Source organism: Culex quinquefasciatus, chromosome 2 (genome assembly GCF_015732765.1).
Source record: "Culex quinquefasciatus strain JHB chromosome 2, VPISU_Cqui_1.0_pri_paternal, whole genome shotgun sequence".
NCBI classification, from domain to species: Eukaryota; Metazoa; Arthropoda; class Insecta; order Diptera; family Culicidae; genus Culex; species Culex quinquefasciatus.
This window is the reverse complement of record NC_051862.1, coordinates 104,684,205-104,828,383: the sequence shown is the minus strand read 5'-3', so window position 1 is coordinate 104,828,383 and position 144,179 is coordinate 104,684,205. Positions and strand designations below refer to the sequence as shown.

At 38.2% G+C, this 144,179-nt stretch overlaps 4 protein-coding genes, 2 long non-coding RNA genes and 2 pseudogenes across 6 annotated transcripts; 4 read left to right on the top strand and 4 right to left on the bottom strand.

Moving 5' to 3' along the window:
- Positions 1 to 10,946: 10,946 nt before the first annotated feature.
- On the bottom strand, positions 10,947 to 12,156 carry LOC6046104 (probable histone-lysine N-methyltransferase Mes-4). The gene is made up of 3 exons (XM_038250558.1): positions 11,862 to 12,156; positions 11,132 to 11,433; positions 10,947 to 11,054 (listed from the first exon to the last, which is right to left on the bottom strand). The coding sequence occupies exons 1-3, from the start codon at positions 12,154 to 12,156 to the stop codon at positions 10,947 to 10,949; spliced, it is 705 nt and encodes a 234-aa protein (XP_038106486.1).
- A 6,272-nt stretch (positions 12,157 to 18,428) lies between these two features.
- LOC119767610 lies at positions 18,429 to 24,732 on the top strand. The gene is made up of 2 exons (XR_005277613.1): positions 18,429 to 18,970; positions 24,302 to 24,732. It is a non-coding gene; the product is annotated as an uncharacterized LOC119767610 (long non-coding RNA).
- LOC119767612 lies at positions 21,590 to 24,090 on the bottom strand. The gene is made up of 3 exons (XR_005277615.1): positions 23,954 to 24,090; positions 23,695 to 23,862; positions 21,590 to 21,611 (listed from the first exon to the last, which is right to left on the bottom strand). It is a non-coding gene; the product is annotated as an uncharacterized LOC119767612 (long non-coding RNA).
- A 5,875-nt stretch (positions 24,733 to 30,607) lies between the features above and the next one.
- LOC119766158 lies at positions 30,608 to 38,646 on the bottom strand (annotated as a pseudogene).
- LOC6046100 lies at positions 38,517 to 40,149 on the top strand (annotated as a pseudogene).
- A 4,285-nt stretch (positions 40,150 to 44,434) lies between these two features.
- On the top strand, positions 44,435 to 101,606 carry LOC119766157. Its single transcript, XM_038250557.1, has 4 exons — positions 44,435 to 45,084; positions 59,464 to 63,043; positions 63,103 to 63,360; positions 101,154 to 101,606. Exons 1-4 carry the CDS (start codon positions 44,435 to 44,437, stop codon positions 101,604 to 101,606), a joined length of 4,941 nt encoding a protein of 1,646 aa, XP_038106485.1.
- Positions 101,607 to 108,787: 7,181 nt separating this feature from the next.
- LOC6047705 (ferritin subunit) lies at positions 108,788 to 109,363 on the top strand. Its single transcript, XM_001864692.2, has one exon. It carries the CDS (start codon positions 108,803 to 108,805, stop codon positions 109,346 to 109,348), a length of 546 nt encoding a protein of 181 aa, XP_001864727.2. The 5' UTR covers positions 108,788 to 108,802; the 3' UTR covers positions 109,349 to 109,363.
- A 5,614-nt stretch (positions 109,364 to 114,977) lies between these two features.
- LOC6047177 (GDP-mannose 4,6 dehydratase) lies at positions 114,978 to 116,020 on the bottom strand. The gene is made up of 2 exons (XM_038256537.1): positions 115,160 to 116,020; positions 114,978 to 115,055 (listed from the first exon to the last, which is right to left on the bottom strand). The coding sequence occupies exon 1, from the start codon at positions 115,932 to 115,934 to the stop codon at positions 115,566 to 115,568; it is 369 nt and encodes a 122-aa protein (XP_038112465.1). The 5' UTR covers positions 115,935 to 116,020; the 3' UTR covers positions 114,978 to 115,055; positions 115,160 to 115,565.
- Between the last annotated feature and the right edge of the window lie 28,159 nt (positions 116,021 to 144,179).

Here is a 144,179-nt window from a genome sequence, read left to right as displayed (position 1 = left end):
TATGGATTCAAAGTCGCTTGGAGGTACCCGACTCTGCAGCCCTGACTAGTACAGAGGAGTTATGGCAACTGCAGGTTTATTTGCAAATTACAAATAAACCAAAACAATAACTTTTTTTGTTATGGAGACATACCAGTTCAATAACATTTTTTGTTATTATGCTGCTCCACCTCTCCACACAAAATAACAAATCTTGTTATTCTTTCATGATTCCTTCTGTGTTATTGGTTTGTTATTGTAATAACAACATAATAACAGTTTAAGTTATTCTTCGAACAAATCTTTGTTATTTTAACAACTAATCCGATCATCCCAATAACATATTTCGATCTTCTCACAATATCAAAAACTGACCTTCCCAAGTTATTTCCGTCTGCTCGGAAATTTCCATTTAAGCGAAGCCTGTTAATAAACGATTGTCAGTACGGTTCAATTGAACTAGGGTTAAGCCCATTAAGATGATGAAAAACGTCATCCTCTCACCGAAGGTTTGATGTCGGAAAAAGAAAAAGGAAGCATAGGAGTCGGAACATCGGTCCGGTAAATACACCGATTCCTTGGTTGATAGAACTGCTTGCCGCAGGTATTTTCTGGTACACAATGTTGTGTTTGCAGCATGAGTTTTTAATGCATCTTCGGCAGCCGCAACACGCAGTAAAAACTTATGACGACTTGCCGGATTTCTCACATGGCGTGAACCCAACCCATCTCCGTTCCCAGCTTGGTTCCGAATCTACATCAGGCTACCGGAGTAGCTCCACCGATTGCGGCTGCAACTTCTGCAGCGTTTTAAATTTATTTCGAGTACATTTATAAATTTTCGTAGTGGTTACTCAGTACACAACTTAGTAACAATGGTTCGTTTCCTCGTGAACGTTTACTGATCAAACTCGAGGTCACTCTTGGCAAGGTAGAACACTTGTCGCGATGGATCCGCAAGTTACTTTGCCGCAGGCGTGTGGCGGAAGAACTGCAGTTGCCGTCGTCAGGCTAGATTAGTGTGTCCACCTCGCTGTCGCAAACTCATCACTGAACCTCATCACTTGACCACTGCCGTTCTACCATCATCGTCTCGAAACCATCCTGCTGCTGTTACTGCTGACCCGGGACGCACGTTATACAGAATTAGGGATGACCCCCAATCCACCGGCACAGTCGCGCCATCGCTCTGCGGTATTCCTGCCAATTGTACCTGCCATCCAAGCCGTCCCGGCCCTGTGTCCGGTCGCGGAAACGGGGTCATCCAAACTGAGAACTCAGGCAAGTACACGTCTCGTTTTGATTTACTTGCTCGCCCTGATGTCCTCCCAAGTTTCAGCCAACGATCTACACTATCTACAACGGGTCACTCTAGCAGCTTCAGCGACAATCATGCTGACCCGGGACGCTCGTTCAAAAGCGACATGGATGGCTCCCAATCCACCGACACAGTCGCGCCACCGCTCTGCTGTAATCAACAACACTGTTCCTGCTGTCCAAGTCGTCCCGGCCCTGTGTTCGGTACCGGAAACGGAGCCATCCACACTGGGAACTCTGGCAAGTACCTGTACCTTCCTGATGACATTGCTCGCCCTGATGTACTCCCGAATTTCAGTCCACGCCATGCAACAACAACAACAGCGATTCGCGACATTGATGCTGAACATGCTGACCCGGGACGCTCGACTTATCGCGCTATGGATGACTCCCGATCCACCGACACAGTCGTGCCACCGCTCTGCTGCAATCAACAACACTGTTCCTGCCATCCAAGTCGTCCCGGCCCTGTGTTCGGCACCGGAAACGGAGTCATCCAGAATCTGTTCTCTGGCGAGTATTCACGTTCAGCTGATATTGATGCTTGCCCTGATGCGTCTCCCAGTTTCAGTCAACAACTCTCCATGACTTCGCAACACGGGTGCTCGAGCGACCCACCGGAAGTTCATCCGCCAGTACAAGTAATTCCGCCGAACTCTAGCTTAAAGCCGCTCTCTGTATATTATCAGAACGTGCGAGGCCTCAAAAGCAAAATCGATGAATTCTTTCTTGCCTGCAGCGAATTGGAGTTTGATATAATAATACTAATTGAGACTTGGCTGGATGATTCGGTCACTTTTGTGCAACTGTTTGGGGACGAATATCATGTTTACGCTGTAAATCGTGGCAAGAAGAACAGTGTAAGAATCGTTGGAGGTGGTGTATTGATTGCTTTCAGGCGGCTACTCGATTCTTCCGTATGCAAAGAAGGAATGGTTGACATCCTCGAGCAAGTTTTTGTCACGGTACGTTTGGCACATATCAACCTTCACATTTGTGCTTTCTACCTGCCGTACGAGAAACGATTGGAGCATAATCTGCTGGAAAAGCACATAAATTCTGTGACAACAGTTTGTGAACTTGCTCGATCAGAAGACATCATCATTGCAGCCGGAGACTACAACCAAAGTTATCTAGTTTGGCGTGATGATGGCAGAGGCTACGCGACGGCTGATTTAGCTGAAACTCATGCTCGTTTACGTACTGAGCGTGCTTCACATGAAACACTTTTGGACGGTATGGCCATTTGTAACCTACGCCAGATCCAGACGGTTCGCAATGCCAACAACCGAATTCTGGAATTCTCGTTCCTCTGGACTCCCACCACCCCGCTGTTTGGTTTGAAATCGAGGCTGTGCAGCGCGTTGCATTTCAAGACGATTTTGACCCAAATTCGCTCAACTACCGGAGAACAGACTTCGCAACGATGTGCACCAACCTGGCTGCCGTGGACTGGTCGCCCGTTCTTACCTGCACGAATGTTAATGATGCTGTCACACAGTTTGTTATTATCGTTCGCTTACATCTGCATCGTCTGACGCCACGACGTCGTCCACCACGTAAACCACCCTGGTCGGACGCTCACCTTAAATGGTTAAAGAAGATTCGGTCTGCAGCTTTACGTCAGTACTCTCATGACCACTGTACCATTTGTCGGCGGAGGTACAAAAAGGCATGTTCAACTTACAAGCGTTACAACAAACTCCGGTACAGGCAGTACGTCCACAAAACACAATGCGATCTCAAGCGAAACCCGAAGAAATTCTGGTCATTTGTAAAAACTAAATACAAAGAGAACGGTCTGCCCTCGTCGATGGTGTACGGAAGTCGTGTAGCGTCAAATTCGGAAGAAAAATGTACCCTGTTCGCTGAGCACTTCGCGTCTGTTTTTAATAAGCCAGATGTCCAGAACGACATTGATCCTGCTTGCCTCGATGCTGTTCCGTCCAATCTCGTAAGCGTGGACACGTTTGACGTCACCGGAAGTATGCTGCGCAAGGCGATTGCAAAGCTGAAGTCATCATTCGTTGCTGGGCCTGATGGTATTCCTGCCGCTGTAATCAAACGTTGCGGAAGTATGCTGGAGGTGCCTTTGCTCAAAATATTCAACATGTCTATGACTGAGGCAACTTTCCCAGAAGAATGGAAGAAGTCGTACATGTTCCCAGTTTTCAAGAAAGGAGAAAAGCGGCGTGTTGAAAACTATCGAGGAATAACTTCACTGTGCTCGTGCTCAAAGGTTCTAGAACTTATCATGTGTGATTATCTCATGTTCAACTGCCGTAACTATATAACTTTTGAGCAACATGGGTTCGTCGCCGGCAGATCGGTTACAACGAACCTGATGGAGTTTGTCACCACTTGTTTCAACAGTATGTCTGAGGGGTTACAAGTTGATGCTGTTTATACTGATCTCAAGGCCGCCTTTGACCGCATAGACCATGATATTGCACTGATGAAATTTGCCAAACTAGGATTCTCGTCCCGCACACGGAAAGGGGATCGATCGCCAAACCAGCGACCGAATTTTGCTGGGTTGGTTTTGCTGATATCAGCGAAATTTTTCTCTAAACCAGCGAAATTTTTCGCTGAAAAAGGTGGCTGCGTGAAATCAAATCCAGCAACTTGGTTTCGCTGGTTTGTTATTTCCGAAACGGTTTCTTTTCCAGCGAAAGTTTTCGCTGGTTTGATACACATCCTTCCGACAGCCGTCATAAATGTTTGTTATTGTTCACGTTCGGAAGCGATTTGTGGCAATCGAATTGCTTTAGGGGTTTTTTCAAAACAAAAAAGCATGAAAAAGTTCTGCATCAAGTGTTCAGCATTAAAATACATACTCAACAGGTGAGGGTTCAGTGTCTTGCGAACCTTCGTGGTGAACGGACACTAGAGCTGCGGTATTTTTTACTACCTAAGCTCAGAGTTATTTCAAAACAAAATTCACAGTCTTTTTAAAGACTACCTGAGTTATTTTCCAAAATTCTAAACAGTCTTTTCAAGACTAACCCCGCCTGAAATTTTGTTGTATTTTACAAACGAAGCCATCTTTTTAAGAGAACTTTGCTTGCAAAATGCGTCAAAACAAAGGTAAACGCAAATCTTCTGAAGATTTGGTCGTTACGTCGGTGAAGCGTTTGAACGCTAAACCGGGTAACGGAAACAGAAAAAGAAAACAGCCTCTTCTGAGGTCTGATTCTGATTCTGAATGTGAGGTCAATCCTCCAATTCCATTGACAAACAGTTTCGGTGTTTTATCCGAAACTGATGACAAGGAACCTTCTCCTCGTACTGAGCCTTCTGCCGTCGAGAAACGAGTAAAGGCTCCGCCAATTGTTGTGACTTCCGTCTCCGATTTGGCCAGCTTTCGAACGCAACTGAAGAATTGCAAGGAAACTTGCAATTTGAAGGTTTCGTTCCAGCTTGGTCGAAGAGGAGAATGTCGCTTGTTGACGGAATCTTTACAAGATCACCAAACTTTTGTTGGTTATTTGAAAAACCACAAACACAATTTCTACACGTATGAGACCAAGAATGCTCGTCCATTCAAGGCGGTCCTGAAAGGTCTCTCCAACGACTTGTCGGTGGATGAGATCAAAAACGAACTTAAGGTGTTGCTTGGCTTTGCCCCATCCCAAGTAATACCGATGAAGAAAAAATCAAACGGGAATATTTCTCGCTTTGGTTTGACTTCACAATTTTATCTGATTCATTTCAACAGAAATGAAATCAACAATTTGAAACTTTTGGACAAAGTTCAGTTTTTGTTCCATGTACGGGTAAAGTGGGAGCATTTTAAGAAACATGGCGGTAATGGCCAGAATCTGACCCAGTGCCGGCGTTGCCAGGCATTCGGTCACGGTACTGATCATTGCGCCATGGTTCCAAAATGCATGGTTTGCGGGGATTCTTCTCACGACAAGGACAATTGTCCCGTGAAAGAAGTCACCCAATTTAAATGTGCAAATTGTGGTGGAAATCACAAATCAAATTTTGGGATTGCCCCATCAGAAAAAGGTTTTGGATTCTCGTGCTAAGCATCAGCCGAAATCCAAACCGAAATTTTCTCAAAGTCAGGTTGTACCTGCATCTTTAAATCAAACGTTCGTGCTGTCTCACTCGAACAATTCTAGAAATACCCCTACCGTGGAAAAGTTAGGTAACAACAATGGCATTTCTTATGCTAACGTCGTTTCGGGTTCATCCACGAATTTTAAATCCTCTACCAATCTTTCTGAAATTGGGCAGGTACCTCAAATCTCATTTGAAAATTTTTCTGCTGGCAACGCTTTGGGATCTTCTGATCTCGGCGATGTTACGTTTGAAAAATGACTTTTTGCAAAACTCACTGTTTGGTTTGATTCAAACAATGAGTAATGCTACATCCATGATGGAAGCAATCCAGATTGGATTAAAATTTGCGAATGATGTTGTTCTTACCCTGAAGTTTAATCATGGATCTAAGTAATTCCATCAATATTATGAATTTTAATGCTCGCTCTTTAAAAGCGAAAGAAAATGAATTTTTCAACTTTTACGAGTTCATAACGTGCATGTTGCTGTTATAACCGAAACATTTTTAAAAACTGGCACTTATTTGAAAAGTGATCCAGATTATAAAGTTATAACTAATAACCGAATGAATCGAAATGGCGGTGGAGTTGCAATAGTTATCCACCGTAGTATGACTTATAGCACGTTACGTGACTTTAAGTTAAAAGTTATTGAAAGTTTGGGCATTGAACTTGAAACTTCTTTTGGGAAAATTATGATTGCAGCTGCATATTTGCCATTCCAATGCACTGGGGAAAATAAAAATTATTTCAAAGGGGATTTGAATAAACTTACTCGGCATAGATCTCGATTTTTGATCATCGGTGATTTTAATGCCAAACACCAATCTTGGAATAATTCAAAAGTAAATTCCAATGGTAAAATTCTGTTCAGAGATTGCACTTCTGGTCTTTATTCGGTTTTATACCCGAATGGGCCAACTTGCTTTTCTTCTGTTAGAAATCCATCAACAATTGATTTGGTTTTGACAAATCAAAGTCAGTATTGTGGTCCTTTAGTGACTCATGCTGATTTTGATTCTGATCACCTTCCAGTAACTTTTTCACTTTCTCATGAAGCAGTTACCAGACCCAATAGTTCTGTGTTTAATTACCACAAAGCTAATTGGGACAGGTATCAGCATCATATTGAGAATAATTTAAATCATGATTTTGTTTTAGAAACCAAAGCTGATATTGATTCAGCCTTGGAATCTTTAACTAATGCAATTTTGGATGCTAGGAATATTGCTATTCCTAAAGTCCAAGTCAAATTTGATTCTCCCATTATTGATGACGATCTTCAGCTTCTGATTCGTCTGAAAATGTTCGCCGAAGACAGTATCAACGTTCTCGTGATCCTGCACTGAAGCGAATTCAAAAGATTTGCAAAAGGTTATTGACCACAGATTCACTCTCCTGCGAAATGAAAAGTTCGCAAGAGATGTCGAACAAATTAAACCTTATTCCAAACCTTTTTGGAAACTTTCAAAGGTTCTTAAGAAACCTCAAAACCCATCCCTTCTTTAAAAGATGGTGATAATATTCTATTAACTAATGGGGAAAAAGCTCAAAAACTTGCTCAGCAGTTTGAGAGTGCTCATAATTTCAACTTGAATGTTTTGAGTCCTATTGAAAATCAAATTTCAATAGAATTTCAGAATATTGTTGAACAAGAATTTTCATCAGATGAAGTTTTTAATACGGATCTGAATGAAATAAAATCTATTATCAAAAAATTTAAAAATATGAAAGCCCCTGGTGAGGATGGCATTTTTACATTTTAATTAAAAATTACCAGAAGCAACTTTAAGTTGCTTGGTCAAAATTTTCAACAAATGTTTTGATTTGGCATATTTTCCCAGTAGTTGGAAAAATGCCAAAGTAATTCCGATTTTGAAACCGGATAAAAATCCTGCTGAAGCCTCAAGCTATCGGCCCATTAGTTTGCTTTCATCTATTAGTAAATTATTCGAAAGAATAATTCTTAATAGAATGATGACGCACATTAATGAAAATTCAATTTTCGCTGATGAGCAGTTTGGATTTCGCCTTGGGCATTCAACTACTCATCAGTTGTTGAGAGTTTCAAATTTAATTCGAAGCAACAAATCTGAGGGCTATTCTACTGGCGCTGCTCTTCTAGCCATAGAAAAAGCATTTGACAGTGTTTGGCATAAAGGTTTGATTGCGAAATTGAAAAGGTTTAATTTTCCGATTTATATCGTGAAAATTATTCAAAATTATTTGACGGATCGTACTCTGCAGGTATGTTATCAGAATAGCAAATCTGATCAACTACCTGTACGTGCTGGCGTCCCTCAAGGAAGCATTTTGGGTCCAATTTTATACAATATTTTTACTTCTGACTTGCCTGATTTGCCCCCAGGATGTCAGAAATCACTTTTTGCTGATGACACAAGCATCTCCGCCAAAGGCAGAAGCCTTCGTGTCATCACAAGAAGATTACAAAAAGCTTGGATATTTTCAATTCTTATTTGAAAGAATGGAAAATTACTCCAAATGCTGCAAAACTCAACTTATTTTTTCCCTCACAAACCAAGGGCTGATTTTCTTAAACCAAAAGTCATCACATTATAAAGATGAATGAGGTAAATTTAAAGTGGGAGGATCAAGTGAAATATCTTGGACTTGGTTTTGACAAAAACCTTACTTACAAGGATCACATTGAAAGTATCCAGGTTAAATGTAACAAATATATTAAATGTTTGTATCCACTTATAAACAGGAATTCTAGACTTTGTCTCAAGAATAAACTGTTAATTTATAAACAAATTTTCAGACCTGCCATGCTTTATGCTGTGCCGATCTGGACAAGCTGTTGCTTAACCAGGAAGAAAAAACTTCAGAGGATTCAGAACAAAATTCTGAAAATGATTCTGAAACTTCCTCCCTGGTTCAGCACCAGTGAACTTCATCAATTAGCCGAAGTTGACACTTTGGATGTTATGTCCAATAAGATAATTGATGCATTTCGACAAAAATCATTGCAGTCTTCAGCTGCATTGATCCGCTCTTTATATAGTTTATAAGTTAGTTTTAAGGTATCCCTTTTCCCTTTTGTACATGTAGGACCTCCTACATTTGAAATCACGGAATAGCGAAAGCTACAATATTTCATGAATAAATGAAAGATGCTAGTATTTAAAATTGAGGTGAAAAGTCATCGTTTGTGATTGGACACTCAATAATATTTTAACTGAATGAATGTACATGGAAAAGAAATTTGAATAAATATAAATTAAAAAAAAAAAAAAAAAAAACAGGTGAGGGTTCTTTTCAATGAAAAGAAGCACGTTTCCATAAAGTTCTCGCAGCAGAAAAATACGGTGCAGTGAAGCTGGAGATGTATTTGTACTGCTGCATAGATGAGTGCACAAATTGTCGCAGGTGGCAGCAAGAATCGTAGGCGAGGTACTTGACCATGGCCGCGGAACAGTTTGTGCTGTGGCAAGTAAGTACAACCTGGTTTATTTTGGCATAGGCTTCTGCCGCCAAAACAAAAAACAAACGTCGGTGATAAAAACGCTGATACAGTGCAAAAACACTGGTCCAGTGGAAACATTCGCTGAACCAGCGGATTTTTGCCGGAACCAGTAGAATAATCTCCTGGTTGATTTTGGTACGAGCTGCTGCCGCGGAAAAAACCCGGACGTCAGCGATAGAAAACGCTGATCCAGCGTGAAGGAACACCAGTTCAGTGAAAAAATCCGCTGGACCAGCGAATTGTTTCCCAAAACCAGCACAATAATCTACTGGTTGATTTTGGTACGAGCTGCTGCCGCCGGAAAAAAACCCGGACGTCAGCGATAGAAAACGCTGATGCAGCGTAAAAGAACACTGGTCCAGTGAAGAAATCCGCTGGACCAGCGAATTGTTTCCCAAAACCAGTACAATAATCTCCTGGTTGATTTTGGTGCACTGCCGCTTTTTCCAAACCAGCGAGAAAATTTTCTGATTCTAGCAAAACTGATCCCCAAACAGCGACATTTTTCACCAAACCAGTGTTTTTTTCACTGGTTTGGTAGAATTTCATCGGTTTCCAAACCAGCGAAAAAAATTAGCAATTCTAGGTAATTTTTGTGCAGGCTGAGAAATTAGCGACATTTTTCGCTAGTTTTAGCGAACTTTATCGCGATTTGGCGATGGATCCCCTTTCCGTGCATTTGCAGCTAGCTAGAATCGTACCTCAAGGGAAGACGGTTGCAGGTGAAGATTGGAAGCAGTTTATCAGTAGAATTTTCCAATTGGTCTGGCGTTCCTCAAGGTAGCAATCTTGGACCGATCGGCTTTGCACTCTTCTACAACGATGCTGGGCTATCACTTCACGGAAATTGCAAGTTAATTTACGCAGATGACCTCAAGTTATTCACAACCATCGAGAGCCTTGCTGATTGTTACGTTCTAATCGCATGACATTAAGCATCGAAAAGTGCATGGTCATCTCATTCCATTGCAAAACGAAACGGCACGTTTTCACATTCGACTACACACTCCTCAATCAGCCCATACAGCGAGTCGATTGCGTGAAGGATTTAGGAGCCTTGCTCGATTTTAACTTGACATTTCGCCAGCAGCAAGCATCAGTCATCGAAAAGGCCAATCGCCAACTCGGCTTCATGTTCCGAGCTACCCGTGAGTTCGACGATCCCGCTTGCCTTCGTACTCTGTATTATGCTCTCGTACGATCCCATCTGGAAACCTCCTGTATTATCTGGGCACCTTACCATCAGAACTGGATCGACAGGATCGAACGTATTCAGCGAAAGTTCGTCTGGTTTGCTGCTAGAAACTTTAACTGGCGTGACCCTTCAAATCTTCCCCCGTATGAACACAGATGCGAGCTGCTGGGGTTGATGACGCTCGAGAACAGACGGAAGCTGTCGAAAGCCATGTTTGCTGCCAAGCTGCTCACGGGGGAACTGGACTGTCCTAACCTTCTCGAACAACTAGGCGCCGCAGTTCAAGCTAGATCTCTTCGTACTCGCAGCGGATTTTTGCATCGTACGCTCAGCATTACCGAGTACATGCGACACTCGCCATTCCGTTCGATGTGTTCGACATTCAACGATTTCTTCGACTTGTTCGAGTTTGGAGAATCAACTACATCATTTCGAACTAAACTAACATCGAGACTAAGCATCAGGGGACGACGTGACAACGCCGGGGAGAATGAACGTCCTCGTCGATCTACCAGGTGATTACCGTTCCTTAAGTTATGCTCTACATTCAGTATTCTACCGGACCTTTTTTTTGTAGGTGGTGATGATCGTGCATTCGTCGTTTAGCGTTTTCTGTTTAGTGTTTACATGCTGTTTTTTATGACTTGACCATTTTGTACTATATTGTAAAGCGAACAAACAACAACAACAAAACTTCATTAAGACCATGTGGTCGGATGATTTTAATAAATAAATAAATAAATAAATAAATAAATAAATAAATAAATAAATAAATAAATAAATAAATAAATAAATAAATAAATAAATAAATCACTGTTGGCATTTGAGTACTCGACCAGGTAACCCACGTTACAATCTGCACCTAGAAGTCGCGCAAGACCGTTGTGACTATCCCACTTCAATTCTCCGTTCCTTCGCTGACGATCAGCCCGCAACACTTGCTCGCACCACAGTGGCAAATCTTCTTCTGGTCGCCGAACGTCTCAAAGTTGTAGTTGAAGGTGAGCTCTTAGCGCTGGTGGAGAAAAGAGTAAGAAGAGTTAGTTGTAGTAAGTGTTTTTACCGGTATTTCGAAAAACTTACTGCCTTGAGGTCCTTGAGGGCAAACAGCCCCACGGATTGGCTTCCGCCGACCTTCCACAGCAGCGTCTCGCAGTTGGACTCGCACGAGTAGTTGATGAACCGGGCCAAGTTGCTCTTGGGCCCCGCGTCGATCGTCAGCTCCGAGTCCACCGTCAGGAAGTAGTAATTTTCGTCCTTTTGCTCTATCCGCCGCGGCAACTCCTCGTTGTTGATCACTTCTCGTACTCGATCACGCGACGCGCAACCAGACCCCAGCGCTTGATGGGTATCCACGAGCAGCGCCCGGTTGATGCAGTTCGAGTCTAGCCCGCAAGGGTCCTTGTCCGACTATTTGTACTCACCGATCTAGTCCTCCTGTCGAAATAAAATAGAAAATGTAACAATTGATACGGAAAACCATTCCCTCGACAAACTCACCCCGCGTTGTGCCCTCTCAGCGGAGCAACGATGGACCTTGTTGGCTCAAATCGTCCTGGGTCGATTCTTCATTGTACCGCTCCATCATGTCCGACTGCTTCCGGCCGCCACGATGTCCGAGTCGCCTTCGTGATAGAGGTAGATTCGCCTCCGGTTGATCCATCCAAAATCGTGCGTGCCGAAGAAGCGCACGCAAATGTCTTTTTACTTGTGTTGCCGCCGGAACACCACGACCGGGTCCGCTGGCAGGGCTATCGTGAGCGCGGGCCAGAACTTGAACGCGGAATATTTGGCCCAGACGATCTCGTTGTACATTGGCATTCTGCCGGATTCGCACTCTTCGCAGATTTAGTGACCTTCCGGCGGGTTAAACTGGAGGCACTCGAGGTGGGAGGCCGTCGGGCAGGTTTTGCAGCATATGAGACTTCCGCTTTGTCGTTGATTGAGCACTGGTCGAGTGAGTGCTTGGGGCAGATCATGATCGACGTGGTCGGTAGCTGGAATCCGGCGGGAATGCACTTGGAAGGACATCGAATGCACCGGACGAGAGAGCCCCGTGTGGCGGTCGAGTTGGTACAAGGATCTTCTGTGACGCAGGAGTGACACATGTGGTATGGCAAAGGAACAACCGGAACAACCGTCGAGTGGTCATCAGAATCTGATTGTTCGACTGCTTGACTGGACCACTTTTATTGTTGCTGTTAAAACCGCATGCAACTTTTCGCAGGAAGAAAAAAAAACGGGTTGGCTTTGATTGGATTTTGCCTTTCTTACTAAAGAAAGGTATAGGTTTTAATTTAAGCCAGGACGTCATTTCCATCTTCGTAAATATGTCGATTCAGCATGAATTTTAAGCGGAAAAATCGCCAAATAATCACACTGCATCGATTTTCGACGCTCTATCGATTCACCTTGACAGAACTCGTCTATCTCGAATCCTCGAATTTTGAGAAAATAAATTCCGTGGAGGTCGAGTGATGTTCGTATGTGGTAAAATTTTGCAAAATTTTGTGTCGCGCCGTTCTCAGCTCCCATAAATCCGATTTCGATTCTTCTGAATGCAGATGAAAGCTAGTGTGCTGAACCTGGGCGAGTTGCCGCGCAAATTTCGAAATATCCATCTGTTTTCGGATGCGGCCAGACTTTTCAACAAAATACACAGTTTTCAAATGAAAATATGGTCAATTTTTTTCATTTTCATATTTTTTATTTATCTCAAAAATTGCATTTTTCGAGTTCTACAACCTCCCAAATTTTCATCCAGATCCATAATCTGGTTCTGGAGTTAGAGCCGTTTGATTAACCTACCAAAAGAAAAAAAAATCCCTAAAAAAAGGTAAAAGCCCACCTGGTGACCTTCGCCAACACCTTTCATTTCCAATTTTATCCGAAATTTCTTTCTACATTCATAGTACAGACCATGAGTGAGCATATGAAACAAATTCGACATCGATCGGCAATCCCGATCAATTTTTAGAACTATTTACTTTTTGCCTTTCTTACTAAAGAAAGGTATAGGTTTTACTTTAAGCCAGGACGTCATTTCCATCTTCGTAAATATGTCGATTCAGCATGAATTTTAAGCGGAAAAATCGCCAAAAAATCACACTGCATCGATTTTCGACGCTTCGTCGCCAAGTCGACAAGTTGTCAAGTTGAGCTTCGAATACTGGCGCGAGAATGCTGGCGCATATATTTTGAGGCTCGACTTATACTCGTTTTGTAGTAGCTTGTCTACTGATGTTTTCTACAACATGTAAGATATCGAAGCTTTTCGGTTTCTTTTGCCCTGTCCTTTTTTGCATAACTGTCCAATGTTTATGCAAAAACTTTTGTGATCACTCAGCGTCACACCTCTGCCGCGAGTAGACGCGTTTAGTTTTTTCTCCGCCGGGCAGAAGTCGACCGAACCATTGTGCCTTTTTTTTCTTTTGTACTCTTCCAATCACGCGTCGCGATCTCGTCGCGAGTGCTGAAAAATGGGAAGACAAAACACGATTCGCATCGATTATGGTGATCTTCCAAACAAGCCGGGATTGCAGAAGGCGCAGAAATTCTGCGCCGAAAACTCGGACTGAAACGTGGAGAAGTGATCCGCATCCAGACCAGCCATACCCTTGGGGTAACCTTCGTGACGGTCGCTGACCTCGCCCTTGCCCTTAAGGTATGCGAGGAACATGGCAAAGCCCATGAGTTGACCGGAAGCGACAAAAAACAACACCAGGTGACCATCACCATTGAAGACGGAACAGTGCTAGTGAAGCTGTTCGACCTATCGTCTGACGTGTCGAACGCCGACGTCGCAAAGTTTCTCGAGCGTTACGGCGATGTGCGTGATGTCTACGAGGAACAACTCGGCGACGACCAGGAATTCGCCGGGGCCTACACAGGTGTCCGCTTAGCCAAGATGGTTGTACGGGAGAACATTGCATCCTGGATAATTATCAATGGCGAAGAGACCAAGTGCTCATATTATGGGCAACGGAGCACCTGTAAACACTGCCACGACTACCTCCACATAGGCGTGGGTTGTGTGCAGAACAAAAAATTGCTTGTGCAAAAAACTTTTGCCGACGCCGTCAAGCAACCGGCGAAGCCGCAACAACCGGCGATGCCGCAGCAACCGCTCAACCCGCAGCAACCGGCCGACCAGCAGCAGCCGCTCAACCCGCAGCAACCGATCAACCCGAAGCAACCCAAACTGAAACCAAATGGCGGGAAGTTGAAGCCGAGCGGTGGTAAGTCCAAGCTGATTTCGGACAACTTCCAAACAAAACCAACCGACGAGGGAAACGGCTCATCTCTTTGATGCCCCCACCCGCGGACGTGCAGCCATCGGGCAGTGGGCTTATCCCCGCTGGAGGTGCAGGTTTTAAAAAATCTGGCCGTGACAAATCCGATGGCCATGACACCGACTCGTCGACCAGCAGCAGAAAACTTCGCCCAAAGGGTAAAAAACCAAAATACAACGACGACGCCAACGACGACGAAGACGAGGAAGACGAGGAAGAGGAAATATAATTTTCGATTTCTCGTCTTACAACCTTGCAACCGTAAATATCAACAACATCACCAACGCCACAAAGGTTGACGCCCTGCGAAGCTTCGTCCGTACACAAGAACTCGACATCGTGTTTCTGCAAGAAATTGAAAACGAGCGTCTCACGATTCCCGGTTTCAACATTATCTTCAACGTGGACCACGCCAGGCGCGGAACCGCAATCGCTCTAAAAGAGCACATTGGATACAGCCACGTCGAGAAGAGTTTGGACGGCCGCCTCATTGCGCTGCGTGTCCAAAACACAACGCTCTGCAATGTCTACGCTCCGTCGGGTACCGCACTCCGTGCTGAGCGAGAACGCTTCTTCAACGGTACGCTCGCGTACTACCTTCGGCACAACACCGATCACATCGTCCTCGCAGGCGATTTTAACTGCGTGCTACGACCGTGCGATTCCACGAGCTCAAACCCGAGCGCCGCGCTACAGACGGCCGTCCAGCAAATACAACTGCACGACGTGTGGCTGAAGCTGCATCCCAATACACACGCACCCACGTACATCGTACACAACGCCGAATCCAGACTCGACCGTGTGTATGTGAGCGCGGGACTGTGCGATCAGCTGAGAACTGCCACGACACATGTGTGTTCATTCACGGACCACAAAGCGCTGACGGTGCGAATCTGCCTCCCCCACCTCGGTGGCGAATGCGGCCGCGGGTTTTGGAGTTTGCGCCCCCACCTCCTGACTCAGGAGAATAAAGAAGAGTTCGCCGTACGATGGCAGTACTGGACGCGCCAGCGCAACCGGTACCGAACTGCGCTGGACTGGTGGACTTCGTTCGCAAAACCAAAAATAAAATCCTTTTTCAAGTGGAAGTCGAACGAAGTCTACCGTGTCCACCAAGCGCGGCACCAGCAGCTGTACGCGGAATTACGTGAGGCGTACGATGCCTACTACCAAAATCCCGCCATGCTCACCACCATCCACCGCGTGAAGGCACAGATGCTGACGTTACAGCGCGAATTTTCGCAGAATTTTGCGCGCGTCAACGAAACCCGCGTTGCCGGCGAGAGCCTGTCCACGTTCCAGTTGGGGGAAAGACGAAGAAAGAAGACGACGATCACGCGCCTTAAAAATGCGCGCGACGAAGTTCTGCAAACACAACCCGAAATTGAGCAGCACGTGCTTCAGTACTTTACAGAGCTGTACGCCGCAGACCCCGCGGGAGCACCACAGATCGACGCCGGCATCGGTTGCGAGAGGATTATCCCCGCCGACGATGACACGAACGCGAGTCTCGTGGAAGAGATCACGCTTGAGGAGATCAAATTAGCAATAATTACGAGCCCCAAGCGCAAATCACCAGGGGCGATGGTCTAACTGCCGAGTTCTTAAACTGGGCGTTCGACGTCATCTACCGCGAACTGCACGCGGTGATGAATGAACTGCTGGTGGCGCCCGTACCAGCAGAATTCTCCGAAGGGACCATCGTGCTCGTGAAAAAGAGCGGCCGGAGCGCAGAGAACATCTCCTCGTATCGTCCCATCAGTCTGTGCAATACAGACAGCCGAGTCTTCAGCCGTATCATGCGGCAACGATTGACCAGAGTGCTGCAACAACACAACGTTCTCACCGCCTCGCAGAAGTGCGGAGAGCACCGGAGCATCTTCCAGGCAACTCTCGCGCTGAAGGACCGAATCGCCAGTCTGCTGGCCCGAAAGGTAAAGGGTAAGTTGATCTCTTTTGACCTCGACCACGCTTTCGATCGAGTATCACTACCCTTCCTTTACCGCACGATGCTCTCTCTCGGGATCAACCCTGAATTCGTGTCTCTGCTGGAGAGACATTTCTCCCGTGCTGGATCTCGTATTCTTCTCAATGGGTTTTTGTCCCCACGGTTTGATATAAAAAAATCTGTTCGTCAAGGGGACCCACTTTCGATGGTGTTGTTCTCCCTATACATGCATCCACTGTTGGTCGAACTTGAACGTATCTGTATGCATGGGGATCTCTGCGTTGCTTACGCAGACGATGTGTCGGTGGTAGTAACATCGACGCAGAAGATTGAGGCAATCAATCAGCTGTTTGGTCGTTTTGAAATAGCCGCGGGCGCGCGCCTAAACCGACAGAAAACCGTTGCAATCGACGTGGGGCGCGTCGAAGGGAGACCGCTGGTCGTTCCCTGGCTGCGAACGGTCGAGAAGGTGAAAGTGCTTGGCATTTTCTTCGCCAACTCGATACGCCTGATGATCAAGCTAAACTGGGATGCGCAGGTGACGAAGGTGGCGCAACTAATCTGGATGCACTCGATGCGCAGCCTAACGCTACAGCAGAAGGTGATTCTATTGAACACCTTTATTACGTCCAAGGTTTGGTACTTGGCGTCAACTCTTCCACCGTACCAGGTGCACGTGGCGAAGCTGACAGCGACGATGGGGACGTACCTGTTCCGGGGCCTCCCAGCGCGCGTCCCAATGCAGCAGCTGGCGCGACGCCGCGAAGACGGCGGACTGAAGCTGCAACTACCGGCGATAAAATGCAAAGCACTTTGCATAAATCGCCACCTCCAAGAGATCGATTCCCTTCCCTACTATAAATCCTTCCTAGACCGAGCTATTCCTCCCCCGACAAGCCTTCCCTGCCTAAAACTCCTTTGCGAGCAAACGCCCTTGCTCCCCGCCCACATCCAAAACTTCCCCTCCAGCGATCTAATCAACCAGCACTTCCTGGACGGAACGGAGCGGCCCAGGGTCGAAATGAAACAACCGAACCACAACTGGAAGCGACTGTGGAAAAATATCTCGTCTCGGAGACTAACTTCCGGCGAACGCAGCGCGCTGTATTTGCTGGTGAACGAGAAGACGGAGCACCGACGGCTGATGCACGTGATTCAGCGTGCAGACGGCCCGAACTGCCAGCACTGCGCGGCGAACGAGGAAACGCTGACGCATAAGTTCAGCGAATGCCAGCGCGTGGCAGCGGCCTGGGCGCAAACACAGCGAAGGCTGACGGCGATTGTTGGAGGAAGGCAACAGTTTTCCTTCGGTGAACTCTTCAGGCCAGTTTTAAACGGGATTGCAGACGAAGAAAGAGCAAAATTGCTTAAGAATTTTATCAACTACATCGTCTTTGTTGACAACTGTTCAACAACTGCGATCGATGTAGCCGCTCTTGACTTTGAGCTCAGCCTGATCCGCTCCTAAGCAGCGTGGTGTAACCACTGACGCGCCCGGAGGTCCCGGGGCCCCCCTGACCACAAGCTACATTTAAAGTGGAACAGGGAACAACCTCCGGCTCCTCCGGGGCGCCTGGCATCGACACCAACGCACCAGCGAAGAATCCACGGAGGTGCTCGGGAGACCCGGGGTCCCCCTAACCACAAGTCTTTGGAGGAGTGGAATAGGGACAACCCTCCGGGCTCCTGAGACCCCTGGAAGAGGACGCAAAAGGGGTAACCCCCCATCCCCTCGGATCAAGCAAGCATCCCGGCGAGGGACAACGATCAACGATTCACCGGCCGAACTACAACACACCAGTACAAGTGAAACTCTTATACGTTTAGCATATTCGAATATAGGTTATCAAATTTACTGTTTAATTTTAAGAAACGTCAAATAAACAATATTTTATATATAAAAAAAAAAAAAATGAAAAGTGAGCAAAAAAAAAAAAAAACATAGGACATTCATCCGGCTACAATCAATTTGTTTCCCGTGCGCTCCTAAAAACGCCTAAATGTAGACTTCATTGGTCGTAAGTTTATCTAACCCCTGTTTGAAAAATGTCGCACGTCGTACGAGTTGTCGCACGGTTTTGATTTTACCGTTTCGATATCGATTGGTCGAAAGGACAACAAACGCACGACAAACACTCGACATGCGCGACATTGTTTTTTTCCATCGATTTTCCATAATTTCGTCGTCACGATTTTCGTCGACGCAAACAGTTTGACAGTTCTCTTCAGTTAATCTTGTTTGGACTTGATTTCAACCGAATTGAACCAGTTGTCGTTGCTGTTGGGCTACTGGAGGATTTTAGCCGATTGACAGGTAAGTTGTGTTACTTTTCCGGAAAGTTTCGGCTGGAGTGGCGAACGGCCTAATCATAGTCTTATGTTCTGGATTTCCAGATTTCGGTTGTCGTGGCGGTGAAGGACGAAGACGGGACATATCGTTAATCCGGTGGGCCATGTCCATGGACTATGCCGGAGGACGGTATCGGAAGGAATCGGTCTGCGATTGAGAAAGCGGATTGGTGTTTTGCTTTCCGTGGAAGTTGCATTCCCAAAGGAAGGAGGGAGATGGAACATTCAAGCTCGGGAGTCAATCACTTTTCCGCGTGAATAAAAAGGTGGAGGAGGACGGAATAATAAACTCCCGCGACGTTTCTAAACAGCCAGAATTTGTTAATGGAACCGGTGAGTAGTGTTTTGGATGAGGAGTGTTGGGAGTGCGACATAAACATAAAACCAATAATTCGACGAAGAAAAATATTCAAATTTGAATTTGCACAATTTTGAATTTAAGATTTTTTTCATTTAATAATTCTTAAAATTTCAAAATTCTTAACTTCTGAAATCCTAATTTCAAAAATTCTAAAAAGATTTAGTTTCTTTAAAATTTGTAGGGTAAATGATATATTTAAAATTTTAAAATCCAAAAATAAAAAAAATATAACTCTTTCGTTCTGAAATAAAAAACTAAAAATTCTTAAAGTTCTGAAATCCTAAATTAAAAAATTCGAAGATTCTAAAATTCCTAAAACTATCAATCTAAAATTCTATAAATTTTTATTTTTAATTAAAAAAAATATAAAAATTTAAAGTTAAAAAATTCCACCATTTTTAAATTTTTAAATTTCTACAATTCCTTGCTTCTTTTAAAATTCTTCAAATTGCATAATTTAAAAAACCATTGAATCTTGAAATGAGAAAATTCAAGGTTATTTATAATCTTAAGAATTTGAAAAAAATTAAAGTTCCTAGTTTTAATAAAATTCTCAAGATAACATATATTCTGGCATTAAAAAAATGCTCAAACTCTAAACTACTAACATAAACATAAACTACTAACATAATAAAATTCCTAAATTCCTACATTCATAGATTCTAAAATTGTGAAATTTTCTTCTTTACAGAACTCTTAAAATCTAGTATTCGAAAATCCTAAAAACAAGTGCATTCTGATATTCTGAAAAATTGTATTTTAATTCTTCATGTTTTAATATTCCAATTAATTTTGAAATTCTTAAAAGTCTTAATACTTTCAAAATTTTTCGTTTTAATATGTTGATAATATAACATTTTTAAAATTTCTGATTCCAATTATCTTGAGGTTTGTAATTTTAAAAAATACAATAATAAACTAGATAATAAGTTTTTAAATTTATCTATTTTTATGTTTTACAATTTTGTGATTTCAACTATTTGGGGTTTTTTTTATAAATATTATTTTTGAACTTTGATATTAACTTTGAAAAATATTTGCAACGGCATTTTGAAAATATTTTTTTTGTCATTGGATACATCAGAACCTCACTGCTACCCACAATAAAATCAAACATAACATGTTTCATTTTTTTAAACCCAAAAATTTTAATGAAACTGACTTTTTAAATTTCAAAACATAAATCTTTCTTTCTCAAAATTTTGAAATGCGAAATATTTATTAAAAACGTCATGTCTTAATATTTGTAAATTCTTGAATCCTGCAATTTTTTTTTTTTTTTTAATTTATATTTATTTTGATTTTCTTTTCCATGTACATTCATTCAGTTAAAGTATTATTGAGTGTCCAATCACAGTCGATGACTTTTCACCTCAATTTTAAATACTAGCAACTTTCATTTATTCATGAAATATTGTAGCTTTCGCTATTCAGTGATTTCAAATGTAGGAGGTCCTACATGTACAAAAGGGAAAAGGGATACCTTAAAACTAACTTATAAACTATATAAAGAGCGGATCAATGCAGCTGAAGACTGCAATGATTTTTGTCGAAATGCATCAATTATCTTATTGGACATAACATCCAAAGTGTCAACTTCGGCTAATTGATGAAGTTCACTGGTGCTGAACCAGGGAGGAAGTTTCAGAATCATTTTCAGAATTTTGTTCTGAATCCTCTGAAGTTTTTTCTTCCTGGTTAAGCAACAGCTTGTCCAGATCGGCACAGCATAAAGCATGGCAGGTCTGAAAATTTGTTTATAAATTAACAGTTTATTCTTGAGACAAAGTCTAGAATTCCTGTTTATAAGTGGATACAAACATTTAATATATTTGTTACATTTAACCTGGATACTTTCAATGTGATCCTTGTAAGTAAGGTTTTTGTCAAAAGCAAGTCCAAGATATTTCACTTGATCCTCCCACTTTAAATTTACCTCATTCATCTTTATAATGTGATGACTTTTTGGTTTCAGAAAATCAGCCCTTGGTTTGTGAGGGAAAATAATAAGTTGAGTTTTTGCAGCATTTGGAGTAATTTTCCATTCTTTCAAATAAGAATTGAAAATATCCAAGCTTTTTTGTAATCTTCTTGTGATGACACGAAGGCTTCTACCTTTGGCGCTGCAATTTTTATTAATTACAAGCCTTTCCCGACAAACTTCGTCTTGTCCTTGTCCAATTGTTTCTTGACGTATAGCTTGTTTGCTTAATCAGCCTCCTGTGATCAAAAATTGATTATACGTAACTTTTCCCCTACAATCGGCAGATTTTCCGGAATCGGTTCCAGAGTGGCCAAAGTTGTAACTTTTTGGCATAAAAACCTTCCTTGGGTTTACATGAACCTAACGCATCAAAGAGCACCTCGATCCGACGTTCCATCCCTGACTGAAAAGTCCGTCGGACGTCCGTCGTTTGTCGTCCGTGCAATCGTACGACGTCGCTCGACAATGTCGTGCGACTTTCGCACGAATGTCATACGTTTTTGCACCAAAATGTCGTATTTGTCGTGCGATCGATGATCGAAATTGTACGACATTCGACCGACGTCGCACGGTTTTGTTATTTAGAATGTCGTGCTATTGTCGTGTGCAGATTGGAATATGTTTGTTGCCTGAAAAAAAAATATATCATCAATCAACAATTGGCAAGAATTTATAAATTAAATTCAGATTTCAATAATAATAATAATTATAAAAATTCAATTCAATAAAATTTCAAATATGTTTTTTTGAACTATGAAAGAAAAACTAAATTTATGAACTTTCAAAATTTAAGAGGCAGTATTTGTAGATTCTGCTCGGTTTGTTCTAGAGGTCGTATCGAGGTGCTTCGATTTGGATGAAACTTGCAGGGTTTGTTTGTCTATACATAAGATGAACTCATGCCAAATATGAACCCTCTACGACAAAGGGAAGTGGGGTAAAATGGGCATTGAAGTTTGAGGTCCAAAAAAACATGAAAAATCTTAAAATTGCTCGCATTTCCGTAAAACTTCATCAATTCCAACTCTCTTAGATGCATTCGAAGGGTCTTTTGAAGCCCTTCAAAATGTGCCATAGACATCCAGGATTGGTTTGACTTTTTCTCATAGCTTTTGCAAATAACTGTTAAAAATTGATTTTTTTAAAACCTTAATAACTTTTTGCAACAGCCTCCAACACCCATACTCCTATAGGTCAAAAGTTAGGGAAGAAATTGTTACATTGATTTGCAATAATAATCTCTTTCAGCCATGGCGTGATGTCCATGTACGTCTTAAAAAAAATTAAAAATTAAATGTTTCGTTTAAAATTGTCATTTAAAAAACAAGGTGCCTTCCACTGTGCTTCTTACAAATGTCAGCCTGAAAGTGAGCAAATTGAATTTTATTGTGCAATAGATAATTAAGGCCAGGTTTCTTTTAGTTATTCATTCAAAAATAACAATTTAATATTTAAATGTATTAGCTTTGAAAAAAATATTTTGAAATTTGAGGTTAAGCAAATAAATCCAAATTTACTGACTAAACTGTTCTTCTCAAAATGCCTCTTAAATTGAAGATATTTTTTGATTTCTGTTTCCATAACGTATAAAATTTGTAACCTAGAAACTTTTTTTCCGTTTATTTACTTTACTTTACTTTTACTTAACTTATTTTTCTTGAGAAAAACATGACGCCTAGAGAGTATTTAAATAATCCTATTTATCAATGATTTAAAAATAATTAACTAATAATAGTTAACTAACTTTTGAAACATTTAAAAATATGTGGAGTCGGAGTCGGAGTCGGAGCCAACCATTTGTTGAAAGCTGGAGTCGGAGTCGGAGTCGGAGTCGGCTAGAGTTGGTAGACCGGAGTCGGAGTCGGAGTCGGAGCCAACCATTTGTTGAAAGCCGGAGCCGGAGTCGGAGTCGGAGTCGGCTAATCTGAGAAAGCCGGAGTCGGAGTCGGAGTCGGAGTCGTTTGAAACATGACCCGACTCCGCAGCCCTGAATTTTAGTTTGTTAAAGTTTTTTAAATTTGTATTTTATTGAAAATTAAAAAAAAAATAAGATCTCAAAAATCAGTTTTTTTATTTTTAAAATTTTAAGAAACTTATTAAAAAATAATAATCTTTGAAATTTTAGAATTTAAAAATATAATTTATTTCAATATTAGAATTTACAGAATTTACAATTTTGGAATTTTAGAACTCATAATTTTTAGAATATTGGAATTCAAAATTCCAACTCGTGCGTCCAACGTTTTCTGAATTTAAGAACTTTATAATGTTAGATTTTTTGTATTTATAAATTGAAGAATTTTAGTACTTAAGAATTAAGGAATTTTAGTGTTTAAGTTTTTGTCAATTAAAATTTTTCTTATTTTTGAATTAAATTTTTTTTCAAAAATATTTGAAGACTTTGAGAATTTGAAGAATTAATAAATTCTAGAATTTAAGAAAAGAATACTAACAATTTGCACAATATCAAGAAATTAAATAAATTTTGAATTTTCGAATTCTTACATTTTTAAGTTATGAAATGCTAGAATTTTACAATTTCAGCGTTTAAGTTTTTTAAAATTTTTAGTATTTTTGATGTTTTTATTTTTCAGTTTGGAATTATTGGATTGAAAAGTTGAAATTTGTTATGTTCCATTCATCCTATTTTTAATTTCGATTGTCCAATCGCACTTCCAGCACACCCCCAATCGTTTCTAAAACATGACTCACCAGTTCCTTTAGGTATGCGTCGCAACCTCCCGCGGACGGTAAAACACCAAACACCAACCGCTTCCACGATCGCAAACTGGTTCCTTCCCGTCCCGTCTTCCGGAATGGCCCGCCGAGTAAACCATATTTCCTGTCCTCCTCCTCCTCCTCCGCCACGAAGACCGAAATCTGTAATACAAGACACTTTGATTCGGTCGCTCGCCCACTCCGGCCGGAACTTTCCGGCAGAAAAAGTAATTGAACCTAGTAAACAACTTACCTATTAACTGTCCAAAATCCTCCAAAAGCCTAAAAGCAACAACAACTGGTTCGACTCGGTTGCAATCAAGTCCGAACAAGATCAACAGAAGAGAACTGTCAAACTGTTTGCGTCGACGATAATCGACGTCGAATTGAAGGTAAATCGATTGAAAAAACCATGTCGAGCATGTCGAGTGTTTGTCGTCCGTTTGTCGTCCTTTCGACCAATCGATATCAAAACGGTAAAATCACAACCGTGCGACAACTCGTACGACGTGCGACATTTTTCAAACAGGGATGTTGAACTGATTCGCGTTCGAACAAAACCGTCGAAATTTTTTATATATATAGATTTTATTCGTTCCAGCTCTGTACAAACAGTTTCCAGAGTGCTTTTTGCTGGACGTCGACCAGCAAGAGGAAAAGGACAATGAAAATGCGTTGGTGGTGTTGGACTTCTAGCGGAATCTCAAAAGCGCCATTATCAAAACTCAGTCTTCTTCCTGGAGATACTTTCGGCCGAGAACATTCTCCGGGTGAAGGCGATCGAGGTGGACAAACTTCCCACGGGGCAGCACTAGAACATTGGAAGGGTAGACAAGCAGAACCTTTCCAAAAGTGGTTGGTCATCGTCGGACCAAAAGGAGTCGGTTTGTATTTCCTTCTTGTACAACGGCCAATCCCGTCATTAAGCGAAATTAAGAAAATTATGGATGCAGTGAAAGTGAATATTTCAAAAACAAAGTGCCAGGCCAGTGCAAACTAATATAAATGAATAAACATAATCAAAAACATAAACAAAGTGAATTTTATTTTGAAAATAACCTCAAAATACCGAAATGACAGCACACGACAAAGGCACGACATCCTAAATAACAAAACCGTGCGACGTCGGTCGAATGTCGTACGACAATGTCGAACAATTTCGATTATCGATCGTACGACAAATACGACATTTTGGTGCAAAAACGTCTGACATTCGTGCGAAAGTCGCGCGACATTGTCGTGCGACGTCGTACGATTGCACGGACGACAAACGACGGACGTCCGACGGACTTTTCAGTCAGGGACAGGGTTCATTGGATTCCAATAGGAGCTTTCCAAGCTTTCATCGTTTATATCGTTTTCAAAGTTTTCAATGCTGGCGACGCCTATGGCTTTCTACCGAAGGTTCTCGCGATTGAGTGTGTAGTGGTGCGGTTGTTGAAAATAGCTATCTCTGACTCTGTCACTTTCTTAGAAGCTTCTTAGGCTAGCTTCCCTGCACCGTGCGGCACACGCGGTTCACCGAAGCTAAAAAACCAAAACCGCGGTGTGCATTGTCACTGGCGCATGGGAAGCTTGCTATGATCGCGTTTGTCATAAACGCTTGTTTGATTACAAATGTAATATGCTTGTGTACGATTGAATATATTCTTTTGGTGAAAATTGCGTTTTTTATTTCTTTTGGAAATCATATCATTTATAATACTTTGCTTTCATCATAAGACTTTCTTTTGTGCTGACGTTATAAATAAACAAAGTCGATGTTATGAATTGAAAAAAGTTCTACCATTGTTATATTCTTTAGTAAGAAAGGCTCTATCTCACCCCAGGTGGGATTAATTCGGGTTTTTGCTTGACAGTGACAGCTGTTGTGCGGTGCACGCTAAATTTATTTCCAAAAATCGGCTACTTTTCAATCAAAGTTCCAGACACGGTTCCAGCTCGGTGCTGGCTCCGACCAGCTCGGTGCTGGCTCTGAGCTCGTGGTTCCAGCACCGGCAGAACCGAAGTGTCACCCCCCTAGTGTTTGACTTTGTATCTTTGTAATTCTTTAAAAATTTAAATAAAAATGTTAGGAAAAGTGATCGTGCCCGCGTTTTACTTACCAGTGAGTTTGAAAAATATCGGGTTGGCGGCCCGATACACCGATCTGTAAAACTAGTTTTGGCGAGGGTTCTGGGCACGGCGGCAATCGAATGTACCGGCGCGTTGCTTCCGGTTGCATTTGATTTGAGGAGGTTTTTAAATCCACAAGGGGTTTATTCGGGGGCAACAGTTTCGGTAATCCGGAACTTCCGGTAAGTTTCATATTTGCAGTGGTTAGCATAAAAAAATAAACTTAGACCAATCTTTCAAACCAGTTTTTTAAATGTAACTGAGTACAATAAATCCTCAAAGTGCGTTTTTTTTGGAGGGGCGCAAACCGAGGAAGAGCGCGATTCGGGGGAGCGTTATTTCGGGGTTTAAGCGCAAATCAAGGGAGTGTTATTGCGGGGTTTTGACATAAAACGGGGTTTTCTTTTTCAATTTTATTTACAAATAAACGAAACATTTATATAAGGGGTCATCAACAAAACACTGACAAGCCATGCAAATTTCAATGAACGAAGTTAATCATAAAAGGGGCAATTTAGCTGAAAATATTTCAAAGGCCATTTTTTTAACTCGAGTATGTAAAAATTTCAAATGAAAGGTATGTTTTACTGTTAAAATAATTCCTATTTCAAAGAAGCTCAAAATATGATCATAATTTTTTCACAATTTGGGTAATGATTCACAGCCAAATGAACGTGAAAAAAAAATTGTTGGGCATTTTTTTAGCCTGGAAGGCATGACTAAAACTTCAATATACAACGGTCCAAACTTTAATGTGTATTTATTTTGAGAGGTCTTCTAGAACTTCTTTAACTTTATGCCACTTGCCCCTTCTTTGATAAAAAAAATAAATTTAGCATTAAGTATGAATGTATTTTCAAAAACACTTCAGTAGAAATATTCATACAATTGACTTTGGCACCCCTAAATATTTTTTTTGTATTTTAAACCAAATTATCAAGTTATTTGTAATTCTATTTTATAATTCAGCACCCTTTCTGTTTTCAAATATCTAATGAGGATGTTATAGCTGACATTAACATTTTGTACAATCATCGACCTTGAACGTTAAATTGGCCTTCTGCTTGTTGATCACCGCCGCGGTCGTCAAGTCGCCTTCTACCTTGGTCTTCTCTCCGCTGTAGGACACAATGTACTTCGTTTTCGACCTCTGTAACTTGTTCGTGATCCTCTTGGCCACTTTCAGCGGCAAAACGTTGCACTGTGCTCCACAATCCAGCTTAAACTTCACCTTCAAGTTGTCGATTACTGCTTCCTCAAACCAGTCACCATCATCGTCGTCGGCCCCTACTGCGTGCAGGTAGAGATCTGCCTCTGCTTCCGAAGAGTCGTCTTCGTCGCTTTTGACCACTGCAGCTGCCTTCTTGATCTTCGTGTTCCCTCTCTTCGTTTTCTTGTCAGTGCCAGCGTTTTTCTTCTTGGCCGCCCTTTTTGGACAACATCTCGCGAAGTGACCGATTTCTTGGCACTCCAAACACTCTTTCCCGAACGCTGTGCAGCTCCTCCTGCCGTGTGTCAATCCGCAACGCTAGCACAGAAACGGTTTGTCGTCGTCGTCGGATCGAACAGCGTTGCATCCCCGAGTTTCAGAATCCATCTCCTTCAGCGTTTCTGACGTCTTTTCGCTCGCCTTGCAGATTTGGATCGCCTTCAGCGTTTCTGACGTCTTTTCGCTCGCCTTTCAGCTTCGGATCGCTCAACAACTTTTCGCGGACCTTCTGACTGGAAATGCCGAGGACAATTTTGTCCTTGAGCAGGCGTTCGCTGATGGTCATGTTCTCGTGCGTTGTTTCAAAGTCGCAATCCAGAATCGCAGTCCTCAGCTTGATCAGAAAGTTGTCGAAACTTTCCCCAGGGAGCTGATCAGTTTTCAGAAAGACGTACGTGCTGTAGGTAGGATTCGCTGTCGGACTGAAGGCCTCACCCAGTGCCTTTTTAATCTCTTGAGGATCCTTTTTCTGATCCTCCGTCAGCACCAGCCCTTTGAACGTTCCGATGACATCTGGACCGAGACTGTTCATCAGAATTCCCACCTGGCGGGCTGCTGGCAACTGCTTCATCCCGGACGCTTCCTTAAACCAGGCATACTGTTGGATCCAATCCTTCCAGATACGAGCCTTGTCCGAGTGGTTCTGGATGTTGATGCGTTCCGGCGGATGAGCGAAGTAATTTTGCACAGCGAGGTTCTCGGCGCTGCATCGTTGGTCGACATTCTGCTCTATTTTTCGACTCAAAACTTGCAAAATTCGCTCCGGTCTCGCGACGGACTGCTCTCACAACGATTTCGCGACTTTTTTACGTGTTTCGCGACCGTTTTTCGTGAATTTTTCCGACACGCGAAACGGCGCCACTTCTGACACCATGTAGCGTAGACTTTATTATGACAAGTGTGTGACAGGTAAGGTGTGGTATATGATGGCTTGTGAGTGTATGTGTGATTCTACATTACATCCAGCTGCTGGGGCGTTCTTGCTTTGCTTCCGGTGCAACGACGGCTTTGTGCGAAGGCGAGTTATACTAACAAAAGGAAAACTAACTGAAGGAAAACTAACTGGAAGAAAACTAAATGGATATTTTGGAATCTACGAGGAACTGATAGATCGGATAGAGAACATCAAGGTCTAGTTGAGATAACGCGTCTCGCATCGGGATTTCTGGTGGTCTTCCTCGGGCCCTGAGGGTATCTTTCAACTTAATTCTGTGAGCCTGGTGATCTGGACACGCCCATACGAGATGGTCGATGTCCTGATAACCCTGCCCACAGTCGCAAAGATTCGTATCACTCATGTTGATACGGTAAAGATGAGCCTTGGACGAGTAATGGTTCGACATAAGGCGGGACATCGTTCTGATGAATCCACGCGTCAAGTCCATTCCCTTGAACCAGGCTTTTCTTTGCACCTTAGGTCGTATGGAATACATCCAACGTCCCTTGGTGTCGTCGTCCCATTGTTTTTGCCAATCCAGAAGCGCACGCTGCCTCGGCAAACCGTAGAGAATTTTGAGTATGTAAGCATTATGGGATAGGTTATTATCGAACATATATGCAAAAATGAGACTGTTACATTGGATGTATCAAAATTAGTGGCCATATCAGATTTCTATCAATGTCACCCCGGGCTATCAAAGTCACCCCAGTTTACGATACCAACAAATTTGGATTGTTTATTTTCAGATCATACTCCTTTCCGTGAATTGAGTTTTAAAAATCTGTTTTATGTTGTTTCAGGCTTTCGAAGAATTAGATGATTTATTGGCAAAGCATGGTATTTGCATTGCAATAAAGGAAAAACTTGTGAAAGACTCAGGAGTGGCAGAAACAATTGCTTATGATCATATTGTTTTAAAGCTTTTAACTAAGCCAAGAGCAAAAGGTAACTAATTATATGCACTTAATCATTTAAACATAATTCACCTTCCGAGCAGGAGGAGACCGGCCCGTGGCTTAATGGCTCCCGCCTCATAAGCGGAAAGTCCAGGGTTCGATTCCCTACAGCTCTCCTTGAAATTTTTTGACTGTAATTTAACTTTGAATATGAACAAAAAACGAATGGACTTAGGTGGGATTCGAACTCACACCTTTGGATTGATGGTCTGGGACGCTAACCAGTCGTCCATCATGGAGTGAATGCTCTATAACTGATTTGATCCGTAGTGGCGAAATAATGTCACAAGGTATAACACCGTCTCAAAAACAGCCCAGGGCCATCTCATATACTCATTAACTGGACGAGGGAGTCGTGGATTGCCTGGCCCGAGATCTGCATTACAGATCAATATCTGTACAATTTCGCAAGAAATCGTTAGCCAGAGAAAGGTATTCGCTACAAAGGTTTTCGAGATATTTGGTGGTTACTAACCTAACCGTCTCAGTTGAAACATACTATGGTCATGGCCAAGTCCTGCCAAGACGATCAATACATACATACATACAGTGAGTCAAATATTTGTCCGTACCCCCCGTATTATTTGGGCACCTACCTCACCTCCATACTCGGAGTAATCCTTCTAATTATTATTTAATTTTTTTCCCGACCCGAGCAGACGGAAATAACTTGGGAAGGTCAGTTTTTGATATTGTGAGAAGATCGAAATATGTTATTGGGATGATCGGATTAGTTGTTAAAATAACAAAAATCAATAACAAAGATTTGTTCGAAGAATAACTTAAACTGTTATTATGTTGTTATTGCAATAACAAACCAATAACACAGAAGGAATCATGAAGGAATAACAAGATTTGTTATTTTGTGCGGAGAGGTGGACCCGGGCAGACGGTAATAACAAAATTCATGTCATTTGAATAACAAATTTTGTTAAAATAACAGAAACTGTTATTGAATATTCTTGTAAATAAATTTTGGAAGAAAAAATAATAACAGTTTCTGTTATTTTAACAAAAAATGTTATTGGGATGATATTCAATTGGAAATTTGAAATAAGATAATAATAACAGTTTAAGTTATGTTTTTCCATTAAATTCCATAATAACAGGAAATGTTATTGGTTTGATATTCCATTGGAAATGTGAAATAAGATGATAATAACAGTTCAAGTTATGTTTTCCATTTTGTTGTATAATAACAGGAACTGTTATTGGTTTGATATTCCATTGGGAATAAGGAATAAGACGATAATAACAGTTTAAGTTAATCATTTTGAAACTCGAGAACAATGTAAATGGGCCAACGTGAGTTTGCAGACGAAAGTTGTATCCTACTCACTCTAAATGTTAACATCCATTGACTTGTTCAGGATACACTATTTGAACCCATTACTTTGTTTTGCTAGAAATTACAGCACTGTTCGAATTCCAGCTTTCCTTTTCAGTCATTTAAAAATACTGGCAGAGCTGTTTCTGTCAGAATCCTGCAAGAATGTCTTGACTGAGATAATGCAACTAACTTGCTTGCAACTTTGCTTAGTCTCGATCGATATAATCGTTTTTTTTATTCGCTTACATGTTCTCATAGGTAAATTCACAAATATAGAACGATTAGAGGCGAAAGTGTCTAGGTAGAGGAGATTAAATCAAATCAAATTTTGTCGTTAATGCCCGAAACGATTAACAGTTTCGTCGACTGAAAGTCCTAGTTGTTGACGCTGCCGGGGTGGCCTGGCGGTCTGCACATGATCTGGTGAGACGTCGTGTCCCACATGTACACAAAGCGGTCCGCAGATCGAGCCTCGAACCATCAGGTGACCACGCACATCTTAGCATGATGAATGATGAGAACCTTGACGCAGCGTATCGCCGATCGTCTCAAATCTGTAACGTGTTGTACATCGAGCAGGACAACATGTAAGACCCGCGCCAATCCGGTGATCGTGTCCACGTGTCCTCTAAATCTGAATATCACCTCCCGCTTGGGATGTCCCTCATCTTAATCTCAATTTCAATCCTACCGGAAATGATCTGCCCCTGCTGAAGCAAATCGGGAAAGTTCAAAGTAGATCCCACCTGTACACTAGGAGATATTGCCGAGGATCGGGTGTCCCTTCATCGTACACGTCCGAACGTCTCACACGGCCACCATATTGTCCGTGCTGGAAGGGTAAAGATTCACGATCTGTGAAAAGTGTACCTCCATCACAGCACCCGTGTGACCATTCATCACCCCAACGTTGTCGCATTGCTCACCGTACTCGTTTTACCGACAAATCTGCCGAACAAATCCCGTCGAAACCAAATACTGACCCTCTGGCTAGAACTTGGTAGAAAAGTTCTCCCAGCCGTGACCTCGACGAGCGTCCCAGTGGACCGGGTCCACTAACAGCAAAATTGTTGTTCGATGAGCTGCTTGTCCTCATCAGATCGGTGTGAATCTGTGGAACCATGACGAGCGCGTCACTCTGACGCGTCTAACTACGCTGGAACCACTTTTAACTAAATTTTTCCTCGCAAAAAAACGTTGCTACTGCACCTCCAAAAAAATAATCCAAACAAACAGCTGAGCTGAGGCCGTCGCGATGCTCATGACCTTGAAGTGAAATGAGGAGGTTTCCCCCATGACGCAACTGTCAAATGGGATTCATTCAAAACAAACAGCTACCAACCTGGCTACCAAGGGATCTGTTCTACCAACGGGTACCATCCACAGATGATGTAATTTTTTAAAGCATTTCCGTTTCGAGTCAAAATCTAGACTAAGTCTTGTTTTGATTTGGTCCTTCAAATAAATCCGGACATTCTGGAAGACCTGGTTTTATAAACAAATGACAACATGAAGTATATCCTGCTTACTCCATAGAGTAATCTACGTGCGTATGTATTGCGTGTACGTACACGAAAATAAAGTGAGGTTAAATTTTGTCAGCCTGCAAAATCAAATGGTGCGCTAGTGTGCGTACGCGAAACGTCATAAAGCTCTATTGGTGTGAAAAGTTTAATAAACAAAAGTTCAGATTTTTTTTTATATTTTCGAGCTCCAATACGCACACACGTCATTATTGAACGCCCCCTGCTCAAACGTCAACAGTGTTATCGCAGCAGGCACTTGCTTTTCGTCGTCGCGGTCGTCGCAGCAGGCTGCGTTTCGCGAGTGTAAACATTGTTGTCTTTTGTTGTGAAGTTTCGAACGCGGGTGTTTGTTTGTGTTCACTTGTTTAGTGGGAGGAACAAGAAGCTGCCCTCTGTGCCTGTGTCTGGGACAACTCCACCCTTGCCAAGTTTTTTTTTCATTTGACGGCAAAACATTGAATTAAGGAGAAGCCGGTGGCAACTGCGAGCGATGTGGCCTCTCAGATTGTGGAAGCTGGCCGTGGAGGCCAAACTGTTATGGTTTTCAACGACGAAGGAACCAACGGGACCGCGCACCGGAAGATTCTGACGGAATAAACAATCTGGTTCTATACTGCCCATGATCACATAAATGTCCCATATGCATTTTCAACAAGTTGAGAAAACGAGCTTCGAAGTTTAAAAACATTTTCTCATTAATTTTAAATATACAATCATTATACTAAAAATTCATTCAACATAGTTCTCAAACATGCTCTTGTTTATGCTTTAGATAGGTTTGTATTGAAATTAGTCTTGATTTTTCTCTTTCAATTTGAAAAAGTACGCAGGATGGGACCTGGTATGTGAACATTTTCTACATAGTGCATCAATATGTTCGCAAACCAGCCCGATCGCAGCATGCTGCCTAGGTAACCCCAGTAGTAAACAAAATTTTCAGCAGAAAGTCGGGAAAATTTGTATTTTTTTAAAATTAATTAATTAGCCATTTGGGAGATTTGTGTGACCGTGAAATGGATGAAAACCATTCAAGATGGCCGGTCTGTATAATTGCTGACTATATTCAAAAGATTGGAGAATCCGAAAGGTATGTTTAGGACATAATATTTTGTAGAGGGACTGGTTTGTGAACATTATCACGATGGGACTCATATTTGAACATTTTTCAGATGGGACAAACAAATTTGTCGTTGATTACTGAATTTCTGGAACAAAGTGGTAAATATTATTAGTGTAGCTTAAAGTAACACCACAAACGAAGCTATTCCGATATCTAAGTCAAAATCGACAAAAATGCATATGGGACATTTATGCGAACATGGGCAGTATAGTTGTTGTGATGAATGTAGCGCACACGAAACCGAGCACCGTGCGGTCTGTGTTTAGATTGTCCAAGAGAGATGCAGCAGGCAAGACATTTACGCCAAGAAGACGGTTCTAACAGGTAACTTGTTTGATTTAGTGGAAGCCGGTGTAACTGTGATTGAAGTGGTCCTCGGATCGTCGCTGAAGGCGCCGGATCCAGTTAGGCGCGCAACTCATCGCCAGAAAATACCTGTTCAAAGGAAAACAACATTCAAATTCGTATCCACCTGGAGCTGCCCGCTAGTTGTCGGTCCGGAAGGAGCTATTGACGAAGCGATTGGCTTGATATAATGATGAAATATCATCAGAATCTGGGCTTAGCACGAAGTAGAAACGAACCGTGAATCTACTAGCAGAAGAATTGTGAGGAGAAGAAGATTCTGAGAGCGAAATGAATCGAGGGCGATCAGAAAAAATCGCCAGCAGGAAGTGCGCCCAAAATCATCGTCCGGGTGGAGTTCAACAAGAAGACTACAAAGAAAAAGGCAATCAATGATTAACAACAGCATCTATCCTTTAGATAAGTATATTTTCTGATTTTTAATTAGTGTGAATTGATACTTTGTGTTTTTATTGTTCTCTTTCAGCGTCGCAGCGATTCAACAATTTCATTCAAATGCGAACATTTCGTTGGGTAACGAGTTTCGGTTATTTTCGGCAGCATCTGGTATGTAAGTTTAATATTATTTGAAGTGAGGGTATCACTTGCTAGTGAGAATTTGTCTAAAATTAGCTTGCAAAAGGATTGCATGCACTAGTAATCGGCGGAACCACATGTTGATCGACTTTAAATCTACTAACGGATAATTAAAAGGTTGGCAGTTTTTAAGACGAGATTTTTTGCGTTCCGTTGTATACTAAAGTATACATGCCGGGTCCGGTGGCGCAGTGGTTAGCGTGGTAGCCTCTTACCCCAGTATGGCCTGGGTTTAATCCCAGACGGACCCGGTGGCATTTTTCGAGACGAGATTTGCCTGATCACGCCTTCTATCGGATGGGGAAGTAAAACGTTGGTCCATTAGCGTAAAAGAGGTTTTGAGTGACTCACCACACATAACCTTCGGACGCCTAGAAATGAGCAGAAACTTGCAACAGAGCCCACAAAAGACCCGGGGGTCGTTAAAGTGGATTGCTTTGCTTTTTTTGTATAATAAGGTTAATGTAGGTCGTTAGGTCAGTTCTGGAGCAAAATTTTAAAATAGCGCATAAACATTTATTCAGCTGGAACCATTTCGCAAATCGGCAGGCTTCTGGCAACTTTTTTACAAAATTGTTCCTCAGCTACCATTTAACACTTCAGGTTTTGTAAAATAGTAAAATAGTTACCTATTGCCTGGGTTATTGCAAAACAGTCCAAGCACTCAAAAAGCTCATGCACCATTTTCAAATGTTGCTCAAGAGTTCAGGTGCACTCATTCAACTCAATCGGGATTCTGAAACGGAATTCGTAAATGTTTCGAATTGAATTACGTTTTATAATTTTAATTGAGTCGACAGTTAAGGAGTTGTCTGTCTGGAATTGTAACAGAAATTTGAAATATTTTTTTCCAAAAAATACTTTATGCTTGAAAAATATTTTTTTCGTCAAATTAGGCCTAGAAAACTGGAATGAGGGAGGGTCCCAAACTGGGAGGGGGTATAACAACGAATAAAAATGTTTTAAGGACCAAATTCTCAATCACCCAAAATATGGTTGTCTTCAAAGTGGAATATCTTTCGACAATCAAAACGGTGTGAGATTTCTTTACAAATTTATTTCAAAGATCGATCCACCTGTTAGGCCAGATCAATTAAAAATTCGTATCAAAAATCAAAAACCTATTTTTTAGGAAAACGCAATTTTCACCGATAAAATATTTTCATATTTATAGATTCTGATTCAGGCCGGTAAAACACAAATTTCTACTAATAAATCTCTGAGGGTTATCTCGGTTTATACTAATTTGTTCCAACCACGCCGTGCAATTTTCTGCCCCCGGGATATAGCTTTCCATGTGATGAAATAATAACACTTTTTGTTATGCAATCAATCCATATTAATAACATTTTTGTTATTTGGGTGCTCCCCATCCATGGCTCAGAATAACAAACCTTGTTATTCTATTGTTCTGGATTCTATGTTATTAGTATGTTATTACAATAACAGAGCAATAACAATTTGAGTTATTTTTCGAACAAATCTTTGTTATGGAAATTTGTTATTTTAACAACTAATCCGATCATCCCAATAACGGATTTTGATCTTCTCACAATATCAAAAACTGACCTTCCCAAGTTATTTCCGTCTGCTCGGGGAGCAGCATAATAACAAAAAATGTTATTGAACTGGTATGTCTCCATAACAAAAAAAAGTTATTGTTTTGGTTTATTTGTAATTTGCAAATAAACCTGCAGTTGCCATAACTCCTCTGTACTAGCCAGGGCTGCAGAGTCGGGTACCTCCAAGCGACTTTGAATCCATACTTTGAAGACAACTCCGACTCTTGATGCAGGATATGTCGTCAACGACGACTTTAGCTCTCCAAAAATACCCGACTTCACAGATTCCGACTCCAAGTAAAAGTTGCTGAAAATTAGATGCCCGAGCAGACGGAAATAACTTGGGAAGGTCAGTTTTTGATATTGTGAGAAGATCGAAATATGTTATTGGGATGATCGGATTAGTTGTTAAAATAACAAAAATCAATAACAAAGATTTGTTCGAAGAATAACTTAAACTGTTATTATGTTGTTATTGCAATAACAAACCAATAACACAGAAGGAATCATGAAGGAATAACAAGATTTGTTATTTTGTGCGGAGAGGTGGAGCAGCATAATAACAAAAAATGTTATTGAACTGGTATGTCTCCATAACAAAAAAAGTTATTGTTTTGGTTTATTTGTAATTTGCAAATAAACCTGCAGTTGCCATAACTCCTCTGTACTAGCCAGGGCTGCAGAGTCGGGTACCTCCAAGCGACTTTGAATCCATACTTTGAAGACAACTCCGACTCTTGATGCAGGATATGTCGTCAACGACGACTTTAGCTCTCCAAAATACCCGACATCACAGATTCCGACTCCAAGTAAAAGTTGCTGAAAATTAGATGAATCTGATGCAGTCTCCGAGGTCACACTCCAGCTCGAACTTCAACATCAGCTCCGACTTCCTGGCTCTGTGAAAATAATAACAGTTTTTGTTATTCACACTTCCAAAATTCTCAATAAATAAATCAATTCCGTTAGGGAATATAACAAAAAAAAAAAAGAAAACTCTCAAAAGTTAATTTATCGGATTAATTTTAGCTTGAAACCCCATTTCATGGTGAAATAATGACCCCGATGAAATTGGTCAAAATTATTTCATAGTTCTAGCCAATTTTAGTAAAATCCCTTAGGGGGTATATCAAATAATTAAAAAAATCAACTTTCAAAATTTCAACTTTTTAGAATAATTTTAGCTTAAGGACCCCATTTCATGGCCAAAATAATGACCCTGACGAAATTGGTCAAAATTATCCCATAGTTCTAACCATTTTAAACAAAGTCCTTTAGGGGGTATATCAAATAATTAAAAAAATCAACTTTCAAAATTTCAACTTTTTAGAATAATTTTAGCTTAAGGACCCCATTTCATGGCCAAAATAATGACCCTGACGAAATTGTTCAAAATTATCCCATAGTTCTAACCATTTTAAACTAAGTCCTTTAGGGGGTATATCAAATAATTAAAAAAATCAACTTTCAAAATTTCAACTTTTTAGAATAATTTTAGCTTAAGGACCCCATTTCATGGCCAAAATAATGACCCTGACGAAATTGGTCAAAATTATCCCATAGTTCTAACCATTTTAAACTAAGTCCTTTAGGGAGTATATCAAATAATTAAAAAAATCAAATTTCAAAATTTCAACTTTTTAGAATAATTTTAGCTTAAGGACCCCATTTCATGACCAAAATAATGATCCCGACGAAATTGGTAAAAATTATCCCATAGTTCTAACCATTTTAAACTAAGTCCTTTAGGGAGTATATCAAATAATTAAAAAAATCAAATTTCAAAATTTCAACTTTTTAGAATAATTTAGCTTAAGGACCCCATTTCATGACCAAAATAATGATCCCGACGAAATTGGTAAAAATTATCCCATAGTTCTAGCCAATTTTAACAAAGTCCCTTAGGGGGTATATCAAATAATTAAAAAAAATCAACTTTCAAAATTTCAACTTTTTAGAATAATTTTAGCTTAAGAACCCCATTTCATGACCAAAATAATGACCCCGACGAAATTGGTCAAAATTATCCCATAGTTCTAGCCAATTTTAACAAAGTCCCTTAGGGGGTATATCAAATAATTAAAAAAAATCAACTTTCAAAATTTTTAACTTTTTAGAATAATTTTAGCTTAAGGACCCCATTTCATGGCCAAAATAATGACCCCGACGAAATTGGTCAAAATTATCCCATAGTTCTAGCCAATTTTAGCAAAGTCTCTTAGGGGGTATATCAAATAATTAAAAAAATCAACTTCCAAAATTTCAACTTTTTAGAATAATTTTAGCTTAAGGACCCCATTTCATGGCCAAAATATTGACCCCGACGAAATTAGACAAAATTATCCCAAAGATCTAAACATATTTAACAAAAGAAAAATAATAACAGATTGTGTTATGGACACTTAGAAACTTTTCCATTTGTGCGATTTGTTGTAATTTTATTTCTAAGTCAGTATACCGAACGAATAACAAATTTTGTTATTAGGAGAGTTTTGAAATGTATCACATTTCCTCTTATTGGCGTGTTATTAAACATTTTCAATATAATATCACTTCAATACCAAATTTTGTTATTTTATCAGAAACTGTTATTATTTTTTCTTCTTGAAGTTGAACTTCAGGTTAAAATAATAACACTTTTTGTTATTTTAACAGGATTTGTTATTGAAATATTATTAATTTTGTTATTACCGTCTGCCCGGGCTGTTTGTTTACAAACCCACTACAGGCCTTAGTTTTGCTTGAAATTTATTTAGAATCTCAGTAACTCAAAATTGGGTATCAGTTACTTTCAGTTAAATTAACATAAAATCGCTTGTACACTGTTTGCCGTTTGATGTTTTGATATAAATTATCTGTAAAGAATAATAAAAACTCTGCATTTAGCTAAAGACAGTTCCTTGAGCCGACCCTGGATTGAATTGACTTGCCGAGCTGGAGAGAGCTGTCAAACTTGACTTTGCCATCGACTGTTTTTATTTACTTTGAAACTAAAATTATTTTTTTGATAAATTTGATCACCGTTTTCGTAAAGTCCGTGTGGAATTAGTTTTTTGTGAGGTGATTATGCTGGCCTTATAAATTGACGTAAAGCAACTGGGTAACATTGTTTTTTTGATTTTTCAGGGATGCGATTGAAATTTGTCGTTTGTGCGATGTCTGTGCATCAAATTGTGGTCGCGTGTTATCATCCGGCGTGGACGCAACTGAACGGCCGCAGCAGTTTTCTGAATGAGGAGGCATTTCTCCGAAAAATGTGCTGCTTAATCGTCGCTCCGTGTCCCATCATACGTCCCATTAAAAAGTTCATGAACAAGAGGAATGCGGTCACGTTCCGGCTGTTCAACCGTATCCAGCAGGATTCGCTGTTTATCGACGAGACCGCCCCGCAGCTTGTGATCGTTCCGGTGTCTGCGTCGGGTGGTTCCGGCGACGACGATCCTTGTGCTCCGTCCCGAGCGTACACTTCCGCCGACATGATCGAGCCAGAAAAGGACAAACAGGAGTAGGAAAAGTTCGGGGTGTACTTTAACGACGATTACGACTACCTGTAGCATCTAAAGGAACCCGAAAGGAACGAAGTCTACTGGAAACCGGTACAGCCCAGCTCGGTGTTTGCGTCGGAGGTGGAGGGATTAAAGAAGACACAGATGGAGCCTGAGCTGCGGCCGGATTGGGATCCGGTCGTAGTGGCTGCGCTGAACGAGGATTTCCACCACGAAAACCCGGACAATGCGTTGGATGATAACTTTATGGAGCTGGAGGTAGACTCGAACGAGGCAGAAATGTCCGATGAAGAGGAGGAGCGGGACGGGTTGACACCGCTGGCGTTTGACCAAGTCACGCTTCACGGAATACCTCGATGAGTAGTTGTGTGATCCGGAGGAAAGAGCGTCGTACGAAGTGGCGTACGGCAAGCAGTGGGAGAATCCTAAAGCTGCAAGAAGTCTCGTCTGATGAGAAGGAGATGGGCGTGCTGGAGGTCCAAGACGAGTCACAGAAAAAGTAAGCGAGAGTATCCTGTCCACGTACAGCAACATTTACAACCACCCGAAGCTGATCGAGGAGCCGCGCAAGGCACCAAGGATCAGCATCAACCCGAAAAGTGGCCTTTTCCGATGAACGTGCTCGGTGCGACCGTCAGGGTCAAGTCGTTCTTCAAGCTGAACCAGGACGAGAGTCAGTCGAAGCCAGCCGGTTCCAAGTCACTGTGCAACGGCAGTGTAATCCAACTGAAAGACAAATCGCCTGAGGATAAGCGCGAGCGCAAGAAGCTGCTGAAGGACTACCGCGTGGAGCGGCGAATAGAGCGCAAGGCCAACACGCCCGCGTTCAAGAAGGAGAAGAAGCAGCAGGAGAAGAGCCAACAGAACATATGCGTCAACGGGGTGTATCCCATTTGGCATAAAGCCATTTGGCATAATACCGTTTGGCATAACGCCGTTTGGCATAATGCCGTTTGGCATAATGGACGTTTGGCATAACGGTCATTTGGCATAATGGCCATTTGGCATAATGGTCATTTGGCATAATGATATTAAATTTTCAAAATTATGTCAATTCCATAGACTGGGATCAATCGGCACTACAGTTTGAATGAGGACAGCAGTTTTAGTACATTTTAAAAGCTTAACATTTAGAAAACGATGCACTTTTTTGAATGTTATAGAATTTATAACACTTCTTCAGTTTTTCAGGCAGCTTGCTTGCCCACTGAGAATTTTGGCTCGAGCCATGAGTCGATCTGGTTCGAGATCGAGCCCGAATCGAGTCGAGGCTCAAGCAAAATTCTCAGTGGGTGGTTACATGAGAGTAGCCTGCCCTAATATTTTCTGCAGTAGCAGCAAGTGCTGGCCGAAGAGCTTAAAGAAAAAGTTGAAGTTTTCAGCGGTGGTGTTATAAAATCTGTAACATTCTTAATATTTGACGGATCTTGGCACACTCTTCGGTTCCTTGGTTGTTCCTGGGTTGCTCCCTGGAACACGAACTATGAGGTCAAATTCAATAATCAATAAGGGACTAAAAACTCAAAACCAAAACGCACCGATTATACGGGTTTAAATCCAATTTAAATTTCAAAGTCAAAGCGCCAGGTCCTGTCACAATCAATCAAGCTCATATTTGGGATTCGGGCTTTGTGCATCTAGGGAATCATGACCTGAAATGAACGCAAAATTCGCTCATTTTGTTACATCCTACCAATATATACTCATTCATATTACAGGGTAAATATTAATTGAATATTTTATCAGCAAGTGGCGCTACTTCCATTCAAATATACACAAAACTGAGATTTTTATTTGAAATGTAAACACGAATGTAAAGCATTCCACTTTGTCATATACGTAGAAACATATTCACCGTCTTCAGCTTTGGATCTAACCCAAAAAAGCTGCGGGTCATTTTTTCTGAACTTTCAACTGCTGACTCAAGGTTTATATTTCCTTTAAAGAAGGGGACACTTTGTAGGCTTGTGACAACTGCTGATAAAAGTTGAATTTTCTTCATTAAAAAGGGAATAATGCGCTTCAGCGGTGGTCACAACTCAAGCGAGTTTTCCCTTCCTTTAAAAATATTCACCTATATCAGCAGTCAAGGAGTTTTCCCTTCTTTAAAGAAGGGAAAATTCAACTTGTATCATCAGTCAAGAGATTTTTCCCTTCTTCAAAGAAGGGAAAGTTCAACTCATGTTAGTAGTTATCTCAAATCAAAGAAAGTTTTCACTTCTCAAAGAAAGGTAAATTCAACTTGTGTCAGCAGTCAAGATAATTTTCCCTTCTTGACTGGAGAGAAAATTCAAACATATAGGGATAACTCAACTCGTGTTAGTAGTTATCACAAGTACAGATAATTTTCCATTATTTAAAGAAGAAAAATTCAACTTGTGTCAGTAGTCATCACAAGTCAGTGAGTTTTTTTTTTCCTTCTTTATATAATGGAAAATTTTCTTTACTTGTGATAACTACTAACACGAGTTGAATTATCCCTATATGTTTGAATTTTCTCTCCATTAAAGAAGGGAAAATTTTCTTGACTTGTGATAACTGCTGACACAAGTTGAATTTACATTTCTTCAAAGAAGCAAAAACTTTCTTTGATTTGAGATAACTACTAACATGAGTTGAATGAGTTTCTTAAAAGAAGGGAAAACTCTCTTGACTGCTGATATGGGTGAATATTTTTTGAAAAGAAGGGAAAACTCGCTTGAGTTGTGACCACAGTTGAAGCCCATTTTCCCCTGTTTAATGAAGAAAATTCAGTTTTAGAAGGAAAATTCAAAATTTTTTAGCACACAGAAAATAAATGATGGTAATATTCATCAGGAAATGGTGCCAGATTTTGAGTAAAAAAAAAAGATTAATTTTACATCAGAAATTGGTAAATATTCATCAGTTTCTGATAAATATTCATCAGGTTCACATGTTTAAAAAAAAATTAGGTAATATTACTCAAAAAGAGGTGATATTCAACCAACCAAATTTTCAACTTTCCAAAATTCAACTTTGATTCTGTGCAGGTGTCGCAAGCTTAGAAAGTGTCCCTTTCTTTAAAGGAAGTATTTACCTTCATAAATGTCGAACATATTTGGCTCAATCTAGGGGTCAATGGCTTAAAATAGCCCTGGGAACAATATTCAGCATGTGGAGCAACGTTTTGAACAAACGTTTCAAGTTCTGGGCACCCATACACAGAAAAAAATGATGGTAATATTCATCAGGAAATCGTGACAGATTTTGTGTCGAAAAAATGTCTAATCATCAGGAATTGATGAATATTCATCAGTTTTTGATGAATATTCATCAGGTTCACATTTTTACACATTTTTTATGTAATATTACTCAAAAAAGCGGGAATATTCAACCTACCAAATTTTCAACCTTCCAAAATTCATTTATTTTTTTTGCTGTGTAGCCAGCAGTTTTTAAATAATCTTAAGGAAAGAAAAAAATCAGCTTTCGCCGGCAGTTATCACAACCTAATATGGTCTTCTTAAAGCAATTCCATTATTAACTTTATTTTGAAATTTTAACATCAAATGGCCATTATGCCAAATGACCGTTATGCCAAACGTCCATTATGCCAAACGTCCATTATGCCAAACGGCATTATGCCAAACGGCGTTATGCCAAACGGCATTATGCCAAATGGCATTATGCCAAATGGGATACACCCGCGTCAACGTGGGAGTAAAGTTTACGTAAGAAGGTGGTGAGTTCGTTAGGGATTGCTTCAAGAAGATTTATGCGTGCGTTTACATTAAATTTTAACGAAGGAGATGGTAAAAGGTTAGAGAAGGAAAAAAAACGAGCAGAGTGGCATTTTCCGCGTGAATCTTCTACGGAAATTCGAAGGCGATACCTTGCCGCAGATGCAGCGGGAGCGCAGCAGCAGAACCCAAGGAGGAGCGGGAAGAGTGAAGGAAATGGAATAATAAAGAAAAAAGACAAGATTTGTAGAGAAATTTTTCAATTCAACCAATCTGATGTGGGTTTCCTATTCAGATAGGTTGAAATGAAAAGGTAAACGAAATTTGTGAATTCACACACACACACACACACACACACACACACACACACACACACACACACACACACACACACACACACACACACACACACACACACACACACACACACACACACACACACACTACATTGGTGGAATACATTGTTAATTCAAACAAATGGTCTTTTAATTTTCGCTTGAAGAACATGGCAAGTAAAAAAATCGGCAGATCCATGAATATCAAAAAATTACAAAATATGACTTTGATTTAAAATAACAACCGAAGAACATAGTTTAATTCTTTCTAAACTTTATTTTATTAATTTAACAGATTCAGTTATTTTTTGTTACAGGTATGTTACGAGCTCCTGCTCGGGTTCTAGAACAGTAGCAGAACCGAAACATATCAGAATCATTACAGTTCATGTTATTGTAAAGTAATATGGAAAACATAACTTAAACTGTTATTATCGTCTTATTCCTCATTTCCAAGAGAATATCAAACCAATAACAGTTCCTGTTATTATGCAATAAAATGGAAAAACATAACTCAATCTGTTATTATCATCTTATTTCACATTTCCAATGGAATATCAAACCAATAACAGTTCTTGTTATTATGGAATAAAATGGAAAAACATAACTTAAACTGTTATTATAATCTTATTTCACATTTCCAATTGAATACCATCCCAATAACATTTTTTGTTAAAATAACAGAAACTGTTATTATTTTTGCTTCCAAAAAATATTTTCAAGAATATCCAATAACAGTTTCTGTTATTTTAACAAAATCTGTTATTGAAATGACATGAATTTTGTTATAACCGTCTGCCCGGGTTTACACATGCTTGAATGGTGGTCGTCTTAATGCTTATGCTTAAATATAAATGATTTATACATCTTTCTAATATTTCACCATCATCTGTATATTTGTTTCACAAATTCTTCTTGACTCATATCCCGGGCAGATGGTAATAACAAAATTCATGTCATTTCAATAACAGATTTTGTTTAAATAACAAAAACTGTTATTGAATATTCTTGCAAATAATGTTTTTAAGAAAAAATAATAACAGTTTCTGTTATTTTAACAAATAATGTTATTGGGATGATATTCAATTGTAAATGTGGAATAAGATAGTAGTTATCCCGGGCGGAAAGTGAGTTGGTGCGAGTTTACGTCTGACAGCCGGAGACAGCGGTTGTTTTTTCTGCTGTTTTCGTGGCGCGGCACAGTGCTTACGGATGGAGGTGGAAGAATCCTCCGACGGGGACGAGTTTCGTTCCGTAAATGGAACGGGGAAGCGGAGGAAGACCAGCGACGGAGCCGTTGTCGGGGATGGCTCAGAGGAGAATCTTCTCAACAACAACAAGTTCAGTCCGCTGGCGGGGAACAACAACAATAACAATGATATCCCAGCCGAGAAAGGAAGCGTCCCATCGGTTCCAGTGGTTCCAGTGGCCAAGAAACCACCACCTCTGGTGGTAAAGAATACGAGCTACGCCAAGCTGAGGACTGTAATGTCGCCGTGCACAACCAAGCCAAGTTACAAGCTAACACCGTTTGGGATCAAATTGCTGTGTTCCTCCGAGGAGCGTTTTGAGACCGCGCGGGCCCACTTGATTGCGAACAAAGTGGAGTTCTACACCCACGAGAAACGAAGCGAGCGGCAACTCCGCGTCGTCGTCCGAGGACTTCCGTCGGCTTCACCTGAATTCGTCAAAAAGACCCTCAAGGAATCGCAAAACCTGGATGCTGTGGAGGTGCACGCCATCAAGAGAAAGGGAGAGTTCGCCTCGTCAGAGGAAACCCCGTACATTGTTACGTTCCCCAAGGGGTACACCAGCCTCAAGCAGCTGAGTGAAATCAAGCGCTTGAGAAGATTTCACATCCGGTGGGAGGCCTACCGGAACAAGCGACCGAACGTGACCCAGTGCAGGAACTGCTTGCAGCTGGGTCATGGAACCAGGAACTGTCACCTCAAGGGGAGGTGCAACAACTGTGGGGGTCCCCACAAGACGGACGAGTGCGAAGTCCAGGAAGCCCAGCCAAAGCGGTGTGCCAACTGCTATGGTGCCCACGAAGCTACGGACCGCAGCTGCCCCAAGCGTGCGGATTTCATCCAGCGGCGACAGCAGGCGTCGAAACCAAAACCGCCGGCGAGGAAGGCGGAGAAGCAGAGTCCAGCAGTTCCGGCGTTCACGCCGGCGGAGTTCCCTCCGCTGCCGGGCGCAGTTCCGGACGTGAAGCCAAAGGATCGCCCTCGACCCGCAGGAAGCAGTCAAGTAAATACCGGCGCCGGCGCCGGTGCCACCCCCACGGCGGAAGGTGAGGAGGTGCTCTACAGTTCGACTGAGCTGTGGCACATTTTTAACGAGTACAGCGCCAGGTTCCAGACCTGCAAGACCCGCGTGGACCAGTTGAGACTCGTCAGTTACATGCTCGGCAAATACGGCGGAAAATGAGTTTTTTTATGTATTATAATTTTTTTATGAACCGTCCCTCGGTCCTAACCTGGTCACAGCACCTAAACGGACCTAATAAAAATAAGTTAAGAATAAAAAAAAAAAAAAAAAAAGTGAGTTGGTGGATATAACTTCGAACTATCTTGGCTTGTTTATTCGCATCTTGCTGTAAACTCCTCGAGTTATGACGACTTTTGAAACCGACTGCGTATCATGGAAATTCCCGGGCAGACGGTAATAACAAAATTAATAATATTTCAATAACAAATCCTGTTAAAATAACAAAAAGTGTTATTATTTTAACCTGAAGTTCAACTTCAAGAAGAAAAAATAATAACAGTTTCTGATAAAATAACAAAATTTGGTATTGAAGTGATATTATATTGAAAATGTTTAATAACACGCCAATAAGAGGAAATGTGATACATTTCAAAAACTCTCCTAATAACAAAATTTGTTATTCGTTCGGTATACTGACTTAGAAATAAAATTACAACAAATCGCACAACCCGAGCAGACGGAAATAACGTGGGAATAAAATTTTTTGTTATTTGAAAATACTTGGCCAATAACATTTTATGTTATTTATAACAAGATTTGTTATTCGCCGTTATGATTTTTTTGTTATTGGATTGTTATTGTAATAACAGACAAATAACATTTTGCGTTATTCTTCGAACAAATCTTTGTTATTCTTTTTTGTTATTTTAACAACTAATCCGATCATCCCAATAACAGTTGGAGTTATTCTTCCATAACAAAAAATGTTATTCCCTAGTTGTTTTGACTTTCAACCAATATCTGACTAATAACAAATTTGGTTATGATAACATAAACTGTTATTAGACTATTATGCAAAAATGGATTTTGCAAGAATATTCCATAACATTTTTTGTTATTTTAACAGTATTTGTTATTGAAATGGCATGAATTTTGTTATTACCATCCCCGAGCAGACGGAAATAACTTGGGAAGGTCAGTTTTTGATATTGTGAGAAGATCGAAATATGTTATTGGGATGATCGGATTAGTTGTTAAAATAACAAAAATCAATAACAAAGATTTGTTCGAAGAATAACTTAAACTGTTATTATGTTGTTATTGCAATAACAAACCAATAACACAGAAGGAATCATGAAGGAATAACAAGATTTGTTATTTTGTGCGGAGAGGTGGAGCAGCATAATAACAAAAATGTTATTGAACTGGTATGTCTCCATAACAAAAAAGTTATTGTTTTGGTTTATTTGTAATTTGCAAATAAACCTGCAGTTGCCATAACTCCTCTGTACTAGCCAGGGCTGCAGAGTCGGGTACCTCAAGCGACTTTGAATCCATACTTTGAAGACAACTCCGACTCTTGATGCAGGATATGTCGTCAACGACGACTTTAGCTCTCCAAAACTACCCGACTTCACAGATTCCGACTCCAAGTAAAAGTTGCTGAAAATTAGATGAATCCGATGCAGTCTCCGAGGTCACACTCCAGCTCGAACTTCAACGTCAGCTCCGACTTCCTGGCTCTGTGAAAATAATAACAGTTTTTGTTATTCACACTTCCAAAATTCTCAATAAATAAATCAATTCCGTTAGGGAATATAACAAAATAAAAAAAAGAACTCTCAAAAGTTAATTTATCGGATTAATTTTAGCTTGAAACCCCATTTCATGGTGAAATAATGACCCCGATGAAATCCCTTAGGGGGTATATCAAATAATTAAAAAAATCAACTTTCAAAATTTCAACTTTTTAGAATAATTTTAGCTTAAGGACCCCATTTCATGGCCAAAATAATGACCCTGACGAAATTGGTCAAAATTATCCCATAGTTCTAACCATTTTAAACAAAGTCCTTTAGGGGGTATATCAAATAATTAAAAAAATCAACTTTCAAAATTTCAACTTTTTAGAATAATTTTAGCTTAAGGGCCCCATTTCATGGCCAAAATAATGACCCTGACGAAATTGTTCAAAATTATCCCATAGTTCTAACCATTTTAAACTAAGTCCTTTAGGGGGTATATCAAATAATTAAAAAAATCAACTTTCAAAATTTCAACTTTTTAGAATAATTTTAGCTTAAGGACCCCATTTCATGGCCAAAATAATGACCCCGACGAAATTGGTCAAAATTATCCCATAGTTCTAACCATTTTAAACTAAGTCCTTTAGGGAGTATATCAAATAATTAAAAAAATCAAATTTCAAAATTTCAACTTTTAGAATAATTTAGCTTAAGGACCCCATTTCATGACCAAAATAATGATCCCGACGAAATTGGTAAAAATTATCCCATAGTTCTAGCCAATTTTAACAAAGTCCCTTAGGGGGTATATCAAATAATTAAAAAAATCAACTTTCAAAATTTCAACTTTTTAGAATAATTTTAGCTTAAGAACCCCATTTCATGACCAAAATAATGACCCCGACGAAATTGGTCAAAATTATCCCATAGTTCTAGCCAATTTTAACAAAGTCCCTTAGGGGGTATATCAAATAATTAAAAAAATCAACTTTCAAAATTTCAACTTTTTAGAATAATTTTAGCTTAAGGACCCCATTTCATGGCCAAAATAATGACCCCGACGAAATTGGTCAAAATTATCCCATAGTTCTAGCGAATTTTAGCAAAGTCTCTTAGGGGGTATATCAAATAATTAAAAAAATCAACTTCCAAAATTTCAACTTTTTAGAATAATTTTAGCTTAAGGACCCCATTTCATGGCCAAAATATTGACCCCGACGAAATTAGACAAAATTATCCCAAAGATCTAAACATATTTAACAAAAGAAAAAATAATAACAGATTGTGTTATGGACACTTAGAAACTTTACCATTTGTGCGATTTGTTGTAATTTTATTTCTAAGTCAGTATACCGAACGAATAACAAATTTTGTTATTAGGAGAGTTTTTGAAATGTATCACATTTCCTCTAATTGGCGTGTTATTAAACATTTTCAATATAATATCACTTCAATACCAAATTTTGTTATTTTATCAGAAACTGTTATTATTTTTTCTTCTTGAAGTTGAACTTCAGGTTAAAATAATAACACTTTTTGTTATTTTAACAGGATTTGTTATTGAAATATTATTAATTTTGTTATTACCGTCTGCCCGGGTCTGCCCGGGAAATGGAAAAGTTTCTAAGTGTCCATAACACAATCTGTTATTATTTTTTCTTTTGTTAAATATGTTTAGATCTTTGGGATAATTTTGTCTAATTTCGTCGGGGTCAATATTTTGGCCATGAAATGGGGTCCTTAAGCTAAAATTATTCTAAAAAGTTGAAATTTTGGAAGTTGATTTTTTTAATTATTTGATATACCCCCTAAGAGACTTTGCTAAAATTGGCTAGAACTATGGGATAATTTTGACCAATTTCGTCGGGGTCATTATTTTGGCCATGAAATGGGGTCCTTAAGCTAAAATTATTCTAAAAAGTTAAAAATTTTGAAAGTTGATTTTTTTTAATTATTTGATATACCCCCTAAGGGACTTTGTTAAAATTGGCTAGAACTATGGGATAATTTTGACCAATTTCGTCGGGGTCATTATTTTGGTCATGAAATGGGGTTCTTAAGCTAAAATTATTCTAAAAAGTTGAAATTTTGAAAGTTGATTTTTTTTAATTATTTGATATACCCCCTAAGGGACTTTGTTAAAATTGGCTAGAACTATGGGATAATTTTTACCAATTTCGTCGGGATCATTATTTTGGTCATGAAATGGGGTCCTTAAGCTAAATTATTCTAAAAAGTTGAAATTTTGAAATTTGATTTTTTTAATTATTTGATATACTCCCTAAAGGACTTAGTTTAAAATGGTTAGAACTATGGGATAATTTTTACCAATTTCGTCGGGATCATTATTTTGGTCATGAAATGGGGTCCTTAAGCTAAAATTATTCTAAAAAGTTGAAATTTTGAAATTTGATTTTTTTAATTATTTGATATACCCCCTAAAGGACTTAGTTTAAAATGGTTAGAACTATGGGATAATTTTGACCAATTTCGTCAGGGTCATTATTTTGGCCATGAAATGGGGTCCTTAAGCTAAAATTATTCTAAAAAGTTGAAATTTTGAAAGTTGATTTTTTTAATTATTTGATATACCCCCTAAAGGACTTAGTTTAAAATGGTTAGAACTATGGGATAATTTTGAACAATTTCGTCAGGGTCATTATTTTGGCCATGAAATGGGGTCCTTAAGCTAAAATTATTCTAAAAAGTTGAAATTTTGAAAGTTGATTTTTTTAATTATTTGATATACCCCCTAAAGGACTTTGTTTAAAATGGTTAGAACTATGGGATAATTTTGACCAATTTCGTCAGGGTCATTATTTTGGCCATGAAATGGGGTCCTTAAGCTAAAATTATTCTAAAAAGTTGAAATTTTGAAAGTTGATTTTTTTAATAATTTGATATACCCCCTAAGGGATTTTACTAAAATTGGCTAGAACTATGAAATTATTTTGACCAATTTCATCGGGGTCATTATTTCACCATGAAATGGGGTTTCAAGCTAAAATTAATCCGATAAATTAACTTTTGAGAGTTTTCTTTTTTTTTTTTTTTTGTTATATTCCCTAACGGAATTGATTTATTTATTGAGAATTTTGGAAGTGTGAATAACAAAAACTGTTATTATTTTCACAGAGCCAGGAAGTCGGAGCTGATGTTGAAGTTCGAGCTGGAGTGTGACCTCGGAGACTGCATCAGATTCATCTAATTTTCAGCAACTTTTACTTGGAGTCGGAATCTGTGAAGTCGGGTATTTTGGAGAGCTAAAGTCGTCGTTGACGACATATCCTGCATCAAGAGTCGGAGTTGTCTTCAAAGTATGGATTCAAAGTCGCTTGAGGTACCCGACTCTGCAGCCCTGGCTAGTACAGAGGAGTTATGGCAACTGCAGGTTTATTTGCAAATTACAAATAAACCAAAACAATAACTTTTTTTGTTATGGAGACATACCAGTTCAATAACATTTTTTGTTATTATGCTGCTCCACCTCTCCGCACAAAATAACAAATCTTGTTATTCCTTCATGATTCCTTCTGTGTTATTGGTTTGTTATTGCAATAACAACATAATAACAGTTTAAGTTATTCTTCGAACAAATCTTTGTTATTGATTTTTGTTATTTTAACAACTAATCCGATCATCCCAATAACATATTTCGATCTTCTCACAATATCAAAAACTGACCTTCCCAAGTTATTTCCGTCTGCTCGGGAAGTATATTCCATGATCATACTGCATTATCTACAGTTGATATTGAGCTGTTAGTGGTAGTTTTTTTAGACTTAGCAAAAATTTCGAAAATTTTATTTTTTCCAAAATTCTACCCGAACATCATGAAATGATTATTTTGACTTTATTTCAAATTTATGCTGGACTTAGAAAAATTAGCAGTCACTGACATAATTTTCAATTTCCGACACTTAGAAAATTTTCATGAGCTGATATTTTAAAGTTTGATTTTATTTATGCTGGACTTTGAAATTTTTGCGTATATTTTTTAATTCTTTACTTTTTACAGAAAAAGCATTTTTTTGGGACTTAGAAAATTTTTGGGAGTTTGGAAACATGATAAAATATTTTGATGTTTATTTTTGCTTTGAACCAAAATTTCGGAAAAATCGTCGAAATTACAGGAAATTTTTGCCCGATTTTTACAAAAACATCAGTTTGTTCCTAAAATAATGTCCCTAACAAAACGTCTGCATTGAAATTTTGAAATTCGAAAGTTGGTTTTTAATAATTATTGATATACCCCCTACAAAAATCGTTCCGGCACTTAGAAAATTTACGGGCTCCGTATCACGACAAGATTTTTGGTAGAATTTATTTGATTTTTTGGACTTAGCAAAATTTTGGCTTTCGGCTAGTAAAATATTTTCAACACTTAGAAATTTTTCGAGATGAGGAAACCGAAAAAAAATTGGGACTTAGAATTTTTTTGGGAATTTGGAAACATGATAAAATATTTTGATGTTTATTTTTGCTTTGAACCAAAATTTCGGAAAATTCGTCAAAATTACAGGAAATTTTCGTCCGATTTTTGCAAAAACCTCAGTTTGTTCCTAAGATAATGTCCCTAACAAAACGTCTTCATTGAAATTTTGAAATTCGAAAGTCGGTTTTTAATAATTATTGATATACCCCTACAAAAATCGTTCCGGCACTTAGAAAATTTACGGGATCCGTATCACGACAAGATTTTGGTAGAATTTATTAGATTTTCAGGACTTTGCGAAATTTTTGCTCTCAGCCAGTTGAATATTTTTCAACATTTTGAAAAATTATTTTGATAAGAAACATTACCAGGCTTTTGAAATTTTACTTTGGATTTTTGGACTTATGCAATTTTAGGAATATTTTCATAAACTTTTATTTTTAATTTAAAAAAAATGGAATATAGAGACTTTGGATTTTTCGTGATTTGGAAAATTATTGTGACATTTTGGCAATTCAACGCTTTCTCCACAATTTTTTTAATGAGTTTTTAAAGTAAAATAATTTTTCAACTTTGAAAAATCTTGTTTTGATGTAGGTGCGTATATTCCTACAATATTACTCATATTTGTGAAGAGGAAGAAGGGGGTGTCTGAATTGTGGCGGGGTGCATTAAAAACCAATAAAATTATTTTTGGGATCAAAATCTACTTTATGAACTTGATATGATTTTTGGAAGATTTCAGTTGTTTGCTACTATAAACTCAACTTGATGTGGCATTGTTGGTCAAATAAACTCCCCGATCAGAAAATTACATCTTACGGTAAACTTGTCATGTTGCCAAAAACATGAAGATGACATGTTTCCAGAACGCTTGACTTAAGAGATGTAGAAACATAAAATGTAACATGAGTTACTCTACGAAACATCAAAAAAATATCAATCCAAGTTGACATTTTGAACTTAAAAATATCATGTCATGGTACCGAAAAATATCATCCAGGAACATGAAATAATCATGGCCAATTCTGCTTTTTCCTGAAAAAATTGGTGCGAAAAAATATCATCCAGAAACATAAAAAAATCATGACAGGTTCAGGTTTTTGCCTGAAAAAAACTGTTCGTAAAAATATCATCCAGAAACATTAATGTATCATGAAAAGTTGTGATTTGTGAAGAAATCTTACAAATCCATATTTCGCAACTTCCCATGATACATTTTTATTTTCAGATGGTATTTTTCAACAGAAAACTTAGAAGGGCTTATTTTTTAAGTAAAAGTGCATCGCGCTATTTGAACTGAGTACACCCTTACCAAAAAACATGATTTTCTGAGTTCAATATCCCACTTTTCATACGATTTGTCCATTTTTATGGTTGTAGTACCTGAACTCAAAAAATCGTATGAAAAGTGGGATATTGAACTCAGAAAATCACGATTTTTGGTAAGGTTGTAAGCCCAATGCACTGTTTACAAAAAAATAGTCAGAAGAAGTTTTTTTAATGTCAAAAACTGTCATCTGAAAACAAGAAGAACTATGAAAACAAGTGATAAATTGGTATTTTTTTTAATTTTCTGTAATAGAGTAATAGTGTAATAGAGTCTAACTTATTTAAATAAAATTGATTGTTTTGTTTGATTTGGGGTTAACATTAATAAGCATGAGTACCATAAACCAGATGACTTTGATTGAAGATTCTGGGTTCGATTCCCATCTGCTCCAACCGTCCATCGGATGAGGATGTAAAATGTCGGTCCCGGCCTTTGTTGTTAGGCCGTTAAGTCATTCCAGGTGTAGGAGTCGTCTCCATGCCATAAGTACAAACAACACACCAAACCAAGCCTACTCCGGTGGAATCGCTGGCGGCGGTTGGACTCGCAATCCAAAGGTCGTCAGTTCAAACACTGGGGTGGAAGGTTCCTTGGAGTGGAAAGAGATTTGGGTGCTCTCCCCATTCAAGCCTTCGGACTCCTAGGTTCGAGCAGAAACTTGCAATAAGGACCACAAAAGACCGGGGGGTCGTTAATGTGGATGGTTTGATTTTTTTTTGATTGAAGATGATTTTGTATGAATGAATACGAACGAAAAAAGCGTTAATCATACAGCTGGTGTAATCGTCTATTTGAAATGCTAATTTGCATATTTTTAGATTCCTTTTTATTTTTGCCAATAAATAACTCTAGATTACTTTTTCAAAACCACCAATGCACCATGGGTTTCTTATTTACATAGGACCTTTTTAAAAGTAAGCGAGAATTACAATTTGCAAGAAGTTTTTCTCAAAAGTAGTTTTAAGGGTAATATCTCAAAAATTAACACCATGAATGTGTTCAATTAAGAACCATTATCTTAAAAAAAACACCAAACGGGAATTGACATGTTTTGAATATCCAATTGATAAAAAGTGATATGTTCACATAACAATATTTTTTAACATACCTTGTAAATGATCTCTAAATCCATCCAATCAATTTCCTAAGATGAATACAATGATGTGATGATGGTTGTCCAGAAATTGCTGTCCTGTGAAAGAGAAGAGAACACAAAGTATCAATTCCCAAATGAAAATCCAAATCATTTTTGTAAAGATACTCCGCCTTTACAATAATTATTAAATGTAACTACTACAAAATGTGAGCAAATAATACTTATCTGAATAAAAACGAGAATTCCGTTGTCGAAATGACCGGATTTGTCCAATGCAAATGATGGCTACCGGAACGATGGAGGCCCCAAAATCTTCCGATGGAAGATGGTGCTGCTAAATAGGTAGGACCCGCCCGTTGGAGACAGTTACAAAACGCAGCTGCTTATTAGATTGCTCCATTTTGCCTCCTCCTCCTTCAGAGGCTGAAAAAAAAATATATTTGAACCGGGCTTTTGACGGAGGGGACAAGCTGCAGCAGAACAAAAACTTTGGGGGCTGTGATAAATAAATAATACCTTGCGACTGCAAAGCTCCTCTTCCGCGAGATGCATCTGTCAACAGGCAAAACTAGCACCGTCTGCCATAGGAAGAATCTGGAGATTGTAGAGCTTCCGTAGAGCTGAATGATGGTGACCATACCGGCAACGAGGATTCTTCTTCTGACTTCTTCTGTGACAGGTGCAAAAGTCGATCGCGAAAAAACCTCCTCCAAATTCTTTTGCAAACCACATCCCCCACATAAACAAACTAAAACACACGCAATTACCGACATAAAACACATAAACAAAATTAGCACAGCCTGCCAGGTTCACTCCGCACCGAATTGAAGCCTCAGTTTCCATCGGTGGCCAACTCTGGCGGTGGTGAATCTACTTAGTTTTCCTTCTTCTAATGCACCAAAATGGTGACGCAAAAACACACAAGATTCTCGCTACAAATCGTTTTTTTTTCGCGGTAAAACGACAACCTCCACTTTCCCCTCACTCACTACACATAAACAAACACAAATACATACGACTATCGACACATAATGCACCAAAAATGCACTTTTTCCCGATTTACGAAACGAAAAAGCACAGCACCGGTTTGTTTTGATTCCTGTTTTGACATTTCGCCGTGTGTGCGAGCGTAAGCAATAAGAGCGAAAAGAGAGAGAGCGTGCGCGCACAGTGAAAGCGTACTGTGAAAAACATTGCGTATAAATTGAATTAATTATCAAAATTGATTTTTAGATTAAATCGATTAATGTATTAAGTTTTTGCCATTAATATTTATTTTATATGCATGCCACAAAACTCAGATACAATGTGTATATTTTAAAGGATACCAGTCTTATCTTTTTTTTAAAGGTTTTGTTAATAACTTTCAATCAATCTGTTATTAAAATGATGTACAGTCATCCCACATATTCGGAACGGTTTACAGATCGGCCAATGTTCAACAAATCATAGAAAATCGTTAATTGAACATAATGATTTGCTTTTACCTTCATGTGAAAGCTTTTCTTGAGATCTTTCGATTGATGTATAGACCGGCTGTACATTTTTACGTTTTATATCAAGTTTTTAAAGAAAAACATTGACCCTTGAAATCCACAAATTCGGAACACTTTTTTCTTACGATGTAAACAAACTTTTTTTTCTCTCCAGGAGTACATATTTTTTACAAAATACTAACTTCACAATCTGAAACCAATAAAACACATGCTTAGTAATGTTTTATGAATGGTCTGATAGCTTTTTTGTGAAAATATCAGTTAAATTCAGGTGTTCCACAATTGTGGGAGGCACAATAACATCCCACAATCATGGAACAGGCAATTTGGAGGCAGTATTTGCTGCTCTGGATAAAATAATCTTGAAATGCAGTTTTTTGTTGAAAAAGTACTACTTTTACTAGTGGAATAGCAAGATAATGTACAAATAAAGGTCCTAAAAATAGCAGGGTCGACAGAAAAGTTGCATTTGGCATCCTATTGACAAATTACCACCAAAGTGTTCCGAATTTGTGGGTGTTCCGAATATGTGGGATGACTGTACACAGAAAAAAAAGTTGAATTTTGGAATGTTGAAAATTTGGTAGGTTGAATATTACCTTTTTTTACTAATACTTCATATTTTTTTTTTAAATGTGAACCTGATGAATATTCATCAAAAACTGATTAAAATTCATCATTTTCTGGGGTAAAATTAATCATTTATTTTGTCACAAAATCTGTCACCATTTCCTGATGAATATTACCATATTTTTTTTCTGTGAACTGAAAGTCAACAATATTTTTAAATGTAAAAAATATTTAAAGAAATTCATTAAATATTTAAATAAAATTTCACTTTATTTGATATTGCAAGTTCCATAGATCATTAGTTTTTCAATGTAATATTAACAACTTTTTGTTGGAAAAAATTACATTGACTTTAACATAATCTACTTCTAAAAAAATCAATTTATAAACATAAAAACGATTCATGCCCAAATTCTTTAAAACACTGAAATAATAAAAGCAAATCAAATATTGAAGAAAGGTGAAGTTCTTTCTTCAGTTGAATTATTCGCACAAAACCAAAATCTTTCTTTGAATAAAACAGTTTCTAAAGGTACTCCTTATCTCAGTTTAGGACAACTACTATACCAATAAAATACTGCAACAACGTGAAATTAAAAAAAACTCTTTACGAGAACGTCTTCAAAAAAATATTAAAACAATAATTCGCACAAAATATTCTAGAAAAAGATTTTCGAAGCCATTTGTGATCAATATATCTTGGTGTTTCAATTCAATTAATATAAAATTTATGACTACATTGATTTGGTTTGAAAAAATATATATATATATGCGCAAAAGTAACAAAATGAAGTTCGAACAGTGATAGGTTCACTTTAAAATAATATTTTTCGGTTAATCCTCTTCAAATCCATTCAACCAATGCACGGTTGCATCGCAGCTAATTTGCCTAATTAAACAAAACGCCAGATGCTGAATGTCCGAAAACATGCCCAGGTTGTGGTCCTGTTGAAGAAAACAAAACACAAAGTATCAATTCTCAAACAGAATTTCCAGGGTTATTCTTTATCAAATAATTCAACATGTTCGGGGATACAACCCTGGATCACCGCGAGCTATTGTGCCAGTCCATCGAGCGACGAGCTCTGGACCGCGATTGCGTGGTTGCTGCAGCGGGAACGAGATGGCCAGCGTCATCGATAGTCATCGACGGACCAGCAGCAGCAGATCGGGGAGCGAGTTGATGTCGCCGATTCTCAGAGAGGATCGACGAGGATGAGCTTTGCATGACCCGTATCAACATGACCCAATTATTATATAAGCTAAGAAATTACGTAACTAAAACTCTCAGTCATTCCTGGTCACCAGATGAAAAAAGGTCAAGCTAGGCCCTCGCACAAATTTTAACGTGTGGTTCAATAAGAACATAGTTTGTTAGGTGTTAGAAAAATAAATGTAGTTTGTCGAAATATAAGTGGTTTCCTGTCTAAAAGTGTTGTACGTGATTTTGTTTGTTCCAACCGTTCACCAACCTGGAACCTGGCCCGGTTGGAACCCGGGTAATCTGCCTTGACCCGTTGGAAGTCCCTCACCGAATTGTCCATCATCGGTGCTCACCCGTTCCCGTCAACCAGTGGTCGATGTGGAGTGCTGGCTGGACCGTTGCCAACACCCCACATTATGGTCCTTCGAACCGGATATTCCGGGAACCTAGGACACTGAATAGGACGAGTTTGGCGGCATCTGGACTCGGCATTGGATTGCACGGCTGGCTGCTATTCATCGGCCGCCATCGAGCCGCGGAAACAATTAGCAGAAGCATCTATTATCTTCACGGAGCTCTACAACGTCTCACCTTTGTGCCTTTGGCGCCAACTTGGCTTGGCAACACCTGTAGCTTGGGACTGGCCATCGGACGGCCTGGGACGACTGCGATTTGGGATCGTCCTCGCACGGCATCGTAGATCGTCGCCTGCTACTGAACTTCAGCGCGGGACACTGCTTGTCCAGGTAAATACTTTGAGTTCAGTATATGTCTGGCCGGCGCGCCACATACGTGAATCTAACACCGCCATTTCGACCTCTTCTTTACGTTGTGACCTGTGACCTGTGAGTGCTACTGATCGGATCGATCATCTGGTGCCACCTACGACTCGACTGGATGACCATCGCCAACCCGGATTAGGCCGGTAACGTGAGTCAACGTACAGCGCAGCGTTCTGCGCGACGACCGAACGGGACTACATGGTGTCGGTTGCCTGCTGGCTGCCATCTTCGACTGGGAGACGAATGTACTAATTGGTGCACACCGCGAGGATCGTCACGGGAGAGATCGACGACACGTCGACGGCCCGAGCTGGACGACGTCGTTGCGGATCACCGGCTGGATAGCTGGAATACATCGCGAGCATCGAAGAGGCAGCATCATCGGTTGTTTTCCCAGGTAAATACTTTAGACGCAGTATATGTCTGCCGAGGCCTGAACGGAAATACACGCCATTAAATCATATTTTCACCTCTTCGATTGCCTATTGTACCACCACATCCCTGTGCATCACGCCTCGAGCGTGTCCACCAACCCCATTTGAATTTGCATTTGAATTTTGGATCGGCTGTTAGTTTCTCCAGGTGAGGCCAACAGTATATGCCTGCCGAGGCAGTTTCTTGGTGATACTACATCCATGGTTTTTCATCCTCTTCGCCCTACACACGATCGACTGAGCTGATTATTGGACTGGCTTCGCACGATTCGTATTCGTGGTGGGATCAGATCTTCGTTTTGTTGGCTGCTGTGTTGCTGTTGGTTCCTACAGGTAATACAACACGGTATATGTCAGCCGAAGCATTACTTTGGATACTACATGCCCACACTTTCGCCCTCTTCTGCCACGTGTACTGTACGTAACATTGAGCCGCTTGAGCCGAATCGAACGATTTGTGACGACAAATATTTGACGCTGGTCTGCATCGGTTGGGAGGTACCAACACCTGTTTGTCCAGGTAACACATTTTAGTGTATGTCTAGCGAAGCTAGGCCCAACCGCAGAATACTACACCCACGCATCTCGTTTCTGATCTCTTCATTGCAACAACAACACAACATGCCGATCACCACCCGGAGTAACAAAACGTTGTCACTCAAACAGTTGACGACGGTTTTCAAGCAGGTGAAAGCGTCAATGCAGGACATTTTTAACTTTTCGGCTGATTTGGAAAAGAGCTGTACGATTGCTGATGTTGAAGTAAGATTGGGTGCTTTAGATGAGCTGTGGGTAGACTTCAATGAGACTCTGGTTGAGATTCAATCTCATGGAGAGTACGTGGCCACGGAAGACGCAACTTATGAAGCTGACCGTGCGAAGTTCAGTGAGAGTTACTTTCTCAACAAATCTCGTTTAATCACCAAATCGAGAGAACTTCAAGCTCCTCCTGCGGTTCTGGAACAGACCATCCGGTCTGAGGAAACTTCGCATGGGCTCAACGATCACATTCGGCTACCGCAGATTAAGTTGCAGAAGTTCACCGGAATAATTGAGGAATGGCTCAGCTTTAGAGATCTGTTTGTATCGCTCATTCACTCAAAGGCTGAACTCTCAGACGTCGAAAAGTTTTACTACCTGAGGGGTTGCCTTGATGGAAAACCGGCCGGCTTGATCGATCATCTGAAGATCACTGCAGAAAGCTACACTGTGGCCTGGACTATTCTGCTGAATGAGTACGACAACGATAAGCTTCTGAAGAAGCGGCAGATTCAATCGCTATTTGAACTACCTGTAATCACCGAGGAATCTTCTTCAGACTTGCACACTCTCGTGGATGGATTCTTGAGAATAGTACAAACATTGGATCGTGTTTTGGAGGAAGCGAACTTCAAGGACTTGCTACTGGTCAACATCTTATCATCTCGGCTTGACTCGATTACTCGTCGAGCTTGGGAAGAGTATTCAGCAAAGGATAATGATACTTTGAAGGACATGACGGACTTTCTCCAGACGCGTATTAGAATTCTCGAATCGCTACCCAAGAAGAAGGCAGACAGCAAGGTTGTTAGACAGAACCAAGTCCGGTCGAAACCAGCGGTGGTGAAAGCTAGTTACAACACTGCACAGGAGTCTGGAGGGCCTTGTTGTGCATGTTCTGGAACGCACTTTCTACACCAGTGCAAATCGTTTCAACAAAGGACGGTGTCAGACAGAGAGGCACTACTCCGAACCAATTCGTTATGTCGAAACTGTTTGAAATCCGGCCACTTGGCAAAGGACTGCTCGTCGAGATTCTCGTGTCGAAACTGCAACAAGCGACATCACACGCTGTTGTGTTTCAAATCGGGGAAGGATAAAGGTTCTGCCCAATACAAGCGAGACAACTCTAAGGCAGCTACGGACGAATCTCAAGCATCAGGACATTCCAGCTCGAGCACGTCAAATCAAGTCACTCCCGAGATAACAGTTTCGAACTCAGCTCAGCTGTTTTCAACTCAGGTCCTGTTAGCAACTGCAATTGTCATCATCGAGGACGATGAAGGCAACCGACTTCCGGCACGAGCCCTCTTGGATTCCGGATCAGAAAGCAATTTCATCTCGGAGCATCTGAGCCAAAGGCTTCGCGTACGACGGAATAAGGTGGACATTTCCGTTTCGGGCATTGGAAGATCGGTATCCAAGGTCAAACAGCAGATTCGAGCTACGCTGTGCTCACGTGTCTCCAACTTCTCCCGAGACATGCGGTTTCTGGTACTACCCAAGGTGACGGTTAGCTTACCAACTTCAAACATCAACACTGCTGGTTGGACCATTCCCGACAACGTGGTCCTGGCCGACCCAACCTTCTCTGTCTCCAAGGGCGTAGACATGGTGTTGGGCATTGAAAGTTTCTTCGATTTCTTCGAAACTGGTCGTAAGATTTCATTGGGCGAGGAACTACCAGCACTCAACGAATCAGTTTTCGGTTGGGTAGTCTGCGGAGGAATTGCAGACTCAGGAGAATCTATTCGCATCACATGCAACGTGTCGGCGAGGGATAAACTAGAAGCTTTGGTGACTCGGTTTTGGTCCTGCGAGGAGGTTGAGTCAGGCAGCAGTTTTTCGCCGGAGGAAGCACGTTGCGAAGCTCTTTTCGCGCAAACGGTTCAGCGCGGAGCTGACGGTCGCTACTCGGTGGCTTTACCGAAGAACGAGGCCATTCTCTCGAAGCTCGGCGAGTCGAGGAACATCGCACTCAGACGCCTTCACGGTACGGAGCGAAGGCTGGCGCGGGACGCGCATCTTCAGGATCAATACACGGAATTTATGGACGAATATCTGCGCCTGGGGCATATGCACAAGGTTGAGGAAACTGATACAGTCAAGCGGTGCTATCTCCCACACCATCCAGTAGTCAGGGAAGCCAGCACGACCACCAAGGTTCGCGTGGTATTTGACGCAAGTTGCAAAACATCGTCAGGAGTTTCCCTAAACGATGCGCTGTTATGCGGTCCAGTCATACAGCAAGATTTACGGTCGCTAATCTACCGCTGCCGTATCAAGCAGATTATGCTGGTGTCGGACGTCGAGAAGATGTTCCGACAAATTGGAATCACCCCGGAAGATCGAGCTCTACAGTGCGTACTCTGGCGACCAACGCCGTCCGCTGAGGTGTGCACGTATGAACTGAATACGGTTACGTATGGAACGAAATCGGCACCGTTTCTTGCCACTCGCGCTCTGAAACAGTTGGCAATGGATGAAAAGCATCGTTTTCCCCTAGCGGCAAAGGCAATAAGCGAGGACGTCTACATGGATGACGTCATAACCGGGATGGACGATGAGGACGCAGCACGCAATCTGAGAATTCAGCTGGACGAAATGATGATCAGCGGGGGATTTCGGCTCAGAAAGTGGGCGTGCAACCGTGCAGAGGTCTTGCGCGGTGTTGCTGAGGAGAATTTGGCCATTCCATTTCCAGAAGGAATCAACCTGGACAAGGAATCGTCCGTAAAAACATTGGGTTTAACTTGGATCCCTAACACGGATGAGTTCAAGGTACAGTTCGACATAACACCAACTGTTGCCGAGGACGAACTCTGCAAACGTGTCGTTTTATCAAAGGCTGCATCTCTTTTCGACCCGCACGGCTGGTTTGGGGCAACAATCACAACAGCGAAGATCTTTCTCCAGCAGTTGTGGACACTGGTAGATGCTGACGGAAAGCGATTAGATTGGGACACCCCGTTACCACCCACGGTGGGTGAGAATTGGAGGAAGTATGAGGAACAACTTCCAGTGCTCAATTCAATTCGTTTTGCTCGTTGTGTGGTCATTCCAAATGCGGAAAAGGTGGAGTTACATTGCTTTTCGGATGCATCAAAGAAAGCGTACGGAGGTTGTGTTTATGTACGAAGCGAAAATGCAGCTGGCGACGTCATGGTACGACTGGTGGCTTCCAAATCCAGAGTGGCGCCGCTGAAGGTACAAACGATTCCACGGCTGGAGCTGTGTGGCGCGACGCTGGTAGCCCAACTCTTCAAAGTTCTGCAGGAGGCACTGGACATCCCGTTGAGCGCGCATTTTTGGACGGATTCGACGTGTGTTCTCAGCTGGCTTGACGCGATTCCAACAACGTGGGCCACTTTCGTCGCGAATCGAGTTTCCAAGATCCAAACGATCACGGAGGGACATCAATGGAAGCACGTTCCAGGTGTGCAGAATCCAGCAGATCTGATATCCAGAGGAATCATGCCAAATGACATCGTAGACAATCTTCTCTGGTGGAACGGACCACCATGGTTAGCGTTGGGACGGGAGCATTGGCCAAACTCAACAGCTACAGTGGCGCACGATGAAGTTGAGACGGAGCGTCGACGCACAGCAGTGGCGATCGTTGCATCAAACCTGCAAGAGTTTACTGATTATTATTTGTCCAAGTTTGAAACTTACCCTATTTTGATACGAAGAACAGCAATCTGGTTGCGCTTGATGAAGAATCTGCCTTTACCGGATGAGGAGCGGTCCAGGGTTTCATCACTTCTGCAGAGTTGAGGCGGGCTGAGTATGTGCTCATTCGTCGTGTGCAGAAAGAAGTGTTTGCTGAAGAATGGAAGGCCCTGTCAGCAAGTCAACCGCTGCCGAAGAAATCCCCGCTTCGCTGGTACCATCCGTACATCGATCGTGATCAAATTCTGCGGGTCGGTGGGCGATTGACGCACTCGGAGGAAGGAGAAGAAACGAAACATCCAGCTGTTCTGCCTGCTCGTCACCAGCTCACACGCATGATTCTTCAACACTATCACATGCGGCTGCTCCACGCTGGCCCACAACTACTACTTGGTGCGGTGAGACTTCGTTTTTGGCCGTTGGGAGGCAGAAGCTTGGCTCGGCTCATCGTACACCAATGCAATCGGTGCTACAGGTGCAAACCATCACCTGTACAACAATTTATGGGAGATCTGCCTGCAGCGCGAGTCACGGTCTCTCGTCCGTTCTCCAAGACTGGAATCGACTTTTTTGGACCAGTTTACGTGCGACCAGGACCGAGGCGTACAGCAGTGAAGGCATACGTTTGTTTATTCATTTGTCTATGCACAAAAGCAGTTCATTTGGAACTTGTGTCGGATTTATCTACAGATCGGTACCTGCAAGCGCTGCGGAGGTTCATAGGTCGCCGTGGCAGACCCGCAGAGATCTGGTCTGATAACGGAACAAATTTTGTTGGTGGTAAAAATCGGCTTCAAGAACTGTTCGCTTTGATGAAAGACTCGGAGCACAAAGAGAAGGTCGCTAAGGAGTTTGCTGATCAAGGCATTCGTTGGATTTTCAGCCCACCAAGCGCACCACACTTTGGCGGTTTGTGGGAGGCCGCTGTACGATCAGCAAAACATCATCTGCTACGAGTGTTGGGGGAGGAAACTTTAGCCATCGAAGACATGACAACTTTGTTGGTTCAGGTCGAAAGTTGCATGAATTCTCGCCCAATCACACAATTGTCAGACGACCCAAACGATTTGGAACCCCTAACACCTGGACACTTCCTCGTAACTTCTTCGCTGCAGTCTTTGCCGGATCCAAGCTACCTCGACGTGCCCACAAACCGACTCAACTACTGGCAGCAGGTTCAACGCAAGGTCCAAGAATTCTGGAGACGTTGGAAACGCGACTATTTGTCGCAACTTCAGAGCAGAACTAAACGTTTGTATGCAGCAGTCCCAATTGAAGTTGGCCGGCTAGTAGTCGTGGTGGACGACAACCTGCCACCAATACGTTGGAAGCTCGGCAGAATACACACGGTACATCCCGGGGACGATGGGGTTGTACGGGTGGTAACGCTGAAGACGGCTTCGGGATTCCTGAAACGCCCGGTGGAAAAAATATGTTTATTACCACGTCCGGATGAACAGCCAACAACAGACTCTACAGAGGAAAAATGAAAACATCACTTTCCCATCCTCCCACTCCCACTCCCTCGAAGAGGATTTTTTATTTATTTTCAGAAATGCTGGATATTTCTGGGTGGGTGAGAATGTTCGGGGATACAACCCTGGATCACCGCGAGCTATTGTGCCAGTCCATCGAGCGACGAGCTCTGGACCGCGATTGCGTGGTTGCTGCAGCGGGAACGAGATGGCCAGCGTCATCGATAGTCATCGACGGACCAGCAGCAGCAGATCGGGGAGCGAGTTGATGTCGCCGATTCTCAGAGAGGATCGACGAGGATGAGCTTTGCATGACCCGTATCAACATGACCCAATTATTATATAAGCTAAGAAATTACGTAACTAAAACTCTCAGTCATTCCTGGTCACCAGATGAAAAAAGGTCAAGCTAGGCCCTCGCACAAATTTTAACGTGTGGTTCAATAAGAACATAGTTTGTTAGGTGTTAGAAAAATAAATGTAGTTTGTCGAAATATAAGTGGTTTCCTGTCTAAAAGTGTTGTACGTGATTTTGTTTGTTCCAACCGTTCACCAACCTGGAACCTGGCCCGGTTGGAACCCGGGTAATCTGCCTTGACCCGTTGGAAGTCCCTCACCGAATTGTCCATCATCGGTGCTCACCCGTTCCCGTCAACCAGTGGTCGATGTGGAGTGCTGGCTGGACCGTTGCCAACACCCCCACACAACATGATATTATATAAAAAAAGGAACAGGAAAACAAATAATACTTATCTGAGTCAAAAAATCGTTGAAATACTTCTTCCTGCTAAGTATATAGAACCAGCATGTACCATCGATTCAAATGGACTCAACTCTCCACCTTCACCGGGAAACTGCTCGCGAGTCGCTCAATAGATTACCTCCTCTGAAATAACCAGAGAAAGGTTCTTCCTTCTGTCACGGACACCCCTAAAGGATAGAAGCAATGTCACATGTCACGTCCCTGACCCTGCCACACACTCACAATAATCAATTAAAAACGTAAATAAACCCCAAAGCACAGTCACATAAACAAACGCTTGCCGCAACCAGCACCAACGCGGATTTGTCAGTTTTTCTCTCGCTCACCCCCTCCGGAAACACCAAGAAAATTTCATCCAGTTGTAATCACCCGTTCACCATGAATACGACAAACGTAAACAAACACACACGCACACAATCGCGAAAACAATGTTCCCCCACAAATCAGGATTCCAATCACGCGACACCAAAACCAAAACAAACTTAACCAGCGGTGTTTTCCTTCACCTAGAACTCCCGTGTCCTGTTAAATCCACCGAAATCGTTCCGGCGTTGATCCGTGTCAAGACAGCACCTGCAGGAGGAGAAGGAGGAAGGAGGCCAAGTGACATTAAGGGTAAGAGGATTCCTCTTCTGGGGGCAGCTGCTTGGCCTGAACATTCCTTGCATCCGCCAACACTGAGCGGAACTTTTTCTTCGCCCCCAGCCACCAAAATAGAAGCAATCACTTAACCACAATATATCGCGGCTCCCGAAGGCCACGGACCGATCGAACACACACTCCCTCGGCCATAGAACGTACTCACAACCCGCGGCGATTCGCGGATTACAATTTATCCGCGGAAAACTACTGCGCGAAAACGTAAACAAACCAGCCCGCCACGAACGCAAAAGCTGTCTGTCTGCCGATTGCCGATTCCTGTCACGACATGTCTCGCGCGTTGCGTGCGAGCAGTGAACGAAAGAGAGAGAGAGAGCGAGCGCGTGGGCTCATTTTTGCGCTTTGCGATGTAATTTTATGTGCGTTAAAATACTTTTTAATGTGATTAGTTTAACTAGTGTATTTAAAGTAAATTAAAGTAAAAAAAACTCACTAAAAATTTCCATTAACAAAAAAGGTATTTTGCGGAGGAGTGAAAATTTTGCTAAGTCCAACGAAAACATGATGGAAAATAATTGTTTCATCTCATGATTGACAGGTCGATTATTTTTCTAAGTCCCAAAATAATTGGACATTCGAAATTTTGCTAAGTCCAGCGAAAACAAGATAAAACTAGAAAATATCATCTCATGATGGAGAGGTCGATTTTTTTCTAAGTCCCAAAATAATTTGGCTTTCGAAATTTTTCTAAGTCCAGCGAAAACTTGATCAAACATCAAAATATCATCTCATGACAGACGGGTCGAAATTTTTTCAAAGTCCCAAATAAATACATTTTCGAAATTCTGCTAAGTCCAAAAATATCAAATAGAAATGAAAATAAAACATTTGGTGATACACTGTCTAGAAACATAAAAAGTATCATGAATTTCTGGGGCCAATTTCCCGGGCAGAAAGTCGCATCATGGGACGAACAAAAAAATAACATGAGTTGTTTTTGATATCATGGCATGTTTGCTATTTGTTCCAAAAACTCTTAAAATGCGCGCCAAAATCTATGTTCCTTTCTATGTTTGTAGACCTTTTATCATCAGTTGTTAAATTTTCATTTTCTCATGATATTACCGGACTTAGAAAAAAATCGAAAACCGAATTATTTTGGGACTTAGAAAAAAAATTGACCTCTTTATAATGAGATGATGTTATTTTGTTTTATCATGCTTTCACTGGACTTAGCAAAATTTCGAAAGCCAAATTATTTTAGGACTTAGAAAAAATTCGAAATCTTTATCATGAGATGATATTATTTTGTTTTATCTTGTTTTTGCTGGACTTAGCAGAATTTCGAAAGCCAAATTATTTTGGGACTTAGAAAAATTTCGACCTCTTTATCATGAGATGATATTTTCTAGTTTTATCTTGTTTTTGTTGGACTTAGTAAAATTTTCACTCCTTGACAAAATTTCACTTTTCCTACACTTAGAATATTTTTAAAACCCTGGATTATGAGATGATTCATAAAGTTATTTTTTCAAGCGGGATTTAGCTAAAATGATAGTTTTGTTAATGGACATTTTTATTGATTTTTTTCACTTTAATTTACTTTAAATGCACTAGTTAAACTAATCACATTAAAAGTATTTTACCGCATATACAATTTCATCGCAAAGCGCAAAAATGAGCCCACGCGCTCGCTCACTCTCTCTTTCTCTCTTCTTTCGTTCACTGCTCGCACGCAACGCGCGAGACATGTCGTGACAGGAATCGGCAATCGGCAGACAGACAGCTTTTGCGTTCGTGGCGGGTTGGTTTGTGTACGTTTTCGCGCAGTAGTTTTCCGCGGATGAATTATAGTCCGCGAATCGCCGCGGGTTGTGAGTACGTTCTGTGGCCGAGGGAGTGTGTGTTCGTTCGTTCCGTGGCATTTGGGAGCCGTGATATGTTGTGGTTAAGTGATTGTTTGTGTTTTTGTGGCGGGGGGCTGCTGTGGATTAACGAGGAAAGGATTTTGGCGGATTCGCCAGGACAAGGACTAGGGTTTGTTTACGTTTTTGGTGCAGTAGTTTTCCACAGATTAACAACAGCCCGCGAATCGCCGCTGGTTGTAAGTGCGTATTTTGGCCGTGGGAATGTGCGTTCGTTGGTGTCGTTTTATGTGAGAGTTGCGAAATGTTGTAATTTATGTGAAAGTTGATGTTTCTGTGGCTCTGTGGAGAAGTTATGTTAGCGAAATCCTCCTGCTTACATGCGGCAGGTCATCGTTCCTCCTCCTCCTCCTCCTGCCGGTGCTGTTAAGACGTGGATCAACGCCGGAATGATTTTGGCGAATTTGACAGTTTTCGGTGGAGGAAAACAGCAGTGTCGATTTGTTTTGGTTTTTGTCGTCGCGTCATCAGAATCGCGATTTGTGGGGAAACCGTATTTGATCCGTGTGTTTTCGCGAGTGTGCGTGTGATTGTTTACGTTTCTGCGTTCATGGTGGTGATTGGGGACTGGACGTGAAACTGTGACATTGTTTCTATCGTTTTGGAGTGTCAGCGATAGAAGGATGAACCTTCCTCTTGTGATTCCGGAGGAGGTGATTCAATTGAGTGGCTCGAAAGCAGTTTCACGGAGGAGGATGAGTCCACCTGAAACCCGACGAATATTTTCCGACGATTTTTAAACTCAGATAAGTATTGATTGTTTTCTTTTTCTTTGTTTACTATAGAATTTTTAATTATTCCATAAATGTTGTTTGAGAATTGATGCTTTGTGTTTTATTTTCTCTTACAGATCTACTAACGGGCATTTTCTGGACATTCGGCTTCTAGAATTTTGTTTAGTTTGACCAATCAGCTGCAAAAATGGATTGTGCTGCAATCATATGCTCTCTGGATGCATTTAAAGAGGATTAACAAGGTATGTACGAGAATTATTATTTCAAAGTGAACCTATCACTTCAGTTAAGAAATTCTTTCAAACATTTCAATGTTTGTTTAGCAAAGTTCAGTTTTTCATTCTGTTATTTATGCTGATTTTGAATACACATATTTGACTTTTGACAGATTGATATAAAATTCTTAAAATAAATTATTTATTGATAAGGATTGCATATATTTTTTAGTTTCTTTCCTTTAAAGACCATATTTTTGTTTATTTTTTGTTGTTTGGGAATTTTATAAATTTAAATGTTTGTATAAGGCCGAGCCACGTAGCCCAGTTGTAACGCTTCCACCTTGACAATATTTACAAATTTCTACACTTTCAAATAGGTTTGCTAGAATTTCAGGAAAATTTTCAGCGGCCAATGCAAATAAATTAGTGCATTATTGATTTGTTTAGTTCAATTGTACATATTTTCGAAGCTTTTTCTTTGACTTGGCTTTACAAAAAGTTTTGGATGTAATTTTTTATTGTACCCTGATTTTTCGGGCCTACTTTGAAGGGGGAGTGACAAAAACTTTAAATAAAATTTGTACCAGCCTTACTTATTCACACTAAACTTTGTATTAATTCGAATTATACGGCAAATGATACAGTCATCCCACATATTCGGAACACCCACAAATTCGGAACACTTTTGTGATAATTTGTCAAAAGCATGCCAAATGCATCTTTTCTGTGTGCCCTACTATTTTTAGGACCTTTATTTGGACATTCTTTTGCTATTTCATTAATATAAGTAGTACTTTTAAAACAAAAAACTGCATTTCGAGACTATTTTATTCAGAGCAGCAAATCGCTGCTTCCAAATTGCCTGTTCCATAATTGTGGGATGTTATTGTGCCTCCCACAATTGTGGAACACCTGAATTTAACTGATATTTTCACAAAAAAGTTAGCAGACCATTCATAAAACATTACTAAGCATGAGTTTTACTGGTTTCCGAATATGAAGTCATTATTTTTATAAAAATATGTACCCCTGGAGCGATAAAAAAGATTGTTTACATCGTTAGAAAAAAGTGTTCCGAATTTGTAGATTTCAAGGGTCGAAGTTTTTCTTCAAAAACTTGATATAAAACGATAAAATTTGCAGTTGTTCGATACAGCATTCGAAAGATCGCAAAAACAGCTTTCAAATGAAGGTTCAGTTATCGATTTTCTATGATTTTTTGAATATTGGCCGATCTGTGAACTGTTCCTAATATGAGGGATGACTGTATACTAGGGTGGTCCAAATCTGGACTTTTTTGGGGCTACCCTCTGAAATCAAAGATTGACCCATCACTAGGCTAAATTCCAAATTTGAGCTCATTCTGACCACGGGAACCCCTCCCTCCAATCGCTTGAAGTTTGTATGGGAAAAATCGTCAAAATGTATGGAGAAAAGCAACTGTTTTACTTTTTACCTGTGGAAGGCGCCATAGTTATCCGATGCTTACCATTTCTCAAATGTAGAACCTTCATTATATTTAGAACAACTTTCCCGAAGACACCATATTTTTAGGATTTTTTCCCGCGAAGTTATTAGCGCCCAAAACTGACCATTTTTGCGCGGCCAGCTGTAAGGGGCTACCTAACAACGATGTTTATTTCCAATTCGTACACGCACGTGCTCTCTCTCAGGTTCAAACTCTCTCACGACACGAGCTTGCTCGCCTGCCTGCCTGCCTGCCTTTTTGCTTACAAGCGCGCGCTGTTACTCTACTTGGACTTTTATCGTCGTCGTCGTCGTTTTCGTTTGCTATCTGCTGCGCTGCGTTCCTGGCATGTTTATTATAATTTTCAACTAAAATAGCAGGTTTGTTTTGAGTTATATTTAGCATATAAATTCTTATATTATGTCAAAATTGAAAAAAAGTGCACTAACAAAATAATTTGAATAAAAGACTTAGGCCTTGGCTTAGCCTCGTTTAAAAAATTGAAGCAAATGAACAGGATTTGTTCGTTTTTCCGAGCATTACAAGCAGTTGTTCGTATATGCTCATTAGAGAGAATGATTCAGTTATTTTAAAAAATCTTCAGGTAATACAAATTTTGTTTTTTTTTACTCTAAATATCATCCGACCAACTGCTTGTCCATTCGAAGGCGATTTGATTACAGATTTCAAACTAGCTAGCTCAACAATCTCTATTTTTGAGGCTTTTCTTCTAGACATCGTTGCACTTTTTGGATGTTTCGGAATCGTAAGCTTCTAATAATCGTCAAAGGCAAAATATACCGCAACCCTGACTGAAAAGTCCGTCAGACGTCTGTCGTTTGTCGTCCGTGCAATTGTACGACGTCGCTCGACAATGTCGTGCGACTTTCGCGCGAATGTCATACGTTTTTGCACCAAAATGTCGTATTTGTCGTGCGATCGATGATCGAAATTGTACGACATTGTCGTACGACATTCGACCGACGTCGCACGGTTTTGTTATTTAGAATGTCGTGCTATTGTCGTGTGCTGTCATTTCGGATTTTTAGGTTATGTTGCAGTTGAAAAAAACTGTTGTTTTGTTTTTATTGTTTTTTTTTATTTCAACTCTCAAAATTTCACAAAAATATTTAATTGTTCACTTAATTTCACTTGCGGATCGCCGATTCTTCTCCAACTTTGCTTCCTTCGGGATTTGCCTTGACCGCAGCTTCCGGCTTGGATGTTGGAGGCGGCCGTGGCAGCATCTCCTACGGATTGATGTTTACCGGAGTACGAGAGGCTGCTTCCTTGGGTTCTACGGAAGCCACGCGGGACCACACGGGGACGCATGGTTTCCGGCAGGATCAGATCAGAATATGTTTGTTGCCTGAAAAAATATAACATCAATCAACAATTGGCAAGAATTTTCTAAATTAAATTCAGAATTCAATAATAATAATAATAAAATTTCAAAACAATACAATTTCAAATATGTAATATTCAAATATTTTGTAACTATAAAAGAAAAACTAAATTTATTTATTCTCGCTTACTTTTACAAAATGTCCTATGTACATAGAAAACCCATGGCGCATTGGTTTTTTTAAAAAGAATTCTAATTGAAGAAATCTTAAAAATTTAAATTAAAAAACGTATAAAACTCAAATTACTGCAAATAATTAAAAAATCCGACAATATTATTATTATTTAATAATTGTACCAAATTTGAGAATTCTAAAAATATTTAATGATCAAACGTTTACAAATTTCAGCATCATCATCTCATCATCAAATTCTAAAATTCTAAAATTCTAAAATTCTAAAATTCTAAAATTCTAAAATTCTAAAATTCTAAAATTCTAAAATTCTAAAATTCTAAAATTCTAAAATTCTAAAATTCTAAAATTCTAAAATTCTAAAATTCTAAAATTCTAAAATTCTAAAATTCTAAAATTCTAAAATTCTAAAATTCTAAAATTTAAAATTCTAAAATTCTAAAATTCTAAAATTCTAAAATTCTAAAATTCTAAAATTCTAAAATTCTAAAATTCTAAAATTCTAAAATTCTAAAATTCTAAAATTCTAAAATTCTAAAATTCTAAAATTCTAAAATTTAAAATTTAAAATTCTAAAATTCTAAAATTCTAAAATTCTAAAATTCTAAAATTCTAAAATTTAAAATTCTAAAATTCTAAAATTCTAAAATTCTAAAATTCTAAAATTCTAAAATTCTAAAATTCTAAAATTCTAAAATTCTAAAATTCTAAAATTTAAAATTCTAAAATTCTAAAATTCTAAAATTCTAAATTTAAAATTCTAAAATTCTAAAATTTAAAATTCTAAAATTCTAAAATTCTAAAATTTAAAATTCTAAAATTCTAAAATTCTAAAATTCTAAAATTCTAAAATTCTAAAATTAAAATTCTAAAATTCTAAAATTCTAAAATTCTAAAATTCTAAAATTCTAAAATTCTAAAATTTAAAATTCTAAAATTCTAAAATTCTAAAATTTAAAATTCTAAAATTCTAAAATTCTAAAATTCTAAAATTCTAAAATTCTAAAATTCTAAAATTCTAAAATTCTAAAATTCTAAAATTCTAAAATTCTAAAATTCTAAAATTCTAAAATTCTAAAATTCTAAAATTCTAAAATTCTAAAATTCTAAAATTCTAAAATTCTAAAATTCTAAAATTCTAAAATCCTAAAATTCTAAAATTCTAAAATTCTCAAATTCTAAAATTCTAAAATTCTAAAATTCTGAAATTCTAAAATTCTAAAATTCTAAATTTCTAAAACTCTAAAATTCTAAAATTCTAATTTTCTGAATATTAAAATTGGAGAGTACCTCAATACCAAAATCATTTACTTCAATTCGTGATATTTTTAACTCCTATTTTTCATTAGACCAAAAAAAAATTCAAAAGTTAATAGATTTTAAATTTTTCCTATTTTAAAATTTAAGAATTTTTAGACTTTTTTAAAAGAATTTTTAAAAGTTTAAGATATTTAAAAGAAATAAAAACTTTAACATTTTTTAAATTTCAAAAATATATTTTGTAAAATTTTTGTATTTTTTTTTTGTTTTTTTTTTTAATTTTTAGAATTTTTTAAATTTGTTTTATTTAAAATTATCAAAAATTAAAGATGTGCAAAAAAAGAGATTTTTTTAATTTTTAGAATTTTAAGAAACTTACTTATTTTTAAAATGCGTAGAATTTATAACAAATAGAATTTTTGATAATTTTTATTTAAAAATATAAATTATTTGAATTTTAGCATTTTTAGAATTTACAATTTTGGAATTTTAGAACATATAATTTTTAAAATTTTAGAATTCAAAATTTCAACTCGTGCGACTAACGTTTTGGGAATTTATGAACTTTATAATGTTAGATTTTTAGTATTTATGAATTGAACAATTTTGTATTTAAGAATTAGGGAATTTTAATATTTAAATTTTTGTCAATTTTAAAATTTTCATATTTTAGAGTTTATTTTTTTAATATTTGAAGACTTTGAGAATTTTAAATTAATGAATTGTATAATTTAAGAATATTAACAATTTGCACAATATTAAGAAATGCATTCTTGCATTCTTAAGTTCTGTAATGCTAGAATTTTAAATTAAGAATAAAAAACTTTATAATTTAATTTTACAATTATCAAATCAAATCAGCGTTGAAGTTTTTTTTTAAGCATTATTGGATTAAAAAGTTAAGAATTTGTGACGTTCATCTAATTTTTAATTTCGATCATCCAATCGCACTCCCAGCACACCTCCTCCATCGTTTATAAAACATGACTCACCAGTTCCATTAGATATGGAGGCAACCTCCCGCGGAAAGTAAAACACCAAACACTAACGGCTTCCTCGATCGCAAACTGGTTCCTTCCCGTCCCGTCTTCCGGAATGGCTCGCCGAGTAATCCATATTTCCCGTCCTCCTCTTCCTCCTATACCGCCACGAAGACCGCAATCTGGAATACAAGACAATTTGATTCGGTTGTCGCCCACTCCGGCCGGAACTTTCCGGCAGAAAAAGTAATTCAATCTAGAACACAACTTACCTTTAAACTGGCCAAAATCCTCCCAAAGCCTAAAACCAACAACAATTTGTTCGACTTGGTTGCAATCAAGTCCGAACAAGTTCAACTGAAGAGAACTGTCAAACTGTTTGCGTCGACGATAATCGACGTCGAATTGAAGGTTAATCGATGGAAAAAACAATGTCGGGCAGGTTGAGTGTTTGTCGTACGTTTGTCGTCCTTTCGACCAATCGATATCGAAACGGTAAAATCAAAACCGTGCGACAACTCGTACGACGTGCGACATTTTTCAAACAGGGAATTTGTTGTAAGGAAGTTTTTTATATTTTCGGCAGATAAAAATATTTTGTATGGAATGAAAAATAATCGTGATCATAGGGCTACGAAAAAACTTCAAATGTTTTCTTTTTAAGCTTGTTTGATAGTACCTATACAAAAGTGGAAAAAAACAGTTCCCAAAATCGGTGAATTGTCTAAGTGTATTGTTCTTCCTGAAATCTATACTTGACTAAGTTGAAAAAAAGTCTTATATTTTTTCTAGAAGAGTTAAAATCCCAGCCTTGAGTTTGGTATGATACCAAAACTAGAAATAAATTTCAATTACATAACATAACAGATGACAAATCATGGAGGAACTAATTTATCGATATTTGTATTCTCTCACACACGCTCTGATAATATGATATCTATTGTTAATCACATATTACATTTAATTTTATATCTCGAAATAAATATCGAAATATATCTTGAAAATTATAATAAACATGCCAGGAACGCAGCGCACTATGGGGTATTTCCATATAAGCGAGCGGCCAAAAATATTTTTTTGCTTTTTTGTGACTTTTTGTGTTGTTTGTACTTAGTATAATGAAAACAAATGAATTTTGATATTTTTCCAGAAAATAAGTTTAATTTTCGATTTTTTCATATATTAGAGGCCACATGCATTAATGTGGTGAATTTTAATATTCTTGCTCTGTCTATTTGATGCACGGAATGGCGGTTTATGCTATGTTAAAGTTTCTGATTTACGTTCAATCTCCCTCCCCTTCTTCTTGAGTTAAAATCCACCTCTCTTTGAAGACCCCCCCCCCCCTTCCCCACCAATCAAAATTTGATTTTTGCGGTGTTTTAGAATTTTAGACGGTTTATTTTATGGAACATTGTATGGATTCTCGTCCACGTTTTTTGTTGATCCACTTGCAAATTCACATTTTCCACGATAAATTCTTCTAAATCAAAATCACTATGTAACCGATTGTCGTTAGATTACTTAAAATATGAACTTCTTCTATGGGCTTTTGTATACCTCGTTTTGAAGCTACAGAACAACATGCGTAGTTTTTCCCTGAGTTGATCATGTGACGGTTCTGCAATGTTGTAATTCTTACAAATATACTCGAAAGCAGTTCTCACGTTTTCAAAATAGTGCTTCGTTATATCGTACAGGGACACTACGGTATTATTATCCATACTTTCAAAAGAACACAACAACGAACTGATATGAATATTCGACGAATCGTTTCTGTAAATACTTAGAATAGGAATTTCTAATTTTATTAAACGTACCTAAGTACCAACAAAGTCATGAATATCAAACCATTTTCAAAACATACATAGCAGGTACGTCATTTCTGCTTCCGCAGGTAAATAATGTGATTTTAACCAAGCGTATACGCGAAATCATTAATTTTCATGCATGAATCAAAATGTTCAAAATGGCATAACTCAAAAAGTGCACATAAGTGCACTTTGAAATTTGGAGACAAGTTAGGACATGGTTCAAATTTTAAGCTACAAATTTTTCAGACCGCACAAATGCACACAAAAAAAGAACTCCATTAGCAAAGTTGAAAAAAACTAAATTTTGAATAAAAATCCATTTTTTTATTTTTATTATTTTTTTTAGCCTGTAAAAGTGTGTTTTGTAAAATGTTATTAAAAAGTTGAATCAATTACTTTTCTGAATATATATAATGATGCAGGAAAAAATACATAAACAGCTACACAATACAACTATGAAAAATAATCATTTTTTTGTCAAAAAACATGTTTTTTCTTACCATTTTCGCCTTTGAAGGTCTGCAATTCAGTGAATTTTGAACCTACAACTTTCAAACTCTGGATTTTTCTTAGTTAGAATGTTTATTTTCGAAAAAAAATACCAAAAAAATAATTAGAGTATGTCAGTTTTTCGATTTATGGCCGCCTGAAACCCCATAGTGAGCGCAGCGGATAGCAAACGAAAACGACGACGACGACAAAAGTCCAAGCAGAGAAACAGTGCGCGCTTGTAGGTAAACAGGCAGGCAGGCAGGCGAGCAAGCTCGTGAGAGAGTTTGAACCTGAGAGAGAGCACGTGCGTGTACGAATTGGAAATAAACATCGTTGTTAGGTAACCCCTTACAGCTGGCCGCGCAAAAATGGTCAGTTTTGGGCGCTAATAACTTCGCGGGAAAAAATCCTAAAAATATGGTGTCTTCGGGAAAGTTGTTCTAAATATAATGAAGGTTCTACATTTGAGAAATGGTAAGCATCGGATAACTATGGCGCCTTCCACAGGTAAAAAAGTAAAACAGTTGCTTTTCTCCATACATTTTGACGATTTTTCCCATACAAACTTCAAGCGATTGGAGGGAGGGGTTCCCGTGGTCAGAATGAGCTCAAATTTGGAATTTAGCCTAGTGATGGGTCAATCTTTGATTTCAGGGGGTAGCCCCAAAAAAGTCCAGATTTGGACCACCCTACTGTATACAAATATTTTTAAAATTTAGATTGTCATTATGTTTAGTCTTCCAGCAGATTGTTTGCTATAGTTTTTAATTTTAGGCTTATTTAATAAAAATAAATTTTACTAGAAAATCACATTATATCATTAAATTAATTTGTTTTATTAAAATACAATTGAAAAACAGTCTATATGAAACTTATATCTTCTTACTGTGTATTACGCTTTCTAAAGCAACAAAATTATTACAGAAAAAAAATATCTGGAAACATCACAACTTGTTATGATACTTTTATGTTTTTGTATGATATTTTTCGCCCAATATTTTTCCAGGAAAAAATGAACTGGTCGGGATAATTTTATGTTTATGGATGATATTTTTCCGCACCATAGCATGATAATTTGAAGTTTCCAACACGAACTTAAGTTGATAATTTTTTGATATGCGTAGAGTAAATTATGTTCGCGTTTATGTTTGATTAACTCTTAACTGGAAGTTAACAGGTACTTGACATGTTTGTGTTTTTGCGAACATGACAAGTTTGCAGGAAGATGTAACTTTCTGCCCGGGTTTTTAGTTTTTGGAACAAACAAAAATCATGCCATGTTCACAAAAACAACTCAAGTTATTTTTCTGTTCGTCCCATGATGCGACTTTCTGCCCGGGCCCCCGGGCAGAAAGTCGCATCTTAGGATGAACACAAAAATATCATGGACTGTTTTTGTGAACATGGCATGATTTTTGTTTGTTCCAAAAACTAAAAAATTGGCCGCAGAAATCCATGATATTTTTTATGTTTCTAGACAGTGTATCATCAAATGTTTTATTTTCATTTCTATTTGATATTTTTGGACTTAGCAGAATTTCGAAAATTAATTTATTTGGGACTTTGAAAAAATTTCGACCCGTCTATCATGAGATGATATTTTGATGTTTAATCAAGTTTTCGCTGGACTTAGAAAAATTTCGAAAGCCAAATTATTTTGGGACTTAGAAAAAAATCGACCTCTCCATCATGAGATGATATTTTCTAGTTTTATCTTGTTTTCGCTGGACTTAGCAAAATTTCGAATGTCCAATTATTTTGGGACTTAGAAAAAAAATCGACCTGTCAATCATGAGATGAAACAATTATTTTCCATCATGTTTTCGTTGGACTTAGCAAAATTTTCACTCCTCCGCAAGATGGCACTTTTGTTAATGGAAATTTTTAGTGAGTTTTTTTTTTCACTTTAATTTACTTTAAATACACTAGTTAAACTAATCACATTAAAAAGTATTTTAACGCACATAAAATTTCATCGCATAGCGCAAAAATGAGCCCACGCGCTCGCTCTCTCTCTCTTCTCTCTTCTTTCGTTCACTGCTCGCACGCAACGCGCGAGACATGTCGTGACAGGAATCGGCAATCGGCAGACAAACAGCTTTTGCGTTCGTGGCGGGCTGGTTTGTTTACGTTTTCGCGCAGTAGTTTTCCGCAGATAAATTGTAATCCGCGAATCGCCGCGGGTTGTGAGTACGTTCTATGGCCGAGGGAGTGTGTGTTCGATAGGCCTGTGGCCTTCGGGAGCCGCGATATATTGTGGTTAAGTGATTGCTTCTGTTTTGGTGGCTGGGGGCGAAGAAAAAGTTCCGCTCAGTGTAGGCGGATGCAAGGAATGTTCAGGCCAAGCAGCTGCCCCCAGAAGAGGAATCCTTTTGCCCTCAAAGTCACTTGGCCTCCTTCCTCCTCCTCCTCCTGCAGGTGCTGTCTTGACACGGATCAACGCCGGAACGATTTCGGCGGATTTGATTGGACACGGGAGTTCTCGGTGAAGGAAAACACAGCTAGTTAAGTTTGTTTTGGTTTTGGTGTCGCGTGATTGGAATCCTGATTTGTGGGGGAACATTGTTTTCGCGAATTCGCGATTGTGTGCGTGTGTCTTTGTTTACGTTTGACGCATTCTTGGTGAACGGGTGATTACAACTGTATGAAACTTCCTTTGTGTTTCCGGAGGGGGTGAGCGAGAGAAAAACTGACAAATCCGCGTTGGTGCTGGCTGCGGCCTGCGATTGTTCAAGTGACTGTGCTTTGGGGTTTGTTTACGTTTTTAATTGATTATTGTGAGTGTGTGGCAGGGGCAGGGATGTGACAATGTGACATTGCTTCTATCCTTTAGGGGTGTCCGTGACAGAAGGAAGAACCTTTATCTGGTTATTTCGGAGGAGGTAATCTATTGGGCGACTCGCGAGCAGTTTCCCGGTGAAGGTGGAGAGTGGAGTCCATCTGAATCGATGGTACATGCTGCTTCTAAATACTTAGTAGGAAGAAGTATTTCAACGATTTTTTGACTCAGATAAGTATTATTTGCTTTCCTTTTCTATTTTTTATAATATCATGTTGGATTATTTGATAAAAAAAAACCCTGGACATTCTGTTTTAGAATTGATACTTTGTGTTTTGTTTTCTTTAACAGGACGACAACCTGGGCATGTTTCGGGACATTCAGCATCTGGCATTTTGTTCAATTAGACAAATTAGCTGCGATGCAATCATGCTTTGGTTGGATGGATTGGAAGAGGATTAACCAGGTATGTACGAAAAATATTATTTTAAGGTGAACCTATCACTGTTCGAACTTCATTTTGTAAATTTTGCGAATATATTTTTTTCAAACCAAATCAATGTAGTCATAAATTTTATATTAATTGAATTTTCACCAATATATATTTATCACAGATGGCTTCAATAATCTTTTTCTGTGAAGTCACTAGAATATTTTGTGCGAATTATTGTTTAAATATGTTTTAAAGACGTTCTCGTGAAGAGATTTTTTTTTATTTAACGTTGTTGCCGTATTATATTGGTATAGTAGTTGTCCTAAGCTGAGATGAGGAGTACCTTTAAAAACTGTTTAATTCAAAGAAAGATTTTGGTTTTGAGCGAATAATTCAACTGAAGAAAGAACATCATCTTTCTTCAATATTTGATTTGCTTTTATTATTTCAGTGTTTTAAAGAATTTGGGCATGAATTGTTTTTAAGTTTATAAATTGTTTTTTTTAGAAGTAGATTATGTTAAAGTCAATGTAACTTTTTCCAACAAAAAGTTGTTAATATTACATTGAAAAACTGATGATTTATGTAACTTGCAATATCAAATAAAGTGAAATTTTATTTAAATATTTAATGAACCTCTTTAAATATTTTTTACATTTAAAAATATTGTTGACTTTCAGTACATCATTTTAATAACAGATTGATTGAAAGTTATTAACAAAAACCTTCAAAAAATAGATAAGCTGGTATCCCATAAAAAATACACATTGTTACTGAGTTTTGTGGCATTAATATAAAATGAATATTAATGGCAAAAACTCAATATTTAAATCGATTCCATTTAAATATCAATGTTGATAATTAATTCAATTTATACGCAATGTTTTTTTCACAGTACGCTTTCACTGTCCGCACAAGCTCTCTCTCTCTTTTCGCTTTTCTCCCACTTGCTGCTTACACTCGCACACACGGCGAAATGTCAAAACAGGAATCAAAACAAACCGGTGCTGTGGTTTTTTGTTTCGTAAATCGGGAAAAAGTGCATTTTTGGTGCATTATGTGTCGATAGTCGTATGTATTTGTGTTTGTTTATGTGTAGTGAGTGAGGGGAAAGTGGAGGTTGTCGTTTTACCGCGGAAAAGAACGATTTGTAGCGAGAATCTTGTGTATTTTTGCGTCACCATTTTGGTGCATTAGAAGAAGGAAAACTAAGTAGATTCACCACCGCCAGAGTTGGCCACCGATGGAAACTGAGGCTTCAATTCGGTGCGGAGTGAACCCGGCAGGCTGTGCTGTTTTTGTTTATGTGTTTTATGTCGGTAATTGCGTGTGTATTAGTTTGTTTATGTGGGGATGTGGTTTGCAAAAGAATTTGGAGGAGGTTTTTTCGCGATCGACTTTTGCACCTGTCACAGAAGAAGTCAGAAGAGGAATCCTCGTTGCCGGTATGGCCACCATCATTCAGCTTTACGGAAGCTCTACAATCTCCAGATTCTTCCTGTGGCAGACGGTGCTAGTTTTGCCTGTTTTTTGGAAATTAAATATGTCTTTATTGAACATTCTTATAATAATTACATTTCTTCTACATGCTAAGTGGTATGGCCTAATGCTCTTCATCTTTGTTGTATTTTTCGTTTGATTATTAACTGATCACATTTATTTTATTTACTTCAAATTGTTTTACATTATTGCATTGAATCGAATACATTTGGGTAAAAAAGAAAAAAAAAAATCACTTTATCAACTAATCCTAACTTAAAACTAAAAAAATAAATTTATTGAAATATTCAAAATCACTAGAACGAGTAAGCTACGAACTGTATTTTAAGATGAATGCTCCAAGAGTTCTTACTTGTTCCTGGCGAGTTTTGCAACCACGCAGTGTTGTTGTCATCTCGATGAAAATGTTCAAAAGTTCTTGTGGTGAAAACAGGTCACTACTGCCTTCACCCGTTGATGCTGGTTGGTTTTCCCTCGGTTGCTGACTGAAGCCTGGAGGTGTTGTATTCTCTGCAACTTTTTGCCGCTGATTCAACGGCAATGGCTGCAGATTTGGAACCACTCGAACAGATCCCGCTCCAGGTGACGCCAAAGCAGGAAAATCCACGTCCGTGTATGCTGGTGGTGTTTTACGACGATTTGGTTGGTGCCTCGTCGTCGCTTGCTGCCGAATTTTTACAAACTCAGCACGTTTTGGGCAGCTTCGATTCTTGGTCGAATGGTCGCCGCCGCAATTGAAGCATTTCGCTTCGATGTTCTCGTTGATTGTTTCGCAAGCTTGAGTTTTGTGCTCACCTCCGCAGGTTGCACAACGACTCTTGATGAAACAGTTCCTTCCACCATGTCCAAACTGCAAGCAGTTCGAACACTGTGTCACGTCACGGTGCACTGGACGATAACGTTCCCAAGTCACGATGATGTTGAAAATTGCCCGAACTGCTTTTAGCTCAGACGGCGTTGTCGATCCTTTCTCAAGATGAACCAGGTACAGTTGATCACGATACTTGATGTCCTTGTTGTGTCTCGTCATCTTGAAGACTTCGATCACGTTCAACTTAAGAGTTTTGAGCTCTTCTTTCAGCACACTCACATCCATGTCGTACAGGCCTCGGAGGACCTGTTTCATGGGGCGTTTACCTGGATCGTCATGGCTGTAGTATTCAATCTTGGTGTTGTTCAGGAAATCCCGAACGTAGTTGTAATCCTTTCTGGTAGGTAGCAGAATTTTGAGTCCATCAGCACACAAGCGAATGGAAGCTCGTAAAGCACCAGATTTGATAAACCCGGTCAGCCACTTTCGCACCGAATCCGATGACGATGTTTTCAAAAAAATGGGTGGCAACTTTTCCCGTCGTTCAAATTCTTCCTTCTCGCTCACGTCCACAGGGAGGGTAGCGAACTGGTTTGAAGACAATTTTTGAGCGTCCTTGCTCAAACTGCCTGGCTTTGCAGGTAGCGCTTCGGCATTCTTTAGCTTTTTCAAATCTGCCGATCCTGCTGGTGAGGACCGCCTCTTTTTCTTGCCGTGAGGCATTTTTGCACTTTTTAAGCACTTTTCAGGAGCTAATATCCAGGAGTACCTCACTGATTGGTGTTCCACAAAGGAATGACGAGTTTTGCCTGTTGACAGATGCATCTCGCAGAAGAGGAGCTTTGCAGTCGCAAGGTATTATTTATTTATCACAGCCCCCAAAGTTTTTGTTCTGCTGCAGCTTGTCCCCTCCGTCAAAAGCCCGGTTCAAACATTTTTTTTATTTTCAGCCTCTGAAGGAGGAGGAGGCAAAACGGTGCAATCTAATAAGCAGCTGCGTTTTGTAACTGTCTCCAGCGGGGCGGGTCCTACCTATTTAGCAGCACCATCTTCCACCGGAAGATTTTGGGGCCTCCATCGTTCCGGTAGCCATCATTTGCATTGGGCAAATCCGGTCATTTCGACAACGGAATTCTCGTTTTTATTCAGATAAGTATTGTTTACTTTCATTTTGTAGAAGTTACATTTAATAATCATTGTAAAGGTGGAGTATCTTTACAAAAATGATTTACATTTTCATTTTAGAATTGATACTTTGTGTTCTCTTCTCTTTCACAGGACAGCAATTTCTGGACAACCATCATCATATCATAGTATTCATCATAGTGAATTGATTGGATGGATTTAGAGATCATTTACAAGGTATGTTAAAAAATATTGTTATGTGAACATATCACTTTTTATCAATTGGATATTCAGTACATGTCAATTCCCGTTTTTTTTTTAAAGATAATGAATCTTAATTGAAAACATTCATGGTGTTAATTTTTGAGATATTACCCTTAAAACTACTTTTGAGAAAAACTTCTTGCAAATTGTAATTCTCGCTTACTTTTTAAAAAGGTCCTATGTAAATAGGAAACCCATGGCGCATTGGTGGTTTTGAAAAAGTAATCTAGAATTATTTATTGGCAAAAATAAAAAGGAATCTAAAATATGCAATTTAGCATTTCAAAAAGACGATTACACCAGCTGTATGATTAACGCTTGTTTCATTCGTATTCAGACTTACTTTCGTTTTGCAAAATCATCTTCAATCAAAATCATCTGGTTTATGGTACCCATGCTTATAAATGTTAACCCCAAATCAAACAAAACACTCAATTTTATGTAAATAAGTTAGACTCTAGTACATTTATATATGTTCAGAAAAAAAAACACCAATATATCACTTGTTTTCATAGTTCTTTTATGTTTTCAGATGACAGTTTTTGACATAAAAAAAACCTCTTCTGACTTTTTTTTGTAAACAGTGCATTGGGCTTACACCCTTACCAAAAATCATGATTTTCTGATTTCAATATCCCACTTTTCATACGATTTTTTGAGTTCAGGTACTAAAACCATAAAAATGTTTAATCGTATGAAAAGTGGGATATTGAACTCAGAAAATCATGTTTTTTGGTAAGGGTGTACTCAGTTCAGATAGCGCGACCCGAGCAGACGGAAATAACTTGGGAAGGTCAGTTTTTGATATTGTGAGAAGATCGAAATATGTTATTGGGATGATCGGATTAGTTGTTAAAATAACAAAAATCAATAACAAAGATTTGTTCGAAGAATAACTTAAACTGTTATTATGTTGTTATTGCAATAACAAACCAATAACACAGAAGGAATCATGAAGGAATAACAAGATTTGTTATTTTGTGCGGAGAGGTGGAGCAGCATAATAACAAAAAAATGTTATTGAACTGGTATGTCTCCATAACAAAAAAAAGTTATTGTTTTGGTTTATTTGTAATTTGCAAATAAACCTGCAGTTGCCATAACTCCTCTGTACTAGCCAGGGCTGCAGAGTCGGGTACCTCCAAGCGACTTTGAATCCATACTTTGAAGACAACTCCGACTCTTGATGCAGGATATGTCGTCAACGACGACTTTAGCTCTCCAAAACTACCCGACTTCACAGATTCCGACTCCAAGTAAAAGTTGCTGAAAATTAGATGAATCCGATGCAGTCTCCGAGGTCACACTCCAGCTCGAACTTCAACGTCAGCTCCGACTTCCTGGCTCTGTGAAAATAATAACAGTTTTTGTTATTCACACTTCCAAAATTCTCAATAAATAAATCAATTCCGTTAGGGAATATAACATAATAAAAAAAAAGAACTCTCAAAAGTTAATTTATCGGATTAATTTTAGCTTGAAACCCCATTTCATGGTGAAATAATGACCCCGATGAAATCCCTTAGGGGGTATATCAAATAATTAAAAAAATCAACTTTCAAAATTTCAACTTTTTAGAATAATTTTAGCTTAAGGACCCCATTTCATGGCCAAAATAATGACCCTGACGAAATTGGTCAAAATTATCCCATAGTTCTAACCATTTTAAACAAAGTCCTTTAGGGGGTATATCAAATAATTAAAAAAATCAACTTTCAAAATTTCAACTTTTTAGAATAATTTTAGCTTAAGGACCCCATTTCATGGCCAAAATAATGACCCTGACGAAATTGTTCAAAATTATCCCATAGTTCTAACCATTTTAAACTAAGTCCTTTAGGGGGTATATCAAATAATTAAAAAAATCAACTTTCAAAATTTCAACTTTTAGAATAATTTTAGCTTAAGGACCCCATTTCATGGCCAAAATAATGACCCTGACGAAATTGGTCAAAATTATCCCATAGTTCTAACCATTTTAAACTAAGTCCTTTAGGGGTATATCAAATAATTAAAAAATCAAATTTCAAAATTTCAACTTTTAGAATAATTTTAGCTTAAGGACCCCATTTCATGACCAAAATAATGATCCCGACGAAATTGGTAAAAATTATCCCATAGTTCTAGCCAATTTTAACAAAGTCCCTTAGGGGGTATTATATCAAATAATTAAAAAAATCAACTTTCAAAATTTCAACTTTTAAGAATAATTTTAGCTTAAGGACCCCATTTCATGGCCAAAATAATGACCCCGACGAAATTGGTAAAAATTATCCCATAGTTCTAGCCAATTTTAACAAAGTCCCTTAGGGGGTATATCAAATAATAAAAAAAATCAACTTTCAAAATTTTTAACTTTTTAGAATAATTTTAGCTTAAGGACCCCATTTCATGACCAAAATAATGACCCCGACGAAATTGGTCAAAATTATCCCATAGTTTTAGCCAATTTTAACAAAGTCCCTTAGGGGGTATATCAAATAATTAAAAAAATCAACTTTCAAAATTTCAACTTTTTAGAATAATTTTAGCTTAAGGACCCCATTTCATGGCCAAAATAATGACCCCGACGAAATTGGTCAAAATTATCCCATAGTTCTAGCCAATTTTAGCAAAGTCCTTTAGGGGTATATCAAATAATTTAAAAATCAACTTCCAAAATTTCAACTTTTAGAATAATTTTAGCTTAAGGACCCCATTTCATGGCCAAAATAATGACCCTGACGAAATTGGTCAAAATTATCCCATAGTTCTAGCCAATTTTAACAAAGTCCCTTAGGGGGTATATCAAATAATTAAAAAAATCAACATTCAAAATTTCAACTTTTTCGAATAATTTAAGCTTAAGGACCCCATTTCATGGCCAAAATAATGACCCTGACGAAATTGGTCAAAATTATCCCATAGTTCTAACCATTTTAAACAAAGTCCTTTAGGGAGTATATCAAATAATTAAAAAAATCAAATTTCAAAATTTCAACTTTTTAGAATAATTTAGCTTAAGGACCCCATTTCATGACCAAAATAATGATCCCGACGAAATTGGTAAAAATTATCCCATAGTTCTAGCCAATTTTAACAAAGTCCCTTAGGGGGTATATCAAATAATTAAAAAAATCAACTTTCAAAATTTCAACTTTTTAGAATAATTTTAGCTTAATGACCCCGACGAAATTGGTCAAAATTATCCCATAGTTCTAGCCAATTTTAACAAAGTCCCTTAGGGGGTATATCAAATAATTAAAAAAATCAACTTTCAAAATTTCAACTTTTTAGAATAATTTTAGCTTAAGGACCCCATTTCATGGCCAAAATAATGACCCCGTCGAAATTGGTCAAAATTATCCCATAGTTCTAGCCAATTTTAGCAAAGTCTCTTAGGGGGTATATCAAATAATTTAAAAAATCAACTTCCAAAATTTCAACTTTTTAGAATAATTTTAGCTTAAGGACCCCATTTCATGGCCAAAATAATGACCCTGACGAAATTGGTCAAAATTATCCCATAGTTCTAACCATTTTAAACTAAGTCCTTTAGGGGGTATATCAAATAATTAAAAAAATCAACTTCCAAAATTTCAACTTTTTAGAATAATTTAAGCTTAAGGACCCCATTTCATGGCCAAAATAATGACCCTGACGAAATTGGTCAAAATTATCCCATAGTTCTAACCATTTTAAACTAAGTCCTTTAGGGAGTATATCAAATAATTAAAAAAATCAAATTTCAAAATTTCAACTTTTTAGAATAATTTAGCTTAAGGACCCCATTTCATGACCAAAATAATGATCCCGACGAAATTGGTAAAAATTATCCCATAGTTCTAGCCAATTTTAACAAAGTCCCTTAGGGGGTATATCAAATAATTAAAAAAAATCAACTTTCAAAATTTCAACTTTTTAGAATAATTTTAGCTTAAGAACCCCATTTCATGACCAAAATAATGACCCCGACGAAATTGGTAAAAATTATCCCATAGTTCTAGCCAATTTTAACAAAGTCCCTTAGGGGGTATATCAAATAATTAAAAAAATCAACTTTCAAAATTTCAACTTTTTAGAATAATTTTAGCTTAAGGACCCCATTTCATGGCCAAAATAATGACCCCGACGAAATTGGTCAAAATTATCCCATAGTTCTAGCCAATTTTAGCAAAGTCTCTTAGGGGTATATCAAATAATTAAAAAATCAACTTCCAAAATTTCAACTTTTAGAATAATTTTAGCTTAAGGACCCCATTTCATGGCCAAAATATTGACCCCGACGAAATTAGACAAAATTATCCCAAAGATCTAAACATATTTAACAAAAGAAAAATAATAACAGATTGTGTTATGGACACTTAGAAACTTTACCATTTGTGCGATTTGTTGTAATTTTATTTCTAAGTCAGTATACCGAACGAATAACAAATTTTGTTATTAGGAGAGTTTTGAAATGTATCACATTTCCTCTAATTGGCGTGTTATTAAACATTTTCAATATAATATCACTTCAATACCAAATTTTGTTATTTTATCAGAAACTGTTATTATTTTTTCTTCTTGAAGTTGAACTTCAGGTTAAAATAATAACACTTTTTGTTATTTTAACAGGATTTGTTATTGAAATATTATTAATTTTGTTATTACCGTCTGCCCGGGGATGCACTTTTACTTAAAAAATAAGCCCTTTTAAGTTTTCTGTCGAAAAATACCATCAAAAAATAAAAATTTATCATGGGAAGTTGCGAATTATGGATTTGTTAGATTTCTTCACAAATCACAACTTTTCATGATACATTAATGTTTCTGGATGATAATTTTACGAACAGTTTTTTTCAGGCAAAAACCTGAACCTGTCATGATTTTTTTATGTTTCTGGATGATATTTTTTCGCACCAATTTTTTCAGGAAAAAGCAGAATTGGCCATGATTATTTCATGTTCCTGGATGATATTTTTCGGTACCATGACATGATATTTTGAAGTTCAAAATGTCAACTTGGTTTGATATTTTTTTGATGTTTCGTAGAGTAAATCATGTTACATTTTATGTTTCTACATCTCTTAAGTCAAGCGTTCTGGAAACATGTCATCTTCATGTTTTTGGCAACATGACAAGTTTACCGTAAGATGTAATTTTCTGATCGGGGGCCCGGGCAGAAAGTTACATCTTCCTGCAAACTTGTCATGTTCGCAAAAACACAAACATGTCAAGTACCTGTTAACTTCCAGTTAAGAGTTAATCAAACATAAACGCGAACATAATTTACTCTACGCATATCAAAAAATTATCAACTTAAGTTCGTGTTGGAAACTTCAAATTATCATGCTATGGTGCGGAAAATATCATCCATAAACATAAAATTATCCCGACCAGTTCATTTTTTCCTGGAAAATATGGGGCGAAAAATATCATACAAAAACATAAAAGTATCATAACAAGTTGTGATGTTTCCAGATATTTTTTTTCTGTAATAATTTTGTTGCTTTAGAAAGCGTAATACACAGTAAGAAGATATAAGTTTCATATAGACTGTTTTTCAATTGTATTTTAATAAAACAATATAATGTGATGTGATTTTCTAGTAAAATTTATTTTCATTAAATAAGCCTGAAATTAAAAAACTATAGCAACAATCTGCTGCAAGACTAAACATAATGACAATCTTAATTTTTTTTAAATATTTGTATACAGTCATCCCTCATATTAGGAACAGTTTACAGATCGACCAATATTCAAAAAATCATAGAAAATCGATAATTGAACATAATGATTCGCTTTTACCTTCATTTGACAGCTGTTTTTGCGATCTTTCGAATGCTGTATCGAACAACTGCAAATTTTATCGTTTTATATCAAGTTTTTGAAGAAAAACTTCGACCCTTGAAATCTACAAATTCGGAACACTTTTTTCTAACGATGTAAACAATCTTTTTTATCGCTCCAGGGGTACATATTTTTATAAAAATAATGACTTCACATTCGGAAACCAGTAAAACTCATGCTTAGTAATGTTTTATGAATGGTCTGCTAACTTTTTTTGTGAAAATATCAGTTAAATTCAGGTGTTCCACAATTGTGGGAGGCACAATAACATCCCACAATTATGGAACAGGCAATTTGGAAGCAGCGATTTGCTGCTCTGAATAAAATAGTCTCGAAATGCAGTTTTTGTTTTAAAAGTACTGCTTATATTAATGAAATAGCAAAAGAATGTCCAAATAAAGGTCCTAAAAATACAGAAAAGATGCATTTGGCATGCTTTTGACAAATTATCACAAAAGTGTTCCGAATATGTGGAATGACTGTATCATTTGCCGTATAATTCGAATTAATTCAAAGTTTAGTGTGAATAAGTAAGGCTGGTAAAATTTTATTTAAAGTTTTTGTCACTCCTCCTTCGAAGTTTGCCCGAAAAATCAGGGGCAACAAAAATTACATCCAAAATTGCATACTACTAACAATATTAAAACAAATCAAACTTTTTGTAAAGCCAAGTCAAAGAAAAAGCTACGAAAATCTGTACAATTGAACTAAACAAATCAATAATGCACTAATTTATTTGCATTGGCCGCTGAAAATTTTCCTGAAATTCTAGCAAACCTATTTGAAAGTGTAGAAATTTGTAAATATTGTCAAGGCGGAAGCGTTACAACTGGGCAACGTGGCTCGGTCTTATACAAACATTTAAATTTATAAAATTCCCAAACAAAAAAAAAATAAACAAAAATATGGTCTTTAAAGGAAAGAATCAAAAAAATATATGCAATCCTTATCAATAAATAATTTATTTTCAGAATTTTATATCAATCTGTCAAAAGTCAATAATGTGTATTCAAAATCAGCATAAATAACAAAATGAAAAACTGAACTTTGCTAATCAAACATTGAAATGTTTGAAAGAATTTCTAAACTGAAGTGATAGGTTCACTTTGAAATAATAATTCTCGTACATACCTTGTTAATCCTCATCCAATCCATCCAGAGAGCATATGATTGCAGCACAATCCATTTTTGCAGCTGATTGGTCAAAGTAAACAAAATTCTAGAAGCCGAATGTCCAGAAAATGCCCGTTAGTAGATCTGTAAGAGAAAATAAAACACAAAGCATCAATTCTCAAACAAAATTTATGGAATAATTAAAAATTCAATAGTAAACAAAGAAAAAGAAAACAAGCAATACTTATCTGAGTTTTAAAAATCGTCGAAAAATATTTGTCGGTTGACTAGTAGAACCAACATATGTAGCCACTTCAGGTGGACTCATCTTCCTCCGTGAAACTGCTTGCGAGCCACACAATTTAATCATCTCCTCCGGAATCACAAGAGGAAGGTTCAGAAACGTAAACAATCACACGCACACTCGCGAAAACACACGGACCAAATACGGTTCCTCCACAAATCGCGATTCTGATGACACGACGACAAAAACCAAAACAAATCGAAACTGCTGTTTTCCTCCACCGAGAACTGTCAAATTCGCCAAAATCATTCCGACGATGATCCGCGTCTTGATAGCATCTGCTGGAGGAGGAGGAGGATGACCAGCGACATGCAGGCAGGAGGATTTCGATTCTGCGAACTGCGGCTTTGTCATGCACGCGCTAACGTAACTTTTTCTTCTCCAACGAGCCACCAAAACATCAACTTTCACATAAATAACAACATTTCGCTAATCTCACATAAAATGACACCAACGAACGCACATTCCCACGGCCAAAATACGCACTTACAACCCGCGGCGATTCGTGGACTGTTGTTAATCAGTGGAAAACTACTGCACCAAAAACGTAAACAAACCCTTGTCCCTTGTCCTGGCGAATCCGCCAAAATCCTTTCCACGTTAATTCACAGCAGCATCTTGGGCAAGGGAATTACTTTTCTGGTGCAGCGGCTTGGAAACTTTCCTTGCACCCGTCAACACGGAGCGAAACTTTTTCTTCGCCCCCCAGCCACAATAACACAAACAATCACTTAAACACAACATATCACGGCTCCCGAACGCCACGGAACGGACGAACACACACCCTCGGCCACAGAACGTACTCACAACCCGCGGCGATTCGCGGACTACAATTTATCCGTGGAAAACTACTGCGCGAAAACGTAAACAAACCAGCCCGCCACGAACGCAAAAGCTGTCTGTCTGCCGATTGCCGATTCCTGTCACGACATGTCGCGCGCGTTGCGTGCGAGCATTGAACGAAAGAAGAGAGAAAGAAAGAGTGAGCGAGCGCGTGGGCTCATTTTGCGCTTTGCGTTGAAATTTTATATGCGGTAAAATACTTTTAATGTGATTAGTTTAACTAGTGTATTTAAAGTAAATTAAAGTGGAAAAAGTCAATAAAAATGTCCATTAACAAAACTGCCATTTTAGCTAAGTCCCAATTGAAAAAATTTAACCTTGTAAATCATCTCATAATCTCGGGTTTTCAAAAATATTCTAAGTGTAGGAAAAGTGAAATTTTGTCGAGGAGTGAAAATTTTGCTAAGTCCAACAAAAACAAGATAAAACTATAAAATATCATCTCATGATAAAGAGGTCGAAATTTTTCTAAGTCCCAAAATAATTTGGCTTTCGAAATTCTGCTAAGTCCAGCAAAAACAAGATAAAACAAAATAATATCATCTCATGATAAAGATTTCGAAATTTTTTCTAAGTCCCAAAATAATTTGGCTTTCGAAATTTTGCTAAGTCCAGTGAAAACATGATAAAACAAAATAATATCATCTCATGATAAAGAGGTCAATTTTTTTTTCTAAGTCCCAAAATAATTCGGCTTTCGATTTTTTTCTAAGTCCGGTAATATCATGAGAAAATGGAAATTTATCAACTGATGATAAAAGGTCTACAAACATAGAAAGGAACATAGATATCGGCGCGCATTTTAAGAGTTTTTGGAACAAATATCAAACATGCCATGATATCAAAAACAACTCAAGTTATTTTTTTGTTCGTCCCATGATGCGACTTTCTGCCCGGGGGGCAGAAAGTTGCATCTTGGAAAAATCTACCCATGTTCGTAAAAACACGAACAAGTCAAGTTCACCCCAGGGTATGGTTAAGAGATAACCGAACATGGCCACGAACATAAATTGTTCGAGGTGTATCTGCGAAAAATCTTGTTGAGTTTATTTGACCAACAATGCCACATCAAGTTGAGTTTATAGTAGCAAACAACTGAAATCTTCTAAAAATCATATCAAGTTCATAAAGTAGATTTTGATCCCAAAAATAATCTTATTGGTTTTTAATGCACCCCGCCACAATTCAGACCCCCTCCCCTTCTTCCTCTTCACAAATATGAGTAATATTGCAGGAATATACGCACTTACATCAAAACAAGATTTTTCAAAGTTGAAAAATTATTTTACTTTAAAAACTCATTAAAAAATTGTGGAGAAAGCGTTGAATCGCCAAAATGTCACAATAATTTTCCAAATCACGAAAAATCCAAAGTCTCTATATTCCATTTTTTTTTAAATTAAAAATAAAAGTTTATGAAAATATTCCTAAAATTGCATAAGTCCAAAAATCCACAGTAAAATTTCAAAAAGCCTGGTAATGTTTCTTATCAAAATAATTTTTCAAAATGTTGAATAATTTTCAACTGGCTGAGAGCAAAAATTTCGCAAAGTCCTGAAAATCTAATAAATTCTACCAAAAATCTTGTCGTGATACGGATCCCGTAAATTTTCTAAGTGCCGGAACGATTTTTCTAGGGGGTATATCAATAATTATTAAAAACCGACTTTCGAATTTCAAAATTTCAATGAAGACGTTTTGTCAGGGACATTTTTTTTAGGAACAAACTGATGTTTTTTCAAAAATCGGACGAAAATTTCCTGTAATTTCGACGAATTTTCCGAAATTTTGGTTCAAAGCAAAAATAAACATCAAAATATTTTATCATGTTTCCAAATTCCCAAAAATTTTCTAAGTCCCAATTTTTTTCGGTTTCCTCATCTCGAAAAATTTCTAAGTGTTGAAAATATTTTACTGGCCGAAAGCCAAAATTTTGCTAAGTCCAAAAAATCAAATAAATTCTACCAAAAATCTTGTCGTGATACGGATCCCGTAAATTTTCTAAGTGCCGGAACGATTTTTGTAGGGGGTATAACAATAATTATTAAAAACCGACTTTCGAATTTCAAAATTTCAATGAAGACGTTTTGTCAGGGACATTTTTTTAGGAACAAACTGATGTTTTTTTCAAAAATCGGACGAAAATTTCCTGTAATTTCGTCGATTTTTCCGAAATTTTGGTTCAAAGCAAAAATAAACATCAAAATAATTTATCATGTTTCCAAACTCCCAAAAATTTTCTAAGTCCCAAAAAAATGCTTTTTCTATAAAAGTAAAGAATTGAAAAATATACGCAAAAATGTCAAAGTCCAGCATAAATAAAATCAAACTTTAAAATATCAGCTCATTAAAAATTATTCTAAGTGTCGGAAATTGAAAATTATGTCAGTGACTGCTAATTTTTCTAAGTCCAGCATAAATTTGAAATAAAGTCAAAATAATCATTTCATGATGTTCGGGTAAAATTTTGGAAAAAATAAAATTTTCGAAATTTTTGCTAAGTCCAAAAAAACTACCACTAACACCTCAATATCAACTGTAGATAATGCAGTATGATCATGGAATATACTTTCCATGATACGCAGTCGGTTTCAAAAGTCGTCATAACTCGAGGAGTTTACAGCAAGATGCGAATAAACAAGCCAAGATAGTTCGAAGTTATATCCACCAACTCACTTTCCGCCCGGGTACTAATAACATAGAATCCAGAACAATAGAATAATAAAGTTAGTTATTCTGAGCGATGGATGGGGAGCACCCAAATACAAAAACTGTTATTTATATGGATTGATTGCATAACAAAAAGTGTTGTTATTTTATCACATGGAAGGCTATCCCGGGTAGTGAAAATTATCAGTAAGGCAGTTTAAGTTTGGATACAATTTGCTGATTTTCATTATTTAAACAACTTATTTTGTAAAATATTTGAAGAAAACTTGCTAGCTCACTTCCTATTGAAAATTATATTTAAGAGTTGTTATTGAATTTCAAACAGCTTAAATGCCAACATTAAAGGCTTGATGGAATTAGACGCTGTTCCCCTTTTGCTCGATTTTAGTTTTAACATGTTTTCAAATGTTTGCTAACGCATCTTTTACAAATCACAATTAATCTATATATATAAAAAATTTCGACGGTTTTGTTCGAACGCGAATCAATTCAACACGGAACGTCGGATCGAGGTGCTCTTTATTGCGTTGGGTTCGTATAAATCCAAGGAAGGTTCTTACGCCAAAAAATTTCAACTTTGGCCACTCTGGAACCTATTCCGGGAAATCTGCAGATTCTATGGGAAAAGTTACGTAAAATCAAATTTTGATCACAGGAGGCTGAAGAAGCCAGCAAGCAAGCAAGAAACGTCAGGAAACCCAAAAGGGCAGGACGAAGTTTGCCGGGAAGAGCTTGTTTTGTATAATTCATCTGCATTTTTTGCTAAAATGAAAAGTATGTAAGTATCTGGGGCGAATCGGGACAGCTGTTTTAACCTTGTTACAGCACAATATTTGGATATTTTTTATTGGTTTTGTATAGAACAGACACAGGTTAACAGAAATAGTACAAAATCTCCAAATTTCAAAAATTTAAATGCTCTAAACCTGCTGTGCCTATTTAGACTGTAGTCCTCCGGTTCATCTCAGATGACGGTACAATTTGTTCAACATACAATGAATAGAAAAAAGTGATAGGTTCACCTTAAAATATTTTTTTTTAACTTACTTTGCTGACCATCTGCAAAACCATTTTTCAGTCCATAGGTAGTAGGGTGGTCCAAATCCGGACTTTTATGGGGCTACCCCCTGAAATCAAAGATTGACCCATCACTAGGCTAAATTCCAAATTTAAGCTCATTCTGACCACGGGAACTCCTCCCTCCAATCGCTTAAAGTTTGTATGGGAAAAATCGACAAAATGTATGGAGAAAAACAACTGTTTTACATTTTTACCTGTGGAAGGCACCATATAGTTATCCGATTCTTACAATTTCTCAAATGTAGAACCTTCATTAACCTTCGGGAAGTCGCGCTAGTGTACTTTGTAAACCAGATTTGGGAAACTTAAAAAAACAGTAGTTTTTCATGAAACAATCAAGCCGTAGCCTTGATATATGCTCAAGTTAAACATTTTTACTGACGGAAACAAGTTAACCTAAGACATTGTTGAGTAAAAACTATTTTTAATACATTTTTTAAAATAGTGTTTTTGGGTTGGTGCACAAAGTACACCAGCGCGACTGCTCGTGGAATGAATACCGGAAGTTACACATTGTTTTTATAAGTCTCAATCAGGATCAATTGACCCCAAAACTGTTTCATTGTATTCAGGAGGGCCGCTAATTCCGACTTGATGAAAATATGGGTTCTGAGTACGGTCCGGTGGCCCTTGGGGATGTTCCGAAGAGGGGACATTTTCAGAAATCCGGTCCACAAGGCATGATGGGTGTCAAACTTCATAATTTTCAAAGGCAAACCTCAATATGAACATTTTTAGTGCAATAGGTGATCTGGCCACAATACGGACTAACCCGGTGGCCCCGGGAATGTTCCGAAGGGGGGACATTTCCGGAAATCCGGTCCACAAGGCATGATAGGTGTCAAACTTCATTATTTTCAATGGCAAACCTCAATAGGAACATTTTTAGTGATCTGACCACAATACGGATTAACCCGGTGGCTCCGGGGATGTTCCGATGAGGGGACATTTTCGAAATTCCGGTCCGCAAGGCATGATGGGTGTCAAACTTCATAATTTTCAACGTCAAACCTCAATATGAACATTTTTAGTGCAATAGGTGATCTGGCCACAATACGGACTAACCCGGTGGCCCCGGGAATGTTCCGAAGGGAGGACATTTTCGGAAATCCGGTCCACAAGGCATGATGGGTGTCAAACTTCATTATTTTCAATGGCAATCCTCTATATGGACATTTTTAGTGCCATAGATGATCTGGCCACAATACTGACTTTCCCAGTGGCCCCGGGGATGTTCCGAAGAAGGGACATTTCCAAAATTCCGGTCCGCAGGGCATGATGGATGTCAAACTTCATAATTTTCAACGGCAAACCTCAGTTTGAACATTTAAAGTGTCAGAGATGATCTGGCCACAATATGAACTAACCCGGTGGCCCCGGGAATGTTCCGAAGGGAGGACATTTTCGGAAATCCGGTCCACAAGGCATGATGGGTGTCAAACTTCATTATTTTCAATGGCAATCCTCTATATGGACATTTTTAGTGCCATAGATGATCTGGCCACAATACGGACTAACCCGGTGGCCCGGGAATGTTCCAAAGGGGGGACATTTCCGGAAATCCGGTCCACAAGGCATGATAGGTGTCAAACTTCATTATTTTCAATGGCAAACCTCAATAGGAACATTTTTAAGTGATCTGACCACAATACGGATTAACCCGGTGGCTCCGGGGATGTTCCGATGAGGGGACATTTTCGAAATTCCGGTCCGCAAGGCATGATGGGTGTCAAACTTCATAATTTTCAACGGCAAACCTCAATATGAACATGTTTAGTGCCATAGGTGATCTGGCCACAATACGGATTGACCTGGTGGCTCCGGAGATTTTCCGAAGGGGGGACATTTCCGGAAATTCGGTCCACATGGCATGATGGGACTCAAAATTCATCATTTTCAAAGGCAATCCATCATATGGAAATTTTTAGTGGTATAGGTGATCTGGCCACAATACGGACTCCCCGGTGGCCCCAGGGATGTTCCGAAGAGTAGACATTGTCGAAATTCCGGTCCGCAAGGCATGATGGATGTCAAACAAAATTTTCAACGGCTAACCTCAATATGTACATATAAAGTGTCAGAGATGATCTTGCCACCATCCGGATTAACCCGGTGACCCTGGTTATGTTCCGAAGTGGGTACATTTCCGGAAATTCGGTCCAATATTCATAATTTTTAAAGCCTATTATCTTTATGGCCCATTTTAGTGCTATAGAAGATCTGGCCATAATACGGACTGCCCCGGAGATGTTCCGACTCATACGGCCTTTCGTCCCATCAAAACGCGTGTGATGATAGGCCGTAAGTTTAAAGTCGTACCGCCCTTTCAAATGTGGATCCAGAAATGAAATATAAAGTGCAATCATCAAAAAACAAGTAATCATACATTTTCTTGAATTGTTTATTTATTTAGAGTATTTTTTGCTCCCCTTTTCCAATGGATACAGGTTTGATGAATGAAACACCAAAAAAACATAATTACAGTATTTTTGTAAAATTCCCAAACATTGAAATCTAGTTTTGACCAAGTGAACATCGTGATCAGTATGCAGCAAAAAAAAGTTGAATTTTGGAAACATGAAAATTTAGTTGGTTGAATATAAAAAGTGTGTAAAATGTGAACCTGATGAAAATTCATCAATTCCTTATGTAATATTACAATTTTTGACACAAAATCTGTCACCATTTTCTGATGAATATTACCATCGTTTTTTTTTCTGTGTTCGGTATTTATATTTTTATCAGACCCCCGGATTCAACCTAGGATCAGTACCTAAGCGGACCTTATAAATAAAGTAATAATCGAAGTTGACTTTACAGCTGCCGGCCACTATTGCTACACTCAAAAAAATGAGTTCGCGTAAACGTGAACAGCGTTCATGCCAACGGGAACCAGGAAGAAAACTGTTCACTTTCATGGTGCAATGCACTATAAAAGTTGAACAGATTTCTTCCTGGTTCCCGTTGGCATGAACGCTGTTCACGTTTACGCGAACTCATTTTTTTTAGTGTAGTATCAATCACCTGTCTTTTATTTACAAAGACTTCGACGCCCAAGCCCTAGGTCCTAGGCACCCATATTAAAACGTAGAATTTACGACCTTTGGATTATGAGTGGTCAGATTAATTTACACGGATGGGACAAAAAAATAAAAGACTAAAAACTACACCCAAAGGAAAAATATATCTCAAAATCTGCAACAGTGGATTTGCTGCAGAAAATGTCACATTTTATAACATTTTTTGCAGCAAGCCCGTAGATCATTTTTGCCCGCGTGTAAACATTTCAGCGATCTGCAGTTCTCACCAACACATATAATACGGGGATGACGTCGCTATGTTTAGACCACGGAATACCCGAAAAAAATCTAGAGAAATTGGATATTTTTGGAACTCTTTATTCCCGGGAAATTTGGTCGAAACTCCCGGGAATTATGATACTTATAAATTTTGAAGCAAAATAATATAAAGCCAATCAGAAACACTAGATGACTTATATTGTATACAGATTATTCTTGTTGTTAATTCATTTATTTCTGACTGATTCAACCTTCTTGGCCTTTCGCTGCCCTATTCTATAAAGAGGAAAATATTTAGCCGTATTGATGTTCGAAAAAAAGTTCGAGAAAAAATTAAATGAAACTTGTTGAAAATGCCTATTACTCTTAATGACGACATGACTACTATATTGGGGGGTTTTAAAAATCTGAAGTAGATAACGTATGTAAGTAAGGCCATAAATCATTTTATGCTTTCAATTGGCACCCAAATTAATTACGATCAAAAAATATATATGCATTCTGCGTTAAGATTATTGATGTATATTTAATTTTCCGTAAGTACTGTAAATATTTAATCACTGAAAATTTAAAGTAGTCCTAGCAAAGAAAAAAAATAGTTAAAATGTTGCTTTAGGTCATTATTTATCATCTTAGAAAAACATATTGTATTTTTTTATACATTCGGATTAAAATCTTATAACAATTTTTTTGATTACTACGAGTAAGCAGGACATAAACAGATTTTTAAACATAGGAAAAATCATTCACCATGAAGAATACTTAAAAAAATACAGTACAGTTTTGAGTCACAAAAAGCTCTAGAAATGATCTTGTTATTGCAGATTTGGGATTTCGGGGCCACCGGGGTAGTCCTTATTGTGGTCAGATCACCTATGGCACTATAAATGTCCATATAGAGGACTGCCTTTGAAAATTGGGAATTTTGACACTCATCATGCCTTGTGGACCGGATGTCCGGAAATGTTCCCTCTTCGGAACATCTTCGGGGCCACCGGGTTAGTCCGTATTGTGGCCAGATCACCTATACCACTAAAAATGTTCATATTGAGGGTTGCCGTTGAATATTGTGAAGTTTGACACCCATCATGGCTTGTGGACCGAATTTCGGAAATGTCCCCTCTTCGGAACATCCCCAAGGCCACCGGGTTAATCCGGATGGTGGCCAGATCATCTTTGATACTTAAAATGCCCATATAGAGGTTTGCCTTTGAAAATTATGAAGTTTGACACCAATCATGCCTAGCGGACCAGAATTTCGGAAATGTCCCCTTTTCGGAACATCCCCGGGCCCCCCGGGTTATTCTGGATGGTGGTTAGATATCTGATGGCATTCTAATTGGTGGAATTAACAACTTTGTAGAACATTGTTTCTTCCTATTTGGAATTATGTTCGGTTTATTTGAAAATTTCTGACAGGTGCACAAAGTACACCACGCGACTGCTCTTGTAGTTTTTTTTTTGCGCGACTTCCCGAAGGTTAAATTAAGAACAAGTTTTCCGAAGACACCAAATTTTTAGGATTTTTTCCCGCGAAGTTATTAGCGCCCAAAACTGACCATTTTTGCGCGGCCAGCTGTAAGGGGCTACCTAACAACGATGTTTATTTCCAATTCGTACACGCACGTGCTCTCTCTCAGGTTCAAACTCTCTCACGAGCTTGCTCGCCTGCCTGCCTGCCTGCCTGTTTACCAACAAGCGCGCGCTGTTTCTCTGCTTGGACTTTTGTCGTCGTCGTGCTTTCCGCCGCGCTGCGTTCTTCACATGTTTATTATAATTTTCAACTAAAATAGCAGGATTCTTTTGAGATATAAAATTTAATGTAATATGTGATCAACAAAAGATATCATATTATAAGAGCGTGAGAGAGAGTACAAATTTGATGAATTAGTTCATCCATGAATCGTCATCTGTTCTGATCCAAACCTAATTGCAAACGTTTTGGATTTTAATTTATCTGCTTTTGTTACAAGAAATACCATGCAGTTTTTTTTAGATAAAAAAGGAAGGAATTTTCTTTAGATTTTTTTTAAACTGAATCCAAATGAGTATCTTAAAGGAAGGCCGCAACTGCAAGATCTGAAGGTAGTTAACGATTGTGCAAAAGAGATGTTTCCTGAATCGAAAAATTTACAGGTAAACTGACAAAAAATGATAAACAGTTGCAATATTTGTTGCAGGTGGTCTAGGAACACAGAAAGAAATTTCCAGAGAGAATAAAAAAATAGTTTTAGAGAGTATGAATGAAAATTTGTAGCAATAATTGTAAAATTGCCTTGATTTGTACTAAGTATATTTTTGATACGACACGAATGCCATAGCAATGGTAAAGTGTCTTTAATAAAACTAATAATAATAATATTTTTGATAAAGCAAACTACCTAAAGGAACAACATTTATATTACCTGAAGAGTTTTTTTTTTTAAATAATTGAATCATTATCATGTTTCTTTAGCATATACGAAAAACTGCGTGTAATGCTTGGAAAAACAAACAAACCCTGTTCTCATGACATTTGCTGTAATTTTTTAATCGAGCCTAAGCCACGGGGTTAGTCACTCTTTTGATCCGTAGCGAATACAGAGCGAATCACGTTTATATGGTAAATACACGGTAAATATATGTAAATATGGATGTACAGGATGCGCTGAAGTCACTGTATGATTTAAATCAGTGTTCTGGCGAGACGTCACTTTTATAAAAGTGACGTTTTGCCACTAAAAAAATCGAGTGCCTTTTTGACAGCTGCTTTCACGTGGCTTAAGCAAGAAGCACTTTCCTTGGACTTTTTCACCGCAAGTTTTCCCGCAAGAACCCGTGACTATCCAACTGCCAAGGAACCAACGGAACAGCTAGACGACCAAATTTAACAAGGACCGTCCTTTCGGACAGCTTTCGGACCATCCAACGGCCGGTGCGGTAGGAAACATCCGGATCGCCGAAGCGGTGGCCATACCGGATCGCCGAAGCGGCGGCCAAAGCTGCCGGACGACCAAACTCAAACAGAACCAGGACAACAGGACAGATTCCGGACCATCTAACGGCCAGGGCGGTGGTAAACTTCCGGATCGCCGAAGCGGTTGCCATACCGGATCGCCGAAGCGGTGGCCATACCGGATCGCCGAAGCGGCGGCCAAAGCTGCCGGACGACCAAACTCAAACAGAACCAGGACAACCAGACAGATTCCGGACCATCTAACGGCCAGGGCGGTGGTAAACTTCCGGATCGCCGAAGCGGTTGCCATACCGGATCTCCGAAGCGGTGGCCATACCGGATCGCCGACTTCCGGATCACCCAAGCGCTGGCCATACCGGATCGCCGAAGCGGCGGCCAAAGCTGCCTGACGACCGGCGACAGATTCCGGACCATCTAACGGCCAGGGCGGTGGTAAACTTCCGGATCGCCTAAGCGGTGGCCATACCGGATCGCCGAAGCGGTGCCATATCGGATCGTCGGAACGGATGGATGGATGGATGGATGCTCTCACGCGGTCGTTCGCAACCCAACTCGGCTAGACTAACCAGATATCGTAAACAAAAACCTTAAAATCAACCGATTAACTTTATACATGGAATCAATATGATCACGCAGAAAAATAAGGCATATTTGAATCAACAAAACGTTTTGTTGATTTGAAAATCATGATTTTTATTGAATCAACGCTAAACGTCAAAGCAGTTTTTTCAAAACAACAAAAGACTTTTGTGGAATTGAGAAAATCTAGGTTTGTTTCAACGCAAAATCGGCGTTGATTATATTCAACAAAAAATTTGTTGATTCTAACCTCGTACAGGCTGATTCTACAAAACATTTTTCTGCGTGATTGAATAAACGCAAAAAAAAACAAACATTTCATAAATTGTTCTTTATTTTCCATTTAATAAGTAAATCTGGGGCAAATCGGGACACATAGGGTGAATTGGGACTGCTATTTTAGTCATTTTGATAATATGTTTTAAAATGATTGATTGGTATTCGTTAGAACAGACACATAATCACTTGCAAAGTGGGGGTTGTAATATAGAAGGCTTTAAATAACAACGTCGTTTATGGACACTCCTAAATCTAAAACAAATCAAATATGGTGGGACAGCTTGCATATCTTCCCTCAGATGGTGCGTGCTAGTTCACATAAAATCAAAACAACTTACTACCTAGTTCGATATTTAAATTTGAAACTCTTATATGATCTAAAAAGTGTTGTCCCTGTTGAGAATGAAGTCTCAATATTCCCCAGACGACGGTTTCTATTCAGTCATGAGCGTAGACTTGGACCCGCCTAGTGAGTAACACTGGGTACACCAACTTGCCATCGGGCATCGCTATCACAAAGGTTTAGGTACAAGTAATGGCGTTCTGCTTCTCATTGGTTTTCTATTCGGTCGTAACACGGTTGTCCGCTCCGGATGTGAGTAATTCTGATGAAGCCATACCCGATTGTGTTGCCGATGAAGAACATGCGTCATCGGCCGGTAACTGCAACGAGCGCAAGGAGAAAAAGTTCAAACATTCGCGCGAGGACCATCGCCGGCACTCAGAAACATCCAGCGGTCTTCGGGACCATCACAACTCGTTGAGTTCGTCCTCGCAGTGGTCATCGGGAGTAGTGGTTGGAGAAGCAGCAGGTCCGGAAAGGGTGGACGGCAAAGGACTGGAATCTTTCGGGATCGGCTGGAAGACACCACTCGCGGGAGGCTGTATTTTATTATTATTCTGCGGCGTCGAATCCTAAAACACAACGTGCAATTAGCGCTTAATTTCGAACCATGATCTTGCTTGAATATGCCCAAGAGCACCGATGCCACCGGATGCTTGAATTTGTCCATTTTGGCTTGACTCACTTCTTGTTTAGTTTGCTGCTGCTTCGATATTGCTGCATTCTTGTCCAATCGATCTCGCCTAACTGCCCCTGTTCTAGCACCGGTCGCCACCTTAAACCTCCCGGAACTTATCATTGAACTCGTTAAGCAAGCCGCCAAATGTGATGCGCCTTCCAGCAGATGCAAGTTGATACCGCTATAGTCTTCTCGGGACACAGCTTTGCGCAGATTTCCTGAGCCAGGCTGGCCATAACTTTGAATTTGTTTTCCAATCCGAGTTCGCCTCAGCCTGCTGCAGCTTGGATATTTTTTCTTTCGTGCTCTTTGTTGTCGGTCAATTTGTTTGTAAACAAGGGCAGTCTGCTATGACAACTGAGAAAAACACTGAAACAAAAATCATGTAGGAATCGTACATGCGCGTAAATATGGATGCACATACGGATGAACGTATGCTATAAATGAAATATATTTCAAGTGACCACCTCGTGGCCTAAGCTGTCTTTTCTTTAAACTATTTTTTTCAGCGCAGTTTTTTTATTTTTGTCATAATTTAAGAATTTATATGCTAAATATATCTCAAAAGAATCCTGCTATTTTAGTTGAAAATTATAATAAACATGTCAAGAACGCAGCACAGCGGAAAGCAAACGAAAACGACGACGACGACAAAAGTCCAAGCAGAGAAACAGCGCGCGCTTGTTGGTAAACAGGCAGGCAGGCAGGCAGGCGAGCAAGCTCGTGAGAGAGTTTGAACCTGAGAGAGAGCACGTGCGTGTACGAATTGGAAATAAACATCGTTGTTAGGTAGCCCCTTACAGCTGGCCGCGCAAAAATGGTCAGTTTTGGGCGCTAATAACTTCGCGGGAAAAAATCCTAAAAATATGGTGTCTTCGGAAAACTTGTTCTAAATTTAATGCAGGTTCTACATTTGAGAAATGGTAAGAATCGGATAGTTATGGCGCTTTCCACAGGTAAAAAAGTAAAACAGTTGTTTTTCCCCATACATTTTGACGATTTTTCCCATACAAACTTTAAGCGATTGGAGGGAGGGGTTCCCGTGGTCAGAATGAGCTCAAATTTGGAATTTAGCCTAGTGATGGGTCAATCTTTGATTTCACGGGGTAGCCCCAAAAAAGTCCGGATTTGGACCACCCTAATAGGTAGCCATTTTGGATCCGGCGTGCGCCGAAAAGTCTTCTCCTACATAGAACTCCAGATTGATTTTCGGTTTCCTGTGAAAAAGAGAAGAAAAAACACAAAGTATCAATTCTTTAATGACAATTTGATAATATTGCACAGGGATGGGGGGGGGGGAGGGTTGAGGGGTATGGCGATTGTCCACGGTCCCTACAAAAAAGTTTTTTTTTGTATGAGCATGTTAGTTAGCGAATTCTCAATATTTGATATATTGTAATGAAGATGTTAAATAATTGAAAAACTACAAAACTGATGTGCTTCTGATGTGCGTAAAACTGTAGAATTTCCCTTAGAGGACGAAAATAAGGACACTGGAGAAGAGAAAGAGAAAAGGAGGAGGAGGTGGAGGAAAAGTTAAATATATTTATCTAATTGACCCCGCCTGTTGAGAAAGGAACTTTCGTTGCGGAACAATGACGCCCCACGGCCGTCCTTGACAACCGAATAGGGATTTCAAACGGGTTGTTCACGATCAGCTCCAAGCCAAGAGATTGTTATCGTCACCGGCAGTCTGACCCGATAATCCATGGGGTCCAGCCGGATGAATATTCACCCAAAAACCCTGCAACATCCGGGTTCAGAACATCGGATCTGAAAAAGAAACTTCTTTAAAAAATGAAACGGCATTTTATATACAAAGACAAAATTCCGTGGTATCCGGTTGATTTGTTTACATTCCTCTTGCGCCTCACGTAAGATTATTAAAGAACCAGGCTCATTTCAAAACAAACCAACCGACTAGAAATCCACTCAATTTTGTCCTTTCACGGAGTCTGATTGATCAGAAAACAACTTACCCGCTCGAAGGATTACGCGGACAGTGGGGAAACGATCCCAGAATCGGCTGCCACCTTCGTGGCAATCCTCCTTCTCCGGCGGCTTCGATCCAGCCGGACGGAAATCTGGTGAATTTGTTCGGTCATGATCCGCGACAACAAACAAAGCTAGCCAAAGATTATTGCAAGGGTGGGAGACATTACTTTAAATTTGTATTGACATTTTAATAGCATAGCATAGCATAGCATAGCATAGCATAGCATAACGGGTCTGCACCACGCTGTAGGGGGTGCCACAATGGTCAATTCAATATTCTTAGACAATTTGATTGCTGCCCGGTACAACCAAAAATATCTAAGAACGTAAATTTCCTCACTGTGCTCCAAGGCTACGCCCATACAGTCCCGTGGGGATTTGGGAGAGGATGTTTTTGTTGTTCACTAGTGGCAAAAGTGCAGGGAACCCATGCGACTTTTAAAAGTGATGATCCGCAACAACAAACAAAGCTAGCCAAAGATTATTGCAAGGGTGGGAGACATTACTTTAAATTTGTAGTGACATTTTAATTCACAAAAAAACACAAACACACACATTTAGAGGCCAGGTAAGGTGACCATCCTCTTATCTGCTGCAGGGATCAGCTGCAGTCTCCCAAAACACCATCGTTTTTCGCCTCCTCCTGCGTAGCGATCAATTTCGCAGCGGACATAAACACTACAATGGAACTGGACTCAGTACCTTTTTTCCACGTCAACTATGCCGAAACACAAACGCGACGGACCACTCGACAACACGAAACAATAACAACAGCAACTGGGACGCTTGCTTTGATCGTTTCGTTTGACGTTTGCAGTGTCTCTTGATTGTGGGGGCGTCCACAAACAACGTTTGCGTAGAATAATAATTCTAGCTAAACATTGTAATAGGGCTTAAGCCGAAGTGTAAACAAAGAGTCTATCCTGCTCGTTCCTAATGTAAACATCAACTGATGTGAGCAGGATAGACTCTTTGTTTACACTTCGGCTTCGGTATTCTACATTGTTTTGCTTGAATTGATAGTAATGATTTGAGTAAAACTTGTAAACAAATTAGGTGCCATCCGTATCTGCTCGCTGTTCTGTGCCATGAAGAGTGCGATTCCGGTTCAACCCGGAACGGCCAATTTCAAGGGGGAGATGTTGTGACTGGCAACATTGCAGCCACCTGTAGTGATGGAGCGTGGCATGTAGAAATGTGAGCACCCCTAGCATAATATCTTGTAGCGAACAATCGTATTGGTGTGCTGGCATGTGCGAGAACTTGTATGGTAGTGTGAGTGACAGAAAGAAAAATAAATCAGTCTTCTGCATTGCTTTGGCCATAAAACACGCGTTTTGAATTGGCATCCGAAATCCGCGAGACAACGACCGAAATATGTCCGTCTGGTCACGACACCACCCAGACTGCTTTACCTCCGGCTCGGCCCTGACAGCTGATTCTACGTTTTAGTCTCGTCAAATAAAGATTTTTTTTTACTGTATTGTTTAATTAAACTCCGCGTTTCACTACCCCATCGGGTCGACTATCCCCGATGGCCGGTCCCTCGCACTAGAACGTAAAAGTTTTGTAATTGCAGAGATATTTTCTAGCTAACAAGGGCTAATCGAATATTTTGGCTCGATACGAAAATGCTAAAACACTATGCATACGCCGTCGTAACCAAAATCGTCTCGGCGGAAACTCCAGAATAACAAGCCGCACCTGTCAATTGTGTCCCACCTTCAGGCAACCGGCGCTCAGTGTTCGTAGGCCGAACGTGCTCACCATCCGGCCAAGATCAAAACAAGACTTCTGTGACTTTGACATTCGTAATAACCATAACGGAACGCTGTCCAACTACAGTCATCGTCGTCACTTACCTCACTCTTAATCCCCGTCTTGATCACTGCGCCACCCCCTCAATAATCTGCCTCTCCCCAGCGGCGATCGTCGATGCCGTCCGCTGCCGCACCTCGTTCATTTTCCACTAAAATCTCAGCACCCGAGAACAGTTTCAAATCTGTTCGTCGATTTCGCTGATCTGCCGTTCCGCCGTCTTCCGGGGGTGCTGCAGCAGCGTCCTCCACCGTTACCGGTTAATCCTCTGGCCATAGTTCCTGCCCCGCTTTGCTGGCCGTTGTTTCTGCTCCGCTTTGCAACCGGATGTTGACTACGTCGTTTTGTTTACACCGGCGTCGAAAAAATCAACCGGAAGAGAACCGCCGTCATCTTTGGCGGCCGGCTGCGCACTCGACTTTCAAAATTCCTTTGATTTTTTGCCCACTTTTGGGGCGTTTCGCGGGCAGAGCGAGGAAGTCGGAGGTGGATACGATTTTGCTAATCGACTGAGACTTGCTCTTTGAATTTTTCGGACCTTCCGGAACGGACCACCAAGCGGCAAAGGCGGATGGCGCTCGATTTCGTGAGCGATGCCTTCGCTCACGGCTGGACCAAGCGAGGGATAGGACACTGCTCCCTCTCGGGTTGCAGGTGCCATTCACAAACAACGAAATTGTGGAAAATATCGAGCTATTACACTAAACCCCCGGTTGTTTGACATCTTTATCTTTTAGTTAGACCATGAATACATGCAAATAGTTATCTTCAGCCAATCTTCAGCAAAACAATGTAAATAGGTTGATGTGGATGTGAGTTTGTAAACAAAGATTTTTTCCTGTTAAATCCTAATGTAAACATATCCTGATGTAAGCAGGATACACTATTTGTTTACAAACTCAAATTGGAAAACTCAGGGGGTAGGAGGTAGGGGTAGGCAGTGTTGGAATTCGAGCGAGAAGAAGGATAGCATTTCTCGCTCGCGAGAGAGAGAAATTTTTCTCGCGAGAGCGCGATAATACCAACACTGGGGGTAGGATTTCAAGTGTGCAAATGTTTAGTGTGCAGATATTATTTGCAAGGGTGAAGATTTTGTTGCAAAGTTTGCAATATTTTTATTAGAATCTCTTATTTGCCGCGACCAGCTATGTATAGCGACAAATTTCCTGTTGAAACTTAAGAGACAGTATTTGTAGATTTTGCTCGGTTTGTTCTAGAGGTCGTATCGAGGTGCTCCGATTTTGAATGAAACTTTCAGCGTTTGTTTGTCTATACATGAGATGAACTCATGCCAAATATGAGCCCTCTACGACAAAGGGAAGTGGGGAAACCGGGCATGGAAGTTTGAGGTCAAAAAATCATGAAAAATCTTAAAATTGCTCGCATTTCCTTAAAATTTCATCAATGGATTACCCGACGGGCAAAAAAATCTCATAGATGGCGCTGTTCGTTTGGTGGTAAAAAATTCAAATTTGTTCTGGGAAATTCAGTTTTTTGCAAATAACTCAGCAAATACACATCGCAGCCGGATAAAATTTGACCTGCTGGTCTTAAAAAAAATAAGCTTTCACCAGGTCAAATTTTATGACTCTACTTTGCATAACTTGGAAAATATTGAATTTAAACTGATTCCCCCCATACATTTTTTGAATCGCTTACTACCAGCGTGACAGCTGCCGCCATCATCGTTTTTCTCTTTCTCGCCTCGCTTTTGACAGCGAGAACAGTCAAAACAAGATGTCAAACCGGTAAAACCATATTTTGTTTTGTTTGTTGCCGTCCGCGATAAAACCTCCGTCGGAACGGAAACCGCAATCTATCCGTCGCCGTGGCCCGTGCAACCACCGGGGTTGCACTTCCTAACCTGCCGCTGCTGCTACCAGGAACCGGCCATGGCCCATCAAACTGGCGTTGAGCTGGAGCGCGAGTACGTGTGGAACGACCTGCACCGGAGCTGCGTGGACGCGCTGCACGCGTCGATCGTGTACCTCAAGTACGCCGCATACTTTGCCCAGGAGAATATCAACCTGCCCGGCTTCGAGAAGTTCTTCTTCCACGCCGCCGGCGAAGAGCGCGAGCACGGCATCAAGCTGATCGAGTACGCCCTGATGCGCAGAAAGGAACTGGTCAACAAGAACACCTTCCAGCTGGACAAGGTCCCGGCCGCCACCACCGGATTGTCTGCTCTGGAGGATGCCCTGAAGAAGGAGCAGGAAGTCACGCTCAGCATTCGTAACCTGATCAAGACCTGCGAGGGAGACAAGAACGACTACCACCTGGTCGACTACCTGACCGGAGAGTACCTGGACGAGCAGCACAAGGGACAGCGCGAACTGGCCGAAAAGATCGCCACCCTGCGAAAGATGACCGGCATCGATGACGCCCCGAAGGAGGGCAGGAAGCTGGCCGAGTTCCTGTTCGACAAGGACCACATGTAAAGTCAAAACTCTCAATAGGCGCGCCGGAGTGGCACAGATTGGATTCGTATGTTTGTGCTAAATCGAGGGAGATTAACGTGATATAAAGCACCACCCCGCCTTGTCAACAATGTTTTAGGGTGCCAAGCCGGGGCCGACTTACGTCCCGTAGTCCCGGAAGGACCGGAACCGATTCCCGAGTCACCCCTTAAGTTCGTTCGGATGCGCTTCAGGATCGGGAACTACCAGGTGGTGGAAATCAAATCATAGATGAACGTGCCACACTGTCCTCTGCGTTGCTGCGGCATACCAAACAAAGATCATGAACCGGCTTAGCCAAGGGCCACATACCGCAGAGGAATAATTCAACGGTAAACTTGCTTGATTAACCAAGCTCCCGGTAAAGTAACGGTAACCAGCACATGGGAGCCCCAAAGCCCTAAATAATGCTATTTTTGATCCGGCATACAGATTCGTGCTAGCAGCTGACGGTTTGTAGTGCATGGCGGACCCACCGGAAGTGCCGTAAGCTGTGCTGAAGAAGTTGCTCAACGGGTTCATCCACGTTGAGCAGATGAAGACGAAAAAGTCATGCGGAAGTGTCGTGTTCAACCTGATTTCCTGCATGCAAAACTCGTAAGCTCCCCTATCAAACTTAACAGTTAAAACGCGTTGAAAATGTTTGTAGATTATATTGAATGTGTTCTTTTGAGCTTAATGTTAGTATTTCTTCGAACAGGAACCAACTGGCCGGTCGACACGCCTGACTTTTCCGCCATGACGATCAAAGGGTTCCTCTGTGATCGCGCTTCCGGCATATAAACAGTCGAGCGGGAAGAACTTTTGTCTGGCATTCCTGTCGAACAGCGACGCCTTCGGCAACAGGCGATTCCCACAGCAGTAAAACCAGCGTCACTACGGATAGTGACCTGAGGCGTACGACAACCGTGGCTTCCACACGTCGGAGTCTTACGATCCGAATCAACAAAGTCACGTCACGGTTTGGCGATGAGTCCAGCACGGCGTTCAAGCGTCTGGTCGACATGTTGGCCCAAAACCTGCTGGCCCAGCAGCAGTACCTGAGCAGCAGAGCGAGATCTTACGCCGCATGCTCATGAAAACGCAGTGGCCTACACAAACCTACAGCAACAGCAGCCGGCAAGTGAACAGCCGTGCAATCCGATGCAGCAAGACCTGCAGTTCCACACCCAGAGCATTATTTAGAACGACCAGCTATACGATACTATACGAGCAGGCCGTCGAACCGACGGCTGCGTACCTGACCGTTCAGCTGTTTGTCTACCCCAACAGTCCGTCCAGCGCAGTCTGTCGGTGCTGAGCCAAACGGCTGCCGGAGCGAACCATCGGCTGCCAACTCAATGTTCCCCGGCGGACAAACCGAAGCCGATCTGTCCAACTCGCTGCATCATATGCTACATCTCTCGCAACTCCAGGGGCCGGGACTGGCCGAGTTGACTTGGGCAAAGGGTTCCGTCGCCTGGAAGCTCAACTGACCAGCGTTGATTTATTAAAGTGCTCCGCATTTGTTCCTTTTTTACTTCTTTTCCGAGAGAGAAATTACTTCTCGCACCCTTTTTGTTCCGGCGCCCGAGAGGCCGATCAGTAGGAAAGGCTTCATCGATAAAGTACGTTACGCTAAAATCAGCCAAAATTTATCCCCCCCCCCCCCTTCCTATACTTGCAATGTCACACTTACTCAGACTAAATGGAAAAATACAAAATAAAAAAAAAATCAAAAATACAAATTTACATAAAAAAACGTAACTACACGAATAAAAAATATAAAAATACAGAGATTACAAATTAAACTGCAAAAAGAATAAAAATACTAGACACTCGGGTAAATACTAAAAAACAGAATCACAAAAATACAAAAAAGCACAACTACACAAACACAAAAAATATAAAAATGCAAAAAAAAAACGATTAAAAATAACAAAATTTAAAATACAAAATACAAAAAAAAACTACAAATATAAGAAAGTACATGATTAAACAAATACTAAATACAAAATAACAAAATATAAATATACGAAAGTACAAAAATAATAATATACAAAGATTTTTGAACAAAAAAGTATAAAAATACATAGATAAAAGAAATTAAACAGAAAAACAAAAAAAAACTGGGGTAAAAAAAGGAACACAAAAATACTAAATAAAATACAGCTTTCTACACATACACAAACAATATTAAAATAGATAAAAAACAACGATAAAAAATACAACAATCAAAAATAGACTCAGGGTTGTTACAAACGGCGCGGATCGCACGGATTTGGCGCGGATCAAGAATAATGAGAATTAGTTTGTATCCATTGAGTGAAATTCCAATTTCTTATTAATAGATTTTTTTCTGAACATGTTTGTTTGTATTTTCTTAATAAGAACCGTCGAAAAATTAAGATGAAGATTATATAGAGATTATTTTTTAAATGTATGAGAATTTCTTAAATAAAATTATTGCTACACTTAACTCATTTCTTAATATATCTGGCTCTGGATATGTATTTTTTTTTAGTTTTGAGTAATGTTTTTTTTAACCTTATTAATTTTTAATTTTATAGTGGATATATTCAATTTGTCTTTGCATTTTTGATGGGATTTACCCGTAGAAATATTTTTTTCTAAATTTAAACATTCTTGGCGAAAAATAAAAAGATCAGAACATTCAAAAATTAATGCTCCATCATTCAAAATTCAAATTTAAAAAATTCGAAACTTTTTTTATATTTTAATAGTTTAAAAAAAAATAAAATTCAGATTAAAAAAATTTCGAATTTCTAAAATCCTAATTTAAAAATTCCGAAACTCCAAAAACCTAAAAAATCTAAAATTCAAAATTTAAAGAAAAAAGCAAATTTGAAAAAAAAAATCAAAATTAAAAAAATCAAAATTTGAAAACTAAAAAATATTAAATTTAAAACTATTTTGCAAAAAAAAAACGGAAATCTCAAAAATCTCAAATAAAATTTAAATTCTTGAGTTGTTCCAAAATTCTCAAATTCATAAATTCATCAATTTTTAAATTCTTTTTTTTTTTAATTCTTAAATTATAAATTCTTAAATTTTAAGAGCAAAATATTTCAAATATTGGAAATGCAATTTGTTTCGGAATGAAATTTAAGTGAGGAATTTGGAATACAATGTGTATTAAAATTCGAAGATTTAGAATTTTTAGAATTTCGAAATCTAAAATTTAATCATATTGAAATTTAAGATTTTAGTTTTTTTGAGCTTATATTTTTGAAGTTAAATTTCATTTATTAGATTTTTAAAATTTGTTTATATTGGTTTATAACTTTCTATTTTGTTTATATTGGTCAAAATTATTGTTAAGTCCCTTTGATTTGCAAAAAGATTTTTTTTGTGACACTTTTTTTGACGTCTCTTGAGGAATTTTATAAAAAGATTTTTCGCTTTCATTCCTTCAAACATAAAATAAGTTTCATTTTTTATCAAATACTTTTGCTATTTGTCAATTTTGCTATTTTATTGATTTACTATAGTGCTATTTGGCTATTTTGCTGGTTTATTAATTTGGACCATCCATAAACCACGTGGACACTTTTTGGGAATCTGTTCCCCCCCCCCCCCCGTGAACAATTGTCCATACAAAAAAAAACTTTTTTATCTGGATTGTGGACAATCGCCATACCCACCCCCTCCCCTCCCCTCCCCTAAAGTGTCCACGTGGTTTAAAAATGGTCCATTTAGCTATTTTGATATTTTACCATTTTGTTGTTTTACTTTTAGTCTTTTTTGCTATCCTGTCATTTCAAGCAAAACAATGTAAATGGGCGAAGTGTAAACAAAGAGACTGTCCTGCTCGTCCCTAATGTAAACATCCACTGACGTAAGCTGGACTGACTGTTTGTTTACACTTCGGCTTTGACCCATTTACATTGTATTGTTTGATTTTTTTCTATTTTGCCATTTAACTTTTGTGCTAACCTGCTATTTATTTGTTTTCTATTCTTCTAGTTTGCTTTTTCCATTTTGGTATTTTGTCATTTTGATGGTTTGCTATTTTGCTATTTGTTTAATTTAGCTGCTTTGCTTTATGCTGTTTTGGCATTTTTTTTGTTGTTTTGCTTTTTGGCTCTTTTGCTATCCTGTTATTTTTTAAATGTTCTATATTGCCATTTATCCTTTTTGATATTTTGCTAATGTTTGATTTGCTAGTTTGCCTTTTGCTTGTTTATTTTAAATTCAGCTATTTTGCTTTTTTTTAAATTTCTGCCCCTTTTCCTATCTTGCCATCTTGCTATTTTAATTATTTGCTATTATGCTTTCTTTTATTTTTCTATTTTGCTTTTTAACTAGTTTGCTATGGGTTTGCTAGGTTGTGTTTAGCTGGTTTTCTTTTTATCCCATTTTGATATTTTGCCATTTTTTTTAATGGTTTGCTATTTTGCTATTCTGCTTTTTTCCATTTTACTGGTTAGCTTTTTTGCTCTTTGGCTATTCTGCTGTTTTATAAGCTATGTATTTTGCTATTTTTTTCAGTTTGGTGTTTTGCTATTTTCCTAGATTTTTTTTTGCTTTTTTCTTTTTAGCCTTTTTCAATTTTGCTATTTTACTGCTTTGCTATTTTGCTTTTTATAAATTTTTCTATTTTGATATATTACTGATTTGCTAGTTTGCTTTTCAGCAGGTTTGCTTTTTCCATTTTGCTATTTTATTGGTTTGCTATAGTGCTATTTAGCTGTTTTGCTATTTTACCATAACCTGCTTTTTATTTGTTTTCTATTTTACTGGTTTGTTTTTACCATTTTGGTATTTCGCCGTTTTGATGGTTTGTTATAGCTATTGTGCTATTTTTTAATTTAAATTGCTATTTTGATTTTGCCGTTTTCCTATTTTACTTACTTGCTTTTTTATTTTTATATTTTGCTTTTCTGGTTTGCTAGTTCACATTAGTCTGGTCCGAGTATTCTTGAACACCGTCAACCGGAACGCTGGAATGCCATGCGCGTCCTTGATGATCTTCGAGTGCCGGTTTTATAGTTGAGGGCCAATCGCTTGAAGCATTCCCGTCACTTCGGCGTCAACCTCGTCCTCGGACTCTTTCTTCCGGTCGGCCTCACCCAACTCCGACTCCCCGCCCCGGTGATGACCGCCTTCCTGCGCCCCAGGGGCTGGTACAGCTCCTGGTATTTGCACTCCAACGCGTAAACCTCCTCGAAGAATTTGGCCTCTAACTTGAGGTACTTCTTCTGCAGTTGCTTGAACGCATTCACCCGGTGCTGGACATTCTCCGGCAGGGCCTTAATCACATCCTTCATCATTATCCAGCGCATCGCATTCTATCCCGAAAGATGTTCTTCAGCAGATCCTCGACTTTGTTTTTCTTCTCTACAAATATATTGATCTCCTTTTCGTTCTCCTTGCAAATTTCCACAATCTGGTAGAAGTTGCGGTCCTGCACTAGCGAGCCACCTTCGGCCACGTCGCCGTCCACATCAGCACCTGCCAATCCAGCCAGATCGATTATTTTTGTTCGAACCTGAGGCTCGAAGCCCATTCCCGGCACTCTTCCGACTTGGTAGCTCGACGTGGGTTAGCAGGAGTTGCTGGAGTTTGTGCAACTCGGCGAGGGCTATAATAGGTGCACGCCTGCGTCGAGGTCACTCGGACGGCACCACTGTCTGTGTCTCCGGTGCTCAGCACCGTCCATGAAGGTCAAAACGAAGAACGCGTCGAACTGCAATGAAAGGATTTTGTGAGGCTCGTTAAGTTGACTAGGCACGAGGACTAGGCGAGTGTCGTTAGTCCGGAAGGTGGGATGCCAGTGCGTGAGAAACTTACCGTCCGCGCGTTTCTCGACGGCCCAGACGGAGTTCTGATTATCCGGTAGCTTCAAGACGGCCATTCCGAAAACGTCTACTCTGTAACAACAGACTCAAATCGAGTACCGTGTTATCGGGACCCATGCTTGATACATCTGGGGAGAGTCCTCCTTGGCGATGCGAGATCGGCAGCTCTGGATCGAAGCGTAGGACTTAATTTCATCGACCTTGATCAGGTTCTTAACCGGTCACCCTCTTCCAGTGGCATGGATTTACCATGCATTTTACCGTGGCCGGTGGAACCGTGTCAACGAGTTTAATTTAGTCACGACGTCGTCGTCCGTCTCCAGCCAACGGCCAACGGATGATCGCCCGGGCGTGGCCCCAGTCACGTTTGAAGTCGAGGTTGCCCAGCTCCAGTCAGATCAGCTGACCGAGGAAGATCTTCGCCACCGTTCTTGTGATCTTGCGGGATACGAAGTTTTCCCCGCGCCTAGACGATTCGTGGTTAAACGGAGTTTTTTTTCGTTCTGCGGCGTCTCGAGGACCTTCCCGTGCAGTTCCAACGAACTAGTCTGGTAAAACTTGACCGACTTCTCCAACCCGCACGTCCGGATGACATCCAGCAGCCGGAGCGTCCCCACGGCGTCCACTTCGGCCGTGTATCCGCTCAGGTCGAACGAAACCTTGACGTGACTTTGCGCGGCCAGGTTGTAGATCTCCGTCGGGCGGACGGCCGAAATGATCTTCACTAGGCAGCTGCTGTCGGTCATGTCGTCGTAGTGTAGAATCATCCGGCCCTGCTTGTCCTGGATGGATTCTGATCGCTGCGGCCACTGGAAACATCAAACGCCTGAAGATTCGGCAATCTTACCGCGAAAAGGAACGAATAAAATCGAGAAAAAACAATAACAACAGCAACAGTAAACATAAACAAATCCTACCGTACAGTACCACCATACGGTATCAAAATAAAAATGTATTTTTTCTGATTTTGGGCAAATATCACAATAATACGACAAGAAAAAAATAGTGCACTGCAGAAAGTATAGTTCTGCTAACTTTTACATAGTTTAGTTAGAAAACTGCGAGAAAAACATAGTTTTTTATTAAAATTATTTAAAACCAATATTACTACTCCGTACGGTAACTGTTTACTTCACAGTGGTGCTATCTATTGGTAAAAAAATAGTTCATCAAATGTACCAGAAGAGGGATATAGAGTACAACAAAAGCGAACCTGGCGGCAATTTGAAGAAACACCCCCGTCGGGTGTTCCATTCCAACGCTCTTAGTTGCATTCGAAAGGTCTTTTGAAGCCCTTCAAAATGCGCTATATACATCCAGGCTTGATTTGACATTTTCTCATAGCTTTTGCAAATTAATTTTAAAAATTGATTTTTCTAAAACCCCAATAACTTTTTGCAGCAGCCTCTAACATCCTTACTCCCATAGGTCAATAGTTAGGGAATTTCATGGACTATAAGCCTACGGTATTAACTTTTTGGCCAATCGCAGTTTTTCTCATAGTTTTACAATTTTTCTAGAACAAGCATTTTACAATGTTAGTTTTTGCCCTGTAGGTCGGCACTTTTTGTGTTCAATTTTTACATATTCGGAATCCTCGGGAAATTTCACGGAAGTTTAAAGGATTGGAGTTGTAAATTTGATTTAAAAAATAATTAAATAAAACATTTTTGAAAAAAGAAATAGATCTCGTTTACCCTGGGATCAATATGTCAAATGCTGTATCAAGTAGGCGAATACCTGTTTTACCCATAATCCGAAAATTTGGTAAAAATTATTTTAATTTGTTTTTAATTGTATTTTTTTCGACCTGTCCCGGGCGGAAAGTGAGATGGTGGCCATAACTTCGAACTATTTTGGCTTGTTTATTCGCATCTTGCTGTAAACTCCTCGAGTTATGACGACTTATGAAACCGACTGCGTATCATGGAAAGTATATTCCATGATCATACTGCATTATCTACAGTTGATATTGAGCTGTTAGTGGTAGTTTTTTTGGACTTGGCAAAAATTTCGAAAATTTTATTTTTTCCAAAATTTTACCCGAACATCATGAAATGATTATTTTGACTTTATTTCAAATTTATGCTGGACTTAGAAAAATTAGCAGTCACTGACATAATTTTCAATTTCCGACACTTAGAATAATTTTCATGAGCTGATATTTTAAAGTTTGATTTTATTTATGCTGGACTTTGAAATTTTTGCGTATATTTTTTAATTCTTTACTTTTTACAGAAAAAGCATTTTTTTGGGACTTAGAAAATTTTCGGGAGTTTGAAAACATGATGAATTATTTTGATGTTTATTTTTGCTTTGAACCAAAATTTCGGAAAAAACGACGAAATTACAGGAAATTTTTGTCCGATTTTTACAAAAACATCAGTTTGTTCCTAAGATAATGTCCCTAACAAAACGTCTTCATTGAAATTTTGAAATTCGAAAGTTGGTTTTTAATAATTATTGATATACCCCCTACAAAAATCGTTCCGGCACTTAGAAAATTTACGGGATCCGTATCACGACAAGATTTTTGGTAGAATTTATTCGATTTTTTGGACTTAACAAAATTTTGGCTTTCGGCCAGTAAAATATTTTCAACACTTAACAAATTTTCGAGAACAGGAAACTGAAAAAAAAATTTAGGACTTAGAAAATTTTTGGGAGTTTGGAAACATGACAAATTATTTTGATGTTTATTTTTGCTTTGAACCAAAATTTCGGAAAAATCGTCGAAATTACAGGAAATTTTTGTCCGATTTTTACAAAAAACATCAGTTTGTTCCTAAAATAATGTCCCTAACAAAACGTCTTCATTGAAATTTTGAAATTCGAAAGTTGGTTTTTAATAATTATTGATATACCCCCTACAAAAATCGTTCCGGCACTTAGAAAATTTAAGGGATCCATATCACGACAAGATTTTTGGTTGAATTTATTTGATTTTTTGGACTTATCAAAATAATGGCTTTCGGCCAGTAAAATATTTTCAACACTTAGAAATTTTTCGAGATGGGGAAACAGAAAAAAAAAATTGGGACTTAGAAAATTTTTGGGAATTTGGAAACATGATAAAATATTTTGATGTTTATTTTTGCTTTGAATCAAAATTTCGGAAAATTCGTTGAAGTAACAGGAAATTTTCGTCCTATTTTTTCAAAAAACATCAGTTTGTTCCTAAAATAATGTCCCTAACAAAACGTCTTCATTGAAATTTTGAAATTCGAAAGTCGGTTTTTAATAATTATTGATATACCCCCTACAAAAATCGTTCCGGCACTTAGAAAATTTACGGGATCCGTATCACGACAAGATTTTTGGTAGAATTTATTTGATTTTCAGGACTTTGCGAAATTTTTGCTCTCAGCCAGTTGAATATTTTTCAGCATTTTGAAAAATTATTTTGATAAGAAACATTACCAGGCTTTTTGAAATTTTACTGTGGATTTTTGGACTTATGCAATTTTAGGAATATTTTCATAGACTTTTATTTTTAATTTAAAAAAAATGGAATATAGAGACTTTGGATTTTTCGTGATTTGGAAAATTATTGTGACATTTTGGCAATTCAACGCTTTCTCCACAATTTTTTAATGAGTTTTTAAAGTAAAATAATTTTTCAACTTTGAAAAATCTTGTTTTGATGTAACCCGAGCAGACGGAAATAACTCCGGAATAACATTTTTTGATATTGGAAAATACCAGGCCAATAACATTTTATGTTATTTATAACAAGATTTGTTATTCGCCGTTATGATTTTTTTGTTATTGAAACCCGGCCCGGGCAGAAAGTTGCATCTTGGAAAAATCTACCCATGTTCGTAAAAACACGAACAAGTCAAGTTCACCCCAGGGTATGGTTAAAAGATAACCGAACATGGCCACGAACATAAATTGTTCGAGGCGTATCTGCGAAAAATCTTGTTGACCCGGGCAGAAAGTCGCATCATGGGACGAACAGAAAAATAACTTGAGTTGTTTTTGTGAACATGACATGATTTTTGTTTGTTCCAAAAACTAAAAAATTGGCCCCAGAAATTCATGATACTTTTTATGTTTCTAGACAGTGTATCACCAAATGTTTTATTTTCATTTCTATTTGATATTTTTGGACTTAGCAGAATTTCGAAAATGTATTTATTTGGGACTTTGAAAAAATTTCGACCCGTCTGTCATGAGATGATATTTTGATGTTTGATCAAGTTTTCGCTGGACTTAGAAAAATTTCGAAAGCCAAATTATTTTGGGACTTAGAAAAAAATCGACCTCTCCATCATGAGATGATATTTTCTAGTTTTATCTTGTTTTCGCTGGACTTAGCAAAATTTCGAATGTCCAATTATTTTGGGACTTAGAAAAATAATCGACCTGTCAATCATGAGATGAAACAATTATTTTCCATCATGTTTTCGTTGGACTTAGCAAAATTTTCACTCCTCCGCAAAATACCTTTTTTGTTAATGGAAATTTTTAGTGAGTTTTTTTTAACTTTAATTTACTTTAAATACACTAGTTAAACTAATCACATTAAAAAGTATTTTAACGCACATAAAATTACATCGCAAAGCGCAAAAATGAGCCCACGCGCTCGCTCTCTCTCTTCTCTCTTCTTTCGTTCACTGCTCGCACGCAACGCGCGAGACATGTCGTGACAGGAATCGGCAATCGGCAGACAGACAGCTTTTGCGTTCGTGGCGGGCTGGTTTGTTTACGTTTTCGCGCAGTAGTTTTCCGCGGATAAATTGTAATCCGCGAATCGCCGCGGGTTGTGAGTACGTTCTATGGCCGAGGGAGTGTGTGTTCGATCGGTCCGTGGCCTTCGGGAGCCGCGATATATTGTGGTTAAGTGATTGCTTCTATTTTGGTGGCTGGGGCGAAGAAAAGTTCCGCTCAGTGTTGGCGGATGCAAGGAATGTTCAGGCCAAGCAGCTGCCCCCAGAAGAGGAATCCTCTTACCCTTAATGTCACTTGGCCTCCTTCCTCCTTCTCCTCCTGCAGGTGCTGTCTTGACACGGATCAACGCCGGAACGATTTCGGTGGATTTAACAGGACACGGGAGTTCTAGGTGAAGGAAAACACCGCTGGTTAAGTTTGTTTTGGTTTTGGTGTCGCGTGATTGGAATCCTGATTTGTGGGGGAACATTGTTTTCGCGATTGTGTGCGTGTGTGTTTGTTTACGTTTGTCGTATTCATGGTGAACGGGTGATTACAACTGGATGAAATTTTCTTGGTGTTTCCGGAGGGGGTGAGCGAGAGAAAAACTGACAAATCCGCGTTGGTGCTGGTTGCGGCAAGCGTTTGTTTATGTGACTGTGCTTTGGGGTTTATTTACGTTTTTAATTGATTATTGTGAGTGTGTGGCAGGGTCAGGGACGTGACATGTGACATTGCTTCTATCCTTTAGGGGTGTCCGTGACAGAAGGAAGAACCTTTCTCTGGTTATTTCAGAGGAGGTAATCTATTGAGCGACTCGCGAGCAGTTTCCCGGTGAAGGTGGAGAGTTGAGTCCATTTGAATCGATGGTACATGCTGGTTCTATATACTTAGCAGGAAGAAGTATTTCAACGATTTTTTGACTCAGATAAGTATTATTTGTTTTCCTGTTCCTTTTTTTATATAATATCATGTTGAATTATTTGATAAAGAATAACCCTGGAAATTCTGTTTGAGAATTGATACTTTGTGTTTTGTTTTCTTCAACAGGACCACAACCTGGGCATGTTTTCGGACATTCAGCATCTGGCGTTTTGTTTAATTAGGCAAATTAGCTGCGATGCAACCGTGCATTGGTTGAATGGATTTGAAGAGGATTAACCAGGTATGTACGAAAAATATTATTTTAAAGTGAACCTATCACTGTTCGAACTTCATTTTGTTACTTTTGCGCATATATATATATATTTTTTCAAACCAAATCAATGTAGTCATAAATTTTATATTAATTGAATTGAAACACCAAGATATATTGATCACAAATGGCTTCGAAAATCTTTTTCTAGAATATTTTGTGCGAATTATTGTTTTAATATTTTTTTGAAGACGTTCTCGTAAAGAGTTTTTTTTAATTTCACGTTGTTGCAGTATTTTATTGGTATAGTAGTTGTCCTAAACTGAGATAAGGAGTACCTTTAGAAACTGTTTTATTCAAAGAAAGATTTTGGTTTTGTGCGAATAATTCAACTGAAGAAAGAACTTCACCTTTCTTCAATATTTGATTTGCTTTTATTATTTCAGTGTTTTAAAGAATTTGGGCATGAATCGTTTTTATGTTTATAAATTGATTTTTTTAGAAGTAGATTATGTTAAAGTCAATGTAATTTTTTCCAACAAAAAGTTGTTAATATTACATTGAAAAACTAATGATCTATGGAACTTGCAATATCAAATAAAGTGAAATTTTATTTAAATATTTAATGAATTTCTTTAAATATTTTTTACATTTAAAAATATTGTTGACTTTCAGTTCACAGAAAAAAAAATATGGTAATATTCATCAGGAAATGGTGACAGATTTTGTGACAAAATAAATGATTAATTTTACCCCAGAAAATGATGAATTTTAATCAGTTTTTGATGAATATTCATCAGGTTCACATTTAAAAAAAAAATATGAAGTATTAGTAAAAAAAGGTAATATTCAACCTACCAAATTTTCAACATTCCAAAATTCAACTTTTTTTCTGTGTACAGTCATCCCACATATTCGGAACACCCACAAATTCGGAACACTTTGGTGGTAATTTGTCAATAGGATGCCAAATGCAACTTTTCTGTCGACCCTGCTATTTTTAGGACCTTTATTTGTACATTATCTTGCTATTCCACTAGTAAAAGTAGTACTTTTCAACAAAAACTGCATTTCAAGATTATTTTATCCAGAGCAGCAAATACTGCCTCCAAATTGCCTGTTCCATGATTGTGGGATGTTATTGTGCCTCCCACAATTGTGGAACACCTGAATTTAACTGATATTTTCACAAAAAAGCTATCAGACCATTCATAAAACATTACTAAGCATGTGTTTTATTGGTTTCAGATTGTGAAGTTAGTATTTTGTAAAAAATATGTACTCCTGGAGAGAAAAAAAAGTTTGTTTACATCGTAAGAAAAAAGTGTTCCGAATTTGTGGATTTCAAGGGTCAATGTTTTTCTTTAAAAACTTGATATAAAACGTAAAAATGTACAGCCGGTCTATACATCAATCGAAAGATCTCAAGAAAAGCTTTCACATGAAGGTAAAAGCAAATCATTATGTTCAATTAACGATTTTCTATGATTTGTTGAACATTGGCCGATCTGTAAACCGTTCCGAATATGTGGGATGACTGTACATCATTTTAATAACAGATTGATTGAAAGTTATTAACAAAACCTTTAAAAAAAAGATAAGACTGGTATCCTTTAAAATATACACATTGTATCTGAGTTTTGTGGCATGCATATAAAATAAATATTAATGGCAAAAACTTAATACATTAATCGATTTAATCTAAAAATCAATTTTGATAATTAATTCAATTTATACGCAATGTTTTTCACAGTACGCTTTCACTGTGCGCGCACGCTCTCTCTCTTTTCGCTCTTATTGCTTACGCTCGCACACACGGCGAAATGTCAAAACAGGAATCAAAACAAACCGGTGCTGTGCTTTTTCGTTTCGTAAATCGGGAAAAAGTGCATTTTTGGTGCATTATGTGTCGATAGTCGTATGTATTTGTGTTTGTTTATGTGTAGTGAGTGAGGGGAAAGTGGAGGTTGTCGTTTTACCGCGAAAAAAAAAACGATTTGTAGCGAGAATCTTGTGTGTTTTTGCGTCACCATTTTGGTGCATTAGAAGAAGGAAAACTAAGTAGATTCACCACCGCCAGAGTTGGCCACCGATGGAAACTGAGGCTTCAATTCGGTGCGGAGTGAACCTGGCAGGCTGTGCTAATTTTGTTTATGTGTTTTATGTCGGTAATTGCGTGTGTTTTAGTTTGTTTATGTGGGGGATGTGGTTTGCAAAAGAATTTGGAGGAGGTTTTTTCGCGATCGACTTTTGCACCTGTCACAGAAGAAGTCAGAAGAAGAATCCTCGTTGCCGGTATGGTCACCATCATTCAGCTCTACGGAAGCTCTACAATCTCCAGATTCTTCCTATGGCAGACGGTGCTAGTTTTGCCTGTTGACAGATGCATCTCGCGGAAGAGGAGCTTTGCAGTCGCAAGGTATTATTTATTTATCACAGCCCCCAAAGTTTTTGTTCTGCTGCAGCTTGTCCCCTCCGTCAAAAGCCCGGTTCAAATATATTTTTTTTTCAGCCTCTGAAGGAGGAGGAGGCGAAATGGAGCAATCTAATAAGCAGCTGCGTTTTGTAACTGTCTCCAACGGGGCGGGTCCTACCTATTTAGCAGCACCATCTTCCATCGGAAGATTTTGGGGCCTCCATCGTTCCGGTAGCCATCATTTGCATTGGACAAATCCGGTCATTTCGACAACGGAATTCTCGTTTTTATTCAGATAAGTATTGTTTGCTCACATTTTGTAGTAGTTACATTTAATAATTATTGTAAAGGCGGAGTATCTTTACAAAAATGATTTGGATTTTCATTTGGGAATTGATACTTTGTGTTCTCTTCTCTTTCACAGGACAGCAATTTCTGGACAACCATCATCACATCATTGTATTCATCTTAGGAAATTGATTGGATGGATTTAGAGATCATTTACAAGGTATGTTAAAAAATATTGTTATGTGAACATATCACTTTTTATCAATTGGATATTCAAAACATGTCAATTCCCGTTTGGTGTTTTTTTTAAGATAATGGTTCTTAATTGAACACATTCATGGTGTTAATTTTTGAGATATTACCCTTAAAACTACTTTTGAGAAAAACTTCTTGCAAATTGTAATTCTCGCTTACTTTTAAAAAGGTCCTATGTAAATAAGAAACCCATGGTGCATTGGTGGTTTTGAAAAAGTAATCTAGAATTATTTATTGGCAAAAATAAAAAGGAATCTAAAAATATGCAAATTAGCATTTCAAATAGACGATTACACCAGCTGTATGATTAACGCTTTTTTCGTTCGTATTCATTCATACAAAATCATCTTCAATCAAAAAAAATCAAACCATCCACATTAACGACCCCCCGGTCTTTTGTGGTCCTTATTGCAAGTTTCTGCTCGAACCTAGGAGTCCGAAGGCTTGAATGGGGAGAGCACCCAAATCTCTTTCCACTCCAAGGAACCTTCCACCCCAGTGTTTGAACTGACGACCTTTGGATTGCGAGTCCAACCGCCGCCAGCGATTCCACCGGAGTAGGCTTGGTTTGGTGTGTTGTTTGTACTTATGGCATGGAGACGACTCCTACACCTGGAATGACTTAACGGCCTAACAACAAAGGCCGGGACCGACATTTTACATCCTCATCCGATGGACGGTTGGAGCAGATGGGAATCGAACCCAGAATCTTCAATCAAAGTCATCTGGTTTATGGTACTCATGCTTATTAATGTTAACCCCAAATCAAACAAAACAATCAATTTTATTTAAATAAGTTAGACTCTATTACACTATTACTCTATTACAGAAAATTAAAAAAAAATACCAATTTATCACTTGTTTTCATAGTTCTTCTTGTTTTCAGATGACAGTTTTTGACATTAAAAAAACTTCTTCTGACTATTTTTTTGTAAACAGTGCATTGGGCTTACAACCTTACCAAAAATCGTGATTTTCTGAGTTCAATATCCCACTTTTCATACGATTTTTTGAGTTCAGGTACTACAACCATAAAAATGGTTAATCGTATGAAAAGTGGGATATTGAACTCAGAAAATCATGTTTTTTGGTAAGGGTGTACTCAGTTCAAATAGCGCGATGCACTTTTACTTAAAAAATAAGCCCTTCTTAGTTTTCTGTTGAAAAATACCATCTGAAAATAAAAATGTATCATGGGAAGTTGCGAAATATGGATTTGTAAGATTTCTTCACAAATCACAACTTTTCATGATACATTAATGTTTCTGGATGATATTTTTACGAACAGTTTTTTTCAGGCAAAAACCTGAACCTGTCATGATTTTTTTATGTTTCTGGATGATATTTTTTCGCACCAATTTTTTCAGGAAAAAGCAGAATTGGCCATGATTATTTCATGTTCCTGGATGATATTTTTCGGTACCATGACATGATATTTTTAAGTTCAAAATGTCAACTTGGATTGATATTTTTTTGATGTTTCGTAGAGTAACTCATGTTACATTTTATGTTTCTACATCTCTTAAGTCAAGCGTTCTGGAAACATGTCATCTTCATGTTTTTGGCAACATGACAAGTTTACCGTAAGATGTAATTTTCTGATCGGGGGGCAGAAAGTTGCATCTTGGAAAAATCTACCCATGTTCGTAAAAACACGAACAAGTCAAGTTCACCCCAGGGTATGGTTAAGAGATAACCGAACATGGCCACGAACATAAATTGTTCGAGGCGTATCTGCGAAAAATCTTGTTGAGTTTATTTGACCAACAATGCCACATCAAGTTGAGTTTATAGTAGCAAACAACTGAAATCTTCCAAAATCATATCAAGTTCATAAAGTAGATTTTGATCCCAAAATAATTTTATTGGTTTTTAATGCACCCCGCCACAATTCAGAACCCCCCCTTCTTCCTCTTCACAAATATGAGTAATATTGCAGGAATATACGCACTTACATCAAAACAAGATTTTTCAAAGTTGAAAAATTATTTTACTTTAAAAACTCATTAAAAAATTGTGGAGAAAGCGTTGAATCGCCAAAATGTCACAATAATTTTCCAAATCACGAAAAATCCAAAGTCTCTATATTCCATTTTTTTTAAATTAAAAATAAAAGTTTATGAAAATATTCCTAAAATTGCATAAGTCCAAAAATCCACAGTAAAATTTCAAAAAGCCTGGTAATGTTTCTTATCAAAATAATTTTTCAAAATGTTGAAAAATATTCAACTGGCTGAGAGCAAAAATTTCGCAAAGTCCTGAAAATCTAATAAATTCTACCAAAAATCTTGTCGTGATCCGGATCCCGTAAATTTTCTAAGTGCCGGAACGATTTTTGTAGGGGGTATATCAATAATTATTAAAAACCGACTTTCGAATTTCAAAATTTCAATAAAGACGTTTTGTTAGGGATATTATTTTAGGAACAAACTGATGTTTTTTCAAAAATCGGACGAAAATTTCCTGTAATTTCGACGAATTTTCCGAAATTTTGGTTCAAAGCAAAAATAAACATCAACAAATTGTATCATGTTTCCAAATTCCCAAAAATTTTCTAAGTCCCAATTTTTTGTCAGTTTCCTGTTCTCGAAAAATTTTTACTGGTCGAAAGCCAAAATTTTGCTAAGTCCAAAAAATCAAATAAATTCTACCAAAAATCTTGTCGTGATACGGATCCCGTAAATTTTCTAAGTGCCGGAACGATTTTTCTAGGGGGTATATCAATAATTATTAAAAACCGACTTTCGAATTTCAAAATTTCAATGAAGACGTTTTGTTAGGGACATTATTTTAGGAACAAACTGATGTTTTTGTAAAAATCGGACAAAAATTTCCTGTAATTTCGTCGATTTTTCCGAAATTTTGGTTCAAAGCAAAAATAAACATCAAAATAATTTATCATGTTTCCAAACTCTCAAAAATTTTCTATGTCCCAAAAAAATGCTTTTTCTGTATAAGTAAAGAATTGAAAAATATACGCAAAAATGTCAAAGTCCAGCATAAATAAAATCAAACTTTAAAATATCAGCTCATGAACATTATTCTAAGTGTCGGAAATTGAAAATTATGTCAGTGACTGCTAATTTTTCTAAGTCCAGCATAAATTTGAAATAAAGTCAAAATAATCATTTCATGATGTTCGGGTAAAATTTTGGAAAAATAAAATTTTCGAAATTTTTGCTAAGTCCAAAAAAACTACCACTAACACCTCAATATCAACTGTAGATAATGCAGTATGATCATGGAATATACTTTCCATGATACGCAGTCGGTTTCAAAAGTCGTCATAACTCGAGGAGTTTACAGCAAGATGCGAATAAACAAGCCAAGATAGTTCGAAGTTATATCCACCAACTCACTTTCCGCCCGGGTTCCCGGGCAGAAAGTCGCATCATGGGACGAACAAAAAAATAACTTGAGTTGTTTTTGATATCATGGCATGTTTGATATTTGTTCCAAAAACTCTTAAAATGCGCGCCGAAATCTATGTTCCTTTCTATGTTTGTAGACCTTTTATCATCAGTTGATAAATTTTCATTTTCTCATGATATTACCGGACTTAGAAAAAAATCGAAAGCCGAATTATTTTGGGACTTAGAAAAAAAAATTGACCTCTTTATCATGAGATGATGTTATTTTGTTTTATCATGTTTTTGCTGGACTTAGCAGAATTTCGAAAGCCAAATTATTTTGGGACTTAGAAAAAATTTCGACCTCTTTATCATGAGATGATATTTTCTAGTTTTATCTTGTTTTTGTTGGACTTAGCAAAATTTTCACTCCTCGACAAAATTTCACTTTTCCTACACTTAGAATATTTTTGAAAACCCGGGACTTAGCTAAAATGGCAGTTTTGTTAATGGACATTTTTTTTTACTTTTTTCCACTTTAATTTACTTTAAATACACTAGTTAAACTAATCACATTAAAAAGTATTTTACCGCATATAAAATTTCATCGCAAAGCGCAAAAATGAGCCCACGCGCTCGCTCACTCTCTCTTTTCTCTCTTCTTTCGTTCCCTGCTCGCACGCAACGCGCGAGACATGTCGTGACAGGAATCGGCAATCGGCAGACAGACAGCTTTTGCGTTCGTGGCGGGCTGGTTTGTTTACGTTTTCGCGCAGTAGTTTTCCACGGATAAATTGTAGTCCGCGAATCGCCGCGGGTTGTGAGTACGTTCTGTGGCCGAGGGAGTGTGTGTTCGTCCGTTCCGTGGCGTTCGGGAGCCGTGATATGTTGTGTTTAAGTGATTGTTTGTGTTTTGGTGGCTGGGGGCGAAGAAAAAGTTTCGCTCCGTGTTGACGGGTGCAAGGAAAGTTTCGGCCAAGCCGCTGCACCAGAAAAGTAATTCTCTTGCCCAAGATGCTGCTGTGGATTAACGAGGAAAGGATTTTGGCGGATTCGCCAGGACAAGGGACAAGGGTTTGTTTACGTTTTTGGTGCAGTAGTTTTCCACTGATTAACAACAGCCCGCGAATCGCCGCGGGTTGTAAGTGCGTATTTTGGTCGTGGGAATGTGCGTTCGTTGGTGTCGTTTTATGTGAGAGTTGCGAAATGTTGTTATTTATGTGAAAGTTGATGTTTTTGTGGCTCGTTGGAGAAGAAAAAGTTACGTTAGCGGGTTTATGACAAAGCCGCAGTTCGCAGAATCGAAATCCTCCTGCCTGCATGTCGCTGGTCATCATTCCTCCTCCTCCTCCAGCAGGTGCTATCAAGACGCGGATCAACGTCGGAATGATTTTGGCGAATTTGACAGTTCTCGGTGGAGGAAAACAGCAGTTTCGATTTGTTTTGGTTTTTTGTCGTCGTGTCATCAGAATCGCGATTTGTGGAGGAAACGTATTTGGTCCGTGTGTTTTCGCGAGTGTGCGTGTGATTGTTTACGTTTCTGAACCTTCCTCTTGTGATTCCGGAGGAGATGATTAAATTGTGTGGCTCGCAAGCAGTTTCACGGAGGAAGATGAGTCCACCTGAAGTGGCTACAGATGTTGGTTCTTCTAGTCAAGCCGACAAATATTTTTCGACGATTTTTAAAACTCAGATAAGTATTGCTTGTTTTCTTTTTCTTTGTTTACTATTGAATTTTTAATTATTCCATAAATTTTGTTTGAGAATTGATGCTTTGTGTTTTATTTTCTCTTACAGATCTACTAACGGGCATTTTCTGGACATTCGGCTTCTAGAATTTTGTTTACTTTGACCAATCAGCTGCAAAAATGAATTGTGCTGCAATCATATGCTCTCTGGATGGATTGGATGAGGATTAACAAGGTATGTACGAGAATTATTATTTCAAAGTGAACCTATCACTTCAGTTTAGAAATTCTTTCAAACATTTCAATGTTTGATTAGCAAAGTTCAGTTTTTCATTCTGTTATTTATGCTGATTTTGAATACACATTATTGACTTTTGACAGATTGATATAAAATTCTGAAAATAAATTATTTATTGATAAGGATTGCATATATTTTTTTGATTCTTTCCTTTAAAGACCATATTTTTGTTTATTTTTTTGTTTGGGAATTTTATAAATTTAAATGTTTGTATAAGACCGAGCCACGTTGCCCAGTTGTAACGCTTCCGCCTTGACAATATTTACAAATTTCTACACTTTCAAATAGGTTTGCTAGAATTTCAGGAAAATTTTCAGCGGCTAATACAAATAAATTAGTGCATTATTGATTTGTTTAGTTCAATTGTACAGATTTTCGAAGCTTTTTCTTTGACTTGGCTTTACAAAAAGTTTGATTTGTTTTAATATTGTTAGTAGTATGCAATTTTGGATGTAATTTTTTGCTGCCCCCTGATTTTTCGGGAAGACTTCGAAGGGAGAAGTGGCAAAAACTTTAAATAAAATTTGTACCAGCCTTACTTATTCACACTAAACTTTGAATTAATTCGAATTATACGGCAAATGATACAGTCATCCCACATATTCAGAACACCCACAAATTCGGAACACTTTTGTGATAATTTGTCAAAAGCATGCCAAATGCATCTTTTCTGTGTACCCTACTATTTTTAGGATCTTTATTTGGACATTCGTTTGCTATTTCATTAATATAAGTAGAACTTTTAAACAAAAAACTGCATTTCGAGACCATTTTATTCAGAGCAGCAAAACGCTGCTTCCAAATTGCCTGTTCCATAATTGTGGGATGTTATTGTGCCTCCCACAATTGTGGAACACCTGAATTTAACTGATATTTTCACAAAAAAGTTAGCAGACCATTCATAAAACATTACTAAGCATGAGTTTTATTGGTTTCAGAATGTGAAGTCACTTTTTTAAATATGTACCCCAGGAGCGATAAAAAAGATTGTTTACATCGTAAGAAAAAAGTGTTCCGAATTTGTGGATTTCAAGGGTCAAAGTTTTTCTTCAAAAACTTGATATAAAATGTTAAAATTTGCAGTTGTTCAATACAGCATTCGAAAGATCGCAAAAACAGCTTTCAAATGAAGGTAAAAGCGAATCATTATGTTCAATTATCGATTTTCTATGATTTTTTGAACATTGGCCGATCTGTAAACTGTTCCGAATATGAGGGATGACTGTATACAAATATTTAAAACAAATTGGATTGTCATTATGTTTAGTCTTCCAGCAGTTTGTTTGCTAGAGTTTTTAATTTTAGGCTTATTCAATAAAAATAAATATTACTAGAAAATCACATTATATCATTAAATTAATTTGTTTTATTGAAATACAATTGAAAAACAGTCTATATGAAACTTATATTTTCTTACTGTGTATTACGCTTTCTAAAGCAACCAAATTATTACAGAAAAAAAAATATCTGGAAACATCACAACTTGTTATGAAACTTTTATGTTTTTGTATGATATTTTTCGCCCCATATTTTTCCAGGAAAAAATGAACTGGTCGGGATAATTTTATGTTTATGGATGATATTTTTCCGCACCATAGCATGATAATTTGAAGTTTCCAACACGAACTTAAGTTGATAATTTTTTGATATGCGTAGAGTAAATTATGTTCGCGTTTATGTTTGATTAACTCTTAACTGGAAGTTAACAGGTACTTGACATGTTTGTGTTTTTGCGAACATGACAAGTTTTCAGGAAGATGTAACTTTCTGCCCGGGTTAAGAGTTTTTGGAACAAATATCAAACATGCCATGATATCAAAAACAACTCAAGTTAATTTTTTGTTCGTCCCATGATGCGACTTTCTGCCCGGGTACCCGGGCGGAAAGTGAGTTGGTGGCGATAACTTCGAACTATCTTGGCTTGTTTATTCGCATCTTGCTGTAAACTCCTCGAGTTATGACGACTTATGAAACCGACTGCGTATCATGGAAAGTATATTCCATGATCATACTGCATTATCTACAGTTGATATTGAGCTCTTAGTGGTAGTTTTTTTGGACTTAGCAAAAATTTCGAAAATTTTATTTTTTCCAAAATTTTACCCGAACATCATGAAATGATTATTTTGACTTTATTTCAAATTTATGCTGGACTTAGAAAAATTAGCAGTCACTGACAGAATTTTTCAATTTCCGACAGTTAGAATAATTTTCATGAGCTGATATTTTAAAATTTGATTTTATTTATGCTGGACTTTGAAATTTTTGCGGATATTTTTTAATTCTTTACTTTTTACAGAAAAAGCATTTTTTTGGGACTTAGAAAATTTTCGGGAGTTTGGAAACATGATAAATTATTTTGATGTTTATTTTTGCTTTGAACCAAAATTTCGGAAAAATCGACGATATTACAGAAAATTTTTGTCCGATTTTTACAAAAACATCAGTTTGTTCCTAAAATAATGTCCCTAACAAAACGTCTTCATTGAAATTTTGAAATTCGAAAGTTGGTTTTAATAATTATTGATATACCCCTACAAAAATCGTTCCGGCACTTAGAAAATTTACGGGATCCGTATCACGACAAGATTGTTGGTAGAATTTATTAGATTTTCAGGACTTTGCGAATTTTTGCTCTAAGCCAGTTGAATATTTTTCAACATTTTGAAAAATTATTTTGATAAGAAACATTACCAGGCTTTTTGAAATTTTTTGTGGATTTTGGACTTATGCAATTTTAGGAATATTTTCATAAACTTTTATTTTTAATTAAAAAAATAGAAATAGAGACTTTGGATTTTTCGTGATTTGGAAAATTATTGTGACATTTTGGCAATTCAACGCTTTCTCCACAATTTTTTAATGAGTTTTTAAAGTAAAATAATTTTTCAACTTTGAAAAATCTTGTTTTGATGTAAGTGCGTATATTCACCAACTGCAATATTACTCATATTTGTGAAGAGGAAGAAGGGTGGGGAGGTGGGTCTGAATTGTGGCGGGGTGCATTAAAAACCAATAAAATTATTTTTGGGATCAAAATCTACTTTATGAACTTGATATGATTTTTGGAAGATTTCAGTTGTTTGCTACTATAAACTCAACTTGATGTGGCATTGTTGGTCAAATAAACTCAACAAGATTTTTCGCAGATACGCCTCGAAGAATTTATGTTCGTGGCCATGTTCGGTTATCTCTTAACCATACCCTGGGGTGAACTTGACTTGTTCGTGTTTTTACGAACATGGGTAGATTTTTCCAAGATGCAACTTTCTGCCCGGGTATGTTATTGCAATAACAGAGCAATAACAATTTAAGTTATTTTTCGAACAAATCTTTGTTATGGAAATTTGTTATTTTAACAACTAATCCGATCATCCCAATAACGGATTTTGATCTTCTCACAATATCAAAAACTGACCTTCCCAAGTTATTTCCGTCTGCTCGGGTCGGTTTGATCTAGCTGCCATCCAACGCTCGGTTGTCTTGAGTTGATGAGGGAGAGGGGGGATGTTCAACCCGTGGATTTTGAGCTGATGCTCGGCGAATTGCCCTCCTTGCTGGCCACATCTGGGACGGCCTGATCTCACTAGTCGTGGTTGAGTGGGGTGTTAACTGGCTGCTATCTGGCGCAAGCTTCTCATTTGCCGTGAGTTGAGGGGACCAGACCGTAGATTGTCAGTCCTTGATGGCCACATCCGAGAAAGGCTTGATGTGGCTGCCACCCGGTGGAAGCTTTTCACTTCCCGTGACTTAGTAAAATTCCTCCGAGCCAAGATCGCAATTTGGCCGGATGAATGCCAGTTTACACCGTCCCCGACGAAGAGGACAGGAAGCACCGACAGACGACAAGAGGACGAGCCTTCAACTCGAGGCAAGTGAAAAACTTCCGCCGCTTGCGCCAGATAGCACCGAGCCGAGCAGCAGCTCTAAATCCACGGCTTGAACATCCTCCCTCTCCCTCATCAACTCACGACAACCGAAAAGCTTGCGTCGCAGCCAGATCAGGCTGACCCGGATGTGGCCAGCAAGGAGAACGATCCATTTAGAAGCAGCTCAAGATCTACGGACTGGCCCTCTCAAAATATGAAAAGGGAAAAATTTGCGCCGGATAGCGAGGAGTCGAAAATTTGTAAAGCGAGGAGTCTGAAATTTCTAAAATAATATCGAACAATGTGAAGTTGTTCATTTAACGATGCATCGCTGCGACATTAATGGGAAGATTACTAGAAATTTATTAGTTCTAACTTTTTTTTCCAAAATTGTTACTGTTTACTTTGCTTAATAAACAGAACATAACACCACTACTACATTTATACTCGATTGACGTGATGACTAATACATATATATTTCAATGATCATAATCGTAACCAATACATTTACACCACACTAACACAAACGCCTCACGATGATGAGGCGTTTCACCTTAATCGTGAACAGAATGAACATAACAAACTGTCAACTGAAAAATCGCTAAAAATAATTACGATAACCTAAAAAACTATCCAGGTTTTTAAGCAAAGATGGCGTTGGAATGGTGAACGTCCAAAATGTCAAAATCGCGCAGTAGCACCAACATTAGAAAAAAAATTGGCTGTCATGCCATGGCACCCTTTTTTCGTGATGTTGGTACCACTGCGTGATTTTGACATTTCGGGCGTTCACCTTTCGAACGCCATTTTTGCTTAAAAACCTGGATACTGGTTTTGTCTGTACAAAAGATTTTTTTAAATTTAATTATAGGAGTGGTTATATTTGGATCGGATCAAGAAGTTGCTGAAGTTATGAGGGCAGTAAGGCGACAAAATGTTACTGGATTTTTTTCGTGGATCGGATCTGATGGATGGAGTGCTCGTAATTTAGTGTCTGATGGAAACGAAGCAGAAGTCGAAGGAACACTTTCAGTACAACCACAAGCAAACTCAGTTATTGGATTCGAGGAATATTTTCTTAATTTGACTGTAGATAACAACAAAAGAAATCCTTGGTTTGTAGGTGAGTTACAATACTATTGAACACAATTTTCTGTGCGTAACGCACAGTGTAAAAACAAAAGAGAGATCTCTTCTAGAAAAAAAACTCTTATTTTTGTTGTTTGTTTTTTGTTAAGGATTTGCAGCGATTCCTAGAAGCACGATTTGAAGAAAAAGTTGTCTCATCGGGCTCAAATTTGGTGGCAGTCTCGTTTTCGTTATTTTCTCTACTCTGCGCGCAATGCGTCGAAAACCCCAGTTTTTATGTTCCGTAATCAGGGGTGACATTGGGTCTGGGGGGTGAGATTGGGTCATAAAAAAATGCTGAAATTTTTATGACCCAATCTTACCCCAGACCCAATGTCACCACAGATGACGGTTCAGAAAATTATAACTCCGAATCGTGTTAATAGATATTCGCAATTTTTGGATATGTTATGTAAAATATTTAAGGAATAAAGGACAAATGTTTTCAGATATGAGCCCTTTGGTCCCGAGTCATATAAATCAGTAAATTTTTATAAGACCTTTTCAAATATTCAGCTAGTTTTTTCGGACCTTAACATATGGGTCATTCCACCTGAAGTGTACAAGAAAAAATGCAAATTTGAAAATTACCATCTCCGATTCTGCTCAAATTTGGCAGAGCTGTTGAGACTATCAAAACATGCAAAAATCCCGAATTTCATCCAAATCGGACCACCCCCTCCATTTTTGTACCCTCCCAAAAAATCGACTTTTTGGCGATTTTTGAGCAAAACCCCTATCTTCAAACGACGATAACTCAGGAACCGCAAATCTTAGAGGGTCGGTCTTAGACTCAATTTTGAAGGAAATCGGACGTAGAATCCATTTCCGTGATCAAAATTTAGATTAAAATACTTTTTCTACCTGTATTGCGCAATTGAAAACTTTAAATGGTCGTATCTCAAAACATCCCTATTTATTTTTTAAATTTGACCTCACCATCGTATTCCCCGGCCAATTTTACATAAGAATCACTTATCGACAGAAAGGAATATGTTTCGTTCCAGAGATATCGAATTTTAAAGTTTTGAGTATTTGTGATTACCTAAATTAGCTACACTCGCCGCATATGCTAGAAGCACTCAGTCATGCTGATCAATAACTGCTACCTGGTTATTTATTGGAATTAAATTTCATCCCAAATAATCATTAGCAAATTAGCCCATTGGACAGAGCAAGAACGACACGCAATACAGGGTAGAATGAAATTCACACAGAGCTAGCAGGAAATTGCAATTGATCTTGTAAGTAACACTTCTTAAGAAAAAGTGTACGATACATTATCGTGTTAAAAATTATGAATTAACATGAATTAAACTCTCGTGAAGCATGATTATGGAGGAGGATTTCTGGAAAAAAAAGAAAGGCTTCATCCATAAAGTACGTCACGCTAAAATCAGCCAAAATTTACCCCCCTCCCCCCCTTTGTCACACTTTTCCTATACTTACAACACTCAATGTCACACTTCCCTTCCCTACTAACCCCGAGTAGGCCGCGGGTAATCGGCTCCCCTCCCACTAACATTTACACACAAGATCCTCTGTAATTATTAAGACAAATGTAATTACAAAAGCCGACTCGGTCCTAACCAGGTCCCAGTACCGAAAAGGACCTAATAAAAATAATTTTATGAAAAAAAAAAATGTCACACTTGCTCAGACCCCCCTCCCCCCCTAGAGCGTGACATACTTTATGGATGACGCCAAAGTATAAAACTGAAAAATGTGAGAAAATCACAACGATTAATTTGATTTATGATCTGATTAAGATCAAATTCAGTTGTGTTGGTTTCTTGTTTTTGATTTTTTTGTTTGTCAATCATTTCGAAATCTTGGAAGACGATGCAGCTGTGTCCACATGTATCAGAAAAATATGTTTTTGTTTTTGAAATTAAATGTATCAGAATTGAAAAAAATATCAATTATTCAGATGAAACTGGCTCACAATATAAAAAATCGGTTTTATATGATCAATCTTTCAAACCGTATGGCAGATTTTGAAGTTTTTGCTGAATGGCACTATTTCGCTACCGCACATGGCAACCCATGAGAATTATTTCATCTACTACAGCCAGCTCTACATTTATTCTTGCTTTAAATAAAAGAAGAAATTAGGAATTAGGAAAAATATGAAATTATATTATTTTCATATTTTTCCTAATGATATGAAAATGATAAAATTATATTGTAAAAACGCTGTAGCATTTGCAAATAAATATTAAAAGTTCAAAATTTACTTAATATGGTTCAAAGACACTGAGATCAGGAAAAACAATGCATTTAAAATTACCCAATAAATAATTCTTAAACAAAAAATAGATTGTTCAAGGGATTAATTATCTCAAAATCGTATAAAAAAATAAAAATAATTCATCATACAGAACACCAGGTAGTAATTATTGATCAACGCGCCCAAGTGCTTCTAGCAGATGCGGCGAGTGTAGCTAATTTAGGTAATCTCAAATACTCAAAACTTTAAAATTCGATATCTCTGGAACGAAACATATTCCTTTCTGTCGATAAGTGATTCTTATGTAAAATTGGCCGGGGAATACGATGGCGAGATTTAAAAATTTAAAAAATAAATAGGGCTGTTTTGAGATACGGCCATTTAAAGTTTTCAATTGCGCAATACAGGTAGAAAACATATTTTAATCTAAATTTTGATCACGGAAATGGATTCTACGTCCGATCTCCTTCAAAATTGAGTCTAAGACCGACCCTCTAATGGTACGTTCGTTTGAAGAGCCGGTGCGGCACTGAGTGCCGCACTCGTCGAGTGCCAGTTTTGGTTCAAACGAACGGTTCAGTTTTGCTCTGAGTTTTTATGCTTGTGTGCGTGCTGGGGGTTTTGTTTTGGTTTTAAAAACGTCAGTTTAAATTGAATCGTTGCGAATTTAACATCGAGCTAGAGATAAGTATCAAAAGCAATTATATTTTTATCCTATTAAAATTGTGCATTTTTTTAACTCAGGTTAGGTCAGAGTAGGCCATTCACCGTTCTACAACATCTTGGCCACAAGATCCGGCGCTCGATCCGGCGCCATTGGTTCTGAAAACAACGATTTCTTCTTCAGTGGCAAACGTTCGTTTTTGCCGGAGTCGATCACGGTCAACCTACCAAGCCGGTGTGGATCACAAGCGGAGGCGATTATTGGTGGCCGCTCGTTGCGGGAACAATGTCATCGTGTGGAAGAATCCCTCACCAACAGAACCTCTTAACTCAAACTCAACGACGAGTATCTGACGGTGTACCGGGTCGGCAACGACGCACCAACAAACCACTCTCTCAAAAAAGACCATCAATCTGCTCGGATGGTCCAAGGCTTGGGCATTGCTTCTAAAGAAACATACTTACTGCATTTCAACATTAGGAGAAGAAATTAATAGTAAAATATATTACTATTAAAATCATGATTGCATTTGGTAACATTTCAAGTGCTTTCATAAATATTCCTATTTTTTAGCAAATCGGTTTTCAAGTTGATTTCACTTCATAGAAAAAATGTTTTTAGTTTTGTGTTCAATATGGAAGAAGTTTGTGTTGAAGCTTTTTTTTAAATAACAAATAAATTGTATTAAACTTTCAAATATAATTGTTTATAAAATATTTTCATTTGTAAAATAAAATAATAAATTTTAGACGTAATGTTAGACTTTTATGATTATTTAATGAAATTGTTGGATAAGGTAATTGCCAACGAGTTGAAATAACGCTACGGGGGCGAAAGCCCCTTATGGTTAAAGTTCCATTAATAAAATCAACAAACCTTCAATGCTATCCAAAAGAGGGCAAATAAATTCTAAATTATTTTTAAACTTAAAAAAATCGAAGAACTCTTGCAATTCTAAACAATACAGAAATTCTACAAAACTGTAGAATTCAAAAAAATTTATAGTTTCTTAAACTTTAATAATTTCAAAACATCGATAAAAAATCAAAATTCCTAAAATTGCTAACATGAATTTCAAAAAATCATAGATAATTATTTCTAAAATCACTACAATTCCGAAAGTTTTAAAAATGACTTCAGTTTCAATTTTTTTTATTCCTAAAATATCTAAAATACCAAAAACTCGAATTACTAAAATTTCTAATTATCAGAAATTTAAAAATTCTTAAATTTCAGGAATTCCTCCAATTGTAACAAAATCTCTACAATTCCATTAACACTTTTAATTCCAATAAAAACAGAAATTTCTTCTCTTAAATTCCTGAAATATCTTCAATGCCAAAAAAATACCCAGAAATTTTTAAAACTTCAAAAGTTTTCAGAATATTTGAAAATTATAAAATTTCAAAATTTCTCAAATTCTTTTAATCCTAAGATCACTGGAATTCCTAAAACTGTACAAATAACTGATTTTTTTACAATTCCACTCCCAAATTCCAAAATTCTAAAATACATCAATTCCAAAAATACCTCAAATTCCCAAAATTCCTGAAACTTTGTGGAATTTAAAAAAAATCAAAGTTCATCAAACAATTTAAATATTTTTGAATTAAAATATAAATAAAATCATAAAAAATATATCTTTTTCAATGTTTGGAATTTAAGTAGTTTCAGAAGAATTATAGATTTTAGGAATGATAGGAAATTTAGAAATTTAAAGAATAGGTTTAAAAATTCCTGAATTTTTCATGAAATCTCGAATTGTTAGAAAATTTTAGATATGAAGAATTTTAAAAAATCTCGAATCCTTAAATTTTATTTTAAGTTTTATAAATTTAAGGATTTTCTGGAATATCTGAATTATAAAAAATAGGAATTTTAAGATTTCAGAAACACAAAAAAAACTCTAAAAGTCCATAATAGATAAAAAAAACCCAGATTTTTTTTAAATTTTCAAAATCTAAAAACTCTTCAAATTGCTAAAATTTAAAAAAAAAAATTTCAAAATCAAGAAGTTTGAAAATTCTAGAAATTTCTAATTCTGAAATTGCGAAAAAATCGTTCTTGCTTGAATTCCTGAATATCCTATAATCCCTGAATTTCCATCAATTCCTAGAATTCTTACAACTCTTAATTTCCTTACAGTCCAGATTTTTTTTTTTTGAATACTAAAATTCCAGATATCTGCAAATTCTTACATTCTAGAATATTTTAAAACTCCTTAATTTCAAAATCTGTAAAAACTCCGTAAAACTAAAAAAAAACAATAATTTCTAACAGAAATTTGTTTTCGGGAATCCCATAAATTTCTTTTATTTCAGAAAAATCCAAAAACTTCAACATTTCTAAAAATTCCTAGAGTTTTTAAAGTTTTTTTTTTTTCAAATAAAAAAATATATTCAATATTCTTTAAAATAGTACAATTTTCTAGATAAATTTATTTTTATAAATTAAAATAGAATATTATACTTTTTCATGAATATTATTTTTTTTTTACATTTTAAATACAATTTTTTTAAGTCTTTCTGTAATTTTTTTAATTCTATTATTTAGAATTTAAGAATATTAAATATTTCCGGAATTAATTTTTTTAATAACTTTTATCTTTGGATCTTTTATAACCTCCTGTTGTTTCTTCCTTGACTTGATATAAAGTGTTATGCTAACAAGTTGACGTGCCCAATAAAACAACAAATTACAAAAAAAAAATACAAATTATAATAGTTAAGAAATTTCAGAGATTTTAGAAATTTCAGGATTTCAAGGAATATAAAAAAAAACTTAGAGAATTTGAGAAAATCTGTGGAATTAAAAAAAAACAGGAAATTCAGAAACCTTAGAACTTTTGAAATTTCTTGATTGCTTTAATTCTTTCAAAATTTATTCAATTTGAGGAAATTGAGAGTTTTGTTTGTTTCCTAATTAAGGATTATCGAAAGTTTTGGGAATTTGGGTAACTTATTTTTTTTATTTCCCACTTTCTGTTTTAGGAATTATATAAAATTTTGTAAAATTCGGAAATTGAGGAATTTAATAAAAATTAAAAAATCTGGAAAAAAATTAAAAATGTTATAATTTTTTTAAATTTATTTTAATGATTACATTTAAAAACTGTTAATTAACTTTAGGAAATTTTAGGAATTTATATTGTATTGAAATTTCTAGATTTTTTTTAAAATTATTAGTTAACGAATCATTAAGAATTCTAGGAATTTTTAAATTATATTTTTTATGGAAATTTAGAATGTTAAGAGTATATAAGGCTGGCTACTCAAATTGTATTCAAAGCTTTTGTAGAATTTTGTTTCACATTTTTTTCTTTCAAGAGGTTTAGGACTTTAGGAATGTTGAATTTTTTTGGATTGTGTAAATTTTTTTTGCGTTTTTGTAATTTCTAGATAATTTTGGAGTTTTGTGTTTTTTTAAATTCTTGGTCTTTTTAAATGTTTGGATTTTCGTAAATTTATGGAATTTATTAATATTTTTGCCTTGACATTTTTTAATGTTTTGTATTTTCGGCTTTTTTGATCAAATTTTATAATTATAGGTTTGGTTTTGCCATAAATACTACAGAAGACGGACTTGAATACTTCGCTAAATCGAGTTACCTTTGTCCCGGGACCATAATTGGCTGGTTCATCCCGACTGTGTCCACAGCGGGAAAGTCGACTTTACTATCGCAAAGTATTTCAAGTAGCTTGTAGAATATTTTATTTTCTTCATTTTTTTACTGATCTAATATCACACAATACATTTCACAAAATGTTGCACTTTTGGTTTTATTGGTTAACCTGTTCGTTAAAATCGCCGAGAACGTCCGTGATTATCCTTCGATCGTAGCTCCGCACTCGGCCAGCTCGTCAGCATGTTCGCCATCAGGTTCCAGGTTGGTACCAGCATCAAATTTAGCGGCAGTCCCTGCCGTTCAGCATCAACATGCTTTCCAGGTTCCAGTTCGGAGTGTGTCCTGATGGCAACAGCATCATATTCAGCAATAGTCCCTGCAGGATCATCCACTCAGGCATTCCTTCCGGTTCGAAGAGTTGGTAGGCTTGATGATGCCCTTGTACCGTTGACTTTTGTAATCACTGTGCTGTTTGCATTTTTCCGGAAGGAACGATCGAGTGCCTAGCTGCCCTTCTTGCGAATCTTGACCTGTCGTCGTCCGTCCGGAAGAAATCGTTCCCCAAAACGGCATCGCTTGTATTCCTTCTTGACGTACATCGGCAGAACTTGCTTCTATGGGATGGTTTCCTCTTCGAACAAAGCGCTTAGCCACCTGAAAGTAATAATGAAAATTATTAAACAACTCAGAATGTGTATGGTGTGTTGTAAAACTTACCCAAATACAATTATTTTCCGATTTGTCCACCAATCGCGAAGTTTCTCCATGCGAATCATTCCTCGAATCGAAAACTTCAACAAAATCAGCTTGTTTTGAATGAACAGCTGATTTTGATGTTTACAAACATCGTTTGTTGGTGTGCGAGAAACTCGCACGAAACTAGAAAATAATCGAGTGCGGCACTCGCACTTTCAGTTCCAAGATGGCGGTGAAACTCGTGCCGAACTCGAGCGAGTTTCTTCAAAAAAACACTTTGACAGCTCTGAGTGCGGCACTCAGTGCCGAACTAGCCATCAAACGAACGTACCATAAGATTTGCGGTTCCTGAGTTATCGTCGTTTGAAGATAGGGCACGGCGTCTTTTTCAGGGGGGTAGTATTTTTTGAGAAATAGCAAGAAAACTGTCATATACATATGAAAGTGTGGAACATCCCCGTTCATTTGCAGGGCGAACGAAAATCTTTGGTCGGGAAAAATCAAAGTTATCCTCATTTGATGCAAGGAACATTTTTCCTGAAGCACGCAAAGTGATTGAAAATAAGGGAAAAAAGTTATAAAGGTTTTATTGAAAATTTGGGAGATTTTCTGATAAAATTGCACACTCCTTTCCCAAAAACCACAATGTTTTTGATATTCAGATCATTATTTCGATGAATTCTTTTTTGAAAAATGTTTCTGGGCCCATTGAGTATATAAATCACTACAGAAAAGTGTAATTGGTTGGGTTTATGCTCAACTGTAAGCCACTTTTATGAATTTTGGATTTCAACCGAATCAACATATTTTTGTGTGTTTTGGTTATAAAATGTACCGTTTACAGTAAATTTTCACTTTTTTTTTGTGAGTACATGGTCCACATGATATTTTTTGTATCTAATTGAGACATGCAGTGTAAATACAATCACAGGGCTTCTATTTCTATGCCTTTTGTTAATTTGTATTTCCATTTGGGCTATATTATTTGTATTGAAACTACAGAGTTGAACTTGCAATTATTGGTAATAACATAAATATTGCGTAAAAATCATTAAAACGTTTAAATGTATGTAAATCTATAAATTCAATCTCAAATATTTGAGCTTAACATACTAAACAAGTCTGGCATCCAAATTTGAAACAACGAACAATACAACAATTAAATTGAAAATTAAATTAAAAAATACACAAATAATTGATCTTTTTATTCACAGTGGTAGTGCGTGGCCGAATGGTTACGCTGTCCGTTTTGTAAGCGGATGATTCTGGGTTCGATTCCCATTTGCTCCAACCTTCCATCAGATGAGGAAGTAAAACGTCGGTCCCGGCCTTGGTTGTTAGGCCGTCAAGTCATTCCAGGTGTAGGAGTCGTCTCCATGCCATAAGTACAAACAACACACCAAACCAAGCCTACTCCGGTGATTTGATTTGATTTTGATTTACAATATTATCACCTGACCTCAAAATAAGTACGAGATCTCTTGTGAGGTTTAATAAGACTAATACAAATGTGAAAATCTAATGGAAACGGTACATTTTATAACAAAAACAAACAAAAATATGTTGATTCGGTTGAAATCCAAAATTCATAAAAGTGGCTTACAGTTGAGCATAAACCCAACCAATTACACTTTTCTGTAGTGATTTATATACTCAATGGGCCCAGAAACATTTCTCAAAAAAGAATTAATCAAAATAATGATCTGAATATCAAAAACATTGCGGTTTTTGGAAAAGGGGTGTGCAATTTTATCAGAAAATCTCCCAAATTTCCAACAAAACCTTTATAACTTTTTTTCCCTTATTTTCAATCACTTTGCGTGCTTCAGGAAAAATGTTCCTTGCATCATTTCCCATAAGAAATCATATGATCTGAACCATAAATCATGCCCATGTAGACTTATAACAATACTAAATTGAAATAGACGAAATTTCGCCCCATAGGAAAAAAGTTCAAAAACTTCAAATGAGGATAACTTTGATTTTTCCCGACCAAAGATTTTCGTTCGCCCCACAAATGAACGGGGATGTTCCACACTTTCATATGTATATGACAGTTTTCTTGCTATTTCTAAAAAAATACTACCCCCCTGAAAAAGACGCCGTGAGGGGTTTTGCTCAAAAATCGCCAAAAAGTCGATTTTTTGGGAGGGTACAAAAATGGAGGAGGTGGTCCGATTTGGATGAAATTCGGGATTTTTGCATGTTTTGATAGTCTCAACAGCTCTGCCAAATTTGAGCAGAATCGGAGATGGTAATTTTCAAGTGCTGTTCCGCTTCGGGTGGAATGTTCCTAAGAAGCCCAACCGTTTTTTTGAAACGTGGCGCTCTAAAATTGGTTCCCGTTCCGGAGTCATGATTTTTTGAAAAATGTAGTTTTTGCGTTTCAAAAAGTCATTTCAAAAATCATATCTAGGATTTTGTTGATAAATGTTTTGATTCTTTTGATATTTGACGTAAAATATGCTGAAATATCAGGAAAAAATTCAGCTTTAGGCTCTTTGATCTCGAGACCTGAGAACAGCAAATGAGCAATTCTCCACCAAACCCGGAAATGGATTTTACGTACAGTTTTTGATTTGGCTCAATTTTGTGGGGCCTTCCCTATGACCAAAGAAGTAACGTTGTGTAATTGGTTCACCCATAAAAGTCTCTGTACATTTTTGGCAGCTGTTCATACAAAAATTGAGAATTCAAGGAATTTTTTGTTTGATTTG

What these genes read in the sequence shown, in the direction of transcription:
- LOC6047177 (XM_038256537.1), bottom strand. Translation starts at nt 115,934, where the DNA reads ATGATTCTACACTACGACGACATGACCGACAGCAGCTGCCTAGTGAAG.
- LOC6046104 (XM_038250558.1), bottom strand. Translation starts at nt 12,156, where the DNA reads ATGTGTCACTCCTGCGTCACAGAAGATCCTTGTACCAACTCGACCGCC. An exon ending in GAATCCGGCAGAATGCCAAT is followed by an intron (nt 11,434 to 11,861) that starts GTACAACGAGAT and finishes CTTGCGGGCTAG; the next exon opens with ACTCGAACTGCATCAACCGG. An exon ending in CCCTCAAGGACCTCAAGGCA is followed by an intron (nt 11,055 to 11,131) that starts GTAAGTTTTTCG and finishes CAGCGCTAAGAG; the next exon opens with CTCACCTTCAACTACAACTT.
- LOC6047705 (XM_001864692.2), top strand. Translation starts at nt 108,803, where the DNA reads ATGGCCCATCAAACTGGCGTTGAGCTGGAGCGCGAGTACGTGTGGAAC.
- LOC119766157 (XM_038250557.1), top strand. Translation starts at nt 44,435, where the DNA reads ATGGAGGTGGAAGAATCCTCCGACGGGGACGAGTTTCGTTCCGTAAAT. An exon ending in CGGATGAGGAGCGGTCCAGG is followed by an intron (nt 63,044 to 63,102) that starts GTTTCATCACTT and finishes CGTCGTGTGCAG; the next exon opens with AAAGAAGTGTTTGCTGAAGA. An exon ending in CACAACTACTACTTGGTGCG is followed by an intron (nt 63,361 to 101,153) that starts GTGAGACTTCGT and finishes CCTTTCGGACAG; the next exon opens with CTTTCGGACCATCCAACGGC.